The sequence below is a fragment of the Schistocerca nitens genome, chromosome 5 (assembly GCF_023898315.1).
Source record: "Schistocerca nitens isolate TAMUIC-IGC-003100 chromosome 5, iqSchNite1.1, whole genome shotgun sequence".
NCBI lineage: Eukaryota > Metazoa > Arthropoda > Insecta > Orthoptera > Acrididae > Schistocerca > Schistocerca nitens.
This window is the reverse complement of record NC_064618.1, coordinates 222,684,105-222,828,283: the sequence shown is the minus strand read 5'-3', so window position 1 is coordinate 222,828,283 and position 144,179 is coordinate 222,684,105. Positions and strand designations below refer to the sequence as shown.

The window sequence follows — 144,179 nt, the reverse complement described above, 5'->3', positions numbered from 1 at the left end:
CCTTAGGTTAGTTAGGTTTAAGGAGTTCTAAGTTCTAGGGGACTAATGACCTCAGATGTTAAGTCCCATTGTGCTCAGAGCCATTTTTTGAACACGGCCCGATATCTCGGAATTACGTTAGACTATACACTAAGTTGGCAACCACACACCTCCCTTACTGTAGATAAAGCGCGCGCCCGAATGTACTTAGTAAAACTAATAGAACGAAAATTTTACAGCGCCCCCTCCTGGGTCACAGTCCTCACATACAGTTGCTTCGTCAGGCCAGTACTGGAGTTTTGCTTCGTCAGGCCAGTACTGGAGTACGCGGCAATAACCTGGATAAACTCTGAAACTCAATCTAACAGAATTCAGGCACATGACAGGCGCAACCTTCATATTGCCGGACGACTTAACCTCAACACCACCTCTGCCGACGTCCACACCAAAACAAACACCATCCCAATCCCGGAAAGATGCCGATTCCAAATCGCAAACTACGGATCTCAAAGGCTGGCAACAAATGGACTGATAAAGGACATCTTAACGAATAAACATTGGAAATTCAGGTATCCTCACTTTCAGTATCCACTCCCTACATACACAATAGCAAAATGCATCCAACAGCACATACCAGAGCACACGGCACCTGTCCTACACATCATACACGAAATAGAAGTGTGATCGATAGTAGGCACCTCACAATAATCAACTCAGTACCACAATACAGAGAAGAAAAAGGAAAGGAAAAGGTTACATCAACCAGAAAGAGAACAAAAGAGACAGAATAATGCAAGTAACCTATGCTACAACAACAGCCAGAATAAGAACAAAAAGATGCAAGAATAGAAAGTAACTTATGCTACAACTGAATATTCGATCCTCCCTAGCTGATGTTTTGGTGGTTTTCCTCCAGCTGTAAAGCGAATGCCAGGGCGAGTATTCCCACCAAAAAAGAAAATAAAATAATATAGTATAATATACAATATTCAGAAAAGAAAACATACTCTCATCAAGAAGTGGCGTCAAATCGAAAGACTTGCACCAGGCGAACGGTCTACCCGACGGGGGGCCTTAGCCACACGACATTTCATTTATTTTTTTCATCAAGAAATGGAATGAAACCAAATAAAAAGAAAAATAAGTTCCCATTTGAATAAATAAACTGAGCCCCAACAGCATAACATTCCATCCCCCATGGCTGAAAACCGGATTTCATCGCGCAACAACAGCCACACGTTCTCCACCCCAGAAATGTGGAAAATAAATTAAAAAATGGTTCAAATGGCTCTGAGCACTATGGGACTTAACTTCTGAGGTCATCAGTCCCCTAGAACTTAGAACTACTTAAACCTAACTAACCTAAGGACTTCACACACACCCATGCCCGAGGCTGGATTCGAACCTGCGGCCGCAGCGGTCGCGCGGTTCCAGACTGTAGCGCCTAGAATCGCTCGACCATCCCGGCCGACAAAAAAAAATAAAAATAAAAAAATTACTTTGTTGAATCTGTACACTGAGCAAGGAGTAAAGGAAAAGAAAAATCTGCAGGAGGAGTTAAAGCTCAGAGAAAGGAAATAAAAACTTTGCGGTTTGCTGACGACATAGTTTTGTCAGAGGTGACAAAGGACCTGTAATACCAGTGGCACGGAACGGACAGAGTTCAAGATATAACATATAAGAGGAGCATAAACGAAAGCAAAACAAGTGTAACGGCACGTAGTCTAATCAAATCAGGCTACGCCGAGGGAATCAGATTAGGAAAGAGACTCTAAAAGTAGTAGATGAGTTTTGATATGTGGGCAGCAGATTAACTAATGTTGGCTGGAATGGAGGGAATATAAAATGCTCGCTGTAGCAAGGAAAATGCTTCTGAAAAAGATAACTCTGTTAACACTTAATACAAGTTTAAGTGTTAGGAAGTGTTTTCTGAAAGTATTTGACCAGAGCCTTGGGCAAAAGTGAAACGTGGACGATAAGCAGTTCAGACAAGTAGAGAATACAAGCTTTTGAAATGTTGTGCTAAAGAAGAATGCCGAGTAGTTGGGTACGTCGTGAAACTAATGAGGTGGTACTGAATCGAATGGGGAAGAGAAGAAGTTCACAGCATTATTTGACTAAAAGAAGGGATCGATTGAAAGGACACTTCCTGAGGCTTCAGGGAATTATCAGTTTGGTGTCGAAGGGGGAGTGGAAGGTAAAAACTGTAAATTGAGACCAAGGGGTTCACATAGCTGTAGGTTGCAGCAATTATTCGGAGGATATGGATCTTGCACAGGACAGACTAGCGTAGAGAGACGCACCAAACCAGTCCCTGGACTGAAGACTAAAACTACAATGACAACAAGTAACTACAATGGGCAGGTTCAACTGTGTAACAGCAACACTTCAAGTCACTCGCGATTTCAAATAGTTATTAATAATGTTTTGCCTGTATTTTGCGCATATTTAGTTAATATTTATATTGACTTGTAATTTTGTACTGAACATGGACGTTTTTTATACGTGTATTGTAAACTGTAAATTACTACATTGTCTACTGCGCCGTGTTTTGTCGCACACATGCCGGTGTGCTTACGAGGCTTACTGTCTTCAGCCTCAAGGAATTAGACAGAGCCTTGGGCGGGCGTAGGTTCTGCATTGGAAGATGTGGAATACTGATATTGTGTTACGCTTTGCTCTAGCCATTGCTAACGGACATGCAGAGTCAGTCGTCGGGATTGCCTGCCTGCAGGCGCCTAGGACTCCATCACTACTCGTCTAGGTACAGGTACATTTTCAAAGTGTTCAACGAAGGTGCGCAGGTGACACCGTGGGTATTGCCGAACGGGGGATCTAGAACACTTTGCCATTTTATTGGCGTATGTATCAATGTCGCACCCTGCCCCCATGATCACGCCAGGGGAGGGCTGAACAAGCATTGGATCACTTTCAGATATCGTCGAATGGTTTTGAACGGTCCATAGTGGTTCCACGCCGTAAACCAGAGCATGAACTGCAGTCGCCGGCCGGTGTGACCGAGCGGTTCTAGGCGCTTCAGTCTGGAACCGCGCGACCCCTACGGTCGCAGGTTCGAATCCTGCCTCGGGCATGGATTTGTGTCATGTCCTTAGGTTATTTAGGTTTAAGTAGTTCTAAGTTCTAGGGGACTGATGACCTCAGAAGTTAAGTCCCATAGTGCTCAGAGCCATTTGAACTGCAGTCGTCATAAACTCCAAATGGATACGATCATGTTCAATTGTGCTGCAGGCCCACGGCGTCGTTAGAGAAAGGCCGAATCGCCCGGGGGCGTCAACAGAGTTAAAGGTTACTAAGAACGTCGACCTGGTAGTTGTACTCCGGAGCCTTGTTGTCAAGTATTTGTTCCATATAATTCTTTATTATTGTACCATTCGCCTCGCAAGATAACCTATGACAACATTTTTGGAAGATGAAGAAAGGAAGAACGTCCCATCGACATCGAGGTCATTAACGACGCAGCACGAGCTCGGAATTTTTCCAAGCATGGAAGAAGAATATGTCTTCAATGATTTAGGAAAATTAAGGAAAATCTAAATCTGGACTGCCGGACGCGGATTTAAACCGTCGTCATCCCGAACGAAGTGTTTTTTTGGCATTACAAATGGGCGCACATTAGTGTTTTCTTTTATTTTTTGAAACGATCGCAACAATACTCCGAATTTTTTTCACTCTCCTCCCGTCGGCATTCGAAAAATACGGAACCCATATTGCACAAAGCATTCTCGTAGTCAATTCTTCACGTAAAACCCTTTTCTTTATTTTTCAAACTCTGTCCATGGTGTACACAGGATGACAATTGTCTGTCCTAACAATTTGTAGCAACTCATAGCAAGGTCTTTCCCTTTTTGTTCGATACACAATCGTGCCCCTGTGTCGATTTGTCATTCTACTTAATGAATGAAAAAAAAATGCAAGAGACATCCTGTAATGTATGCGAGTTACAGTTACAATACTCATAATAGCAATCACTGGCATGTCTTAACATTTTATATGGATTACACCTGTCAATCCTGGGTCCTTACCATCTCGCGTGGTTGTACAGGGTGGCCCGGAAGGCAGAGTAGAATTTATCATATTTGCGCTCGGTTCTGATTCTTTTATTACAGGTGCATATAGCCACTAATGCTCTGGAGATGGTGCATGATGAATCACACCAAGGAAGGACGATTAAAAATAGTGGAATTTTATTTTCAAAATAACAGGTCAATCATTCTGATGCAAAGAGCTTATCGCAACCATTTCCAAGTTAGATATGGACCCGCAGCGACGATGATTCGGAAACTAATGGCACGCTTAGAGAAAAAGGGTTCTGTGATGGAGCTTCCATCTACTGACAGAGCACGTTCGGCTCACAGCGAAGAGAACATTGGAAGAGTTAGGGCCAGAGTCGAAGAAGAACCAAGAACAACAAGAAGACGTTCTATGGAATTAGGGACGTCCCGAATACTATTAAGAATTTTAAAACATTGTTAAAAGATGTTTCCATACAGAATACAGTTAGTGCCGTAACTGAAACCCGTGGACCACGAACTGCGCAGATATTTTGCGATTCGCACCCAGGAATTAGCCAGAGAAACCAATGAATTTATTCACCAACTTATGTCAGACGAAGCTCATTTCCATCTGAATGGATTCGTCAATGAACAGAACTGTGGGTTCTGGTGTACGCCAAATCAAAGTATAATTCGTCAGCGCCAACTGCACCGAATCAAGTGCACGATTTGGTGTATGGCGATCTCGCAGGAAGTTATCTGGCCTTACTTCTTCAAAACTGATAACGATGACAGTTTTTTACGTCCTGCAGTAGAAAATCGAAATGTGGTTTCAGTAGGATGGGGCAACCAACAGGCAGAGTCACAATGAACCTTCTGAAGCAACTGTTCGGTGAGCGGATAATGTCAAGAAATTCCCATGTTAATTGGCCGCCATGTTCCCCCGACCGCACGGCGCCCTATTGCTTCCTATGAGGATATTTTAAGGAACGTGTGTACCTGAACAAACCGCGTACACTTCAGCAGCTCAAGGAGAATATCCGTGCAGAAATTCGAGAATTAACCCCTCAGACCATAGCCACTGTTATGAACAACGCAACTGAAAGAGCACGACTTCGCGAGGCTGCAAACGGAGATCATTTGAAGGATGTTGTCTTCCATAAACAATCTCCGTATGCTAAACATTGACTGCATGAATATCAGTAGAACTGGTTCACAACTAACGAAGTTATTTACCGGTTAAATCCTAATCCACCTTCTGGCCCATCTTGTGGTTCCAGCCAGTACTTGCCGCCGGTAAAGATGTTTCAGACGAACAGTATCAGTTTCAGCTCGTTATTTGTAAGACGCCTTGATCTTGCTTGTAGTTCAGTTAAGGGATTTGTGTACTGTGCCTGCGCTTTGCCATGACTCTTCTTATTTTCTTCGCCGGTCTCGTAGATCTTGTGGTGCAGAAGACATTCTTCTCCATCGTTCCGCACTATAGGGTGTCTTCACATCCGCAGCAGTTTTGCTATCGCAAGAAATGTGGAGCCGGTTGCCGATCTCTCTTGGTCCAATACCGGGCCTTCTTATTTCACTGAATCAACTGTTTACATTCGTTTCTGCACGAAGTCTGGTACTTCCGGCGCTTTTGAAACAAAGCCGCCCCGCGGCATTATTTCCGCGATCTAATGCGCTTTCGGCTAGCTTTAGCATTTTCTACATCGTACCTCATTCGTTACCTCCATGTCGCGACTCACAACCTCTACGAGGTAGAATGACAAGACGAATAAATTAAACAGGAACACGTACAAGGAAGCCGTCGGAGTGACGTCAAATCGACAGTCTCAACTTAAAACTTCCGGGCTGATAGGCCGTGGTCGAAGTATAAAACTGTCTCCTCAGATTGACGGGGTGGCTATGGGCAGCCCTCTCAGTCCTGCTGTGGCTAACTTATTTATGGAGACTTTTGAACAACGAGCGTTGCAGACTGCCAGTAAGAGACCAGCCAGATGGTATCGCTATGTCGATGACACGTTCGTAGTATGGACACACGGAGCAGAAGAGTTGGATGCCTTCCTGACACATTAAACAGCATTAATCCGAAAATCCAATTCACTATGGAGACAGAAAGGAATGGGCAATTGAACTTCCTGGATGTATCTGTGATTAAACGACCGGACGGAACGTTCGGCCATAAGGTGTATAGAAAGCCCACACATACTGATCGTTATCTACACAGAGATTCAAACCACCACCATAGACAAAAAAGAGGTGTAATGAAAACTTTGGTAGACAGGGCGCACGAACTTTGTGAACCTGTTTATTTAAAAGATGAGATTGAACATCTACGGTCAACTTTCGTGAAGAATGGCTATTCTAGCAAGGATATAGATCGAGCACTTCGCTCTAGGCAGAGAATCAGGAGTAACGACGAACAACAGTCGTCCATGGGCAAAGTTTTTCTTCCGTTCATTAGCAAGGTCACAGATCGCATTGGGAAAGTTTTAGGCAAGTATGGGGTGGAAACTATTTTCAGACCTACTAGGAAAATAAAAGAATTTTTAAGGTCGGCAAAAGATGCACGACACCCTTTGGCTACACCGGGGGTATATAAAATTCCTTGTAGTTGTGGACAGGTTTACATCGGTACCACAAACAGAAGTGTGAACACCCGTCTTGTCGAACATAAGAGGAATTGCCGCCTGGGTCACACGGATAAATCGGCCGTAGCGGAACATGTTTACCAGGAAGGTGATCATGAAATAAAATTCAGCGAGACGAGCGTCATATCAAAAACCTCGCGTTATTATGCACGCTTGTATAGAGAGGCTATCGAGATTGATAAACATCGTAATAATTTTAACAGGAAAGACGAAGGTGTTAAACTGGATAAAATTTGGATGTCAACGTTGCACCGCAAGCGTGACGATCGATTACTTTCAATCGAGAATGTTGGCATTACCAGAGACAATCTCATAGCCGACGCCACGTAATCGAAAGTGGCGCCCTCTGTACTGCCTACATAATCAGCGCTTCCTCGAGTTCTCTTCTTAGTTCGCCGCTTTACCTCCAAGGATGTCTCCCGCAGTCGGAGACGAAACGTCAGGAGACAGTTTTATACTTCGACCATGGCCTATCAGCCCGGAAGTTTTAAGTGAAGACAATACCGGCCGTGAAAGTTTACATTGTATGATCGACAGTCTCAATCACGGCAATACCGTGTGACTGACTGACGCTGATTCCCGCGAATTTGTGGACGAGGAATGTGAGGGCAGACGAAGGTTGGCCAGACTGGCGTTTGCGAGCCGCGAGAGCGGCGTGTAATGTGACCAAGCCGGTTACCCCACTCGCGCGCCCGGAGCGATGGTCAGGTGGACGGACACACGCGGGCGGATTTGGCATCCGCCGGCCGTCCCAGCTTTCCACGGCACAGCCCGGAGTATAATTAGTGCCCTGCGCCAAGCTGGTAGCGGGCAGCGCCGCAGCTGACGCCACCAGCCGCGTCATTGTGACATCACAGGTGGACGCAGAAAAGCACCTGTACTACGGGGGGGGGGGGGGGGGGGCGTTCGATACGTTAGAGGAACGCATTTAGGTTGGAAAAACAATGCGAAATTCGTTGCGGGACCCGCTGGAATATTCCCAATTCAGTCCCTACAGTTTCAGGAAGTTCCCGTAAGTGGCGGCGCTATAATAGCCTTCATAAAGGCGCACCTAGCGAGGTGGCACAGTCGTTAGCTCAATAGACTCTCATTCCGGAGGACGACGGTTCAATCCCGCGTCCGGCCATACTCATGTAGATTTTCCGTGATTTCCCTACATCGCTCCAGGAAAATGCCGGGATTGTTTCTTTGAAAGGGCACGGCCGACTTCTTTCCCCGTCCTTCCTTAATCCGACGAGACCGATGACCTCGCTGCTTGGTCTCTTTCCCCAGACAACCCAACCCACAAAGGTGTCTGTAACCGAGGTGCGTTCCAAACAGTGTGTTGCCATTGAGTTTGTTTTGGCGGAAATTCAGAGCATCGCTGATATTCGCAGGCGCTCGCAGAATGTCTATGGAGACCTGGCAATGAACAAAAGCACGGTGAGTCGTTGGGCGAGATGTCTATCATCATCGCAACAACCTGTCCGATCTCCCGTCCGCCGGACGGCCGCACATAGCTTGGACTCCTGCAATGCTGGAACGTCTGGACGCTCTCATTCGATGTGACCGACAGATCACAATCAAACATCTCGCTGCTCAACTGGACGTCTCTGTTGATACCGCTGGCCCGCTCGGGTATTCAGAGGCGTGTGCTCGTTGGTTTCATCGCTGCCTAGCAGAAGACGAAAAAGAGCGAAGAAGGATCATCTGTGCGAAACTGCTTGCGCGTTACGAGGCTGATCGTGACAATCTTTTGTCGAACACGTTACAGACGATGAAATATGGGTTCACCACTTCGAACCGGAAACAAATCAGCAATCCATGGAATCGCGCCCAATCACCTCTTCTCCGAATAAAAAGTTCAAAGCCGCCCACTTAGCAGGTAAAGACTAGGCGACGGTCTTCTGGGATTCTGAGATGTGTACGGGTCGTCTCGGAAGAACGGCTCGCACAAGTCGCATTAGGTTTAGGAGCTCTGAGGTGAACGGAGGAACTGTGAAAGTGTAAATACATTAGTGACATACAAATGTATACTTTATTGCGTTGCGATACTCTGGGGTTGTAGGCACATCACGGTACACATTCTCCTTTAACGTACCCCACAAAAGAAGTCCAGAGGTGCAAGATCAGGAGAACGGGCTGGCCAATTTATGCGTTCTCCACGTCCTATGAAACGCCCGTCGAACTTCCTGTCAAGGGTCAGCCTAGTGTTAATTGCGGAATGTGCAGGTGCACCATCATGCTGATACCACATACGTCGACGCGTTTCCAGTGGGACATTTTCGAGCAACGTTGGCAGATTATTCTGTAGAAACGCGATGTATGCTGCATCTGTTTGGGCCCCTGCAATGAAGTGAGGACCAATGAGGTGGTCGCCAATGATTCCCCACCATACATTTACAGTCCACGGTCGCTGTCGCTCTACCTGTCTGAGCCAGCGAGGATTGTCCACGGACCAGTAATGCATGTTCCGTAGATTCACTGCCCCGTGGTTTGTGAAACCCGCTTCATCGGTAAACAGGTAGAACTGCAACGCATTCTCTGTTAATGCCCATTGACAGAATTGCACTCGATGATTAAAGTCATCACCATGTAATTGCTGATGTAGCGACACATGAAACGGGTGAAAGCGGTAACGATGCAGTATGCGCATGACGCTACTTTGACTCAGTCCACCGGCTCTCGCAGTGTCCCGTGTACTCATGTGTGGGTTCATGGCAACAGCAGCTAACACACCAACTGCACCCGCTTCTCCTGTGACGGGCCTGCTACGACCATACGTGCTGCATACAGTTGGCGGTAGATGTTTTGCAATGTGCGGCACGTTGGGTGCTCTCTGTCCGGGTACCGTTCTGCATACACCTGCAGGCTCCAGCTGCATTTCGTCGACACTCGCCATAGATGAGTATCATCTCCGCCTTTTCAGAGTTCGAATACACCATGGTCACAGTTCCTACAACACTACACTATCACAGACGTCTGGTAACACGGTGTACTACAGTTGGTCTGCGTGCGGAGACGAATGCAGAATAACAATAGCAGCAAACGCTACATGCGGACACTGCGACAACTGGACCAAACCACAACAGTGCACTACAGCCACACTCGTAAACACGGTCGTCATCGTAAACATGTCCCTGCAGATCCTGCTCGCCGACCGTGGCCCGTGTTTGTTACAACACGCAACTGAACGTCGGAGGTTTCAAGCGTCAACTTTAGGTTGCAATATCTCCGGATGTAATTAACATTATACAATGCAACAAACGGCACTGATTACGTATTTGTTTATATGTTCAGATGTGCTAACTAAACTAACGTGGTTCCATTTAAAAAAAACGTAGGTTTGTGTTAAAAAACATACTTCCGTGCATTTTTGTATGGTTTGTATTAAACAATTACACTAGCCCCTCTCCTCACGTTCGGTCTGTGGAATCGGTTCGTCAGTATTTGATGTGGTTTACGAAATATATCCAGCGGTAACGTTAGGTGACTCACCCTGTATAAGATGGTCTTCACTGCCATCGAGAGCGTTACTCATGCCACACTTCATGAAAGATTTAACAGTAATGTCTTCTCTCACTCTAGACCACGACTATGTTTGATTGCAGGTCGTTTGAAAGCTCCCTTCGGCGTGAATTCATGTTGGGTTTCGTCCATCATCCATTTGTTTCATTCCTCTCTCGTACGCACTTCAAATAGTTTACTTATCAAGACATCAAGAGTTTTCCTCCTGGAATAACAGCACGCTATATATTTCCCTGTCTCAACCTCTCTTCCGCACGATTTTTCAAATGACTGCTAAGCTGATCTCGCACAAGAAGAGAAAGAACTCTTATTCAATAAACCACCTTTCCTTCTCTCCCACACTCTGTTAATCAATAATTTCGTACTAGCCTCGTCCATACAGCCCTTGTCATGTGCGTGAGCAACACGCGTCGGTATTTCAGAAGATTCCCGCATTGTTTTGCGCTTGAAAACAATCACTCGATTAAGCGCAACAGTGTAGCGCATTGTTTCGTGTCATTCTGTTACTCGGCACACCAAATGTCAGTGGAGCTTCGCTCACATTCGCTATATGGCTTAGTTCCGCAATTGTTTCCTTTCGATGTTTAATAATAATGCGATGGAAAGGTAATATTTTCTCTTCATACTCTTGTGGCATTTTCTGAGATATTTTGATTTCGTTCGCATGCTAAGTCCATGACGTTTCAGAAACGTGTAGTACCATCCTTACAGTCTTTAAGTTCCACCGTAATGCTAGCTTACGAGCGTGTATTTGAATAATTTTTGTATTAATTCCAGTGGCATTTTGACGGTGTCCTTGCATCCATTTCAATACGTCATCTTCTAGTTCTGGCCAATTTGCATTCAGTCCTCTATTTGCACGCTTTCTCGTTTTTTTTTCAGTTCTTCTTTACTACCCTGCCAATCGCGAATGGTTTTCTCTGTTTCTGAAGCGCCGAAATGGTGCACAACTGCTCTGTTTCCATGCTCTTCTGCATGTGCTATAACTCTGACTTGTAGCCCGCGTCATATGAATATCTTATTTTTTCCATTACAAAACTAGCTACTAACAAAAATATTGTACTGTTACCGATAACACGAATCAGTTTCAATTCAAATTCACTGGCACCGTAGACTGCACTGCTGCGTCACATGCTAGACAGTATTCTGGGTTTGTGATAGTGGTGCGGGAAGTGTTAGCAAGCTTGTGAATCCCCGAAAACTCAAGTTCGTCGCATCAGTGCACTGCTGCAGCCAGTCGAATCCAATGTTGCCAGATAAAAGACAGGTCTCCCGTGGCAACGAATATATGGCCACTGTTAAGACTGGCGGGAATTTTAAATCAAACACCGGACTTTTTGATATTAATGAGTCATGGAATATTTTTGTCCGTTCACTGCTGGAGCAACGGAATGTTTGCACGCCTCTGTGCGAGCTGCTGTTTGCTTCTCTAACGATCTCTACGGAACGGATACGGGGCGCTGAAGAATAGTTTCAGCTCTAAGAGTCGGGTTATGAAATTTTCCATGCAGTTCTCGTCTTCCTTCAAGCCTGTGCAGACTTACATTTCTCAATATTTCTGCTACACACTCCATCGTCACGCAAGGGTGCGTCCAACATGATACGAATCCCACACAGCTGATCAGTATTCCAGAACGGGCCATTCGAGTATTTTGTATGCAGTCTCTGTTAATCAACTGCTGTCTCCCAATGCTCTACCAATAAATCGCACCCCGCCTTCTGCTCTGCGCACGAATGAGCCAACATACTCGTTCCATTCCATCTCTCTAAATTTTGTTACCGATATTTGCTAGGCGTGACTGACTCTAAAAGTCATTTATTTCAAATGATCACTTTCTTTTATGTTCCGTAAAGTGGACAACGTTGCAATTGCAATTCCTTACATTACGTAAGTATTACGTGTGAAGACGGCGAGCTGCGTTTCGCATATCCCTATTTTCGGAACCCATATTGATTTTCGTAGACAACGTTATTTTGAATGGTGAATACGTCATAGGGTTATACAGAAAACAGGTGTGAATGACATATTCTTGCCATGTCAGTCTGGCATCTACCTTACTTACAAGATGATTTATATGGTCCATCTCATATCGCCCCGGATGGATAATCCCGGATATATGATCCAGCGACTGATTGCTGATAGTATTTCTTTTAAATTCACGCACGTTGCATTACTTTTTCCTATACTGGACGACAGCTGCCTGCGTCTACACAATACATTGCCTTCCTATATTTTGCAACAAATTTCTATTAGTGCAACTGCCTTTATATACCACATCCCAGTTCGCGAACATTCAAAAATGTTCAAATGTGTGTGAATTCCTAAGGGACCAAACTGCTGAGGTCATCGGTCCCTAGACTTACACACTACTAAAAACTAACTTATGCTAAGAACAACACACACACCCACGCCCGAGGGAGGACTCGAACCTCCTGCGGGAGGGGCCGCACAATCCGTGACAGGGCGCCTCTAACCGCGCTGCCACTCCGCGCGGCCCGCGAACGTTCTCAGAAAGCTTCTGACGTTATGGAGGTCCAGTTTAACCATCTGTGGCTTTCGTCCGACGAGACTCTCAGTTGTTACAATGGCTGCCACATGAGATCGAGCTACTGAATTCTATTTGCACATACGTGACGACGTATTCCAAAAGAACCTATTTTATTTGCTTTTAATGTGAGTAATACACATGGCACTTTACGGAAGTGATGCTGTAAGCCGATATAAGCGAGCGCTGTCTGACACAAGGACTATTTTCGCAGGGCAACCAGCGTCTTCACAATCTGGTCAAAACCATCCGGACACGTATTGGTGGACAGTAGTATGAGAAGTGTCTACCTTTCGTTTTTAAGGCGGCTTGAACTCCGCTGGGGACACTTTCAATGGGGTGTCTGACGTCTGTGGAGAAATAGGAGACCATTCTTCGTACAGCCGAAGACGGAGAAGGTAGCACTGTTGCAGGCTAGGGTCTAGATCGATGTCGCTGATCTAACTCGTCCCAAAGGTTGAACTCAGGTCGGGAATCCGGGCAGGCCAGCACATTTCCGAAATGTTATTGTCCACAACTGAATGCTTCACAGACGCTGATTTACGGCAGGATGCATTGTCTTGCTGATACAATCATCATTTCCGAACTGCTCCTCTGCTGCACGCAGTACACACTGCTGTAGAATTGTTCCTAATCTTTCGCAATTAACGTTTTCTTGGGTGCAGTAAAGGGCTGCACGCTAACCACAAGTAACACTCCAACACAGTGATTTACTGTTGGTACTACACATGACGGCAGGTAACGTTCTACAGACATTTCCAATTCCAAACCCTTCCATCGGATTAGCGCAGTGTATAGTGTGATTCGTCATTCCAGATCACTCGTTTTCATTCATCCGCTGTCCAGTGGCGACCGTCTTTAGACTAGCTCAAGCCTCGCTTTGCACTGACTACAGCATGCGTAGCATGAAGAGCTGCTCGACCACTGTAACCCCATCCTTTTTAACTCCCTAGTGTGTGGCGTCCCCGCACTCCAACCGCGTGCTGATACTGTCGACGCCGTAAAGCTGCGACTGCCACAGCTCTCGCAGTGAAGTTGAGACACGATGCGCGATGACGTAGGTCCCCGTTGGTGAACGGGAGACAGAAATGCGAACTCTTACGATGGACGCTTCTTCTTATTTAAGATTGAATGATTCATTGCCCGGATATGCAGTAGTTGTTAAATCTTATCTCATCCGTATCGTACACACCACCAAAACATTGTAATTATCAGTCTTCTCGTTGGCTATGGAGTTGTTGAAACTGTATGAAGCGAGATCCACAGATACTCTTTGATCACGTCTGAATGAACCTACGCCGTAATGTTAAAAAAATGTTCAAAAGTTCTCTTTTCAATTAATGAAGTAGGTCTTTTGATATTCAGATTAAATTGTCCCGGCTGAACAGTCGTTGGTTAACTATCATTGATTAAATCACTTAATAATGTAGTCCACGCTTGATATTTCACTTGGAACGAACAGTTTATTGTTCCTTGGCCACTAAACACTTTATAACTTTCGCACCACACGCACACGCAGTTGGTTGGTAAAGTCAGTTCTATTAAAATTAAGTTTCTTGACAATTACGACAACTTGACTCTTCAGCGTAATTGTATTATCTTCGTGAAGTCGTGTAATTGTGTCCTACTCGAGACTAATTGAGTGTAGTCCTTTGATACACTATCCACTCTTCTTTTAGTTCCAACTATTTGAAAGTCAAGTCCAATATTCACTAGTTTCGTCAACAAAGTGCAATTAACCCGTTATGCACGGTTAAACGCGTCTATCAGTTCCTGTCTCTGCTTAGAAAATCAGTTTCCGAAGTTCGTGAATGACGTCACGCAAGAAACACTTCTGAACGCAAAACAATCTCGTCACGTTCCGTACTCTCAATAACTAAGACAAGAATTGTTCTCGCACGTCTTTACAGGACGAGAGCCAGCAAGCGACTTCTTCTGTGAAAGAGTATTGTAGGCGCACTGAATTTCTTCGTTGCGCTTATAACTCTCTTCCACATAAAAGTTATCTCTGACTAACATCACCTTGGACTTAGCTTTCACGATATTAATTGCAATTATCACTTGGATATTTGTCCATTAATTAAATCTGAGGTTTCTTCCTCGTCTTTTCATAACAAAAATGTCGTTGTTAACAAAACTTCTTGGTGATAGCTCATCGGCAAAGATGTCGTATTTGCCAAGACAACTCTTCCCTACTTCATATTATGATATTCTGTCTTAATTGACTTTAAGGGGGTCGTTGGGGTGTTACATTACACACAGTCACTGTACCAACTGGACTGCTGGCAATACTCAAACTCGCGAGTGATTATTTTCCGCTGATATCACGCAGCTTTTTACAGTAGCCCTCTGCAATGCTCGACGGTCCAATCAGTACATGAGATATGCTTGGTCTTGGTTTAGCTGTGGTCGTTCCATCGCATCTCCACTTCACAGTCACACCACTAACAATCGACGAGGGAAGCTTTGTAGGTGTTTAAATGTCCCTGATGTATATGTTACTCGGGTGACATCCTACGACCAATCTACGTTCGAAGTCATTGAACCCTCTTGACCGACCCATTTTGCTGAACTCACTGCTTCTCTACTGACAACACAATACTCTCCGGCCCCTTTTTACTGGCAGATCCGCCGTTCGTGTACTCCGTCAGTCAATTCCACATTACGCAAGAGTGTCCGGATATTTGTGATCTGACAGTGTAGCTCTGCGGGATATAATTATCAACGGGTCGCTTCATCTGAATGTAGAATACCTTGACAAACTTTGAGATGCAGAACTGAGACAAGTTTGAGTAATTTTACTTCTGGTGAGCATATATCGCAGTGGGTGTTGAATAAAAAATTACGTGATTCAAAGCACAGCAGGTGTTGATCATTTTAGGCGCAATTACCAGTTCACAGTTTCAGTAAAAGGCGAATGCAGGGAATTTTACTAGCAAGTGCAAACGTATCGGGGTCGATCGCGGTAAGGGTGCAACGGAATCCAGCGGAAGGCTCGTTAGCGGCTTTCAAGAACCGATCACATCAAGTGGGTCGTTTGCTTACGCAACTAATTCTGAGCGTGAGGTAATACCTTTCGATCAACACACACACTACATGTAGAAAACCAGTAGACAAGCGGCATTCGTGCGCGGGACAAGACTAGACGCGGCAGCGTGTAAACTGTGACACTCCATGCCTCAAACCAGTCTGCTTCGGGAACGTGTCTTGGTTGCTCAGCAGAGATTGGTTTTCGAACCTGGATACAAGATTAATAAGATCAACTTATTGCAAGTTTCTCAAACCTGAACACTGAATAAATTTTCAACTTCCAAGATCATTTATTGGTACAGATTAGCGGTTTCGGAAAATCTGTTCCTATCTTCGGATCAATGTTCCATCATCACATAATCTTCTCCTTTAGAACAGTAAGTGGTGCTATACAGTGTATGTCCATGTTGGTATCGAGAGCTATAGTAGTACTCGGCGTGTCAATTTTAAAATAACAGCTATTTAAATAGCTTATACACTAAAGCGCCAAAGAAACTGGTGAAGGCATGCGTATTCAAATACAGCGATTGTAAACAGGCAGAACACGGCTCTTCGATTGGAAACGCCTATATAAGACACCAAGTGTCTGACGCAGTTGTTAGATCGGTTACTGCTGCTATAATGGCTGATTATCAAGATTTAAGCGAATTTGAACGTGGTGTTATAGCTGGCGCAAGAGCGATGGGACGTACTATCTCCGAGGTAGCGATGAAGTGGAGATTTTCCCGTACGACCATTTCACGAGTACCGTGAATATCAGGAATCCGATGAAACATCAAATCTCCACCATCGCTGCGGCCAGAAAAAGATCCTACAAGAAAAGGGACCAACGACCACTGAAGAGAATCGTTCAACGTGATAGAAGTGCACCCTTCTGCAAATTGCTGCAGATTTCAGCGCTGGGCCATCAACAAATGTCAGCGTGCGAACCATCCAACGAAACATCATAGATATGGGCTTTCGGAACGAACTTTGGCAACCTCACAATTTACACAATATGAAATCGACGTGTGTCAGTATTTCACTCAGCATTACCTACGATTGTGAAAACACGTCTGCAGACTACGACTATACAAGCGTTAAGTTGGAGAAAAGGGAAGTGGGAGGGGGAGTCAGTGCTGTTTCTTTCAGTCGCATTCCCTCCCCTACGTTCCGGAAGTTTGAGTGATGTTATTGTTGTTGTTGTTGTTGTTGTTTATTTCCCCGGAAGAGGTCCTCACACACTCAGTATTTATTGCGCAATAAATCAAATGGCTCTGAGCACTATGCGACTTAACATCTGAGGTCATCAGTCCCCTAGACTTAGAACTACTTAAACGTAACTAACCTAAGGACAGCACACACATCCATGCCCGAGGCAGGATTCGAACCTGCGACCGTAGCAGCAGTGCGGTTCCGGACTGAAGCGCCCAGAACATCTCGACCACCGCGGCCGGCTATTGCGCAATACTAAGTATTGAATAATAATATTGACCGTCTGAGAGTGGCACTGACAGCTTGCGCAATGTATTGAAGGAGATTGCTGAGCTTGAAAAATATTGACTCTAGCTCAATATACTGCACCGTGCACCGGTGACATTGTGCAATATATGGCAGTTCCTACCGAGTTCGTGATTTTCGGACATGTAAACAACTGATACGGCGACGCCACATGAATAAGAATACACCAGAGGAGAAAGGAATCACTTGTTGAAGAGTACGCAGGGGACTATTCTGATTACACAGCGAATACTTATTCAATAATTAGCTGAAGATATGTTCGACAGAAGTTTTTTTTTAATTGGATGAAAATAACACTGCAACTGCTTATTTCTTCGTTTCATAAGCTCGAATTATTTATTGCAGAAATACACTCCTGGAAATTGAAATAAGAACACCGTGAATTCATTGTCCCAGGAAGGGGAAACTTTATTGACACATTCCTGGGGTCAGATACATCACATGATCACACTGACAGAACCACAGGCACATAGACACAGGCAACAGAGCATGCACAATGTCGGCACTAGTACAGTGTATATCCACCTTTCGCAGCAATGCAGGCTGCTATTCTCCCATGGAGACGATCGTAGAGATGCTGGATGTAGTCCTGTGGAACGGCTTGCCATGCCATTTCCACCTGGCGCCTCAGTTGGACCAGCGTTCGTGCTGGACGTGCAGACCGCGTGAGACGACGCTTCATCCAGTCCCAAACATGCTCAATGGGGGACAGATCCGGAGATCTTGCTGGCCAGGGTAGTTGACTTACACCTTCTAGAGCACGTTGGGTGGCACGGGATACATGCGGACGTGCATTGTCCTGTTGGAACAGCAAGTTCCCTTGCCGGTCTAGGAATGGTAGAACGATGGGTTCGATGACGGTTTGGATGTACCGTGCACTATTCAGTGTCCCCTCGACGATCACCAGTGGTGTACGGCCAGTGTAGGAGATCGCTCCCCACACCATGATGCCGGGTGTTGGCCCTGTGTGCCTCGGTCGTATGCAGTCCTGATTGTGGCGCTCACCTGCACGGCGCCAAACACGCATACGACCATCATTGGCACCAAGGCAGAAGCGACTCTCATCGCTGAAGACGACACGTCTCCATTCGTCCCTCCATTCACGCCTGTCGCGACACCACTGGAGGCGGGCTGCACGATGTTGGGGCGTGAGCGGAAGACGGCCTAACGGTGTGCGGGACCGTAGCCCAGCTTCATGGAGACGGTTGCGAATGGTCCTCGCCGATACCCCAGGAGCAACAGTGTCCCTAATTTGCTGGGAAGTGGCGGTGCGGTCCCCTACGGCACTGCGTAGGATCCTACGGTCTTGGCGTGCATCCGTGCGTCGCTGCGGTCCGGTCCCAGGTCGACGGGCACGTGCACCTTCCGCCGACCACTGGCGACAACATCGATGCACTGTGGAGACCTCACGCCCCACGTGTTGAGCAATTCGGCGGTACGTCCACCCGGCCTCCCGCATGCCCACTATACGCCCTCGCTCAAAGTCCGTCAACTGCACATACGGTTCACGTCCACGCTGTCGCGGCATGCTACCAGTGTTAAAGACTGCGATGGAGCTCCGTACGCCACGGCAAACTGGCTGACACAGACGGCGGCGGTGCACAAATGCTGCGCAGCTAGCGCCATTCGACGGCCAACACCGCGGTTCCTGGTGTGTCCGCTGTGCCGTGCGTGTGATCATTGCTTGTACAGCCCTCTCGCAGTGTCCGGAGCAAGTATGGTGGGTCTGACACACCGGTGTCAATGTGTTCTTTTTTCCATTTCCGGGAGTGTATGTAACAGCATTACCTACCAATCCTGTACAATAATATATCTTGTACTCTTTTCAGTTTTATATATCACTTCCCAGCATTATGGAATGTGGTGGTGGTGGTGGTGGTTAGTGTTTAACGTCCCGTCGACAACGAGGTCATTAGAGACGGAGCGCAAGTTCGGGTTAGGAAAGGAATGGGAAGGAAATCGGCCGTGCCCTTTCAAAGGAACCATCCCGGCATTTGCCTGAAACGATTTAGGGAAATCACGGAAAACCTAAATCAGGATGGCTGGAGACGGGATTGAACCGTCGTCCTCCCGAATGCGAGTCCAGTGTGCTAACCACTGCGCCACCTCGCTCGGTCTATGGGATGTGAAATCCCACGAGTGTATGAGCAGTATCTTACTTGAGTACGTAAGGTGTAACTGTGTTCACATTTTGGTTGAAGTATTTCTCGTTCATCTTCAAAAATTCCGATAATCGTCTGGCTGTGTTGAAAGTTATCTCAACATATACGGCCGTGTGCAGAACGCCTTCCAAGCTATGTTTTTCCCCATCACAGCTTCCTCTTGTTTTTTCTTTCTGCAGCGCGTAGCGACTGAAATCGCTACGCATACAAATTCCGCATCATCCAGCACCGACATGTTCAGCTACGATGGCAAAGAGTTATGACACGTCGCGGATGGTTCAAAAATGGTTCAAATGGCTCTGAGCACTATGGGACTCAACTGCTGAGGTCATTAGTCCCCTAGAACTTAGAACTAGTTAAACCTAACTAACCTAAGAACATCACACACATCCATGCCCGAGGCAGGATTCGAACCTGCGACCGTAGCGGTCTCGCGGTTCCAGACTGCAGCGCCAGAACCGCGCGGCCACTTCGGCCGGCCTGACACGTCGCGGACATAAATATTGTGCAATAATATCGTGCCGTTCTTGGACTCGGACTTTCGCGCAGTTATTGACAGAATATTACGCGCAATAAATACAGTGCGAGTGAGGCTCCCTTTAGTGGTGGGTCTTCTCCTACCCGTCTTCCTTTACTCAGCTTCCTGTGGTTTGCGGGTTTTACCTATGCACTCGCGAATCGTGTCGCATATTTTGTTGACGGCAGGTACCGTCAGCCTATGTCAAGTGCGCTTTTTCTGGTTTATTTCCTCGCGCATCGCCATGAATGACGAAGTAACAAACAATACCTTCTACAAAGTGGAATTTTACGTGTCCATTCGACAGAACGGTCCTAAATTAGTCTAGTGAAATATTCATTCTACCGATAGGTAGTAACAGAGACAGTAAAACATGAGGAATAATGAGTACTACAACAACGACAGCACCGCCCTGGCCGCCACTGACTCGTACCACCATACAGAAGCGCTCCTCAATCGCTGCTGGGTTATTCATTATTCTTCGTGTTCTACTGTTCCTGTTAATATGGTTCAGATGGCTCTCAGCACTATGGTACTTAACATCTGGGGTCATCAGTCTCCTAGGCTTAAAACTACTTAAACCTAACTAACCTAAGGACATCACACACATCCATGCCCGAGGCAGGATTCGAACCTGCGACCGTAGCGGTCGCGCGGCTCCAGACTAAAGCGCCTAGAACCGCTTTTTTTTCCGCTGTGTCTGGTCGTTGCGGACGTCACCTGACATCCGTTCAAGTTCGTTTGTTGATCCTTCCACTCAGTTTATTTTTATTTATTTATTTTTTATTACAGAGGCCAACCAGCGCTCTGACCGAACACGCTGAGTTACCGTGCCGGCACCGCTCGGCCACATCGGCCGGCCCTGTTAATATACATCGCTAAAACGGTACATGTAAATGTCGTGTGTCTAGGGCCTCCCGTCGGGTAGACCGTCTGCCGGGTGCAAGTCTTTCGATTTGACGCCACTTCGGCGACTTGCGCGTCGATAGGGATGAAATAATGATGATTAGGACAACACAACACCCAGTCACTGACAGAAGAAAATCTCCGACCCAGCCGGGAATCGAACCCGGGCCCTTACGGATTGACATTCTGTCGCGCTGACCACTCAGCTACCGAGGGCGGACGCTAAAACGGTTATCGCACTAGACTAATCTGGAACCGGGAACGAAGTTTTTCGCGACGGCACTTATATGTAAAACATTCTCGCTATTCTTGCCGCGTCAGTTCTGGATAAAATCTCGAGCTTTCGATGATTGCCTCCATCGTCATCGTCAAAAGCAACTGACTGTCTTCACTACTGCTGCCTTTTTTATAGCCCGTGGACGGCTTCTGATTGGTCGGCGATTACGTACTGCTGTCGCAGACGGTGTCGCTGTGTGCGCCGGTGGCGCCACCGCTTCCTTTGGAACGTAAACCTTCTCTGCTGCTTCTCTGCATCAAGCGCACGTTTCCGTGCACATCTCAGATGGTATCCGCTATCGCGGTTAAAGTTCTTTTGGCTCATTTTTATTTCAACAGCCTCCTTAACAACAGAATCCCAGTACGTGGATGCATGGGACAGAATTTTTGTTTCATCGAACAATATTTTATGTTTGTTCGTGAGGCTGTGCTCCGCAATTGCCGATTTCTCCAATTCTCTATTTTTAATACGGCTTTGGTGTTCTGCACAGCGGTCGGAAACGGTACGAATCATGTGACCTGTATAATTGCTTCCACACTCACAGGGGATGTTATAAACTCCAGAGACCCTGAGGCCAAGATTGTCCTTAACAGGGCGCACCATCTCCTTAATTTTCTTACGAGGACGAAAAATCGGTCTTATACCTCGTCTACGCCGGACTCTTCCTATTTTGCTGGAAATCGGGCCACAAAAAGGAAGAACCGCAATCGGTGTTTCATCCTGTGAGTGTGCAGCATTTTCACGTTTCCTTTTTTTTGGAGAACGCTGCCTTTATATCGCGTGCACCATAGCCATTCTTTCGGAACACGTTAATCTCGGCCCTTAAGTGGCCCTCGTCAGAAACAGTGACGGGAACGTCAAATTCCGATTTAGAAATCAGTATGTTTGCAACGGGAAACAAGCCAACGCATTCCTTCGACGTTAAGTGTTGTATGAAAGACGTGATGGGCAGCATTTGTTTGGTCCAACACCATCTACACATTGCAAAAAAGAAATTGCAAATATCTGCCGAAAGCCCAGAGTGAATGCGCCTGACGACCATTGAAAAACGCCTGGCATATTTAACCATCACATTTGTCTACAAACGCCACACACAGAAGTTCGGGGAACAAATCCCGTCAGTCTTTTCAGGTCGACAGATGTTTATCTAGCGATTCAAAAGCCGAGCGGTTGATAACGTTTGCAGAGTCCACAGTTCAAGAGCTTCCAGTCGCAGTCTCAGGCGCTCTGATGTTTGGAAAATTTCCGCTGTCTATCTCTGAAGCTCACCTGTGCAATGAGGTGCCTGACGAAAACGGTTCTTACACTAACAAGACCTCATGTTCAATCATGGCGACGAAAACATACTTTGCCATTCACTGACGTTCCTAGCAGCTATCCAAATGTCTACTGATACGCAGTATTTTGAAATCTCCTGTCAAGGACAACAAGGCACGAGTTAAATTAAACTCGCTGAAATGAAATGAATGCAGTCAGTGGAAATTTAATCAATGAGGCTGCTATTACATTAAATGATGATGTCAGCGAAAGCCGTTAAGACAAGTTGAACCTGCATGGTAATGAATACATAGTGACAACTGAAAATTTGTGTTGTACCGGGAATCGAACTGGGATTACCTGCTTTCCGCAAGCAGTCGCCTTAACCACTGGGTTACAGGCCTTCAGGCCTGATTCATGCTTTTATTGTCACTGACGTGATGGTTAGCGCGTCTGCTCGCAAAAGGCAGTAAATCCGGGTTTTAATCCTGGCTGCTTTTTTTATGCTTTTAAGGAACCCAATGATTTCCGCGCTGTTTTCAGCTTTGTTGCCACCATTCAGGCCGTTTAGTAATTTGGCGCAAATTTAACTATTGCCTCGTAATTCCAGCAATAACGTATACTTTCTAAGACACCGTATACCGTACACTGTCAAACCATATTATCTCTTCTGTATAGCAGTATGCGGATAAAATGTAGTTTGTAGTACGCAGATCGGCCACGCTCGCCCACAGAGGTGCCGAATGTTGAATCGAAATCGCGGATTGACTTTGCGAACAAAGTGGCAGCGGTAGATCCACGGATGTTAGTTGGGTTAAGAGTTAGAGAATTTTTGTGTCAGAACAGTCGTCTAAAACCTTGATCATCGTCCAGCCATTTATTGATACATGTTTGTGGTTGTGTAGCAGGGTGCACTGTACAATGTAACAAAGATTCTGTATAAGTTAATTTTTTTTTCAAGTTGATAATTCTGTTGGTGTTTATTGAGTCACTGATTATTTAAAAAATAAGAATTTTATAAACTTAAGAAAATGTCTCAAATTAACTACAGTAAATTAAAATGGCAATACACTGTTGTATACAAGAAATTACTCTAAGGCAAGTTATGAATATGGTAACGTCGTTTAGGAGTTGCTCTATGTAGTATACCTAAGTGGCTAACCTTTTCGATTATACTGTGAACGAGGCAAAGACGTGAGTGAAGCAGCCTTCTGCTGCGATCTGCGATATTAATAATTTCCAACGATGTTTAAAAAATTCTTTTTTTCTAACAAATGACAATCCTTGAAGACTAATATACATGGAGGTATACCTACACTCGAATACGAGTATGTCACTCTCTGACGTTGTTGTTGTTGTTAAAGAACGTATCTGTGTATTCTAGCGCTATGCGACACATTGTTATTGTGGACAAGCATGTATCCTCCTTCAAAGAAACAAGATGACTATATAAAAGCTTTATTTATTAATTACAAATAAGGCGGATCACGACATCAATGAAATCCTGTAGTCCTGAAGTTTAAGCACCAGCAAAGAGCAGAGCCTGACTGGATATTTCCTGCCAAGAAGAAAGCAACGACAACGAAACAGAAGGTAAAACACCAATTAATTTTCATCGAAGTGCGTATGCCTTCATGCAGAATAGGAATCTAAAGCCCCTAACAACAAGGAACAGGAGATGTAGTCAGAAAGTAGCCTACGATAGCGAAAATTTAATGAAAAAATCCTGTTCAGTATAAAAATTAATTTTTTTCTACTCTTCGTATCGTATTTTATGCCATATTCCCTTATTTATCACGAGATGTAATCACCAGAAGTGTGTTCGTTGTATTTCCCTTCGTCACCATTATCTTGTTTCAATCCTGCACCTCGGAGTATGTGCCAGAGTTCGAATCTAACACATTTAGGTGTGGGTGGAAAAAATCGGATTTGAGTGATATTCTGCACTCCATCGTCTGGTAAGTCTCGAAAGGAAGCTTACCCATTCGTTGGTACTTCCCTTTGTATGGTAACACAAAACTCCATTTACAAAATCTATGAAACATTTAGGGATTACTTTCAATTGGTGGAAAGCTCATCATAAATTCATCATCATGCATAAACTTCCTCATTTGGGGACCCATGAAAATACCACATACGTCTCTGACGGAACTCGGGCGAGTCGGTATTTTATATGCACAGGTGGGAAGTGTGATGTCACCGCCAGACACCACACTTGCTAGGTGGTAGCCTTTAAATCGGCCGCGGTCCGTTAGTATACGTCGGACCCGCGTGTCGCCACTATCAGTGATTGCAGACCGAGCGCCGCCACACGGCAGGTCTAGAGAGACTTCCTACCACTCGCCCCAGTTGTACAGCCGACTTTGCTAGCGATGGTTCACTGACAAAATACGTTCTCATTTGCCGAGACGATAGTTAGCATAGCCTTCAGCTACGTCATTTGCTACGACCTAGCAAGGCGCCATGATCAGTTACTATTGATATTGTAAATAATGTACAGACAAGAGCTACGTTCAACATTAATGGATTAAAGTTAAGTATTCCACCATCTGCGTCCGTTTTTCTAAGTTCTAATTTCCTTGTCCTGTTCCAGACCTCACGCCAGTCTGCGTGAGCTAAAACGCGTGCCTTTCGGCTTCCTCTAAAATTCGTGGATTGGCTCTCCTGCAAATCCACAACAGGAAGAGGATCTTCTCCGACGGAACGCATCAGTGGAGCTTAAAATTTTAATGATGTTCATCTCCTGTCGGTCACTAAACAGCTCTGTAATATCTGCCAACATCCGTTCTGTTCCTTTTTTTCATTTTTTTGCCATCAGTCTGCCGAATGGTATAATACGGCCGCCACGAATTCCTCACTTGTGCCAACCAATTCATCTCAAGACAGCACTTGCACCCTACATCCTCACCTATTTGTTGGATGTATTCTGGTCGCAGCCTTCTCCTGCATTTTTAATCCTCTGCATCTCCCTCTAGTACAAATACATACGTACTTCACAAGTCACCTTATCGTGCCTGGCGGAGGATACATTGTACCACTAATAGTCATTTCCTCTCCTGTTCCGCCCGCAAACAGAGCGAGGGAAAAATGAATGTATGCTTCCGTACGAGTCATAATTTCTCTTATCTTCGTCGTCTTTACGCAGACAATACGTTGACGGCAGTATAACAGTTCAACAGTCAGCTTCAAATCCAGTTCTCAAATTTTCTCAGTAGTGTTCCTGGAAATGAACATCCCCTTCCCTCCAGGGATTCCCATTTGAGTTCCCCAAAGCATTTCCTTAGTACTTGCATGTTCGAGCCTACCAGTAACAAATCTAGCAGCCCACCTCTGAATTGCATCCCTTATTCCGACCTGGTGGGGATCCCAGACACTCGAGCAGTGTTCAAAACAAGGGGCGCACTAGTGTTTTCTCCGCGGCCTACTTTACAGATGACCTGAACTTTCCTAAAATTCTCCCAACAAACCGAATTCGACTATTTGCCTTCCTACGACAAACCTTAAAGCTCCTTCCATTTCATACCGCTTTGCAACGTTACGCCTAGATACTTAATCGCCATGACTGTCAAGCAGCGTACCACTAATACTGTTTTCGAACATTACAGGATTGTTTTTCCTACTCATCTGCATAACCTTACGTTTTTCTGTATCTGGAGCTAGCTTCACTCATCACACCAACTACAAATTGGGCCTAAGTCATCTAGTATCCTCCCTACAATCATTCAACGACGACACCCTCCCGAACATTACAAAATCGTCAGTGAACAGCCGCAGATTGCTGCTCACACTGTCCGCGCCATCATTTGGAATGGAATTTATTCCCAGATGCCGTAACACATTTCGTGTCATTCTGTCCCTTCTTCTTGTCAGTTATCTCCATATGCTACTTTCTTTGCCGATAATGTGGAGAATCTCCTCATTCCCTGTCTTAACAGTTCACCTGATTTTCAACATACTTCTACAGCACTACATCTCCGATAGTTCGACTCGCTTCTTTCCCGGTTTTCCCACAGTCCACGATTCACCACCATACAACAGTGTACCCAGAACGTACAATCTTAGAAATTTCTTCTTCAGATTAAGGCTGACATTTGATACTAGTAGACTTACTTTGGTCAGGAATACTCTCTTTGCCTGGACGAGTCTGATTCTTATGTTATCCTTGTTGGGTCCATCATGGGTTATCTTGCTCCCAACGTAGCGGAACTCCTTCCCTGCGTCTACTCCGCGATCATCAATACCGATGTTCATTTCATCGCTACTATCATTTCTGCTACACCTCATTACATTCGTCTTTTTTCGGGTTACGTTCAATCCTTATTCTATACTCATCACAGTGTTCATTCGTATCACAGTGTTCATTCGTTCAGCACGTCCTGCAATTTTTCCTCGCTTTCACAGAGAATAGCAACGTCATCAGCGGATATTACCACTCTTATCCTTTTACCCTGAATTTTAATCCCAGTCTAGATTCTGTTATTTCTGGAAGCAGCTCTCGGTTATCGTTACCTCTTCGTTTTGGCACATATTATATATTACCTGCCTTTCCCTATAGTTTACACCTGTTTTTCTGACAATTTCTAACATTTTGCACTATTTTAATTTGTCGTACGCTCTTTGTATGTTGACAAATCCTATGAAGGCTGCTTTACCTCTGCGAATGCCTAATTGGTTGTCATCACGGTCCCATATAGCGAAGAAGAAAGTGCTTTTCACCACGACAACGCGCCTTCACATTCATCATTCATAACGAGCTGTCGTCAAAATACGTCCGACCTCGCTCTTTGCGATTTCGTTTTGTTCCCAAAGAAGAATAACTGGCTCAAAGGGATAAAAAAAAGACTGCTTAAATGACACCGTCGTCTAGATACGGCATGGGCAACTTCCGGTGATTCGCGGGCCTGATTCAAATACTTGTAAGCTCGGAGCTCACCTCGTCACGTGACTCGACTATAGCGTCCGTGACAATAATGTGTATGGGTTAAGGCACCCATATTAACGGCACCCTTTCCTCGACACACTACGCCAACAAACTATGCTTCAAAATACGCGTTTACGAGGGAACAACCATTACGTTCTCCCCAACTTCAAATGCTTACATTTCCGCACCATGAACATAGTTTCTTTACTTACCGCGTTTTACAGTAGCAGCCTTAAATATTTCTGCTGCAAAATTTTGCAGCGCCATTAGTAGAGAAACAATGTTCCTTTTAATGACTAATGCTAATAATTCTTCCGTTATGTAGAACACATCTACACCACGAACAAAACTGCTAACTGAGCATTGTCTGGTAAATCAAAGCGATCGCAAATGCTTCGAATGTGACTGCACGATCAGGCTGTTTTTAATGTCACCAGCCATCATACCAATTCGGCAAACAACTATTCGTCTAGATCAATTTATTTGCTCGAACTTTTTATAAAACAGATCGGAAAATAGTATATCTGCAATGTCCAGGCACCTCTTCAACAATAGGCTTTAACGGTCTGGCAATTTTTCCACTCACTATAAAATTAGCTTTAACCGAATTGAAGCACTGCGTCCTCAGTTTGACAAGCATGTGCTGTTGCTTGTTTAAACTGGTGATTAATACCGTATTTTAATTCTGCATTTCCAGAATGTCCTGTAAGCTGTTACTGAGCAATCTGTTTAATAGAAAGTGTCTTTCCATATCATATTGCCTCACAACAGGTAGTGAGTGACTACATGACAAGCAAACAGGTGTCTCTTTGTACACAGTAAAGAAATAATCCTCCGTCCATTTGTCCAGGAATTGACGACATTTATCATACACTTCTCCCTGCACCCCTTCAAGACAGTAAGCTGTTTCCCTCACTCATCGCACACGCATGAGCACATAGGCCATAACTTCGCGCTCACACTGGAAGTGTCTCTCTCCGTCGTTAAAGTGCTGTGGCGGCAAAATGGCACTGCTTAGGTACAGATTAAGCAAACTTTCAGTGACCAGCGTCATGGTCTGCAAACTCTAGGAGAGCAGAACTTCGACGCACATTTCAGGTGGGTCCTGGACTGAGTATAAAGCGAACGCCTCGCTGCCTCTCCCAAGAATGTATTCCACGGGCTGCCGGTTGCCGACCCATAGTCGAGACACGTGTACGCTATCGCCTGCGATCGGTAGCGACATAGCTGCACTGCAAACGTCGGGCAAGTCATCGACACACACACACACACACACACACACACACACACACACACACACACACACACACACTAGCCTTTCATTTCTTGTATTGGGGATAACGTCTCAGAATTAAATTAGCATTACTTCTCATTCCCCAGTCCCGACCAAGGTTTTTCAGAGATATCCATTGATTGTAATGCAAGTGCCGGAATTGGAAATCCCCTTCCAAAATTTTTCAATTCGGACCACCTGTGTCACCATCAGATCGCCTGGTATTTGGCTGCACAGTGACTCAGGTAGCTCCAATAACCTGTTCTACCTAGAGAATGAAAACAAAATGATTTTAGCGAAATATACAACTGACGAAAAAGAAATTCCGTCATCAGCTGCAATGGCGCACTGAAATAAATTCAATGGCGACAAGTGAAAATTTGTGCCGGACCGGGATTCCAACCCGGATAGGAAAAACCGAGACGTTGCCTTAACAGCCGACTATCCGGGCATGCTTCCCGTCCAGCTCAAATTCTCTTATGACGCACACTACAAACGTAGTGTCCCCTGACCATTATCCTCATGGCTCGCATCCTCACCTGATTTCCGAAAGTTGTCGAACGAAGAGTGCAGCCACACTGAAGGTATCATTATTTGCCGCCAAGGCGCATATATTTGTATGTGTGAAGTCTGTTCTTTCGGGGGTTTCTGAAAAAACAGACGCCACAGATAGAAATATACAACTGTTATTTTATGGAGGGGTTAAAAAATTACGGGACATTGGGAAGTGCGTATTGCTAAAAACTGGGCTACATTGAACAATAATTAGTGTCTGAAAAAATGAAGTCGTCATTCTTAAGACAGCTGCTACCGGCAAGGCCCCGTATGAAAAGTTCCGTCCAGCTTACTTCCCGCTAAAATGCGTTATTCTTGAATTGCAGGTGCACCGCCCTTCTCCTACACTTCAAGTGGACTTTCCTCATACAGCCACAGATACAGAGGTGCAGACATCTGCAGAATCAGATCACACAACGCTCACGGCGAGACGTCCCAGAGTGGAGTCCTGTTGCACCGACTCGCGACGCGTCGTCAGCACTGCACACGCGCGGCGCGTGGTCCTTTTACCACGGCACTGAACACGCCTCAGCCGTGTGTAGTATAGAATCTCTGACTTCCCATGTGCCCAGAGATTCAAAACCATGATTTCTGGCAAAAAAACATGGCATCAAGGTTTTGGGATCGAAAAGGCAACATTTCGCTCGAATTTCTGCCTCAGGGGGAAAGCATCAATGCACAACGACACTGTGGGAAAAAAAGAGGAGCATTCAAAACAAGGAGGAGAATGCTGACTACAGGAGTGCACTTGTTGTGTAACTACGCCCGTTCTCAAACAGCTTTATTCAAGAAGGTTCTCTTGGACTCATTTAGTTGGGATGTTTTGAACCCTCCCCCCAATATTCCCCCGACTTGGCGCCTTCTGATAATATCATATTTTGACGTCCCTGAAGCCACACACAAGTGGAATTAACTTTTCAACCGACGAGCAGAGGCAGGAGAAGGTTAAAAAGTGGGGGAAGGAGCTTTCGGAAGAGTTCTTCGAGGAGGGCACAAAGAACCATGCGTCACAGATCACCACATGCACTGAACGGGATGGCGATCACGTAGGGAAATAGTGAACAAGTGTATCAATAATATTCTGTAATTTTTTTTCAAATATACTTTAAAAAATTGGTACATTTACTTTCTGAATATGCCTCGTATTTCTGATAATAGTGTGTGTCCTGCAAAGGGTCCCGCAGCGCGGGCAGCTCCCATACTAAGGGGGCCGCGTATTTTCAAGGCTCCAAAGTAACTATAGTGATTTATTTAGAAATATAGTCTTACATCCAATTTAGCCATGGCTGCTCAGTAAGGAGAAGCGAACAGAAGCGTGCCCACAACCATTTCCTACCCGTTCTACGGCGTGTGACGACCAGTACTGCGCGTACCGCACGGATTACACCAGCGGTGTTTTGCTGCCCAAGCAGCGTCCGGTACGCCAGCTAGCGATCCGGAATGCGCTACCTTCTTGATTGTGTATTTCCTTCAATTGATGTTGACAACTACTGACTCTCCTAACAATCCCTTCAAGCTCTTTTTGTTTGTTTGTGACGGACGCCTTGTTACAGTGCAAGTAAACTGCTAATGAAAAGTGACTGACATTACAATTGTGTGTGTACATCAGTTATCTGAGTAATGCAGTTTATCCCTCTAAGCTAAGCTTGCAGTAACGAAAAACGTATTGCTGATTAATCTTATACTGGCTGCTCTTAAACGTTGGTATTAAGTTAAAACCACAGTGACTAGAAATACGTCATATTTAGGTGGTGCTCAAAAGAGAAAATTAAAAGCCTGCCCATAAGAAGTTTGTTAAAAGCACAAAGAAGACAAGCAAGGTCTTCCAGCGATCAGCTGCACACCCAGAAAAGATATGTACTAAGACTAGTAACAAAAGTGAAATTGAAGAAATGTCAGACTCTTAAAAAGTTGAAAGTGGAAGTCAGTAAAGTTGCAAAAACGAAATAGGGGAAGATTCTGACAGTTTGCGATTTCATAGAGCACATGAAAATGGATCAGTTGCAAATTCTGAGATACACAATTTGAAAACGGACTACCACCAACAGATTGTTCTTCTCGACTTCAGAGCAATCAGCAAACTGCACCTTTTTAATACTGATAGGTCTCGTAAAAAATGGTTCAAATGGCTCTGAGCACTATGGGACTCAACTGCTGTGGTCATAGTCCCCTAGAACTTGGAACTACTTAAACCTAACTAACCTAAGGACATCACAAACATCCATGCCCGAGGCAGGATTCGAACCTGCGACCGTAGCAGTCGCACGGTTTCGGACTGCGCGCCTAGAACCGCGAGACCACCGCGACCGGCATACGTCTCGTAAAAAGAGCTGAAAATACCACATACGAAGAGATCAAATACAAGTAAAACCAGGGAATCGTGTAGTCCAAATAATGGTACCAAATTAATTAAGTCATTTCCTCTCGAACCCTTGGCAGGGATGCACTCAGTCTGTACACAACAAGCACAGCTATGGCTCGTCAAGCTGAAATCACAACCATTCAACGGTCCACCGACCAAGTTTGACATGCATCATTTGCTCAAGTTCATGTCACGAATCAGGCGGTGTTGGAACAATATACAGCTTAGGCAATGAGTATAGGCAAACACAGCTACATAACGATGTCAACCTTAGCTGTAATTCTTAGGCTTAATAATTTTAAACTTGACTACATCGACACTAGGTTGTATTTTGTAAGACTGAATTACTGTTACATCGGCTGAGAGACTCAGGTAGGGTTGTCCAAACAATGGAACAATAAGAGCGTGCAGAATGGCTGCACAGAATAAACTGAGCCCTTTCGAGTACCATGTGAGGTCGTAAGGTCATAGTTGCCCATTATGCTGCAACTTTAACGTGATTCTGAGAGTCATGCGGCATCCAAGAACCATGTTCGGATCCAAGTCAGAGCTATCTTCAAATTAATGAAGTATGGCCGGTTCGACTTCAATACTGGGCTCTTTGATGGGCTTAGGTGACTTCATTAACGATCACCTGTCTCCTGGAATCGTTGATTAACTCTTAGAAAAACAGCGTATGATGGAATCAAGTAGCGTGGAAATTGTTCCTGATCACTTCGACAGCTTTGCCATTGCATTCGGCTTAGAACAACAACAGTACAAGTTTTCAGAATGAGATTTTCACTCTGCAGCGGAGTGTGCGCTGATATGAAACTTACTGGCAGATTAAAACTGCGTGCAGACCGAGACTCGAACTCGGAACCATATAAGTTTCATATCAGCGAACACTCCGCTGTGGAGTGAAAATCTCATTCTGGAAACATCCCCTAGGCTGTGGCTAAGCCATGTCTCCGCAATATCCTTTCTTTCAGGAGTGCCAATCCTGCATGGTTCGCAGGAAAGCTTCTGTAAAGTTTGGAAGGTAGGAGACGAGGTACTGGCGGAAGTAAAGCTGTGGGGACTGGGCGTGAGTCGTGCTTGGGTAGCTCAGTTGGTAGAGCACTTGCCCTCGAAAGGCATTGGTCCCGAGTTCGAGTCTCGGTCCGTCACACAGTTTTAATCTGCCAGGTAGTTTCAGTACAAGTCTTCACTAAGAGAGTTAATTTCAAGGGTGGCACTAAAAAGAAGTTCGAATGTATAGAATGCAAGCCTATTAGCTAGGTGAGTACTGCTTCTATCGCTGTTCGGACCTCATCTAATACAGTTTCATATAGTTTGCGGGTTGTCAGTATTTGACCAGCACGTATGACATGTTTTAAGATAACGCAGATTATCTCGCGCTGCTTGTTACCTATGGCTGCCTGGTATCTCACATCGTAAGCTGCATACTGCTGCAGCATAAACAGATGTAACTCAGACACGGCAAAATCGACCGGACGGATTGGTGCAATGGTGAAGGCACGAAGCTCGTGTGCTTCAAATACCCGTCCGCGCACGCAGATTGGTTTTGCATGTTACCGTGTAATACACTGCTGACCAATACTGGGATAGTTCTTCCGGCGAATGATACTTCCTCGAATCTTCTCCAACTGAACTACGGCTCCGACTCTATTGACTACCGTCTCTAATTAGAAAAAGCGCAAATGCAAAACTGTATACTGCTCTAATTTTGATAAATATTAGTAACTTCAAAGTAAACATAAAAAATCGTTCGACGATGCCATAGCAAAGATGAATCAAGTTTGCTAAACACACAGAAATCTCTGGAAGTCGTAGCATCCCAAACACCGTGATAGACAAATACGAAAAAACTGAGTGCAGTTGCAAATGCACAATATTAATGTGTTGAAAAGCTGTAACCAAGTGTTAGTATTGCAACTTCCGTCACGAAAGTCTGTGGCTTCAAAACTTGATTAAGGCAACTCGTAGAACGTACACACAAACGCAGTCTTATGTTCTGGGCAAACCTCGTGACCATCGGTCTAAAGTCAAATGATTCTGCGGTGTTTCTTTAGGGGATGGATGGCATATAGGGTCCTTACATACAGGCTATGCAGAATAAGCTACATCTTTATTGTAATACGTAATTTTTGCGTGAGATGAACTCAGTTTCGGAAATGAAAACTTTCCTGAAGGTCTATGACATTCGTGGTTGGACAGGAAGTGAAGGTCAATTGCAGGATTTGCTTGCCACCTTGATGATATGCCGACTTGGTGGTTCCTCGGCAGTCTTCCCTATTTTTTGTTTTTATGTTTAACGTTCTGTCGATCCCATCATAATTTCGAACGAAGCCTGGCCCAGCCACTGCAGGCAGCGACAATGACCACGAAGAAGCCACCGTGAGTATCTCTCCATTGCTTCAAGTCATAAGGGATTCACATAAGAGGTACAACAAATTGTAATGCAGAGTGGTAGGGGAGGGATGATATTTTAAGTAACTAAATCAAAAATATTCAGGGGCGGAGAGAGCGCACATACTATACTCAGCAAACTTTTTAGGCGGTGAACCACTACGTGCGATGTAAAAGAAGGTCTTATGGAGTTACTAAAGTGAAGAATTAACTCACTTGTATCTAGTTTCGTGAAGTGTAAACTATCTTATGGCGTATGTCACGATTAATAATCATGTCTTTATACCGATCCACAGTTGTTTGAAATTGCAATAAACGCATTTCACGTGTTACAGTTCTACAGTAAATACTACAGCACGCGACTCGTCAAATTCGTTTAACATGGACCACGAACAAGCGAATGGATTATGTTGCCAATATGGCTATAGCAACTGATGTAACAACGTCGTCATAATAAGTGAAAACATAGAAACTTAGCAAACTGACTCTCACGTGGTACAGTCATACTAATAACATTATTGGGTATCATTCATAGTGTTCGTAGATAATGCGAAGCATTAAGTATATGAAACAGCTAATTTCATTGAGTGACCAACTTAACAACAGTTAGGTGAGTCTGGCTGGCATGAAATGTAACTCAAAGAAGATGAGTATTAAAAGAAGCGCAGGGCTCTTCACAATATCAACATTGACACTCTCAGTACTGCTTCCTAAGATTGACAAAATATCCTTTGGTCATTATTCACAATAGGTCCTGGAAGCAATTCTGCCTACAATAAAAAGCTGTCGGGGAAAGGTGCAAGTTGTGTGGATAGTGTCGGAAAACGTGCATGCAGCTCAAGATAATGCTGAAGGACAGTCTATAATGAATGCAAAGTGCACCTTCATTCGAGGCGGAAGTTCTGCAGTTTTTCGTTGCGTCGCTCATGACTAATGGAAACATTAAACAAACCAAGTATTAGGATCTACGTTACTAGGCACAGAACTGGTAGCGTTCCCTAACTCCATGAGCAATAAAGGCGCTGTTAATCGCTGGCAAAACGTCGCAAGCATGATGGGTTTTCATGAACTATATACTATTAACGTATCATCGAATATGCACAAAAACATCTCTGCTGGTAGTCAATTATCACTGGGAAACCACGGGCGCATCAGTACACGTGTTTAGTCGATTTACCGGTATCTAAAAAGCGCATTTTGATACACTGATGATCCAAGGAATATCGCAAAATCAACACGAGAAACTTCACTTTTAAGTCTATTGTCGCCACTGTCCTACAGCCAGAGCAATCGTCATTCGTAAAGCGCAATGTATCGGTGGCGCGTGCTTGGTAATTGTCTTGAAAAACGGGATTTGTGGTTGTTATGTTTAGCCAAAGTTCTTTCCACAATGGGCTTCTAAAATCCGAAAAGGCCAACAGCAAGCAACACATCCAGTTCATTACTAATTTGGATACGGTACTTTAGCTGCATATACCAGTTCCGGAATAATCTTCGTTGATGAACTGATAAAATCACTAAATATGTAATATAAACAAGAGACCACTGATCTATCATCATACAAACAACACAAAGATAGATAAACAACTGACAGCAACCAACTGCGTCTTCGGCAGTTGTGAACGCACCGCTCGCTAAACTCATGTTTGTTTGGGCTGACACACACACATTTGAGAATAACAATTCACACGAACATTCCCATGTATCTTTTGTGGTTGCCCTGAACAGATCTCGATGAATTCTGCTCGTGGTAGCTGCACATGTACAGTAATTTCCACTCCCATGCACTGCATTACAAGCAAATTCTGTTTTACTTACCAATTAATGGGAGTATACTGGACTGTTCCAATAGTAGTTTCAAGTTACTCTGCACAATAGTAGGTGTGTCGGCTTCCTTGTCGGTCATTTCACGCGTTTCTGTGAGTTGTTACCGTTCACTTACGAAATAACGTAAACAAAAACACTCGCGACGGCGAACACGCAGCTACGCCTGTAGCAGAACACCGACGAGTAACTCGACTCTCGTAATTCCTTTACAGTAGTGCCAACTGCAACACTCCCAGGGTTTTTTAGCCAAACAACGTATTCACATTATCGGTATGTAACATGCCAAATAGTTCCTCTTGTTTCCCACGTGATGTGGATTTCAGGCTTATTTAGGTCCATGTAGTTGAATACAAATTTTAATTAAATAATTGTGTAATAGAACCCAGCACAAAAATATTGCGCCAGACGTTTCTTCTGTAGTGATCTTGTAATGGTTTTACTTCGTCGAAAATAGAAATATCGGAGGACATTTGCATTAGTTTACTCGAAAAAATTAACACGTTAACGAAGAAAAAGGTAAATTATTATGTTGTATTGACAAACCTGTTTGTGACTTACTACCGCAGTTAGTGTGCACAGTCATTAATGAGAAATGTTACAGGATACGGCATCAGAAAATGCTAATCTAAAATTCACACGCTGCAAGAACAGCAGGGGCGTATGTGTGATAAAAAAAAAAGGTATTCTACGAATAGGTCTATTTCTATTGCCCATACTATTCACTAATGAGGTGGTGTTTTTTGCCCTCAGTGCCACCCTTTGATTTCTCATGGTGAATAGAAAAAAAAAAAGTTGGACAAAATGCTTGGTGTGATTTGGTGTTTCTGTGTAACAGGCCAGTATTAAACCTAGCAAAGTTGTAGTGTACTTAATACCCACCTTTTGAAAATATTGTAATTTAGTCATGTATTATATATGAAAATAATTTTGAAAAAAATATTAGTTTTTAATGCATTCTTGTACCAAATTGCATAATTGTATAAATTTTTGGGTTCTCTCTCTCTCTCTCTCTCTCTCTCTCTCTCTCTCTCTCTCTCTCTCTCTCTGCCTGCTCTTGGTAGTACATGTTACTGAAAAGATGTTGGTCTTTGCTGAGTGTGTGTTGAAAAATGTTTTCAGGTTCTGAAGCCCACCTGCACATTAGTGCCTATTTAAATTTAATGACAATCATTTACAGAGTCACTCTTATAACCAGTGTTACTCAGGCTACTAGATCATCATTTTCACTTTCAGGCATTTGGTGTGACACCTGTTTGATCTTAGTGGGTCAGTCTTCTTTGTGCCATCTCTTTTTGGTTCTTCCACGACTCATTCTCTGTGGCATACATTTCATTGACACTGCAGCTATCTTTCCAATTGATAATTCCTTATATATCTTGGGAATGACATACTTATTTCTTTGTTTTTTGTTACAGGTCCAGCACTATGACAGTTTTATAATTTGATTTCCAGGATAGTTAGAACATTGTGCTTGCACTACTGTCTTGTCACAAGTGACAATTTTTGATTGTATATGTTCAACTCCTTACTTTTGTCTTATCAGTAGTGATTTGACAATTAATTCAACTATAAAATCCAAAGAGATGTCACTTCTAAAGGCAAGTCCTGTATCAAGAAAGTCAGTATAACAGACAAATCAATCCATAGTAAACTTTTAGACTGATGCCACAGCTCACACACTGGCTGAAAAATTCATTGAATACTGACTTTGCCATCAGTAATTAACTCAATATAAACAAGGTCTCAACACACTTTTTGTATAGTTAGCTATGCAAAGTTTAATGTATTTTATTTGTTTATGATAAACTACTGTGACGGAAAAAAAATGAGTGGAGCGTTTTTCAATAACATGGCTTACCAATGATCACACAAATATTTTACCTTGCTTATTGCACAATAATAATACTAGGTGGAAATCTGGATCCACACCACCTTGCTGTTACACACAAATATGGTATGAAATGAAAATATTAAGCAAATTTACTCTTACCCTCCTGTAGATCTGCTGTATTAAGAAACAAAAATGCTTCACTGATGTAAGATCCAGTGATTTTAAGTCTACTGGTCCTGATTTTCGTATAATCACTTGTTTCACTATTGGAGACGAAGGGTGCTTTATAATTATGAGTATATTTCTGCTAGTAGTAAAAGTATTTGCAGGTATAACATTTCTTCATTTTCAGAAAATAGTTAGAAGTTGTTACAAAGGTTGTATTTAACTAGAAAGTTCACATAGTAAAATGACACCATGGTTTTAGATATTTTGACTAGAGAAAATAAGGAAAAGAATAGACTTGTACCAACGACACTATGTCAGTAAAATATTTTCTTGTTCTCTTCTTTGAAAGACAGAACGACACTGCCTGTTACAGTACTCTTGTCATTTGCACAGAATATGGCATGTGAACACAAGCTGTTAATTTAGATGCAACTACATAACATCTTACTATCGGAAAACAACTTTCAAAACATAATTGATCAGATCAATCTGAGAACTACAATGCTAGGTGTAAACCGTCATCCTACATTCCCTCATTTCACTGCTACTTCTTTCATTGCATGTCACTTACGTAATTCTCCTAATGGTTATTCAAAATTCTTTCCTTCCTTCCTCTGTCAGTATATTATGGTCTCATAGTTTTACAAATTTCCTAAGGAAGCTCGTATTTTTATGATATTTTGTAACATTCTACACTGTGAGTCCCCTAAATTCTGCTCAAACAACAGTATTTCCTCTTGTATCAGGGAAATAGATACATGTAGGCCTATGTAATTAGGGCCTGCTTCCATCATTTCATCCATAAATATACACAGACTTATGTGAACTCTACAGTTAACAAGATTTACTCTCTTAAGTAGTTAGTTTCACACTTGACAACCAACAGTGCACAGTGAAGAGTCAAAAACTAGAACAAAGAGTAAACATAAAGTAAATCCAACTCGACACCCAAAGAATAATACATGTATTCTCAATTACTGTCCCAGTTCAGTGCTTCCCACACAGAATCCCCACCCCCCTTTGGTAGAGCGGTGCTCCTGGGTTGTGCAGGAATTTATGTTATACCCTTCGACCCACCTTATGTAAATTACTCGTGTCCTTGCCACTTCCTATGAGCTCATTCGATGACGCCATCAAGGGCTTGTCATTGAATAAATATATATATAATCTGTCTGAAGATGTAGATATACAACAATATCCTTCTGATGGCAAAAGCGGACTCATGAAGTCTATATGCATGCGAGAGAAATGGCCTGTTGTCTCAGGAATGTCTCCTACTGGGTTGAATGCACGCTGCCAACTTTGCACTGTTGATGTGCTATGCACACTTTGCCACTGGCGAAAAATCTTTTTTGTATGTAGCCATACAAATTTCTCCATCATCAGTTGAATGGTGGCATTTACATTAGGATGGGCAAGGTTGTGAACACTGTCAAAAACCGCTCTTTGTAGCATTCTGGGCATGAATGATCTAGATGAGCATCTAGACACTACCAAGAGAGGTCCTTTGCATCTAGCAATTACACTTGTTTGAGCTGAAGAGCTGTTGAACCATCGTGCAGGCATTGTTGCAACTGCTTGTCTGTAGCTTGTGCAGCCCCAAGTTGACTGTAATTCATTGTGAAAGAGATTGCGCTGACTCGTCATTTTATTTATTCTGTCAAACACTGACTTGAGGTGTTCCTCATGTAATTCAGCTACCAAAAATGTCTTACAGGTAGACAAAACATAGATCAAAGCCCTTTGTTACTTCATCTGAGTGGCATCCTTGACACCAAATGGCATGTATAGGTATTCGAAGAGACCAAAAAGCTCTATTATGGCAGTCTTTGGAATATCTTCCCTTGTGACAGGACTCTAATTATAGCTTTCATGCAGTCCAACATGCTGAAAATTATAGCTCCAGCTAAAATGTTCATGAAATCCATTATGTTAGGTACGGGATGGCAGTTGGGGAATTGTTCGTGCGTTTAGATTGCGGTAATCCCACAGCACCTCCAGGTGTCGTTCTTTTTAACTAGGTGTAACGGTGATGCCCACGGGCTGTCAGATCTTCGTATGATTCCCACCTGTAATATCTCTTGAGATTCTTTTGTAGATCATGAAAAATGGTCGGGTGCTAGTCTCTGTGCCCATCGATAGACTGGTTCTCATCTTCATGTGGTGCAACATGGTATGCAATACTTTCTGTAATTGACCGACCATCTCGTGTCTGGCTTATGAACAAACCAAACTACTGGGTGAGGCGATGGAATTTATTGGCTACCTTGCCAATATGATAGGTGCGATAAGCAATCACATTATGAGAATCCAAACTCCAACCCAGCAGCAGTAGGAGCACTACTACCAGTTCCTACAATGGCAACAGTACACCAACTATTACCATGAGTAAAAGTATCATTGTTAACAATACTAAAATTAAATTTAGAGCCCAAAAATACAAACCCCCCCCCCCCCCCCCATCAAGACAACCACTCTAGTGCCACTTTTCATTTCTTTATTTAGAACTGACTTGATGACAGTAGCATGATGATGCACATGTCGACAATGCCCCTAGTGCAGCTTGGCTCAGTAGCTCCATTCAATGCAGTTGTCTGTGCAGCAGCTGAGTGATTCACTTCCCCAAAGGAGAAGCTACTGAACCATGCCACACTATGGGTGTCATCGACGTGCATGTTATCGCACTACTGTCTTCAAGTCAGTTATAAACATAGAAATGATGAATGGCACTGAAGTGGGTGTCACAAAGAATAAATTGTAAAGAGCTGCTTGTGCCTCCATTGTTGATGGTCCTTCCTGATTTGTGGGTTGTAGTTTTCATTTTAGTATTGTTAACAATGATACTTTTAGTCATGATGACAGTTGGTTTACTGTAGCCATTGTAAGAACTGGCAGTGGTGCTCCTGCTGCTGCTGAATTGGAGAGTTTTGATTCTCATAATATGATTATTACTATTCTCATAATATGATTATTACTATTCTGATAAGGCCATGACCCTCTCCCCTGCCTATTGTAACAGTTACCACTTCATTGTTACTAATAATTTGTGCCATACTTAGCTTTATCTCCAGTCCTTAGTGAGTATGAACCTCCACTTGAACTACCTACTGAAACTCAGGACCAATGTCACATTACATGCGTCATAAGTTGTAATGGGTGAGTTGTTACCTGCTGTAAGGTGGAGAGTTGCACCCATTGCTGCAGTTTTACTTTCCTCGATGGCAGTGCACTTAAGCTCAAGCCCGAATCAATAAGATACCAGCTTTCCGCCTTCTTGTCTTTCACATACAAATGGTGCGATAATGTGAGCTTTACTGTGTGTGGATGTGGTCAATTTGCCACAAATAACTGGATCAATCTGGAGTGCTAGATCTTAACAACTCCAATTGTCACTGCAGGTGTCTACAGATGTAGCGACAACTGCTTCATCTACATTTTGGCACTGTTGTGGAACTGTGCAGCCTGCTGTGGCTACTGTCCATTTGCGAGTGAGAAGGAAGATGTGCATCTCACGACCTGATCCCAAAAATGCTTGTGGTACCAACACATCCTGTGATTTTGTCCCCCATGTACCTTCTGGCTGCCTGTTTGATTCTGCTGGGTTGATGTATACCCCTCTTTATTATATTTCCTTGTGCAGTGCCACCAATTGTTTCTGCATTGTGTCCCTCTTGTATTCCAGATTACAGAGCTGCTCACTGATATTTGTCTGTTGCTTGTGCCATATAGCTACTGCTGTGTCATCCAAACAAGAAACAGCCAGGGAAAAAGCACCACAGGCACAAAGATGCGAGCGGGTGCCAGTGCCATAGAGACTCACCACTTGTGCGAGTTCTGCCACTGCCACAGGCGGCGCTGAGGATGAAGACAGGCGGCGCTGAGGATGAAGACAGGTGGCACTGAGGATGCAGATTTCGACTTTGCCTTGGCCAATTACTAGCAGAGTACAATTTGCCAATGACCATATGACAACGGACAGAAGCCTACTTGGAAGATAGAAGCACAGCTTTGGCCCACTTGGTTATAGACCATCGTCCGGGGCTGACTTAGACAGGGAATGCCATTTGTTGTAAATTGCATTTCCTATGTACTGCAAAGTTTACCTACAATTATTTGCACTTAGCCATTGAGGGTCATTTTGTGTTGTAATTTTGTGTTGTATTACAGGCGGTGTTGCAGACTTAATTATTCAACAAGTCGCAAAGATAAATAAAGTTTTTAACTCATTTGTTTGACTTTGTTACTAATTTGTAGAACCTTCATTTTTCTACCTTGTTACCTGACCATGGGGCATAGCTGTATAATAGTGGCATGTAGAAATTGTCTTACAGGTGTTCAGCACCAGAAGCCATTTCATGAGCTCATAAACTTGGACTACTGTAACAACAGTGGCAACGTGGCCTCCACAGCAGCAACAACGAGGGTTTACAAAAGCTATGGTCTCCACAGTGATGATGTTGGTAGCTACTTGTATTATTGCTGAGGTACTTGCCTGTCCCACTGTACCACACACATTTTCTGCTACTGCCATAACAGAATTAATATCATTCTTCCTGCACCTCACCACTGCCATTTCACAGAAAGTGATAGCTGCAATAGCCATACATGTCGTAATATTTGATCTGATATTTCTTCATCTTGCACCAGAACTCAGATGACATTCTTGCTCGAACTAAAGCATTTGTTGCATTCATTGGTCCAACGACTTTCACACGTTAGACCAATGTATCCACTTAAGGCCCAGCAAGCAAACTGTCTGTCATATTTAACATCGGTTGGTATAAATTTATATCATTTTGCACTGCAATTTCATTTTGCAGATTCCTAATCTACAGTCTTTTTGTAGGCATAAAAGCTGTTCTTGTCTGGCTTCACTTAACATCACTATGCGTAGTCACTGTTCCACTCAATAGATTCTTTACAGTCTCTGCTTTTTCACGTAATTTTGGAGTCACCACTTTATAGCCTGCTTCTATCATTTCAGCCAAAAATCTCATAATCAGATTCTCAGTTGACAACCTACAGTAAACAATGAACTGTTAAAAACTCGAACTGAGAATAAACCCAAAAACAAAGAAAACCCGGCTGGTCAGCCAAAGAATAATTCATGTGTTCTCAATCACCGATTGAATTGAGCACTTTGCAAATAATTAATCCCTGACACACACTGTTCCCACAGTATCTCAAACTACATCAATTAAACACTTTTTGGGTATTTATTTCAATAACACAGTAATTAAAATAGTGATATAAGAATCATAGTATTAAATCACCAAAAATGGTGCACTCTCTGTACTCCATTTCTCTTCGAAAGAGAATAGTCAACTATAAAATCAATAGTGTGAGAGTTATCAACTTTTCTATTTATGGGAAACCTATCTTTTTAAATCTTCTCACTTTCAAGTAGAATAAGACAATACCTGTGGAAATGTCCAGACATAAAAGTTTGCATCTCTCTCTCTCTCTCTCTCTCTCTCTCTCTCTCTGTGTGTGTGTGTGTGTGTGTGTGTGTGTGTGTGTGTTATACTTATTTTAGATATGCAAACACTTGGTGTGAGGTCCAACTTAAAATGAACAGATTCATAACAAAAAAATTTATAAGACCTAAAAGATGACAGCAAAGTCCAGTTGTTTTAAATAATGAAATATTTATGCGATCTTGGCTTTAGAATGTTTTTAGCAACTTTAATGGATTGCTCCTTCTGTCTTCTCAAAATGGGAAAATTGTCACATGTTAACTAGAACAGTGATGGGGCAGAGAGATGTAATACAGAACTGAATAAGACAGTAGCAGATCAAGGTGTATGTTCAGTATCAATGTTAAAGAACAGGTGTAGGGAGACCTGAAGAAATTTAACATTAAAAATGAGGACAGTGATTATTTGGTAATCACAATCTTCTACAAAACTTAATGAAACAATTTTTTGGAGGAGGGTGTGTGTGTGCGAGGGGGGGGGGGGGGGAGGACGTAAGCTGATATATTTTGAATATGTACATTCAATAATGTCCTATGGAATAATGTTCTGGGGTAACTCATCTTCAAGAAAGATAGTCTTCATCGCACAAATAACATGCAGGAAGAATAATATGTGGTGCTCCCCCTCAATCATCTTGTAGACATCTATTTAAGAAGTCAGGCATTCTGACTACTGCTTCACAGTATATTTATTCCCTCATGAGTTAGTTGCAAACAATCTACTGAAGTTCAAAAGAAACAATGAGGTACATAATTAAAATACCAGAAGGAAAAATGACATTCATTACTCCACATTAAGTTTGTCTTTAGGACTAAAAGGAGTGCGCAAGACTGCAACAAAAATTTTTGATAGCTTACCTAGTGATATAAAATCTCTGATAGGCAGCAAAGTAAAATTTGTTAATAAAGTGAGAAAGTTTCCTCTTGACATCTCCTCATATCAAAGAATTTCTATTTGTGTTATGAGTAAAAGGTGGTGAGTAGGAATTACTAACAAACATCTGTATATCTTTTTTTTTTCTTTTCAGAAAAAACGTAGCCATGTGTACAAATTAATTTGTGATATGAATGTAAAATGACTCGTTCTACATCACTACGATGTATCGTGCAAAATGATCCATGGGACATGTAACTAACTATGTAACTGAAAAATGCTATGTCCAAAGGAAGAAGACAACACCCATGAGACATGCAACTGGTCAGCTGTAATTTTCCTGTAGGTCACCATTTTCACTATGCTCTGTTTAACCATCATAGGTCTCAGCGACTACAGTACAATACTGATGCCACTAGTGTGTTTATTTCCTGCACACACTGTCTTGACTAGTCATTCTTCTGGGATATTAAACAGACCAGGCAACTACAGCAATTGTAAATGATGATGTAGTTGGAACAGCCATGTGTGTATATCACTGGATGCTAAAATCACCTGTGAAACACGCAACTGGTGTGCTCTAAAGCTTTTGTACCTCTCTTTGAATTACATTTGGCTGACAATTTGAAACAGATTACTAACTATTGTACTTTACAGAAGTCACAGCAGTTTCAACATAATTTGTTTACCAACAAGAAAACATTTCAAGAGAGGTTCTTGATACTAATTACAATGCGCGTTGGGGCCACCATTATCTGCCCTTTCACAAATTCCCTTAAGTCTTAAATTTTCAACATTCTTAACACATGGGGGTAAGGATGATTAGGGTTTTATGTCTCAACAGCATTAGGGTCATTAAAGGTGGAGCACGAATTTGATGGAAAGATGATTCATATGATTTCGTGTTTGTTTTGAATACAGTCAGAGAGAGTCCCTTTAGTCAGCCATAGTGCCAGTAGTGTCAGTGTCGTCGTAACTGACTTCTGCTGTGCAGCAAGCTACATTAATTTAAGTATTAACTGTATTTTTCTTACTTGTCACTTCTTCTTCCGTGTGTTTTTGCTTTTAGGAAGCTTTAAATGTCGAGTGCTAGTAATAGAGTTCCATAGATTTCGTGTTTGTTTTGAATACAGTCAGGGAGAGTCCCTTTAGTCAGCCATAGTGCCAGTAGTGCTAGTGTTTGTTTTGAATACAGTCCAGAGACAGGCAGTGCTATTTTCATTGTTTTCTACAAGAAGTGTCTAGTAACCACAGTTTAGTAAACTATCAGCCGCCTTTAGTGAATTAGCAGTCTAGTTAAAAGTTGATTAACTCTCTACCGTAAATTGATTTCTTAGGATGGATAGGATGTGTGACTTCTGTGTACAGACGCAGGAGGAGCTGGCCACTGTTCGCGAACAGCTGAACATGTTGATGGCCGCGGTCAGCCGTCTTCAGGCTGCTGCCTCGGAGTGTAGCGGCAGTGGGGAGTCTGGTGCGTCGCATGGTACACCCCAGGTGTTACATGCTTCACCCACTGTCCCTGCTGTTGAGACATTTTCGTGGGTACCAGGCGCAGTTGGGCCACCCTCTCTCCAAGGGGAGTGGCGAGTTCAGCGGCATTCGCGTCGCACGAGGCGGAGGGTCAATGTGGAGGCTGGCCGTGTGGCATCGCCCGCTCTGCCTGTGAGTGGACATGTCACCGCTCCTTCGGCAAGGTCCGAGCAGGCACACAGGGGGTGGGGTTTATTAGTGATTGGGAACTCCAACGTTAGGCGGGTGATGGAGCCCCTTAGGGAAATAGCGGAAAGGTCAGGGAAGAAGGCCAGTGTTCACTCTATCTGCTTGCCAGGGGGTCTCATCCGAGATGTGGAGGAGGCCTTGGCGATAGAGAGCACTGGGTGCACCCGACTGCAAACTGTTGCTCATGTCGGCACCAATGACTCCTGCCGTCTGGGTTCAGAGGTCAACCTTAGTTCCTATAGGCGGTTGGCGGAGTTGGTGAAGGCGGAAAGCCTCGCTCGCGGGGTGGAATCTGAGCTAACTATTTGTAGTATCGTTCCCAGAACCGATCGCAGTCCTCTGGTTTGGAGTTCAGTGGAAGGCTTAAACCAGAGGCTCAGACGATTCTGCAGAGATCTGGGGTGCAAATTTCTCGACCTCCGCTATCAGGTGGAGAAATGTAGGGTCCCCCTGAATAGGTCAGGCGTGCACTACACGCAGGAAGCGGCTACAAGAGTAGCGGAGTACATGTGGAGTGCACATGTGGGTTTTTTAGGTTAGAGAATTCCCTCCCTAGGCCCGACAAGATGCCTCCTGAGACGCGGCAAGGTAGGAGTAGGCAAAATGCAACAGGGAATAACAATATTAATGTGCTAATAGTAAACTGCAGGAGGGTCTATAGAAAGGTCCCAGAACGGCTCGCATTAATAAACAGTCACAATGCCCACATAGTACTAGGGGCAGAAAGTTGGCTGAAACCAGATGTAAACAGTAATGAAATTCTAAACTCAGATTGGAATGTATACCGCAGAGACAGGCTGGATAGTGGAGGAGGAGGCGTGTTTATAGTGATAAGAAGTGCAATAGTATCAAAGGAAATTGACGGAGATCTGAAATGTGAAATAATTTGGGTGAAGGTCACGGTTAAAGCAGGCTCAGACATGGTAATTGGATGTCTCTGTAGGCCCCCTGGCTCAGCAGCTGTTGTGGCTGAGCACCTGAAGGATAATTTCAAGTAGATTTCCCCACCATGTTATAGTTCTGGGTGGAGATTTTAATTTGCCGGATATAGACCGGCAGACTCAAACGTTCATAACGGGTGGCAGGGACAAAGAATCCAGTGAAATTTTTTAAAGTGCTTTAGCTGAAAACTACCTTGAGCAGTTAAACAGAGAACTGACTTGTGGCGATAACATATTAGACCTTCTGGTGACAAACAGACCCGAAATATTTGAAACAGTTAACGCAGAACAGGGAATCAGCGATCATAACATGGTTACTGCATCAATGATTTCAGCTGTAAATAGAAATAGTAAAAAAGGTAGGAAGTTTTTCTGTTTAGCAAAAGTGACAAAAAGCAGATTTCAGAGTACCTGATGGCTCAACACAAAAGTTTTGTCTCAAGTACAGATACTGTTTAGGATCAGTGGACGAAGTTCAAAACAATCGTACAATATGCATTAGATGAATGTGTGCCAAGCAGGATCGTAAGAGATGGAAAAGAGCCACCGTGGTACAACAACCGAGTTAGAAAACTGCTGCAGAAGCAAAGGGAACTTCACAGCAAACATAAACATAGCCAAAGCCCTGCAGACAAACAAAAATTACGCGAAGCGAAGTGTAGTGTGAGGGGGCTATGCGAGAGGCGTTCAATGAATTCGAAAGTAAAGTTCTATGTACTGACTTGGCAGAAAATCCTAAGAAAATTTGGTCTTATGTCAAAGCGGTAGGTGGATCAAAACAAAATGTCCAGACACTCTGTGACCAAAATGGTACTGAAACAGAGGATGACAGACTAAAGGCCGAAATACTAAATGTCTTTTTCCAAAGATGTTTCACAGAGGAAGACTGCATTGTAGTTCCTTCTCTAGATTGTCGCATAGTTGACAAAATGGTAGATATCAAAATAGATGACAGAGGGATAGAGAAACAATTAAAATCACTCAAAAGAGGAAAGGCCGCTGGACCAGATGAGAGATACCAGTTCGATTTTACACAGAGTACACGAAGGAACTTGCCCCCCTTCTTGCAGCGGTGTACCATAGGTCTCTAGAAGAGCATATCATTCCAAAGGATTGGAAAAGGGCACAGGTTATCCCCGTTTTCAAGAAGGGACGTCAAACAGATGTGCAGAACTATAGACCTATATCTCTAACGTCGATCAGTTGTAGAATTTTGGAACACATATTATGTTCGAGTATAATGACTTTTCTGGAGACTAGAAATCTACTCTGTGGGAATCAGCATGGGTTTCGAAAAAGACGATCGTGTGGAACCCAGCTCGCACTATTCATCCACGAGACTCAGAGGGCCATAGACACGGGTTTCCAGGTAGATGCCGTGTTTCTTGACTTCCGCAAGGTGTTCGATACAGTTCCCCACAGTCGTTTAATGAACAAAGTAAGAGCATATGTACTATCAGATCAATTGTGTGATTGGATTGAAGATTTCCTAGCTAACAGAATGCAGTATGCCATTCTCAATGGAGAGAAGTCTTCTGAAGTAAGAGTGATTTCAGGTGTGCCGCAGGGGAGTGTCGTAGGACTGTTGCCATTCACAATATACATAAATGACCTTGTTGATGACATCGGAAGTTCATTGAGGCTTTTGTGGATGATTCTGTGGTATATCGAGAGGTTGTAACAATGGAAAATTGTACTGAAATGCAGGAGGCTCTGCAGCGAATTGACGCATGGTGCAGGGAATGGCAATTGAATCCCAATGTAGACAATTGTAATGTGCTGCGAATACATAGAAAGAACAATCCCTTATCATTTAGCTACAATATAGAAGGTCAGCAACTGGAAGCAGTTAATTCCATAAATTATCTGGGAGTACGCATTAGGAGTGATTTAAAATGGAATGATCATATAAAGTTGATCGTCGGTAAAGCAGATGCCAGACTGAGATTCATTGGAACAATCCTAAGCAAATGCAATCTGAAAACGGAGGAAGTAGGTTACAGTACGCTTGTTTGCCCACTGCTTGAATACTGCTCAGCAGTGTGGGATCCGTACCAGATAGGGTTGATAGAAGAGATAGAGAAGATCCAACAGAGAGCAGCGCGCTTTGTTACAGGATCATTTAGTAATCGTGAAAGCGTTACGGAGATTATAGATATTCTCCAGTGGAAGACTCTGCAAGAGAGACGCTCATTAGCTCGGCATGGGCTTTTGTTGAAGTTTGGAGAACATACCTTCACTGAGGAGTCAAGCAGTATATTGCTCCCTCCTACGTATATCTCGCGAAGAGGCCATGAGGATAAAATCAGAGAGATTAGAGCCTACACAGAGGCATACCGACAATCCTTCTTTCCACGAACAATGCGACACTGGAATAGAAGGGAGAACCGATAGAGGTACTCAAGGTACCCTCCGCCACACACCGTCACGTGGCTTGCGGAGTATGGATGTAGATGTAGATATGTCATGAGCATTATTCACAATCTTGAAGTGAAAGTCATAAGCAAAAGACAGTAAAATTACGAAATATATGTTTGGACAAAATATGTGTATCAATACTTAGCTGACAACCTGGAAATTTGTCGTAAATGACATATAATATTAAAAGAAAACCTTTTTCCACCTTGTCTAAGATGTTTTGACAAACAAATATATGCTGGAAACAGCTTCTAGAGGTAATTACTTGCCGTTAGCTATTAGGATCCAGAAGTATGGTCTTGCAGTCTCATAATTTCATGAGTATATATAACGCACATTAACTATAAAATGATGTGTATTATGTACAATCTTCTGAGTTAATAAAGTTACATTTTCTGCTGTGTTTAAAAAGATAAAGAAGGCTGTTCTTTTATTGCAAATAACCACATAAAATTCTCATTGTGGGTGTGGAGTGTAGTTTTAAGGTTGCCCTTGTAATAAGTGATTAAATCTCAATGAAAAGTCTCAATGTGTTGTCGTTAGAGTCGCCACAAAAAATGTAGCATCAGCTATCGTTTACGTGAACATTCTACTTTTTCCTGTGTTTAACACAAGATGATGTCAGGTTCCATGCAAACTAAATTCCACATTGGGAAGCTCACTGGGTGTGAGTTGGAAGTTATCAGAACAAGAATATTTAGAATATGTTCCGCTCTTGATTGTTTGTGTGATACCAGCACTGATCCAAAGAAGATGCCAAGGAAAAATCGAGTTTCTTTTATAACTAGATCTGATCAGTTAACCCCCTGCGAGTCCGGGGGTTAGAATAGGCCTGAGGTACTCCTGCCTGTCAGACAACGCGACTAAAAGGAGTTTCACATGTTTTGGTCTTTATGTGATGGTCCCCTGTAGGGTTAGACCTCCAGTCTTCAAAATTTTCCCAAAGAGCAAGCCAATTGGGGAAAGGTGCCTTACAAGGTGCATTGTGTCAGTTGTGCATTGAGATCTTTAGCCCACTTTCTCATCATCGCATTGCAGTCCTGCCCTTTCTCCATCTCTTGGGCGAGGACACCTTCCTGGGTGCATTTTCTACCATGCACTGTCGATTTCTGCGTCGACGATGAACATGGGCATATTTGCACCAGATATCCAGCACGGTAGCCAGTCCGTTGTGGTTGGGCCACCATGTACCCAGTTGGTTGTATCCCCCTGATCACATAGGGATTGCTCTGCTGATGCCTGCGCTGTTAACTCCCCACGTATGTCCAGGGGTAGATGCCCATCCCCTGGGGCATCAGGACTCCTGGCAATGGCCACCTTGCCAGGTGCCCTTTGCTGTGGCTGGGTGGCACCCGTGGGGAGGGCCCCTGGTCAGAGTGGGTGGCATCAAGGCAGATGACATGCAATGAAGCGTAGTCCATCATCTCTTGCTGGTGGTGAAACACCAGCAGTCTCTAAGCGATCACGAGCTCAATTCAATGCACAGAAGTACGACCCCAAATAGTTCCCCTCCCTGGCCACACAATGGGAGGAACGTCAGGCTAAGGATGGCAGCGGATCTTATTCACCCCGGTACCTTGTATGTTCGAGGGCTGATGGGGAATCTTTCATGACGGTGAAGCCTCAGTTTTTTGTTGAGCATTTAGAGGACGAGTTCAGGGAGGTGGAGGGCTTATCCCAAATGAGATCTGGGTCAGTCTTGATCAAAACAGCATCCTCTGCCCAGTCACAGGAGTTACTCACTTGTGACAAGCTGGGGGATGTTTCTGTAACCATCATGCCCCATAAGAGCTTAAATATGGTCCAGGGTATCATAGTTCACAGAGACCTTCTTTTGCAGTCTTGCGATGAGCTGCGCACCAATTTAGAGCAGTGAGGTGTACATTTCATCCGGCGTGTCCACCAGGGTCAGAAGGATAATCAGGTTGCCACCGGTGCCTTCATCTTGGCCTTTGAGGTTGATACATTGCCCGAGAAGGTCAAGGTGATGGTCTACCAGTGTGATGTAAAGCCCTATATCCCTCCCCTGATGCGGTGCTTTAAGTGCTGGAAGTTTGACCATATGTCTTCCCACTGTACTTCCAGCGTCACATGCCAAGATTGTGGACGCCCATCACATCACAATACTCCATGTGCCCCGCCTCCCATCTGTGTCAACTGCGGAGAGCACCATTCGCCTTGCTCGTCTGACTGCAGGATTCTCCAGAAAAAAAGGAAAATCATGGAGTACAAGACCCTGAACAGACTGACCAACACTGAGGCTAAGAGAACATTTGAACGCCTGCATCCTGTGTATATGACATCGTCTTAAGCCGCGGCTGCGACAGTTCTGGCACCAACAGCTCCGTCAGCCCAGGTCACCTCTCAGAGCCAGAAGACTACAGCTGCCCCCTTGATGATCGGGGGCATTTCCCTCCCTGTTGCTCCTGCACCAGCTACTTTGGGAGCAACACCCCCCCCCCCCCCCCCCCAACCACCGGGGACATCAGTCCCCACTTCTATGCCGGAGAAGCATAAGTCTTCTTCGGCTTCTCTTGCTAGGAAGGGGTCCCTTGGGTCATTCCCTTCCCAGGTTTCTTCTAGTGGGAAAGACAACACCTGACAGTGGCTGAAGAGCCCAAGAGCAGCTGGTCGGTAGGGCTTCATGTTCATCCTCAGACCCAGAGACTGAGCCAGTGAAGTCCTCCCAGCCAGGGAAACCCAAGGAGCAGTGAGAGAAATCCAAAAAGAAAACCCCTAAGACCAAGGAAATTGTGATGGCAGCCACGCCACTGCTACCTACATGCTCTGTGGCTGAAGATGGGGTGGAGATTTTGGTGTCTGCTGAGGACCTAGACAGACCCTCAGACACAATGGATATAGACTGCTCAGGCAATAAATCAGTGGCAGCAGGTGACTCTGACAAGGGAACCTCCCCATCGCACCCCCCTCAGATTTAGTTATAAGTTGGCACAGTGGATAGGCCTTGAAAAATTGAAAACAGATCAATCGAGAAAACAGGAAGAAGTTGTGTGGAACTATGAAAAAAATAAGCAAAATATACAAACTGAGTAGTTCATGCGCAAGATAAGCAACATCAAGGAGCATGTGAGCTTACGAGTGCCATGGTCCTGTGGTTAGCGTGAGCAGCTGCAGAAGAAGAGGTCCTTCGTTCAAGTCTTCCCTCGAGTGAAAATTTTACTTTCTTTATTTTCGCTAAGGTATGATCTGTCCGTTCGTTCATTGACGTCTCTGTTCACTGTAAGAAGTTTAGTGTCTGTGTTTTGTGACCGCACCGCAAAACCGTGCGATTAGTAGACGAAAGGACGTGCCTCTCCAATGAGAACCGAAAACATTTGGGCTCAGGGTCATAGGTCAATCGATTCCTCCACAGGAAAACACATCTGATATATTCTATACAACACTGGTGACAGCATGTGCGTCACATGACAGGAATATGTTGTCGACCCACCTAACTTGTATACTTAGCGAACGGGTAAAAAGATTCTTCTACCTTGCCCGATTTAGGTTTTCTTGTGGATGTGATAATCACTCCCAAAAAAGTGATGAAAACTAAGAGTTTTTCACATAAACTGCAATAAATGAATGCAACAGTTTCACAGTCGCACAGTTTTCCCTGTGCTCTGTCAAAACATATGTTTTCAATGCTTTCAATCTTTTCCGTGTGTAGACCGTCAAATCCTGCATATGTCCAAGCAAATCTGAACATCTCCTGGAATTTTGGAGTGCGAAGATGATTATGTGCGAGTACCTGAACTTTGATAATTGTCTGAAAATAAAAAATTAAACATTTCATTCAAGGGTAGACTTGAACCAAGGACCTCTTCTTCCGCAGCTGCTCATGCCAACCACAGGACCACGGCACTCCTGAGCTCGCATGATCCTTGATGTTGCTTATCTTGCACATGAACTACTCAGTTTGTATATTTCGCTTATTTTTTTCATAGTTCCACACAACTTCTTCCTGTTTTCTCGATTGATCTGTATTCAGTTTTTCAAGGCCTATCCACTGTGCCAACTTATAACTAAATCTGAGGGGGGTGCGATGGGGAGGTTCCCTTGTGAGGTGTTAACTGCCTCATTGAATGTTCCATGCCTTCCCAGTCTCACGATGTCATCCTGTAGTGGAATTGCGGCAGTTTTTTCCACCGCCTGGCTGAGCTACGGCAACTGTTAAGCTTTACATCTGCTATCTGCATTGCCCTCCAGGAAACCTGGTTCCCAGCAATGCGGACCTCTGCCCTCTGCGGCTTTAAGGGATATTACAGTAACTGCAGCGACTATAATCGAGTGTCAGATGGAGTTTGCATTTATGTCCTAAACTCGGTCTGTAGTGAACATGTGCCCCTTCAAACCCCTCTTGAAGCTGTGGCTGTCAGAATAAGGACAACACGGGAAATAACTGTCTGCAATGTATATCTTCCTTCAGATGATGCAGTACCCCCGAATATATTAGCTGCACTGATTGATCAACTCCCTAAACCTTTCCTACTTCTGGGAGATTTTAATGCCCATAACCCCTTGTGGGGTGGTACCATGCTTACTGGCTGAGGCAGAGATGTTGAAACTTTACTGTCGCAATTCGACCTCTGCCTCTTAAATACTGGGGGCGCCACACATTTCAGTGTGGCTCATGGTGGTTACTCGGCCATTGATTTATCAGTTCGCAGCCCAGGATTTTCCCATCTATCCACTGGAGAGCACATCATGACCTGTGTGGTAGTGACCACTTCCCCATCTTCCTGTCACTGTCCCAGTGTCAGGCACATGGACGCCTGCTTGGATGGGCTTTGAACCAGGTGGACTGGGGATCTTTCACCTCTGCTGTTACCGCTGAATCTCCCCCACACAGTAACATCGATTTGATGTTTGAGCAGGTGACTAGCACAATTATTTCTGTGGCAGAAAACACGATCCCTCACTCTTTAGGGTGCCTGAGGTGTAAGGAAGTCCGTTGGTGGTCGCCGGAAGTCACTGAAGCAATTAAAGAGTGTCAGCGAGCTCTACAGTGGTACCCTTCCCTGAAGCACCTCATAGCCTTTAAATGGCTCTGCGCCCGTCTTTGCTACCTTATCAAACAACGGAAGAAGGAGTGTTGAGAGAGATACGTCTCCACCATTGGGTGCCACATGTCACCTTCCCAAGTCTGGGCAAAGGTCAAACGTCTTTTCAGGTACCGGGCCCCAACAGCTGCCCCCAGTGTTACCATAAATGGCGAGTTATGTACGACGCAAACGCGATTGCCGAGCACTTTGCTCGAGCCTTTGCATCAGAGAATTACCCCCCAGCCTTTCGCACACTCAAACGGCGGCTGGAAGGGAACATTCTCCCATTCACTACACGCTGCAGTGAATCCTATAACGCCCCATTTACAGAATGGGAGCTCCTCAGTGCCCTTGCACATTGCCCCGACACAGCTCCTGGGCCTGACCACATCCACAGCCAGATGATTAAACATCTCTCATTGGACTACAAGCGACATCTTCTCATCATCTTTAAACAGCTCTGGTGCGATGGCATCTTTCCATCGCAGTGGCGGGAGAGCACCATCATTCCGGTGCTCAAACCTGGTAGAAACCCGCTTGATGTGGATAGCTATCGGCCCATCAGCCTCACCAATGTACTTTGTAAGCTGCTGGGTATGGTATGTCGGCGGTTGGGTTGGGTCCTCGTCGCGTGGCTTGCTGGCTCCATGACAGGGTGGCTTCCGCCAGGGTTGCTCTACCACTGATAATCTTGTGTCCACCGAGTCTGCCACCCGAACAGCCTTTTCCAGATGGAAACACCTGATTGCCATCTTTTTTGTTAAAACATACAACACGACTTGGTGACATCATATCCTTGCTACATTGTTTGAATGGGGTCTCCGGGGACCACTATCAATTTTTATCCAAAATTTCCCGTCATTCTGTACTTTCTGTGTCCAAGTTGGTGACTCCCATAGTTCCATCCATATCCAGGAGAATGGAGTCCTGCAGGGCTCTGTATTGAGTGTCTCTCTATTTTTAGTGGCCATTAATGGTCTAGCAGCAGCACCTTCTCTGTATGCAGATGACTTCTGCATTTCGTACTGCTGCTCCAGTACTGTTGTTGCTGAGCGGTGCCTCCAGGGAGCCATCCACAAGGTGCAGTCATGGGCTCTAGCCCACAGCTTCCAGTTTTCAGATGCAAAGTCGTGGGCCATGAACTTCTGTCAGTGTTGTACCGTTCGTCCGGAACCCGCACTTTACCTTAATGATGATCCACTCACTGTAGTGGAGACATATCAATTCCTAGAACTGGTTTTCGACACTTGATTGACTTGGCTCCCTCATCTTCGTCAGCTTAACCCTCGCATTACCAAGTGGGGTATTCTGACTACCCCAGGTTGATTTTTTCCCTATAATAATGTTATCTGAAGAGCCACATGCTTGTGGTTTCATGACTTTGTACTAAACCAATTGACGTTGAATTGACACTAACGACTGTCTAATTTTTTTGGCTTTATCATTGTTATTCAAGTCATTTATTGGTGGGATTTTGAGACTACCCTGCTTGGTATGAAATGTCTTATTTTCTTATTTGTAGAAAAAGAAGATTTGGGGAAATATATGTGTCATTCGTCTTCTTTGTTGAGTTTTTCCATAGATCCAATGTTTGTTATTGTTGCTGGTTACTATTGTTGAGTTGAATTTGACATTCACTGTTGAGCTGACATTACACGAGTCAGTATTTCATCTCCAAGTAAGGATGTCCAAAGGACTTTCTAGCGAAGAGATCATGGAAATTCTATACAATTCTGATGTCAGGGACGATTAAAAGGAATGGGACATTGATAATGAACTGAATGAATATATGGAACCTCTTGACAAAGACCATATCATAGCATCAGATGAAGATTAGATTAGATGAAACTGATGATGAAATATCAGAAGACACTGCACATTCACATGAACAAGTAGAAGAAGAAGAAGAGAATGATGAAGAAGAAGAAGGAGACAAAGACACTGGAGATTTGTTTGTTTCTAGAAGTGGACTACAATTTTCTAGTGAACCACCAAAAGGTGGGCAACGTCGACGTTGCAACATTTTGAACGTAACACCTGGCCCAGTGAATGATGGAAAAACAATCAAAACAATAACAGAGTCATTTTTATTATTTATCTCACCGGAAATCATGAGCATCATTGTAGAAGAAACAAACAGGGAAGCCAAACGAGTAATTTCTTTGTGGAATGCAGCTCATTCTTCGAACAAAACGACATGGAGAGATATAAATGCAACTGAAGTGTACGCTGTATTAACAATTCTAATAGGAGCTGGTCGAACTCAAGGACATCGCACAAGTACTTCCGATCTGTGGGGAGGTAATGTTGCCTTTCAGCAACAATTCTTTTCTGCTGCCACGTCGAGAAACCGATTTTTGTCTATACTGAAATTCTTGTGATTTGACAACAGAGGCACAAGAGCACAGAGGACTGAAAAAACCAAGAAAGATATACAAGCCATCTGGGTAGTGTTCAATAAATTCAATCTAACTTGTGCAAGAACTTGTATCCTTATGATTCCATGACTATTGATGAACAATTAGCAACGTACCGAGGAAACTGCCCTTTTAGGGTTTATATGAAGAGCAAGCCTGGCAAGTATGTCATTAAAATTTGGGTTCGTGCTGATGTGATGACATCTTACTTGTTACGGTTCCAAATTTACTCTGGAATGGTGGACGATACTCGGGAAGTGAATCAAGGACAGAGAGTTGTTTTGGATCTGATGGAACCATTTCTGAAAAACAGTCATGGTGTAGCAACTGATAATTTTTTCATCAGTTTTCCACTGTCTGCTGAACTACTAAAACGAAACATGACATTGGTTGGTACCTTGCATTCCAATAAGAAAGAGATTCCAAAGGAATTCTTGCTGAACAGAAAGAGAGAAGTTCACTCTTCAATGTTTGGTTTCACAAATGACTTGACCCTAGTTTCCTATGTTCCAAAGAAGAGAAAGGCAGTAATACTACTCTCTACTCAGCATAATGAGAGACGAGTGAGTGGTGAAGAAAGTGAACACAAACCCAAAATCATACTGCACTACAACAAAACCAAAGGTATTGATTGGCGACTCCATGTTGTCTTGTGCACAACGACCAGATAACAGGTATACTTGAAAAAAGAGACAGCATTGGTCGTATATTTTTTTATACTATTGCAAAATCGATTTTCTGTCACTGAGTGACCATCTTCAGTGCTATATTGTATAACTTAAATTGGGATGCACTGTTGTCACTATGCTTACGGCGATCACATAGTCTATGTGATCGCCGTAAGCATAGTGATAACAGTGCATCGCAATTTAAGTTATACAATATAGCACTGAAGATGGTCACTCAGTGACAGAAAATCGATTTTGCAATAGTATAAAAAAAATATACGACCAATGCTGTCTCTCTTTTCAAAAAAACCAAAGGTGCTATAGATAATGGGGACAAAATGACAAGAGAATACAGCTGTGTTAGAGGAACAAGGCAGTGACCACGAAGAATCGTCATGGAAATGATAGATATTGCAGCACTGAATGCACATATTCTGTACACTCAAAGATTTCCTGAATGTCAGAAGAATAACCGAAGCCGACGTAAACTCTTCACGACTGAACTGACATTTGGACTCAGCAAAGGCAACATGGAAGAAAGAGCAAAAAGATACCAACGGTCTCCATAAAGGTGTACAAGATGCACTGAAAGCTTGTGGTATTGCAATTCCTACAGCAGTGATCCAGACCCAGTGTTCCAAGTTACCAACACCGCAAGAGAAACGAAGATCGGAAAACAAGATTCTGTTGTGTAACGTGCAAGAAACCTATTTATAATGTACACAGAGAAGAAACTGTTACTGTGAAGTGCATGCAGTGCAAAAATGTACTTGACTGAAAAGTTGAAAAAAGTCTTGTGTTATTTTACTGCAGTGACTGTTGAGGTACATAGATTATTAATTTTCTGTTCATTGAGTACTGAATTTAGTGAAAAACATAAAAATTTTTGTACTTTGTATCTGTGATCTGATTAAATACTTCTAATAACCTGAAAAGCTGTTTTTCAATACTAAATAAACCCATTCAATGGAAGTAACGAAATCTGAGAACAAATATTACAATAAAACACAAAACTCTTTTGGGGTAGTCCAAATACCCCCCTTGGTGAAACAGAGGTGTGAAAAAGCTTGGTAACGGGAGGGTTAAGCAAAAGTGCTGACAGCACCTCAATGCCCTCCACTGCCTGAGCAACACCAATTGGGGTGCAGATCGCTGTACGCTGCTGCAGCTCTACAGAGCCCGTGTCCAATCCTGAATTGACTATGGGAGTGTGGTTTATGGTTTGGCAGCACCTTCAGCATTGCATTTACTCGACCCTGTGCACCACTGTGGGGTTTGATTAGCGACAGGAGCTTTTAGGACGAGTCCGGTGACCAATGTACTGGTGGAGGCCAGTGTCCCTTCACTGCAGATCAGACATGCGCAACTGCTCGCCAGTTACGTAGCACACATTCATAGTTCCCCTGAGCATCTGAATTACAGTCTCCTTTTCCCGCCTGCGGCAGTCCATCTACCACATCGGCAGCCCAGATGGGGGGTAACGATTGTGGTTTGTGCGCAGTCCCTTTTCTCCGAACTAGAGTCCTTTCCTTTACCACCTCTACTTGCGATCTGTTCACGTATGCCTCCATGGTGTATGCCTCGGCTGCAGCTTCATCTGGACCTTTTGCATGGCTCTAAGGACTCATTAACCCCGCTGTCACTTCCTCTCGATTCTTGACGTGTTCCGGGGCTCTGAAGCAGTTTACATCGATGGCTCAGTGGCTGATGGTCACGTAGGCTTCGCTTATGTTCATGGAGGAAATATTGAGCAGCACTCCTTGTCAGCGGCCATATCTCGTGCTCTTGAGTACATCCGCTCATGCCCTGGTGAGTCATTGCTCCTGTGTATTGACTCATTGAGCAGCCTACAAGCTATCGACCAGTGCTACCCTCGCCACCCTCTGGTAGCGTCCATTCAGGAGTCCATCTATGTCCTGGAACAGTCCCGCTGTTCCATGGTGTTTGTGTGAACCCCAGGACACGTCGGAACCCCCGGCAACGAACTTGCCAATAGGCTGGCCAAACAGGCGACGTGAAAAAGCTTCTGGAGATAGGCATCTCTGAAGCTGACCTGCGTTCTGTCTTACACTGCAGGGTTTTCCAGCTTTGAGAGATGGAATGGCATAACAGCACGCACAACAAACGGCATGTCATTAAGGAGACTATGAATGTGTGGAAGTCTTCCATGCAGGCCTCTCACAGGGAATCAGTTGTCCTCTGCAGGCTCCGCATTGGCCATACGCGGCTAACGCATGGTTACCTACTCAATTGCAAGGACCCACCTCAGTGTCGCTGTGGCTCCCAAATGACAGTTGTCCTCCTCTTGCTGGACTGCACACTTTTAGCCGCTCTGCTGCAGACTTTTAACTTTCCCAGCACCCTGTCTTCGATGTTGGGCATCAATGCCTCCACAGCGGCTTTAGTTTTACGTTTTATCTGTGAGAGTGGGTTTTATAGGTTTTAGCGCATGTCCTTTGTCCCTCTGTGTCGTCCACCCTAGTGCTTTTAGGGTGGGGGTTTTAATGTGTTACGGAGTGGCTGGCTTTCCCTTTTTATTCTCGTGGTTGGGCAGCCACTGTATTTTGCTTTCATGTTTTACTCTCTTCTGTTTCTAGCAACTCTCTGTTGTTTTCTTGTCCTCTTTTGTTCCTTTTAGTGTTCGTTGCCTTCCCTTCATTCTTGTGGCTTTTCCTTTCTTTTCGGTTTGTGTTATATGTTTCGTCCGTTTCATTCTCACACTTGTGGCATTGTTTCATTGGGAACAACGGACCGATGACCTCAGAGTTTGGTACCTTCTCCTGCCTTTAAACCAACCAACCATCTGATCAGTTATGTGCAGATGCAAACTGCACACGTACAGCTAATGAGATCTGGGAGAAACTCAAACAAGCTTATGATGCCAGTGGTTTAAGCAGACAACTAGCAATACTAAAGGAACCTTATTATCACTACTTTGAAAAGTGTTGAAGATTATGCATACAAAATCATGTCAACCACTCATGAATTATGAAATATTAAATTAGATGACTGTGACAAGTGGCTGGGAAGACTGACATCTGTTGGTTTGCCTGAAGTATACAAACTGATAATAATGGGAATTGGAAGTTCGAGAATAAAAATCAATGCAGACCTTACAAAAACAAAGATTTGCAAGACGTGAAAGACTCTCAAGTGCGAGCATTCACGTGAAAAAGGCATGTTCAAGGAAAACAGGTGCACAAGTAAAATACAGTGAAAGGCAATAACAAGCTGCAATTTTTCAATTGCAACAAATAAGGCCACATTGCCAGACAGTGTGATGTAACAAATTAATAGATAATACATAAATATGATAAAGATTAAACTTATGTCTTATGTCTCAGATTTTACAGCTTCTTGATGTGACTGGATGTATGATGTGCAATGCCCACCGATACCTACCGTAACTGTTACCAGCAAGACAACACTTCACATAGAAAGTCTGGAAAATGTCAGTCTGATAGTGAATAGTGATGAAAATAAAAGAATTCAGGTAAGATATTTATAATATGTACAAAAATGTGCTACTAATCTTTTGTCAATTAGAAAGTCTGGAAAATGTCAGTCTGATAGTGAATAGTGATGAAAATAAAAGAATTCAGGTAAGATATTTATAATATGTACAAAAATGTGCTACTAATCTTTTGTCAATTAGTACAATGCTCAAAAACAGATGCCAAGTAAATTTTTGGCATGTTGGCTGTGATATGTACAACAGGGGGGAGATGTTTGTGTGTTCAGTAACACCGATAAATACTGTGTGTGTACTGAACACACACAAAAATGAGCACTAATCTAAAGTGTCAAAATTTAAATTCTGTTGTCCTGTGACATCTGCACATGGGACATACAGGCTGTAAGTTTGTCTCCTGCTGGTCATAAAGAATTTGCCACATGGAATGACATATCTCAAAGCTAAGCAAACCAGACTGTGATTCGATAATGCTGATTCGAGAGCTCCACAACCATTACAGTTGATTAACAGTAACGTGGTCCCGTAGACACTGCATCACTGGAAGATGCTTTCCCAGAAATGTGCATCTGCATTTTCTAAAAGATGCACTCAGTATATTAGGAGATTTCAACACTTACAAAAACCTAATGGAAAATGATCTAGAGAAAGAAACAAGAAATGTTCTCTCCGACAATGCTATGGAATACATATTGCAACAAAGATTTTGAAACCTTTTTGATCAAAAATGGTATTAAGCATCAGACAACTACTCTCTAGTCTCCTCAGCAGAATGGGCTTGCAGAACGTATAAACAGAACATTGGCGGAAAGAGCAAACTGCATGATATTTGATGTTAGTTTATCTAAACAATTCTGGGCAGAGGAAGCACCTATAGCTGCTTGTATCAGTAAAAGCAAAAGAAGGGAAGACGCCACTAGATGGATATTCAGGCAGGAAACCTTTTTTTTATCAGAAGTTAAGACTTTAATTCCTAAGGAGCTACCCCTGAATTCTGGCCCAGACAGGCAACTGGGAATAAACCAGTTGCCTTGCTGTCCTCTGCCAGTGGCGACATAAGCCTGCGATGTGGAGGTCATTGGGCCTACGATGTGGAGGTGATTGGGTCAGTACACTACGCTCCTGAATGTTATTGATTTTCTTGTCCTTGGAACCGCTACTTTTCACTCAAGTGGCTCTTTGACTGACTTTTTTAGGCTGAGTGCACTCCTTTCCAGTCCTGTCATCAAGGAAAAATCCCTGGCAGTACCAGAAATCGAACCAAGATCCTCTGCATAGCAACCAGACACAGTGATCACCGAACTACTGTTTCATAAGGGAAAATGACAAATATAGGACTCCAAGTCCAGAAATCTCGTATTTGTCAGCTATTGTGACTCTATCAAAGGGCACCGTTTGATTGATCTTGACACATACATCATTAAGAGTGGAATTGTAGTATTTTTAGTCATCTACAGGAATTAAACAGAAGAAATCAAAAGAGAATATAGAAGAAACACAGAATGTGTAATTCCACAGATGATAGTTTTACCAGAAGTTTCAGTGATGATGTTGAATAGTAGAATATTTACAGATACTCCGATACAAGGTTATAGCTTACAGAAGCGACCTACAAAAAGAGATTATTCTGTGCAGAGAGAAAGACGTGAATTATGTCAGTTTATTTTACCAGTTCCATGTCAGAATGGTTCTCAGACTGCTGAAGGTGCTTAATCATCAATGCAATTTGATCAGTGAAAGAAAGTGATGGATGAAGAATAGGTCTGCTTGATGAACAATAAAACATGGTCATTGGTAGATCTTACTCAAGAAAAAAGGGTTTTACCTTGTAAGAAGGTATTTAAAAAGAAAGAAAAATGAGGAGGAGGAATTAATGTGGAATAAGGCAAGATGTGTTCAAAGAAAAGCTGCTGATTATGAAGAAGACTGCTCACCATTGTGAGGTTTTTTATCTACTTGCTTTGGCTGCTAAAAACAATCTTGAGGTGTATAAGATGGATACAGCTAAGTGCATTTCTGCATTGGGACAATGACATTGAAATTTTCATCAGAACCAAGGATATACTCAGAAGAATGCAGGTATGTTTTTTACATAAGTTTCTGTATCATTTGAAGCAGGTTAGCTGATAATGGAATCTGAAGTTGAATAAAATACTGTTTGAAACAGGACTAAAAAGGGTTAAGAATTGATCCCTATATATATTACTCTGTTGATAAATTGAAAATGTTATTTCTTACAGCAAAACAAATTAAAATCAAGAAAAGCTAAAAGATAAATTGTGTCTGAAAGTTATTGGTGAAGTGACATAATGTATTGAAATGAGCATAACCAGAAATTGTGACGGAAGTGTGATTGAGCTGGACATAAGAAGTATATTGCTGCAAGCTGTAGTGCACACAGTGTGGCATAACTGTTGGCATTGCTGGGTGGCAATTCAAGTCTAGCCACCAGCAATTATTTGTTATGTAGTATTTACCATTTCTAGAACGTTCTCAAAATTTCTTCTTTGAATATTCTGGAATATACGATGTTTGTATGAATAGCAGCCCTCTTCATCCAGGAGTTCAGTTCTGTTCTGGCCGTATGTTGGTGTCTGTACTAAAAGTGCTTCCAGTGCTAACAGTTGCACTTGACTGATGACCTTGCTTTCGGATTTGGACTTGAGTGTAATTATGAAGTGACAATATCAGTGAAGTATTGGATCCTGATTTTTGGAATATGCAAGTATAAATGAAAAGTTGAGGCCCTTCTCTAGAGTTTACTACACGCAGATATTTACAAGATTCGTGAAATATTTCATGATTAAAACACAATGCAATCCATAATTCAAATTTGTTTTACATGCTGTTTCTTGCATAAAGTTCAGCAATATTACTGAAAAACTTAGTTATCCACGAAATACCATCCATTAGCTTCCGAGACACTGAAATTAAGATGGCAGCTGCATGATTTACTGCTGTCAGCCAATCACAGGAGCACAGGACACATGATCTAGCTAGCCAATTACAGTAAGCACAGCAGACATGATCTAGTCAGCCAATTAGAACATGACTATTTCATAGCGTGCACAAAAAATATAGGTACAATATAGAAATAAATAGAACTATGGCTTCATGTATAATTTGGGCTGTTTGAAAAATTGGCACCTTATTTTTTCAGAGCTGTGGTTCGACTGTGATGAAAGTCTTAAATTGCTGTGTGTGAAGCAATGACACTCCTATTCTTGTTTGCTGGAAATATTGGGCTGTTTTATTCTGAATGTGTTGCAGTTTGCTAATTACGATTTCTGAGGGTATGATGCAACTTGTACATACAAACACAACTTAAATTGTTGAGAGCGAAGCAGTGACATTGATATTATTTGTTGTTGTAACAGATTGATCTGTAGCATAGCCAGAGGTGTAGGTTAGGTTGCAAGGTAACAGTTTGGTTGTTGTTAGAGCAAAGAAATTGGTCGTGGTGACAGATCAATCTTTAGCGCAATCCGAGGTCTTGGTTACTTCGGAAGATACCAGTTTGTTTGTGAGTTGATGAAACCTACAATCATGAAAGCGAAAAACCTGGTTGTGGTGACATAGTTGTTTATAGGATGCGGTGCTGCTGTGAAATGTGTAGTCTTGCTTGTCATGAATAATACAATTATAACCTAGATTACAATTGTGCTGCTTCACAAAAATCTCTTTTTTTTAGCAGAGTTGTAGCTTATTGTGACTAGCTTGCAGCAGATCTCTGGTGGTCTCTTGGAATGAGTCAAATGAAATGTTATCGTCCAACCAGTGTTCAAGTGCTGTGACATATTATAAAATTTGGGCCCATTCAGAGGCAAGTACCACCTGTTTAGCCATAATTCAGTCTTCAACACAGATTGCCGCAAGTGCTTTCTAGGTGAAGTAGCTTTTCATAAATTAATGAAAGTAGCCTTATGGTTGGCAGAGCACAATGTGCTACCACAAGGAATGGAATGCTCCAGGTGCCATATGCACGTAATTTTTTACCCAACAAGGGTTCTTTCTGTTGCTAGCGCCAATGGATGGTGCTGAAGGGTAGTCGCATGGTCAGTGTGTAGTGCACATTTAAGTGTAATGTCTGGATCAGTATTTGGTTTGGTGATTTGCATATGATGCCTGGAAAATCTCTGACTTCTGTACCATGTGGGAGTCCATGTGTTATCTGATGACAGTGAGACGTGTCACAAATTTCAACATGTCTACATGTGTAGTGACTGACTGATCTTCCTTCTGTATTTATTCGGTGGGTGATAAACAATTCACAACAGTCAGAGGGACCAGGAGTCGTCGTTGAAATAGACTAGGTGAAATTTGGGAGAAAGGACACACAACGAAGGCCGTGAAATTGTAGAAAATTGGGTGCAACATTTCGCGGATTACCTAGCTGAGTATATATTCTGTTGAACACTTCTGAAAAGAAATATTTCACCACTTGTTTGTTGATGTGGCAGTACTGTGATCAAGTAAATATTTCCAAGAATGCTGCAAGCATGACTAGTGACTACAATTCTGTGCTTTTTGAGGAAACTGACCTCAACACTAAAGATATGTTGCAGCACCAATTTGATTGGTACTGTGCACTTTGTATATTACTTTGAAAATTACTTTAGGTAAGTTCCATGCTTGAATTTTTTTCATTGTTTGTGTATCCACATATTGAAAATTTGATTGGCCGATTACAAATCATGTAATGTGCTTTGATTCGCTGAGGAGATCACGTCTTGTGCTCAGATTGTCCAACAAAAGAATGTCACACAGCAAAATCTTGATTTCACAGTTTCCGGCGCTATCATACCATATTTGGTAGAGTTTGTATTTATCCCTGCATATTCCAAAAATAACAGAAGAGACAACACACCCTACAGACAAGCAATACAAAGTTTGCCGTATCTCACACTAGTGACAAGACTGAATATCCTATGTATTGTAAACAAGTCAGTACTACAATGAGAACCTACACTGGCTGGGTGTAAAGTGAGTTCTTAGGTATCTCCAGGTAAACAAGGATCTGCAACTACGTTTTGCCAAAGAAAACTCCACAGAAATAACTGGTTATTGTGACACAGACTAGGCCAGTGTTCCAACAGATAGGAGGGCCTGTCTGGATAAATTTCTCAGTTCCAAAAAGGTAGCAATGCACAGAATTTGTGGAAATAGTGAACTATATAACTTTCTACGGTGGAGGTGATATACATGTTAAGGTGTCAGTAGCTCATGATGCTCTGTAGCTTCAGCATGCTCTGTAGCTTCAGCAGCTACACACTGAACTCTGAAATATAAATTAAAATAATTATCTTTGTCAATCACTTTTATTTTCTGCCATAATATATATCGAGAGCTTACATCCTTATCTTCAGGTGGATCAGTGGATTATTATTACGTTTTTGTATTCTGGATGTAGCCAGGGGTTTGTTTTGTTGTTTTGTATCTGAATGCCATCTAATAATTTAAATGTATATTTACAGTGTACCTCAGGTTTTTTTTCTGCTGGAACAATTCAGTTCAATTCAATTTTTATTATCACATAACATGCCTTATACAATCAAAGATTGTGACATAGGTGACCTGTCAGTTTTACACTATATATAATAACACACCCTTTACTGTATGATCAAATGATGATGGCGTCCTCTTGGGTAAAACATTCCGGAGGTAAAATAGTCCCCCATTCGGATCTCCGGGCGGGGACTACTCAAGAGGACGTCGTTATCAAGAGAAAGAAAACTGGCATTCTACGGATCGGAGCGTGGAATGTCAGATCCCTTAATCGGGCAGGTAGGTTAGAAAATTTAAAAAGGGAAATGGATAGGTTAAAGTTAGATATAGTGGGAATTAGTGAAGTTTGGTGGCAGGAGGAACAAGACTTTTGGTCAGGTGATTACAGGGTTATAAATACAAAATCAAATAGGGGTAATGCAGGAGTAGGTTTAATAATGAATAAACAAATAGGAGTGCGGGTTAGCTACTACAAACAGCATAGTGAACGCATTATAGTGGCCAAGATAGACACAAAGCCCATGCCTACTACAATAGTACAAGTTTATATGCCAACTAGCTCTGCAGATGATGAAGAAATTGATGAAATGTATCACGAGATAAAAGAAATTATTCAGGTAGTGAAGGGAGACGAAAATTTAATAGTCATGGGTGACTGGAATTCATCAGTAGGTAAAGGGAGAGAAGGAAACATAGTAGGTGAATATGGATTGGGGGGAAGAAATGAAAGAGGAAGCCGCCTTGTAGAATTTTGCACAGAGCATAACTTAATCATAAAAGAAGGTTGTATACCTGGAAGAATCCTGGAGATACTAAAAGGTATCAGATAGATTATATAATGGTAAGACAGAGATTTAGGAACCAGGTTTTAAATTGTAAGACATTTCCAGGGGCAGATGTGGATTCTGACCACAATCTATTGGTTATGAACTGCAGATTGAAACTGAAGAAACTGCAAAAAGGTGGGAATTTAAGGAGATGGGACCTGGATAAACTGAAAGAACCAGAGGTTGTAGAGAGTTTCAGGGAGAGCATAAGGGAACAATTGACAGGAATGGGGGAAAGAAATACAGTAGAAGAAGAATGGTAGCTCTGAGGGATGAAGTAGTGAAGGCAGCTGAGGATCAAGTAGGTAAAAAGACGAGGGCTAATAGAAATCCTTGGGTAACAGAAGAAATATTGAATTTAATTGATGAAAGGAGAAAATATAAAAATGCAGTAAATGAAGCAGGCAAAAAGGAATACAAACGTCTCAAAAATGAGATCGACAGGAAGTGCAAAATGGCTAAGCAGGCATGGCTAGAGGACAAATGTAAGGATGTAGAGGCTTGTCTCACTAGGGGTAAGATAGATACTGCCTACAGGAAAATTAAAGAGACCTTTGGAGAGAAGAGAACCGCTTGTATGAATATCAAGAGCTCAGATGGCAACCCAGTTCTAAGCAAAGAAGGGAAGGCAGAAAGGTGGAAGGAGTATATAGAGGGTTTATACAAGGGCGATGTTCTTGAGGACAATATTATGGAAATGGAAGAGGATGTAAATGAAGATGAAATGGGAGATAAGATACTGTGTGAAGAGTTTGACAGAGCACTGAAAGACCTGAGTCGAAACAAGGCCCCGGGAGTAGACAACATTCCATTAGAACTACTGATGGCCTTGGGAGAACCATTCATGACAAAACTCTACCATCTGGTGAGCAAGATGTGTGAGACAGGCGAAATACCCTCAGACTTCAAGAAGAATATAATAATTCCAATTCCAAAGAAAGCAGGTGTTGACTAATGTGAAAATTACCGAACTATCAGTTTAATAAGTCACAGCTGCAAAACACTAACACGAATTCTTTACAGACGAATGGAAAAACTGGTAGAAGCGGACCTCGGGGAAGATCAGTTTGGATTCCGTAGAAATGTTGGAACACGTGTGGCAATACTAACCTTACGACTTATCTTAGAAGAAAGATTAAGGAAAGGCAAACGTACGTTTCTAGCATTTGTAGACTTAGAGAAAGCTTTTGACAATGTTAACTGGAATACTCTCTTTCAAATTCTGAAGGTGGCAGGGGTAAAATACAGGGAGCGAAAGGCTATTTACAATTTGTACAGAAACCAGATGGCAGTTATAAGAGTAGAGGGGCATGAAAGGGAAGCAGTGGTTGGGAAAGGAGTGAGACAGGGTTGTAGCCTCTCCCCAATGTTATTCAATCTGTATATTGAGCAAGCAGTAAAGGAAACAAAAGAAAAATTCGGAGTAGGTATTAAAATTCATAGAGAAGAAGTAAAAACTTTGAGGTTCGCCGATGACATTGTAATTCTGTCAGAGACAGCAAAAGACTTGGAAGAGCAGTTGAACGGAATGGACAGTGTCTTGAAAGGAGGATATAAGATGAACATCAACAAAAGCAAAACGAGGATAATGGAATGTAGTCAAATTAAATCGGGTGATGCTGAGGGGATTAGATTAGGAAATGAGACACTTAAAGTAGTAAAGGAGTTTTGCTATTTAGGGAGCAAAATAACTGATGATGGTCGAAGTAGAGAGGATATAAAATGTAGACTGGCAATGGCAAGGAAATCGTTTCTGAAGAAGAGAAATTTGTTAACATCGAGTATAGATTTAAGTGTCAGGAAGTCATTTCTGAAAGTATTTGTATGGAGTGTAGCCATGTATGGATGTGAAACATGGACGATAACCAGTTTGGACAAGAAGAGAATAGAAGCTTTCGAAATGTGGTGCTACAGAAGAATGCTGAAGATAAGGTGGGTAGATCACGTAACTAATGAGGAGGTATTGAATAGGATTGGGGAGAAGAGAAGTTTGTGGCACAACTTGACTAGAAGAAGGGATCGGTTGGTAGGACATGTTTTGCGGCATCAAGGGATCACAAATTTAGCATTGGAGGGCAGCGTGGAGGGTAAAAATCGTAGAGGGAAACCAAGAGATCAATACACTAAGCAGATTCAGAAGGATGTAGGTAGCAGTAGGTACTGGGAGATGATGAAGCTTGCACAGGATAGAGTAGCATGGAGAGCTGCATCAAACCAGTCTCAGGACTGAAGACCACAACAACAACAACAACAACATAATAATACTAAAAATAGACAACAAACTAATAATATATATCGTGTAACATCTTCAAAGAGGTATTTTAATTACAATTATAATGCATTGTTGGCATTCATGAAATCTTCTACACTATAGTAACATTTATCTTTCAGATATTTTTCCAGGTCTCTTTTGGTACCTTTTACATTTGGGTCATCCATATCTTTCCATATTTTATTTACAAATTTCATGCCCATATAGTATGGGTTTTTTTCATATGAATTTAAACGGTGGGTAGGTAACATGTAGCTCGTTCTATATCTAGTATCATATTGATGCAAGAAGTTGCCCTCAAAAAGTTGTGGGTTTCTTTTTATGAAAGTTTTGTAGATGCATCTGCTTGGAATGCTCATTAGATCTAGTTTTACAAATAAAGGTTTGCAATGTTGCTTTGGTTTTGCTCCCACCATTGCTCGGATGATTCTTTTTTGTAGTTTAAAAGCTCTAAGTAAATTTGTTTTTTCAGAACCCCAGAAAATTATACTATACCTAATGACTGAAACAAAATATGTATTATATACAGCTTTTCTTACAGCTAAATCAGTAATACTATACAAGATATTCATAATATATACAAGGCTATTCAGTCGACCCAGTATGTTGTCCACATGGTGACTCCATAACAGGTTTTTATTGACTAACACGCCAAGGAATTTGACACAGTCTGCAGTCTCTAATTTTTTGTCCATATACCTTATTTTACTTATAGACTGTGCAGATTGTTGTGGTAAAATGAACAATTTCTGTTTTTGTACAATTTAATGTCAAGTTATTGTTTTTGACCCATGCCTCCACTTCCCCAAGTGTTTTTTCAATATGACAAATTAGGTCTACCTCATTTTTACAACAGATTACAGCTGTTGAGTCATATGCATAGAGGATAGTATCAGATTGGACCTGACATGGCATATCATTAATATAATACAGAAAAAGCAGTGGCCCTAATATTGAACCTTGTGGAACACCTAATTGAGTGTTTTTTCAGCCAGAGAGAAATTTCTTGCCGTTGATGTTAATAAGTACTCTTTGTTTTCTGTTTGCCAAGTATGATGACATCCAGCTAAGAGATTTGCCTTGAAAACCATAGCGTGCCAATTTTTGGAGAAGCAGGTCATGATTTACTGTGTTGAAGGCTTTGGACAGGTCACAAAAGATGCCTGACACACACATTCTTTCATCAAGACATCTGCTGACTTTTGTGACTAACTCATTTATTGCATGGATTGTGCTGCGGCCTTTTCTGAAACCATATTGATTGCCTACGATAATGCTGTTAGATGAATTGTGATTTTCGATCTGATCAAGTGCAGCTCTTTCAAATATTTTTGAGAAAACTGGTAACAGTGAGGTTGGCCTATAGTTGCCCAATTCATCTTGTTTGCCTTTTTTATGTATGGGTCGAACTTCTGCATATTTTAATCAATCTGGAAAATATCCCTCATCAAAAGATTGGTTGATTATGAAAGAGAGTGGATATGCAATACTGTGACGGACTATTTTTATTATTTCAGTGGGGACCTCATCCAACCCCGCAGATTTTGAATTTTTTAGGGACATTATGATTTTGATGACATCTGAGATCGAAACATGAGAAAACTTAAAACATGGGCAATTGCTATCTGTCATATTGGGCTGTTTTTGGTGGTGAACAGTCACCAAATTTGTTACAGTTTATGAAAAAGTCATTGAATGATTCACAAATGTCACTGGGTTCTGTAACAGCTCTACCATTTATCACTATTTTAGAAGGGCATTTTCTCTCTGCCTCACTGCCAACTTCGCTTCTTATAACAGACCAAACAGCTTTTGATTTGTTTTTCAAAATGAAGTTCAAAATAGACAATTGGGTAATCATAGAAACAAAAATGTAATGTTATGTATTAATAGCCATTGTAAAATTTTGTGTGAGAAAATAAAATTATTTAACAAAGATAATTGTTTTAATTTCTCTTTTGTAATATGAACAGTCAGAATATCAAAATCACAGCCCAACATCACAGACAAATTCTGTACTTTAGTCAGTCTGTCAGACACCACGTCACATCCTTTGATGAACACAAATTTGATATATGACCGTGTAACAGTTACACTGAACTCTGTTATTCAGGACAATTGAAAAAACACAATGGAGCTGGCATCTAAAAACTGAGGGCGAAATAAACAGTTATCCCTCTGCACTTTAGAGAGAATGTTACACAGTCATAAAGCAAATTTGCGTTCATCGAAGGATGTGATGTGGTGGCTGACAGACTGACTGAAGGAACAATGTACAGACATCAACTGTATTGTGCCTGTAAGGACGTTACATATTAGAATGCAATCATTATACTCCGATTAAAATTACTTTGTGATTGACAGATCGCAGTGGCAGGGAGTAGCGTTGCTGGTGCGCAGCCAGCCACAGTTCACAAGTTGCTGCATGTACCTACAAAACAGGCAACAAAGGGAGCATGTGGTGCTCGAGAAAGGACTATGATATTTGTGGCAGGAGCCACCTGCCAGTCAATCACACAGTCAGCTAATCTCACAGTAATTTTTATCAGAATATATATGCTCCCACAGTCTCATGAAATTGTGGAGGTAGATATGAATATTCATTGACTGGGAGATTATGTTCTATGTGATGTATAATCTTTGGAGTTAATAAAGTTAATTTCCTTCAGTTGTGATGGCTGCTGATGCTATTATCTCAGTTAGCACCAATATAATAAATTTTGTTTTTATAACACTAGCATATGAAAATCATATCAGAAACTGTTATTCTCTATTTTGGTTACCCAGACATGTTTTACCACTCATGTACCATCTTCTTTAGGTTTCTTTTAATTTATGTAGCAATATTATACAATCTCAAATATAATCATTTCAGGCCTAAACTAGTGATACCAAAACAGCTGCACATTTATTGGTTTAGCATAACACGATAATATTCAAAGGCACAAAATAAGCAAAGACTTTATTAAATTGCAACCCACAAATACTGCTGGACAGGCACAGACTCACGTGAGTTGGGGGGGGGGGGGGGGTTGGCTGGATACCGTAGATAGAGACAGAGAGAAAAGGGGGGGGGGTTGTTTATTTTGCTTTGCAGGAAGAGGACTTACTAAACACAAAATTTAGCTTCTGGAAAGCCAAATGTAATTTTCACTCTATGTACAGGCACAGAAAACCACCAGTGTTCACAAGGACTGTGTTCTGAATGAAAAGCCTGTAGCATCTGTAAAAACTAAAAAAGATTATAAAAGAAGATACAGATAGTGAAACTACAAATGTTTGACTTTCTTGTTCATATTAAAGAAGAATTACTTTGAGACAAAATTGCTGGCTAGTACCTACCTCTAAGGACCACCACACACATTCTGGTATAATTGTCAGGTAAAACTGTACAGGTAAACAGGAGTGTGTGTGCCAGCTGTTGCAGGACAAACTGTACAGGCATAGCAACCTGCGCAGGCGACCAGAGAAGAATCAAAATTCAATTCATTCTACCTGCACGGGTGTGTCGACCTGAGCATGTGTGTCACTCCAGCACGCTTGTACAAGTTTTTGATTAGCTGGGGCTAGCTCCCTGAGTAGAGAGCATCAGTTGTCTTTGTATTTACGTGTACAACAGTGTTAACTAGTGATTACACGCACAGTAGTGCTCATCTCTTGTGATCAACATGTCAAATCGAAAATGGAACCCAGTGATAGAAGAAAATGGTTCAAATGGCTCTGAGCACTATGGGACTCAACTGCTGAGGTCATTAGTCCCCTAGAACTTAGAACTAGTTAAACCTAACTAACCTAAGGACATCACAAACATCCATGCCCGAGGCAGGATTCGAACCTGCGACCTTAGCGGTCTTGCGGTTCCAGACTGTAGCGCCTTTAACCGCACGGCCACTTCGGCCAGCAGTGATAGAAGAGTTTATTGAAACGTATAGATTGGAACCTTGCCTATGGCAGGTGAAATGTAGAGTTCCACAACATGCAGTTTATGAAAGACTTGTTATTAAATTAAAGGGGTCAGAATCCGATGCTACAAAGCAATATCTAGTTTAAAAAATAAATAATTTAAGAAGTAATGTACGTAAAGAGAAGAAGAAATGGGAGATGTCACTGAAATCTGGAGCTTCAACAGACAACGTCTACAGATCAAAATTGTGGTACTTAAGATTCGTTCAATTTTCTTGGCAATCGAGATACTCCTGGTGCATCTCTGTCAAACCTGGATGACGAGGATGGATGTGAGACTGATGAAGTAAGTACTGACTGTTTATAATTCTCATATAATTTAATTAAACTACATTTTGTACTTACAAATAGAAAGTTTATATTTAGAGTCCACATTTTTTATTAATTAATACAAAATATTTTAAACTGTATGAATTAATAACTTACTAAGACCAGACTTCTTCTTTTAGTCTATTTTTTTGTTTTGATGAATCCTATTGTCTTGCCATAGAACTTTGCCTTCATTCATGAAGTTTGAAGCTGTTTAGCAGCAGACGTAATGTTCCTGTGGTTCAGATGTTTCAGTGTGGTCATATATGATTCTGAGGTATCCAAACCTGTAATGGCAGTAGTTCCATCACACGTCTCCTAATAGGTACTGTTTGGAGGTGCATAAGAGCTTGGATGTTGTTCCATCAAAAAATTATGCAATGCACATGTTGCCATCACCACTTTTATTACATTCTCTGGTTCCAAATTGATTTGAGTATGGAATGTATGAAATCTGGATCCAAGTATTCCAAAACAATTTTCAACAGTGTGTCTTGCTCTCGAAACGTGGTATTTGTAAATTTCTTTACTACGTGGATCTAGTTGCACTTGTCGAAAAGGCTTCATAATATTAAGTGTTAGAGGAAAGGTGTCATCAGTCACAAAAATGTAAGGGACATTTTCGAAATTTTCTGTAACATTGCATGGCTTAGGAAGTTTGAGCTCATTACTCTCTAACTTTTCATAAAATGTAGTATTCTGAAGAACGCCTCCATCAGTAACACGTCTACTAGTTCCAAAATCCACTAACAGGAACCGATAGTTACCATCTACTATTGCAAGAAGTACCATACTGTGTCTGGCTTTGTAGTTGAAGTAAAAAGATCTGGAATTTGCTGGGGGAACTATGTCTATATGTATACCATCCCTGGCACCAAGACAATGTGGGAAATTCCATCTGTCTTCAAATGCTTTAGAATAACTTTCCATTTCTCAGCAGTCAGGAAACTGAAACAACAGCAAATTAATAGTATTTTTTCACACTGACGATGTATAGCAATGATGACTGCAACAGGCTTTATAAATTTCCTTTTACAAGCAAAATAAAAACAACATTTAAAATAGCACAAAACCAATGCTTGTTTAAAAAGCTGGGTTATGAAGAAAATATGAAATAGAATTTTGAAATACTACAGTAAAACTATTTGTTTAATATATTTTTTAAAGAAGTTTTGTGTTATTTTTATCTTATAGTTTTGTCTTTTCTTGATGTAAACAATAAAGCAAGGGTAAATGACTTTTAGGGTCTAATAATATGCTTCCTTCAGAATAATATTGAGGATGCTGCCCCACAAACACCCAGCATTGAAGAATCCTCAGAGAAAAAGAAGGGTCCTCAAAATTCCAAAGAACTCCCAGATCACGACCTAATTTGGCAAAACAAAGAAAAGTGTGGAATTGGCCAATGAAGTTCTGCTATCAGTGAGAGACCCATGATGACAGGTATGATCTATTGGGGAAAACCTATTGCAATGAGAATGAGGACAGTGAAAAATACTACCGTTTGATTGTTGAAAAAAGAATCATTGACATCCTGCACGGCCTGCCGCTGTGGCCAAGTAGCTCTAGGCGCTTCAGTCTGGAACTGTGCGGCTGCTACGGTCGCAGGTTTGAATCCTGCCTCGGGCATGGATATGTGTGATGTCCTTAGGTTAGTAAGGTTTAAGTAGTTGTAAGTTCTAGGGGACTGATGACCTCAGATGTTAAGTCCCATACTGCTCAGAGCCATTTGAACCTCCTATATGAAGCTGAAATGGGAATGCTTAAGGTGCAATTGAGTTCATACACCTCTGAATATTGAAGCAGTCCCAGCTCAAGTACGAGCTCGAGTCCTAAAGCAGCTGCTTCATATGATCACTTTACACAGCAAACAGTGCCTGTAGGATTTGTAACCTATGAAGAACTTCCACTTCCACACTCACCATATACTTTCTTGGCTACCTTTGATAATATTTGATTTTTGAGGTACTTTCAATTTTTCTATGGCCTTAATTGATGGATACTACCAAATTTTCAATTAGTTTTCTAATTTCATGAGTTGTTCATTATTATGCCTCAGTTAAAATTTTGACTTTGAATAGTAAAAAGAGTTCTAAGAATAAAAAAAATGTGTGTATTTGTTATACATACCTGAAGATACACTCCTTTCAGCATATTGTAGGTGGTGTCACATGTCTCTGGAATTATTTTGCCAAGAGCTTGCTTGGGGTGGTATTATAGCAGAATATTTGAGACATTCGTACCATTGACCCATTGCAAGAAACCTCAGAGTAGCTGTCAGTCTTTCATGGGCAGAAATAGAAGTTTTCATAACTGTATTTTTCATTTGTATTAAAGGAGTCACAAGCGACAATAGTTTTTGGTAGGCGTCTTCATTCGTCCGCAAATAATTACAGTAATCTGAACATAATTATTTTACTAATCTCATATGAGCGTATTCATTTCTCTTTGTCAGCCATTCTTTACACCACATTTTTTATTTTTGCTTCTTTTTACACTTCATGGCCACTAACAAACTGACTAACACGATTGCGCCGTCTTCTTGCCTGCTCCCCATTTCTCAATTGACTGAGTTAAAATCATCTGGTTTACCATAGCGTGTGTGTGCCCCACCCTGCACAGGTATATCTTTCTAGTATACCTGTGAAGGTTTACTTGACAGGTATACTGGAACGTGTGTGGCAGGCCTAAGAGAGATGTCAGTACTGCCAATACACACAAGTAAAAGTACATACACTACCCTTGTTTTGGTGCTAATAGTTCTCTCCTAAGGGAAAGGACAGGGCTATATTGGGGAAGGTTAAAAAGGAAGGTTAGGTCACTCTGACACGAGGATGAGAAGGACCCACCTGCTGCGCCCAACCTTGACTGTGTTACTTCTTCTTCAGTTATTTTCTTGCTTTCATATACTATATCTCATCATCTTCTGCACTGAGTTCTTAAGGTGTGCCGTCCTCCTTTACAATGGGCTTTTCCTCTACACCATCTCAGAATAGCATGTTGTTATGAAATAAGCAGAAATGAATCATAAATTTACAATTTGTAAAAAATTACAAAGCGTAATACATACTATAGAGCAAAATTAAAATTTCTTCAATAAAGTATACAAAACTGCCTTCTTGAGGACACTGCTATTTTGGCTGGGTAACAAGTTTGTACTATAAGTAACAGAGTATTAACTAGTTTCTGCCAGAACTTAGCTCTAATTGCCAATTCTTAACCTGTAGTCTGAAGTACTGCTTGGAAATTATGAATTCTATCTGACATAAGTTTCGTGGACACTGTGCCTGCAATATTTACTCTCAACAAACAGGAATTAACTCCCATTCTGGGATTTGGATCCATTTTTAAGATACTACACGCAATGTAAGGAACTAAAATAAATGAAGATTACATGTAGTTTAAATGTGTATTTACTATGGAAATGATTCTGAAATATATAGTTTAAAGCTAACACTAGGTTAGCTTGGTTACAAAGTATCTGTGTTCACAATCAGTATTTATCAGAAGTTCTACTTATTTCTTAGATGTTTCACTTTGAAATTGTAACAAAAAAATTAACAAACATGGCTTCTGGAGAAAAACTAAAAAGTGAGCCTTTGTAAGCTACGAAATCCACAGTATCACTTGTAATGCATGTTGTCATATGTGAACCCTTATTTTATTGTGCTATGTCAATAAAAAGATCCAAAGGTAATTTAAATTAATAGATGGGGGCCAAAAAAGTGTAAGATTCCACAGAATGCTACACTCTTCACCCAAAATAAGTCTAATTTTCGTACAGCTTTGGCTAGTGTTTAAATACTGAGGGAAATATACTCATCACAAATCCATAGTAATAACTAATATCCACAATAACAATGAAATGATACACTTCAAAATTATGTTAAATGTTACAATGGTAATACATTATGTGTTTTCAAATAGAAACATAAAGACATCTCTTCAAGCAATTAACTTCATTAATAAATTAATATTTTATAGACAACAACATAAACAGAAAATAGAACATCAAAAGTAAGATTATAATACTCCAGCTAATTCACACAAAGATAGGGAGTTTAATACTAAAACGAAATAAACATTATTAGATACAAAAAATAGCCATTTAAAGTGGAACGAAATTTGACAAATTATACGTACAATCTTCACAAGATACCCAGAACTACACCAATATCTCCATCAATAAGAATTTTCAAAATGTCACATGCTATGCTACAATGCAACGTTTTGAGATTCCACACAATCAATGCAAGCTGCCTAAATGCTGACATATAATTTCACACAAGCATGTGGGCAGCAGATACTGAGAAATTTTAGGAAAAAATGGACACAAAATAGCAAACATTCCCAAGAGAGCCAACATGTGTTTACCAGTGTAATGGGCTGAAATTAATATCCTTGACATCAGGTAAGTATGTGCTGGACTGCATCTAATCCTCCACATCCAACAAAAGACATTTCAAATTTAAGTCTTAGTCCAGCACATGGTTCAATTTGTCACAAATGCTCAGTAAAGCAATTACTCCTTTAATGAGTAAGATATTCCACTACAGAACTGCTATGGATTTAGCCTTGAGAAACACAAAATGAAATTTAAAATGTAATACAAAAAATGAATGTGAAAAGCATACAAAAAATAACTTGAAACTAAAAACAAAAGGTTTATTTTCGAGTTTCTTACTGTTACACAAAATCACTCTTGTTTTACTTAAACATTCTCTCACAAATGATGAAACAAATCAGCTCATGGACAAATAAAATATCAGCCACAAGCTCATAATGCTTCTAAACAGAAACCAAAGTGCAACAATCTAAGTACCAACAAACACAATATTTAATTCTTATGTAAGTTTAACATTGTACTTAAGATCTGTTACTTATCATGAATGCACACACATATGCAATTAAAAATATCTGAAAATATGTATCTTCTTGTATTAAGGACATGAAGAAGTTTCAGTGACTGGATATCACAGCATAAGAGGCAGTAACATGCACTGCCTTTTGTCTCAGGAAGTCACATTTCCACAGCTGAGGAGAGGAAGGAAAAAAATGGGTATTCTAAAGATTTAATGGAGTTTCATTTTTACAGAGATGTTATACTTAACGTCCTAGTGCTACACTACATTTCAAACATAAATTAGGTAGCACTGTACAGAGACATCTACGTTCTGACTGAAAAATGACCCACTCAAATATAAACTTAGTAAAAAATGTGAATAATATAAATCAGTGTCAAGTGCGATACAGCTTAATGAACAACAGCAGTGAAAACTCTAGGAGCACATGAAATGACTACCTCTCATACTGCAACAGAACAGCTTCTGGAACATGTCTTCTGAAGGAAATTGTGTATTACGGAAAATATCAACCTATAAGTTACTGACTCTTATTGTTGACTGAAGTATGAAAGGAACACAGGGGATGAAATAAGTCAAGACTAAAAAACACTCACACTCTGTGTGTAATATAACTGAAAAGATGCCTCATTTTGTAAGAAAATTACAGAAGATAGCATTTATGGTTCTGTAAGTGTCCATATTCTGTAACCATACAATTTTATTATCTGAAACATCAAACAAAATCGAGAAAAGGCAACCACTCACTTGCAGCTGATTGATGTTTGACACAATTAACTGCTCATAAAATTGCACCATGTGCCTGCAGCTGCCTTTCCTCATTTCCACAATCCGAAATACTGCTATTCTTTAATATCACGTGTTGATGCTGACACTGGGACAGTGCATCCAAATATTCAAATGAATTATGTGCATGACAAATGTTAATGACATTACCAATGAAATGAGTATTATTAAATAAACAAAGAACTTATGAGATTCTAATATGATAAAAAAACAAAAAGCAATGACAAAATACTGACAAAACTATGATAAAATAAGACTACTGGCAAGCCTTCTGTGTGTACTAAGTTACACTCAATTAGGCACTTATGGGAAGAACAAGAATGTGCGCATTTCTTTCGACATCCAGTTTTAAAATATAATATGTGATATTACTGTCTTTACTAGCAAACAGTTTGTACATGGAAGTCTAAACAACAAAAATATGCTCCTTCTTTATCATAAGATTTGATTAGTCACTTGATACGACATAGGTAAATTGATATGTAAATATAAACACATCCTCACAAACAAGGCACTTCATATAGAAACTATGAAAAGTGTATGGTGGAAGGCATATCAACTTTCTATATTGGAGAACTCACCTTCTGAGATCTAAAAATACATGGCAGTGTTTGCAATAAAAATTCTAAAATGCTAAGCAAAATTAGGTAGTTTGTTTCATAAATGTGCTATCAATGGCATACACCTATGGTACAATAAGGCACTATTATCAGACTAGTGATAAACATCACTGACAAGCAGCACCAATAAAGAAGCCACTTTCTGCAATTATGCTTAGGAAACCTTATGGTTATGTAAAAATAAGAAACTGCACTCACTTCTTATATCTCTATCCTCTGTGTCAAATTTGAATAAAAATTAAGCCCCCCCCCCCCCCCCCCGAGTACACACACACACACACACACACACACACACACACAAAATATTTTGTGTATCAGCCCATAGCTATTCAGTCCTACTCAAAATTTCTTTGTGATATACTGTGGCACCTTGTTACAATAGAACTGCTGCAAAATAAAAGTCATCTGCATTGCAGCTGTATATGAACACTGCTATCAAAACTTTCGTGTCACAACTGCATATCCACTTACAAATTTGGTGAATATTACGTTACGTGGAGCTATGCTATAATTTTATATTGTCTTCTTGAGTAACTAAAGTAATTTTGTGACACAATTTTTGCTAACATGGTTGTCGTCAATGTATGTTAGATGCTATGCCTTATCAGCACAACCCAGCAACAATGACTGATACAGAAAAGAATCTGCCACTGTTCACAAAGTAATTCTGAATAGGGTGAACACTTGAACATGTGCTGTAAAACAGATGATGTGCCAATTATCGTTTCATTTTATCAAGAATAGGCAAAACCATATCAAAGGTTGGCCTCTTCCCTGGATCTTCATTCATACATATTCTAATCAATTTAGCTAGATGTGATGAAATTCCTGGTGGGATACTGATCCGTAAACCTTCCAAAGCAATCTGAAACAAAATAAATAAAAAATTTCTACATTATTGCTCAAAGCAAACTTTTGAAATTAGCCTTAATATCTTGGTTATCATTGTGCAAATAAGAGATAAAACATGTGAACCACAACAAAGTGTAAAAACAAAATAATATCTGTAAAACTGTAGTATGTAGCTGTGATTAACATGTACTATTACTTGCAGATCATATCCACTGAAAAACCAATTTCAAATAATGTAACCAAAAATACATGACAGAAAAGAATGATATAAGACTACAGTAGAACTCATCAACAAAGTAAATCCTCAACTGTGTATGCTGGTGTAGGGGCAAAGAGGAAAATGAACTCCAAAATTCAGTCAGCACATTCAGTAGCTATCACTATGTACTGGATATGTGAGAATTATTGTAATACGAAACCTTCTCAATTGTACTGAACTGTAATAGCATACAACAAAATAGTCTACGAGGCAAATTGATAGGTGAAAAGAATGTGAAATGATCCTGAACAAAACATGGGTATGTGAGCAAAGGACCAAGAGAGACAACATAATACTAAAAAGGCAGTACGTGAACCAACACCTGTCAACTCTTAGAAATGCTGCAACCTTTTTTAACAAGTCTGTGATGATGTGTAATCACTTCAGGGAAAACATGATGTTCTGCCGGGTTTTTGAGTTTGATATGGTCACGGCGACTAAAATATGACAAGTCTATTCACATGTCAGACGTATTGGAGAGATTCATAGCAAGCTGCCAGAGCCTGCACACTCCTCGCCCATACATTTGTTCTGATAAGCAGTTGCTCCATTCATGTGTAGCTGTCAGTTCACTCAGTTCAAGGCTCCAAAAAACGACAAGTATGAGTAGAAATGCTGGATGACTGTCGGTAAACATTCCAAATATATACTAGATCTTTTCCCATGCATTGGTAAATATGAAACTCGTCCTAGTTGTGAACATCTTAATGAATTTGTAGTGAATAAAGTTATAGGTAAAGATCTAAATAAAGGAAGGAATGTTATTTCCAACAACTTCTTCACCTCACTTTCACTAGCATGACATCTGGAAAAAACCAAACAAGCTTGCTTGCTTGGTACAACGAACAAAATCAGAATTGAAGTGCCTGAGTGCATGAAGAAAGCTCACAAGGTCCTATGTGTAACTTTCAAGAATGCTGATACGATCCACACAGTGTATCAAAGAAATTCATGAAAGAAGCTAATAATTCTGTTTTCTGCATCCTGATTTACAAACTGGGACTATTATGAGGTCAGAGCCTGACAGTGTCACTGTAGAATGAAACTAAGTCAGGAGTAGATATTATTGACCAAATGACTGGCAAGTATTCAATGAAATTGCATGAAGACAATGGTTTGTTGATATTTTTTATAATATTCTAGATATAGCTAGCATGAATGCTTGAGTAATCTACAAACAAATAAGGAACCTTCTCAAGCTCATAGTGGAAACTGCCAAAGATTACACAGAAATGAGATGTAGGTGGAAGTCATTGTCACTGCCAGGTGCAAAAATCTCACAAAGAAAGGAAAAGTTCATATGAGTGAGCAACATGTGACCAACCATTTGGCAAGGAATGTGTTGTTACTGTTTTTTATGGCTGTGCAGATTGCAAAGCTCAGTGTACAGAGGACAATGATCGATAGGTGCCTAAAAACAATATATTTACGCAAATAACTCTAATTTTTACCTTTAGATAATGTTTATCAAGGTGTAGACCAATATTAGACTATGACAACATATTGATTGTAAATCATCTGTTCCTACTTACTTGTAAAAAATATCAATTTGTACTGAAGACTTTTTGACTTGGTTGTATTTCTTTATTTTCTCATTTACTCACAGTATTACAAAACATATTCAAGTCTCTGCATATTTGAGTTGACTTGAACACAAATTGTGAAAATATTCAATTCTTATTTTTTTATTACTCTTATTATTATTATTTTATTACTACTATTACTCCTGCTGCTGCTAATACTACTATTAATTTTTTTGTAAAAGATTAACACAATGTCTCCAAGACAGAAGTCAGCTGTATTGCCCAACTCTATTGCTGTACTACCATCAGACACAACGGACCACTGCTTTCTATCAGGTTGGTGGTTTATTTGAAAGCACATTGGATTAGTTTTACTAAAGTTTAAAGCTTAGGCAAGAACATTAGAAGTAATTTTTCAGTACATGTAAGAAGCCAGAACAATTCTGTGCCCGATGATTCCACAGGTTCTCAGCAATCAACAATTTGCATAGTTTAGTAATTCGCTATTGTGCACAATGGGTAGATCATTTATGTATAATATGAGTAATTGAAACCACAGAACTGATCATTGGTGCACACCATACTTTACAAGAGCTCAAACAGAGCTGTACTTATTAAATGTGTTAGCTTTTTATCGCTTCATTTGTAGAAACAAATGTCAGTTATCCAGGTATGACTAAGAGACTTTAAGCTGTTTCTCTGATGCTGTTAACGTTCCAGTCTAATAAGTACCAGTTCATATGAACATGAAAAATCTAAGAACAAATGTGCCACTCTTTATCTGTTCTCTAATTTCATTAATATTCTATGTATACGGTCACATATGAAAGATAATTTAGATGAACCTTTCCTAAACATGTTGTGCTGGTTGTTCATACATTTTTGTATTTCCTGCTATGCCAACCACAAGAGGGAAAATCCCCCCCTCCCCCTCCGTGGGGAAGGTTCGGTACATTGAACCCTGAGGTTGGCGTGGCGCATGCAGTGAATGGCGAGTGAGTCATGTGGACACTGTTGGACGCTGGTGCTTCAACTGCGTGTGTCTGACGAAATTTTGTGCAGGAGAGCACAAGAGTGGACAGCACAAAGTGGACAGCACAATTTGTGGCAATTGTCTAAAAAATGTGGGGAATATCATGTGTTCAGCAGCAGTCATTCATAAGGTACGGTATTATGATTGCACTCTGCTTCTCAATTGGTGTGTGCTGCAACAGAATTACTCATTGAATGGGGGATGCTGACTGAAGTTATAGTTTGAATTTGGTTAGTCTTGTCAGTTTGACTTGTCAACTGTATTTAAACTTACTTCATCACATCCTTTTGAATATTCTGTGAGCTGCTACAGTGATTCAGACATTGTGCTTACACTGTGTTATACCTTCAACGTGAACTGCTAGAATGTCATTTCACTTTAGCTAACGCATGCATCCTTTGATCATACAGTAACATGAACATTCGATTGACCAACACTGAATTACTATGAGTGAACGAGGTATTTGGCAAAGAAGTAAAGCCCCTAAGGCAGTTTTAGCTTAACTATTATATGATTCATTTTGTAAATTTTTAATGTGACTGAATTTACTTGATATGTTATTAATGTGTTACATCAGTTGTGCGTATCACAAGTTGCTCCTTATCATGGTTAAAGTTATGATTATGTGATATTAATAAGTGCTCTGATACACATTCGATTTAACATAAATTTGATTTGTTTTGAGTTAAAACATACACTAAGGGGGCCACACCCTGTGCAAGGTTAGAATCTGTTTAAATAGGTTAATGTAGAACCCATGTCCAAGTAGCAGAAACATCTGTAAATCCAATCGTGTTCAAAAGGATACAAAAGCTTTGGGATTTGGTAAGCTTTCTCTTCATAAAGCTTCTACTATTAAAAAAAAAATTAATTCTTTGATAAAATTGTTTTTGGGTCAAAATAGTCTGTTTGTATTCAAAGAAAACTTTATGAAGCCAAAGAGTTTTTCTGCACAGTAAATAAATTGCAGCTCGGTGATGCTCTTAAATAAATGTGTAAATTCTGTATAAGTGCAGCCTGTGTGTGAATTGGGCCAGCCCACCACATTATCCTTATCAGCTGTCTTGTATTCCCTTTTGATGTCAAGTTGATTTATAGTAGGGTAACACTGTGAATTTTAATTCAAACTGAAAGCTACGTAAACTTTCACTGAATGGGTGAACTAGAGTGGGAATGAGTTAGTGTTCACATCTTTTAAAATAATGGAGACTTTTCATCTCATCTACTAGAGATTCTATTCTGCATTTGTTTATGACACACACACCACACACACACACACACACACACACACACTCTCTCTCTCTCTCTCTCTCTCTGTCCAAACAGGCCTTGAAGCCCCAATTGTACCGACCGGCTGCCATGTCATCCTCAGCCTTAAGCGTAACCGGATGTGGATATGGATGGGAGCATGTGGTCAGCACACTGCTCTTCCAGCTGTTGTAAAGTTTTTGTGACTGATATGCCACCACTTCGCAATCAAGTAGCTCCTCAATTGTCATTTTATGTGTAAACACTGTTTTTTGTACCTGAAAAGGAGTTCTATAGCGAACATAATCGGAGTTCATACTTATCTATCAGAATTGATGAAATGGTACTACAAATGTTGCTGATCATATGTACATCTACAATATTCCCACTTCACAGTGGCTACTCAGACTTGGAAAAAATGCTCCAACAATTCCAGGTGTGAGGAGGAAGATGGTGTCAAGAAGCTCTTGATAAATTAACGATGAGCCAGGCAGTGCAGATGCATACCACAATGATGACTTTTCTTTTCCTTTTAGCTGTTTAGCTGAGCAATATACCACTCACAAGCAGTTTTTAAACACCAATAATTTACATAGAATGATATTCACATAGTTAACACAATTTGAGATATTAAGTATTTTAAAATTTGTGATTTATAAAACAGAATAAAATTCAATTTCAATGCTAGGTTAAAACTGCAGATTGCCCTGAAGTTTTATGAAATTCCCTGAGATTTGCCAGATTTTTCCAAGTAAAATTCCCTGAGAATTCCCACATTCCCACTCAACACTTTCACTCTTTGAGCATTGCCAGTGCTAAGCTTTGGTTTTCTGCTAAGTCTCTCACCTGCACAGTTTCCTACTGATTTGCTAATGTTCTTTGAATTTATTACTTTTTGTTCTTGTGCAGTTTCTTTTGTACACACAGGATGAATCACCTAAAACTTGCACCGTACATACTGCAATAATGGAAAGTGCTACTGATATGCAGTTGCAATTGTCACAGAATGGATTATTAGTTAGGGTTCTTATTGTTAGCCAATTAACAGATTGTAATAATACTTTGAAAGTGTATTTTTTGTGCCTATTGCCCTTAACAAACCTAAAGTAGGCTAAATTAAGAGTGTGAGTGGTGTCTGTTGCAGGAGTCTAGTGGGAGTCATTTATGAAATATTACATTTAAAATGTTCCCACAATGACACTTGCACAATACCTGTGGTAGCACACACACACACACACACACACACACACACACACAGAGTTGTGTGGATTCTGACTAGTAATGTGGCAACTGACCATCACAGATTGTGTTCAAAATGACCACCGACAGTGGCAAAATACACTTTGAGTCCGGTATGAAAGAACTGCTGCACAAGTGCTAGCATTTTGGTGGAGCTGTCCGAGCACGCTTCAGTAACATGTCATTGCATATGGAGTTATTTGTATGTCTATGTAAATAGTGTCTCTTAGTTTTCCCCACCGAAAAAAGCCTACAGGCATCAAATCTAGGGAACATGCCAGCCAAGGTACAGGTCCTCTGTATCCAATCCAATGATTTGGAAACAATTTGTGAAGACATACTTTAGTACATCAGTAAACACTTCCGGGCTAAGTTGCCGTGGTCGATCTGTAGAACTTCTTCTCCCTGACGTTTCGTTCTCAACTACAGAGAACATCTTCCGAGGTGAGTCGACGACTTGCTGCTAGGAGCTGGGGCCGCCGCTTATATGGAGATCGTAGGGGGCGCCACCGCACGTCACGTGGCGTCGATGTGTAGCTATCTCTGGCTATCGTCTGTTGTCTCGATTGCAGGCAATCGATTGTCATGTGATTGATGCAACGTCGACCGCCATATCTTGTCCAATTTTAATCCTTCTTCTTTACGATTAAAATTGTATTGATGTTTGTGGATTTCAATTGCCTCTCTATACATACGTGTATAATAATGCGACATCCTCGCTAGCACGCTTGTTTCACCAAATTTTATTTCGTGATCTCCATCCTTAAAAACATGTTCTGCTACTGCCGATTTGTCGAAAGGTCCCAAGCGACAGTTTCTTTTGTGCTCCGTCAACCGTGTATTGATGCTTCTTTTTGTAGTTCCTATGTAAACCCTGCCACAACTAAACGGAATTTTATACACCCCTCGGGTGGCTAGGGGGTGACGAGCATCTTTTGTTGATCTTAGGCATTCACTAATTTTCTTAGTAGGTCTGAAAATAGTCTCCACCTGAAACTTGGCTAGTACTTTGCCAATGCGATCCGTGATGTTATGGATGAATGGAAGAAATACATTTCCAGCTGATGGTTGTTGCTGTCTCCTATTTTTAGGCATTTTTCTACTTGGGTGAAGTGCTCGGTTAATCTCGTTTTTTGCATAACCATTTTTCGCAAAAGCCATTCGTAAATAATTTAGTTCATCTTGTAAGTAGCCTGGTTCAAAAATATTATTGGCCCTATCCACTAGTGTTTTTATGACCCCCTCTTTTGCCTAGGGTGGTGGTTTGAGTTCTTATGGAGGTAGCGATCAGTATGTGTACCTTTCCTGTAGACCTTATGGCCTAAGGTCCCATCCGCCCGTTTGATAACTGATACATCCAAAAAGTTAAGTTGTCCATTACTCTCTTTCTCCATAGTAAATTTGATCTTTGGGTTAATGCTATTTAAGTGCACCAGGAAATCATTCAAGTCTTCTTCCTCATGATTCCATATTACAAAGGTATCATCCACATACCGATACCACTTCGAGGGGCTTTTCTTGTCCGACCGCAGTGCTTGATGTTCAAAATATTCCATGAATAAATTCGCAATTGCGGGGCTTAGGGGGCTTCCCATGGCTACCCCATCAATCTGTTCATAAAATTCACCACTGTACTGAAAATAGGTCGAGGACAGACAGTGTTGGAACAAGGCCACTATATCAGTAGGGAACATATCGGCTATATGAGAGAGAGCTTCATCAACTGGAACCATAGTGAACAAAGACACTATATCAAAACTGACAAGGATGTCATTAGGACCGACAGTAATTTCCCTCAATTTCTCAATGAAGTGTAGAGAGTTTTTAATATGACTCCCAGTTTTGCCTATGTAAGGTTGTAACAAAGAGGCAAGGTGTCTGGCTAGTTCTTGGGTAGAAGCTCCAATTGCGCTGACTATCGGTCTCAAAGGAACATCAGGCTTATGTATCTTTGGTAATCCATATAATCTCGGAAGATAAGCCTCTGTTTTACAAAGATACTATTTAACTTCTGTAGGAATGGAAGACTGTTTTATCAGACGATTGGTGTCATTCAGCACATTCGTTGTGGGATCCTTTTTCAACTTCTTGTATGTGCTGGGTTCCAGGAAATCACTGATCTTCTTGTGATAATCCTCAGTATTCATTAAAACAGTAACATTTCCCTTGTCAGCGGCAACTATAATAACATTCTTGTCTGCATTGATCTCCCGCAATGCCTTCCTTTCCCCTTGAGACAGATTGCTGCTGGGTGGCTTAGCTTTACGTAATATCCTGGAGGTTTCCATCCTAATTTCATCAGCAGAATATGATGTTAACTGACGAATTCCAGCCTCTATATTAGCAATAATGTCCTCCATAGGAACCTTGGATGGAGTGATTGCAAAATTCCCTCCTTTAGGCAGAACAGAAAGTTCTTCCTAAGACAATTCTTTTTCCGATAAATTAATAACCGTTTGGGAATTTTTTGGAATCGGTGTTTCCTGTCGACCCTCTTGTAGATGATCAAACTTCTCCTTCTGCCTATTGGAAGACACTTCTGCACTAATCTCCACAGATCTAAATGTTAAACTGTCCATTTTGTTCCAATGACAAAACTGCATAGTATTGCTAATAAGTAAATGAAGATTTAGCAATTGACTATCACATACTGCCAGTCCTCGTCGTGTCTGATGTATCCGCTCACGTAGTAATGCCAGTTCCATACGAGAATAAATACGGTTAGCTTGTGCTGAATGAAACATTCTTCACACTTTTGAAAACTTGGGAACTATACCGGTATCACGACAGCGTAGCAGAAAAATGAGTGAGAAAAGTTGTTGACCTTTCTTCTTGCGTAAGTTCTCCAGCCGTCGTACCCTAGTTGACATTTCCTCCCCATAGAGGCGTCGAATCATCCCATGTAGGCTTTCACGGCCGGCGTCTTCATCAGTAAACACTTCCGGGCTAAGTTACCGTGGTCGATCTGTAGAACTTCTTCTCCCTGACGTTTCGTTCTCAACTACAGAGAACATCTTCCGAGGTGAGTCGACAACTGGCTGCTAGGAGCTGTGGCCGCCGCTTATATGGAGATCGTAGAGGGCGCCACCGCACGTCACGTGGCGTCGATGTGTAGCTATCTCTGGCTATCATCTGTTCTCTCGATTGCAGGCAATCGATTGTCACGTGATTGATGCAACGTCGACCGCTATATCTTGTCCAATTTTAATCCTTCTTCTTTACGATTAAAATTGTATTGATGTTTGTGGGTTTCAATTGCCTCTCTATACACACGTGTATAATAATGCGACGTCCTCGCTAGCACGCTTGTCTCACCAAATTTTATTTCGTGATCTCCATGTTCCACTACCGCCGATTTGTCGATATGTCCCAAGCGACAGTTTCTTTTGTACTCCGTCAACCGTGTATTGATGCTTCTTTTTGTAGTTCCTATGTAAACCCTGCCACAACTATACGGAATTTTATATGCCCCTGGGGTGGCTAGGGTGTGACGAGCATCTTTTGTTGATCTTAGGCAGTGTAGTTGTGGCAGGGTTTACATAGGAACTACAAAAAGAAGCATCAATACACGGTTGACGGAGCACAAAAGAAACTGTCGCTTGGGACATATCGACAAATCGGCAGTAGCGGAACATGTTTTTAAGGATGGAGATCACGAAATAAAATTTGGTGAGACAAGCGTGCTAGCGAGGACATTGCATTATTATACACGTATGTATAGAGAGGCAATTGAAATCCACAAACATAAATACAATTTTAATCGTAAAGAAGAAGGATTAAAATTGGACAAGATATGGCGGTCGACGTTGCATCAATCACGTGACAATCGACTGCCTGCAATCGAGAGAACAGATGATAGCCAGAGATAGCTACACATCGACGCCACGTGACGTGCGGTGGCGCCCTCTACGATCTCCATATAAGCGGCGGCCCCAGCTCCTAGCAGCCAGTCGTCGACTCACCTCGGAAGATGTTCTCCGTAGTTGAGAACGAAACGTCAGGGAGAAGAAGTTCTACAGATCGACCACGGCAACTTAGCCCGGAAGTGTTTACTGATGAAGACGCCGGCTGTGAAAGCCTACATGGGATGATTCGAGCCTCTACGGGGAGGAAATGTCAACTAGGGTACGACGACTGGAGAACCTACGCAAGGAGAAAGGTCAACAACTTTGCTCACTCACTTTTCTGCTACGCTGTCGTGATACCGGTATAGTTCCCAAGTTTTTAAAAGTGAGAAGAATGTTTCATTCGGCACAAGCTAACCATATTTATTCTCGTACGGAACTGGCATTACTACGTGAGCGGATACATCAGACACAATGAGGACTGGCGGTATGTGATAGTCAACTGCTAAATCTTCATTTACTTATTAGCAATACTATGCAGTTTTGTCATTGGAACAAAATGGACAGTTTAACATTTAGATCTATGGAGATTAGTGCAGAAGTGTCTTCCAATAGGCAGAAGGAGAAGTTTGATCGTCTACAAGAGGGTCGACAGGAAACACCGATTCCAAACAATTCCCGAACGGTTATTAATTTATCGGAAAAGGAATTGCCTTAGGAAGAACTTTCTGTTCTGCCTAAAGGAGGGAATTTTGCAATCACTCCATCCAAGGTTCCTATGGAGGACATTATTGCTAATATAGAGGCAGGAATTTGTCAGTTAACATCATATTCTGCTGATGAAATTAGGATGGAAACCTCCAGGATATTACGTAAAGCTAAGCCATCCAGCAGCAATCTGTCTCAAGGGGAAAGGAAGGCATTGCGGGAGATCAATGCAGACAAGAATGTTATTATAGTTGCCGCTGACAAGGGAAATGTTACTGTTTTGATGAATACTGAGGATTATCACAAGAAGATCAGTGATTTCCTGGAACCCAGCACATACAAGAAGTTGAAAAAGGATCCCACAACGAATGTGCTGAATGACACCAATCGTTTGATAAAACAGTCTTCCATTCCTACAGAAGTTAAAAAGTATCTTTGTAAAACGGAGGCTTATCCTCCGAGATTATATGGATTACCAAAGATACATAAGCCTGATGTTCCTTTGAGACCGATAGTCAGCGCAATTGGAGCTTCTACCCAAGAACTAGCCAGACACCTTGCCTCTTTGTTACAACCTTACATAGGCAAAACTGGGAGTCATATTAAAAACTCTCTACACTTCATTGAGAAATTGAGGGAAATTACTGTCGGTCCTAATGACATCCTTGTCAGTTTTGATATAGTGTCTTTGTTCACTATGGTTCCAGTTGATGAAGCTCTCTCTCATATAGCCGATATGTTCCCTACTGATATAGTGCCTTGTTCCAACACTGTCTATCCTCGACCTATTTTCAGTACAGTGGTGAATTTTATGAACAGATTGATGGGGTAGCCATGGGAAGCCCCCTAAGCCCCGCAATTGCGAATTTATTCATGGAATATTTTGAACATCAAGCACTGCAGTCGGACAAGAAAAGCCCCTCGAAGTGGTATCGGTATGTGGATGATACCTTTGTAATATGGAATCATGAGGAAGAAGACTTGAATGATTTCCTGGTGCACTTAAATAGCATTAACCCAAAGATCAAATTTACTATGGAGAAAGAGAAGAATGGACAACTTAACTTTTTGGATGTATCAGTTATCAAACGGGCGGATGGGACCTTAGGCCATAAGGTCTACAGGAAAGGTACACATACTGATCGCTACCTCCATAAGAACTCAAACCACCACCCTAGGCAAAAGAGGGGGTCATAAAAACACTAGTGGATAGGGCCAATAATACTTTTGAACCAGGCTACTTACAAGAAGAACTAAATTATTTACGAATGGCTTTTGCGAAAAATGGTTATGCAAAAAACGAGATTAACCGAGCACTTCACCCAAGTAGAAAAATGCCTAAAAATAGGAGACAGCAACAACCATCAGCTGGAAATGTATTTCTTCCATTCATCCATAACATCACGGATCGCATTGGCAAAGTACTAGCCAAGTTTCAGGTGGAGACTATTTTCAGACCTACTAAGAAAATTAGTGAATGCCTAAGATCAACAAAAGATGCTCGTCACCCCCTAGCCACCCCAGGGGTGTATAAAATTCCGTTTAGTTGTGACAGGGTTTACATAGGAACTACAAAAAGAAGCATCAATACACGGTTGACGGAGCACAAAAGAAACTGTCGCTTGGGACATATCGACAAATCGGCAGTAGCGGAACATGGTTTTAAGGATGGAGATCACGAAATAAAATTTGGTGAGACAAGCGTGCTAGCAAGGATGTCGCATTATTATACACGTATGTATAGAGAGGCAATTGAAATCCACAAACATCAATACAATTTTAATCGTAAAGAAGAAGGATTAAAATTGGACAAGATATGGCGGTCAACGTTGCATCAATCACGTGACAATCGATTGCCTGCAATCGAGAAAACAGACGATAGCCAGAGATAGCTACACATCGACGCCACGTGACGTGCGGTGGCGCCCTCTATGATCTCCATATAAGCGGCGGCCCCAGCTCCTAGCAGCCAGTTGTCGACTCATCTCGGAAGATGCTCTCCGTAGTTGAGAACGAAACGTCAGGGAGAAGAAGTTCTACAGATCGACTATGGTAACTTAGCCCGGAAGTGTTTACTGATGATGACGCCGGCCGTGAAAGCCTACATGGGATGACATACTTTAGTACTTCGTGCACTAAGTGCTGGACATCCATGAATCTGGCACCATAGATTCCTCTTAGTCTGCAGAGGAAAATCTTCTAGCATCCGTAGAAGATGGTCTGTTAGTAGGCTGCAATACTTGTGCGTGTTCAGTGTTCTGACTTTGAAAAACGGGCCTTTGAGCTGATGGTTCACTATCTCACATTGCATGCTTACACTCCATTAATGCTGACGTTCCACTTGATGAAACCAACAGACCAATAATGCATCATTTGGCGATGATTGGTAAATGTGGCTTCATCATTAAACAAGATATATGTAACATTTAGAATATCCTGTCTTAACACCCACATGCAGAAGTTAACACGATTCTCATAATCATTTCCATGCAGCTCTTGATGGGCTTCGTGTCCATCTTGGCCACAATAATGTGTTCACTATGCTGTTTGTAGTAGCTTACCCACACTCCTATTTTTTTATTCATAAAAGAAGTAAGTTCAAAAATGTTCAGGGAAATTTAGATATACATAAATACAGGTCACTGAGGAATGATATAAACAGAAAGTGCTCGAAAGCTAAGAAGAAATGGCTGCATGAAAAATGTGAAGAAATTGAAAAAGAAATGATTGTTGCAAGGACTGACTCAGCACACAGGAAAGTCAAAACATCCTTCAGTGAAATTAAAAGCAAGGGTGCTACCATTAAAAGTGCAACGGGAATTCCACAGTGAAATGCAGAGGAGAGAGCGAATAGGTGGAAAGAGTACATTAAAGGCTTCTATGAGGGGAAGATTTGTCCGATGTGATAGAAGAAGAAACAGGAGTTGATTTAGAAGAGATAGGGGATCCAGTATTGGAATCACAATCTAAAAGAACTCTGGAGGACTTAAGATCAAATAATACAGGAGGGATAGATAACATTCTAGCAGCATTTCTAAAATCATTGGGGGAAGTGGCAACAAAATGACTATTCACATTAGTGAGTAGAATGTATGAATGTGGCAACATACCATCTGACTTTCAGAAAAATATCATCCACACAATTCCGAAGACTGCAAGAGCTGACAAATGTGAGAATTATCACACAATCGGCTTAACAGTTCATGCATCCAAGTTACTGACAGGAATAATATACAAAAAAATGGAAAAGAACATTGAGGATGTGTTAGATGATGATCAGTTTGGTTTTAGGAAAGGTAAAGGCACCAGAGAGGCAATTCTGACATTGTGGTTGACAATGGAAGCAAGGCTAAAGAAAAATCAAGACAAGTTCATAGGATTTATTGACCTGGAAAAAGCGTTCAACAATATAAAATGGTGGAAGATATTCAAAACTCTGAGAAAAACAGGGAATAATAAAAATGGACGACCAAGAATGAAGTGCTCAGATTAAAAAGGTTGTAAAGCAGGGGTGTAGTCCTTCGCTGTTACTGTTCGATCTGTACTTCAAAGAAGCAATGATGGAAATAAAGAAAGGTTTAGGAGTGGGGTTAAAATTCAAGGTGGAAGGATATCAATGATACAATTCATTGATGACATTGTTAACCTGACTGAAAGTGAAGAACTACATGATCTGCTGAATGGAGTGAACAGTCTAATGAGTACAGAATATGGATTGAGAGCAAATTGAACAAGGACGAAAGTAATGACAAGTAGCAAAAATGAGAACAGCGAGAAACTTAACATTGGGATTGATGTCCATGAAGTAGATGACTGAAGGAATTCTACTACCTAGGCAGCACAATAACCAATCCTGGACAGAGCAAGGAAGACATCAAAGGCAGACTACCACTGGCTAAAGGGGCATTCCTGGTCAAGAGAAGTCTACTAGTATCAAAAATAGACCATAATTTGAAGAAGAAATTTTGAGAATGTACGTTCGGAGCACAGCACTGCATGGTAGTGAAACATGGACTGTGGGAAAACTGGAACAGATGAGAATCGAAGTATTTGAGATGTGGTGCTACAGACTAATGTTGAAAATTATGTGGACTGGTAAGGTAAGGAATGAGGAAGTTCTGTGCAGAATTAGAGGAAAGGAATATGAGGAAAACACTGACACGGAGGAGGGATAGGGTGATAGGACATCTGTTAAGACATCGGGGAAGGACTTCCATTGTACTACAGGGAGCTGTAGAGGGCAAAAGCTGTGCAGTAAGACAGAGATTGGAATACATCATCCAGAAAATAATTGAGGACATAGGTTGCAAGTTCTACTTTTGAGATGAAGAGGTTGGCACAGGAGAGGAATTCATGGCAAGTAGCATCAAACCAGTGAGAAGAGGGACATTCTTCTGTTCCAGAATCCATTTGAGTGTAAACTTGGTGATATACTAGTTGAGATACAGTCGGAGCTTATTGATTTGCTAGCAAAGGACTTGTTGAGAAGAACAGAGATGGAAAACTGAATTTTACCACTGCTTATGTGATGCTGAGTTTCCAAAACAGAAGAAATTTGCTGTTGTTATGGCATCAGTATTCAAGAGCAACTTATGTCTGTGAGCAAACATTTAAAAAAATGAACGTGAAGTCAGCACACAGAATGAGATTGAGTGATGAACATTTGAAAGGAACTCTCTTGATTGGATGCAGCAAAACTGAACAAAACAATTGAAGATATGTTGAGAGCCACATGTTGGTTTCACAAATCTCACTAACAGTTTCCTACTGCTTAGATTGATAGATTCGGAAATGTGCACACTAGGTCTGGTGTAACTATTTTTTGTTAACTTCGCATTCTTTACTAACTTTTCTGTAAGGAAATATGTTGGTTGTTGTTGTCTTTTGTGCAATCCCTACCACTCACTCATTGTTAACACAGAATGCTGAACTTAGTTTCTAGTCTTTTTCCATGGAGCTTTTATTCTGGCCTGTAAGTACTGTACTGAATAATGATGTGACTCTCACCTGTCATTTTGTCAATCATCCAACTCACCGTGAAGAAAGTTCGGTTATCTCTGAGTTAGAGTAATAACTCTTTTCAATATGCTATACTAGCAGGAAATGGTGAACTACAATTCTCAATTTTTACTTCACAAAATAAATGATAATATTTAAGAATTTCTCTTTTTGTGTAGTCATGTTTTGTCTATGGCATTAACTAAAAATAGTAACTTTTGAATATAAACAATTTCCTCTTCATTTTGGATGCTGCCTTTAAAATGACACACCAATTGGTGATTTTACATGTGACTGCTTTACAAGGCCTAAAAACCTCGAAATTCTGATAATGGGTAAGTAATTAGCATATTGGAGCTCAACACTCTATTTAAGGAAAAAATAGTTTCGTTCCCTGAGATACATTAAAAAGGGATTTTACTACGCAATGTTATTTTTTTTCTCTGTGAGCTGTAACTCCCCTAACACATTTATCTTTAGTTTCCTTTAAACTTGCTCTATATAAAGATTAAATAACATGGGGGGGAGGGGGTTAGACCACAAAACTTACTCACTCCCTTCTCTACTGCAGCCAATCTTTCATGCCCACTGAATCTTATAACTACAGCATGGCTTTTGTACAAGTTTTAGATAACCTTTCACACTCTGTATTTTATCCCAAGTACCTCCAGAAAATCAATCAGTGCATTCCAGTCAATAGCTACAAAACCTATTTCTAAATCTACAAATGTTATAAATACAGATACGGGGTCTGCTTTTCTTCAACCTATCTTAGAGGATAAATCTTATGATCACCACTGCCTCATGTATACCAACATTTCTACAGAATGCAAACTGATCCTCCCCCATGTCGGTTTCTTCTAGAGTTAAGTTATGTTAGTATTTTGCCACATGACTTATTAACAGTATAATGAATGGCATATTCCTATCATATTCCATGTAAGACCACAAGCTGCTGTCTTCATGTTAATACAGTGCCACATTTAATGGTTAAATAACCCCAACCCAAAGATTAAAAAAAAAAGATCTCTGTCAAGATACGCAAGTCTCGTTGCCATACATTGGAAGAACTACCTATCACTGAATATTGTGTGGCTACCAAGTCATCTGACAATCCAGTTTCAAGGATCATAAAAGCTGGCCAGAGCATGTCCGTTCCTGCACAAAAACTGTTTACTAGGGATAGTTTTTACCACGAGATCAGTCGTCAGTATTCTTTGGAGTTCTATTGTTAGATGCAAAACGCAAATCCCACTGGATTCTGATCCTGTCTAGACTCTGCAAGAATCTTCTTTACTTCTGGTCAACGTGGCAGCACATAAATGAAAGTCTCAGGGCAAAATGGATTCTCTCTGGCAACTGATAATGACGACTCCTTATGAAATTATGTCCAGAATGTATCACAGCAATCTTCTCTACCACCATGACAGGCAATGATCTTATTTGTGTTGGCTCTATTTGCAGAGTTCCAAGTTTCTGAAATCATCCAACACTTATTCACCTCTCTGCTGCATTCCCCAAACAAATTCTGAGGTGGACAAGGACATTCAAGACTCCCTACAAACAAATTCTAAGGTGGACATAGACATTCACGACTGCAACACAAAAATTTCTCACATTCTTTCTTAGCAACTTTAGATCAATGCCAATAGCTGGGAAGATCCTGGTGGAACTGCTGCTTGGTTGCCATCTCTTGACTATGTGGCCACACCCAAGGTCACACTTAAGATGCTGCAACATGCCATAAACAGCAAAGTGGACACATTCATACAGCGGATATCCAGATTTGGCCCCTGGCACCACTGTAAGACATCTGGGGTATCATCTGTACCAAGTGGTGACAAATTGTTTCTACTTCCACAGGTGTTAGAACAAGCTGTCTCTCAACAACAACAACAACAACAACAACAAATGAGTTCACTAACCTACAACCTCTTCCATAGGCTGCAGTAACATGAATTCTTCAGCTCTTCATAGTTGCTATGGGCTAACTCCACAACATTTTGTTCATTCCTCCTAGCAGCAGTAGGCACTTGCACCTGCCTACAATCTCCACTCTACGCCATTACATGGGCTCCTGCCCCTGGCAATGCAGCAATCTCCTACACACTGTCTTTGCTCCATGTCATTCTCCATAGATGGCAGACCCAGCAAATCAGGAAACACTGTCCCTGGAAATTTTGCAGTCTGTACTGTCTCCAGCCACGATGAACACTGAGATGTCACACTGTCCTGAGTTGTACTCTCAAGGTTCCCCAACACTGTCATCAGCACAAGACAAATCAGTTCAGGATAGAAGAGATGTAATATCTGATGGCAATACCCACAGCAAAGAGATCAAGAATGATAGCAATGAGGCTGTAAGCTGTGTTCTAAGTGTGCCGTAGTATCCCAGGAGGGTGATTATAGAGGCCAATCCAATCATCTCCAGAATGGCTTAAGACGCTACATGGGGTATTGAAGCAGCACGGACACCTCTATGGTATCCTATGTCCAGAATTACTAATGTTGACGATAGATCTATTATGAAGACTTTGGCTGTGGACTTGTATTGTGTTTGGTTTTTTTATCTGTCTTTACATGCTATTCTGTTAATGAAAGCAAGCAGGTGTAAAATTGGTTTTGTAAAGCATATTCGTGTCAATTACATGCTTCCACAAATAAGAAGCAATTATTTTCATTTTAATAAAAAGTATTCGTGGTTCAGAACACAAACACAGCATCTGTAACTACAAGTACAAACAGAAAAATCTAATCACAAGAAGAACAAGCTATGATGTTTCAATTTTGAAGATAACATTAAATTACTGGAGAGCCAAACAGAATTCTCTCTTTTTCCTTGTAAGTTATGCCTCCAAAACAGCTATGATCAATAACATAACATTTTGTCACAAAACAAAATCGTAGGATCCAGTACTTGGCAATTCTGCATTGTGTTATTTGAAGGAAGTTAGTAACATTTGTCAGAACCATCTTACCTTCATACCCACTTCCATTGGTGAGTAATCCGCAAATGGCACTTCCCGAGTTGCTAACTCCCACAGTAAAATTGCATAGCTCCACATATCACAAGCCTCCCAGTTTCTTTCACTTGGTTTCTTCTGCAGTGCTGAAAAATGCAATGTGTTTTTAAACATACAGGGATAGCTGTTACAAATTCTTAAAAAAAAACACCTACAAACTTAACCCTTTAAATGCTCTGGATGTGTTAATGCGCATGCCTTTGTACATGTCCCTGTGTGCTCTGAACGTGTTTACGCGTGCCACCGGTCCTTCTCCCTGGTACTCTGAACGTGTCTACGTGTAAACACGTTCGTTCGGAGTACCTGGTAGAAGGACTAGTGGCACGCATAACCACGTTCAGAGCACACAGGGACAGGTACAAAGGTGCACACGTTAACACGTCCAGAGCAGTTAAAGGGTTAATAAAGCATTTGAACCTTAGCCTCTTTACAAGAAGTGCAGGGAGAACATTGTACTGTACACTGTCAGTAAAGGAGCATTCTAACTCTGTAAACTGTGCTAGAAAAAATGATAATTACAAATAATTGAGCAATCTCTGCTGTTCTACTGTAGCAGAGCCACAACAGGACCCCTGAGCAACAAGAAGAAATGAGATAGATAGATAGATAGAGAGAGAGAGAGAGAGAGAGAGAGAGAGAGAGATTGAGATTTGATGAGATCTGTCGTGTCATAGTCTTCAAACAATCAGAAAATTAGTTTCAAGCAGCTCTCCATACTGGTCTATTCTGTGCAAGCCTCTTCATCTCTTCATAATTATCACAATCTACATACATTTGAACCTGCTTACTATATCCAATCCCTGGCCTCCCGCTACAATTTTTACCCCACACTTTCTATAGTCAAACAGAAAATTCCCTGATGCCTCAGGATGTGTCCATAAACCAAGCCCTTAATTTACTCAAATTGTGCCATGAATTTCTTTTTTCCTCAATTTGATTTCTCATGTGGTTATTCAATGACGTTTACACAGGTGATCTATCCCATATCACATCAGTTATATGAAAGTAACTGGGGCACCTTGTAAAATAATAATAATAATAATAATAATAAACACCAGGTATTACAGCAAGCATATTATTAAAGATCCCAATACCACAACAGATAAATGCAGACTTTGTAAACAACAAATAGAAACAGTAGATCACATCACAAGCGGATGTACAATACTAGCAAATACAGAATACCCCAGAAGACATGACAATGTCGCAAAAATAATACATCAACAGCTTGCCTTACAACATAAACTTTTAAAACAACAAGTTCCTACATACAAGTATGCACCACAAAATGTACTGGAGAATGATGAATACAAATTATACTGGAACAGAACCATTATAACAGATAAAACAACGCCACATAACAAACCTGACATCATACTCACCAATAAAAAGAAGAAATTAACACAACTAATCGAAATATCCATACCCAATACAACAAATATACAAAAGAAAACAGGAGAAAAAATTGAAAAATACATCCAACTGGCTGAGGAAGTCAAAGACATGTGGCATCAGGATAAAGTTGACATTATACCAATTATACTATCAACTACAGGAGTCATACCACACAATCTCCACCAGTACATCAATGCAATACAGCTACATCCAAACATATATATACAACTACAGAAATCCGTGATTATTGATACATGTTCAATTACCCGAAAGTTCCTAAATGCAATATAACACATACCGTACAGTTAATAGGAAGTGACGCTTGATCGAGGTCCGCGTCACTTTCCATTCTCAACCAGACTTAACGTCTGAGAAAGTAAAGAAATAATAATAATAATAATGAACACTTCCAGAAACCAAATCAAAAATTAAATTCATAGATGAAATTTCAGAACCATTCTTAGTTAAAACTGGAGTAAACAGTTTTAGACAAAGTAATGAAAGAATGGAAAATGGAACTAAGGAACCAAAACTTTTGGAAGCCAATCAAACTAGGAAGAGGTCAAGGAAAACTGAATGTTCCATACTTAGTGTTTGCAGATGACTTGGTGATTCTAACTGACAGTGAAGACACAGCAGTAAAACAAGTCGAGACCCTCAAAGAATGTGCAGAGAAGCTTGCCCTGAAGATCTCAGTTTGAGAAGACTGAATTCATGTTAGGTATTCCAAAACAAATTATGGTGAAATCAACAGAGTCAAACACTTTAAGTACCTCGGTCAAATTATTGAACCAACAGAATTTGAAAAAATAGCACAAAAAACAGATTGCAGAAAATCAAGAAAGTGTCTGGATTTGTTTCATATTTGTATAACAAAAAATGCTTGTCAAAAGGCACTAAAATCAGACACTACAACACAATAATCAAACTGACAGTTGCATATGCAAGTGAAACACTGTCATTGAATTGAAAACTAGATTTACAAGAAACTAAGAAAGTTGTTGTTGTTGTTGTTGTTGTGGTGGTCTTCAGTCCTGAGACTGGTTTGATGCAGCTCTCCATGCTACTCTATCCTGTGCAAGCTTCTTCATCTCCCAGTACCTACTGCAGCCTACATCCTTCTGAATCTGCTTAGTGTATTCAACTCTTGGTCTCCCTCTACGATTTTTACCCTCCACACTGCCCTCCAGTACTAAATTGGTGATCCCTTGATGCCTCAGAACATTGTCCTACCAACCGATCCCTTCTCCTAGTCAAGTTGTGCCACAAACTCCTCTTCTCCCCAATTCTATTCAATACCTCCTCATTAGTTATGTGATCTACCCATCTAATCTTCAGCATTCTTCTGTAGCACCACATTTCGAAAGCTTCTATTCTCTTCTTGTCTAAACTATTTATCACCCATGTCGAAGTTGAGAGGATATAATACGTAGACTGGCTGTGTGTGTGTGAGTGACCCGCTTGGGCAGCGCAAGGATAGTACTGAGCACTTACAGCAGGATAACCGGCCTTGCTCAGCAGTAATTTTATTTACAAGGCACTGCATAGAATTATGATTAAAATTCAGAGAACAACATCAGATAAAAGAATGGTTTTGGTTCCATCTCTGGAGTAAACTTTCACTTATCAATTTTGCTTCTGAGCGTTTCTGAAGAAGAGAATTTTGTTAACAATGAGTACAGATTTAAGTGTCAGGAAGTCGTTTCTGAAAGTATTTCTATGGAGTGTAGCCAATAACAGATCATAATGTTGAAGCTGTGAAGAAAATTGTTTTTGGAAAAACATTGAACTACTGTAAGAAAGTTGCTGACGATGATGGCATATTGATTGGCTCGTGTCATGCAATTTCTTCAGATGTTTTGGGCATGAGACGTGTGTCAGCGAAGTTTATTCCAAAAATTCTCAATTTTGATCAGAAAAACTGTCAATGAGCACCACTCAGCAGCTCTTGAATGACGTCAATGATGATCCTGGTTTGCTCAAAAGCATCATAACTGGTGACAAAACATGGGGTTATGGTTACGACATCGAAGCCAAAGCCTATTCATTCCAATGGAAGCATCCCGAAGGGCCCGCCAAGTTTGATCAAATGTCGAAGTTTTGTTCACTGTTTTTTTCAATTGCCGTTGTGTAGTGCATAACAAATTTTTGCCTCAAGGTCGTACGGTTAATAAGGAGTATTACCTTGACGTTATGCGCCGTCTGCGAGAAGCAATATGCAAAAACATCTGGAATTGTGGAAAAACAGTTCATGGCTTTTGCATCATGAACTGTATCTGTTCATTCATCATTGCTTGTGAGAGATTTTTTGGCCATAAACAACACGACAATCATGTCTCAGCCACCATATTCACCGGATTTGGCCCTTTGCGACTTTTTCCTGCTCCCAAAATTGAAGAGACCTATTAAAGGACGAAGATTTCCTACAATTGAGGAAATAAAATCTGCATTGCTGGAAGTACTCAAGGCTGTACCAGAAACTGCTTATGAGAAGTGTTTTGAGGATTGGAAGAAGCGTTGGCATAAGTGTATTGTATCTGAGGGGAATTACTTTGAAGGGGACAAAATGAATATTGATCAATAAATAAATATTTTTTCATAAAAATATAAAGTAACCTTACTTATTGAACATACCTCATATACTGATGAATGTCCTTAGTATATTGATCAACAAATGAGTTTCAGACCTAGTCCTCCGCATGTGATCTAAATAGATTTTGCAAAACTGAAAGACGACAGACACACAGTCAGCAAGGATTTAGAGAACATCCTTCTTGTGAAACACAACTGGCTCTTTGCACACACGAAGTGCTGAGTGCTATTGACAAGGGATTTCAAATTTATTCTGTATTTTTAGATTTCCAGAACACTTTTGACACTGTATCACATACTCAACTTGTGATGAAATTGTATGCTTACAGAAAATCATCTCAGCTATGTGACTGGATTTGTGATTTCCTGTCAGAGAGGTCACAGTTTGTAGTAACTGATGGAAAGTCATCGAGTGAAACAGAAGTGATTTCTAGCATTCCCCAAGCATGCGTTATAGACCCTCTGCTCTTCCTTATCTATATAAATGATTTAGAAGACAATCTGATCAGCCATCTTAGGTTGTTTGCAGATGATGATGATGTTGTTTATCATCTAGGAAAGTTATCAGGAGATCAAAACAAACTGCAAAACAATTTTGAAAAGTTATCTGTATTGTGCAAAAACTGCCAATTGACCCCAAATAATTAAAAGTGTGAGGTCATCCACATGAGTGCTGAAAGGAAACTGTTAAATTTTGGTTACACAATAAATCATCAGATCTAAAGGCTGTACATTAAACTAAATATTAGGAATTTCAATTGCGAACAACTTTAATTGGAAAGAACACATAGAAAATGCTGTGGGGAAGGCAACCCAATGACTGAGTTTTATTGGCACAACACTTAGAAAATGCAACATCTCTACTAAAGAGACTGCCTACATTACGTTTGTCTGTCCTCTTTTGGAGTACTGCTACACGGTCTGGGGTCCTTGCCAGATAGGATTACCGGAGTACATCGGGAAAGTTGAAAGAAGAGAAGCATGTTTTGTATTATCGCAAAACAGGGTAGAGAGTGTTACTAACATGATACAGGATCTGGGATGGATATCATTAAAACAACAGGTATTTCTTGTTGTGATGGAATCTTCTCACAAAATTTCAATCACTAACTTTCTCCTCTGAATGCATAAATATTTTGTTGGTGCTGACCTACATATAGAGAAACGATCATCATCATAAAGGAAGGGAAATCAGAGCTCACACAGAAAGATACCGGTGTTTGTTTTTTCTGCGCTCTATTTGAGATTAGAATAATAGATTAGAATAATTATTGTGAAGGTGGTTCGATGAACCCTCTGCCAGGCAGTTAAAGTGTGATTTGCAAAGTATCCATGTAGATGTAGATGAACAGCTGACTGAAACTTTCTTTTGGGGAGCTGAGGATGGGGGATTTAATTCCAAGAGCTGTACAAAAATGCATTTAAACATACAAAACTATTCTTAGGTTTTGGGACTGTAATTCCTTTCTCAGAGAGAGAAGAGGGATATGCTGGGGAAGGCCAGAAAAGCAGAGCACATCAGACTCGACGTCAAGAGAGAACCACTTGTGGTGATGTAGGTCCCTATCAACCTACATAAATATATTATTTCATTACATTTGGCTGATTTATTAAAAGTGTGGAGACTGTTTCCTGGAAAGTTTTTTATGCTTATTCATACTGTCAACTCAAGACAGTGGGAGAAGGAGGGGGGATATGAAGGTGATGGCAAGGTGTATGGAGGGGCTGGCTGTGAGGATGACATGTAGATGAGTTTGTGAAGGAAGAAAGAGAAAAAAGGGGGGGGGGAGCAAGAGGAGGAGGAGGAGGAGGAGGAGGAGAAAAATGAGTTGGGGCACTCTTTGAGTTCTTTCCTTCATATCCGTAGTTATGCCCGTGACCTAAGATCTTTCCTCACATAGATTCAATAGTCAAGTCTCTGAGCAACCACACAACTCAATGGAAAAAAAAGTCTGAAATACCTGCAAAAATGATTTGTCAGTGAAGTGAAATGCATATTGACAATCACTAGCTTCTCATGACACTCATACAAATCATCACCTTTGGAGAATTTCTGTTTTTGAACTAAACCATAGTACAACTTGAATTTTCATCTCCACTTATCTTCTACACACATCATCTTCTCGATGCAGCACACCAGTAGAGTAATGAAGTGATCTCTTATAGTCCAGAAGAAGATTTAAGATGATTAACTCATCAACTTTGGGAAAAATATATTGAAAATTATCCAACTCCCTCTGCTCTATTGAGAGACAGTATGTAAAAAATAATAAACATACCTTCAGGAGACATCCAAGCTGGGTAGTAAACTCTACCCTTCTCTTGAAATGAGAACTTCGCATCAGCCATATTAATTCGTGCAGTCAGATCATCATCTATCTGTAAATGTAAGAGAATGTAACTGCATTACTCCATTATAAATATATACATAATATAGAACAAACATTTTCAGATAATAACCATATTTAAGCCATGATTTCAAATATGTACTATTGATAAAGATTTGGTAAGTCTCCATAGGAAACAAAAAGGTGAGTTTTTCTGAGATTATAAGCTACCTTTGACCTGTAAGGTGATGAAAACAGATAGAATGCCTGCAAAAATTATTTGTCTGTGAAGTGAAATGCATATTGACAATCACTAGCTTCTCATGACACTCATACCCATCATTACCTTTGCAGAATTTCTGTTTTTGAAATGTATTTTCATAACAGTGAAGCCGCTCTTACAGTCCATAGATTTACAACCCTTAATTTGTCTAAAACATCCTTTTCTTCCTCTTTCACACTTACTTAATTTATTTTAATGTCAAGCACTGCCAGCATGGAGGATGTGGATCATATCTGAGGTTTGTTTTGAAATTTTTATGTTTAAGCATTGTGTTTGATGCCAAATTTGAAAATTTATATTTTCTAATCGGCTGAAATCAATTAAGCTTAGCTAATGCAACAGATATTATCCATTTCTAAACCTGAACAAAATTGTTTGTTCGTCTCTCCAACAATAAAATGAAAATTTGACAACCTAAATCATTCTTACAAGTTGGCTCTACAGCTTCCATACTTTTCTAACAAATTAAATCATTTTAAATAGGACTGTGGTGGTCTGTATTGATATTTTGAACACTGCTCAGAAAAGTACCAAATAAATGTAACGCAGAAATGCTGGGTGTGACTCATGTGATGAATGTTGTTTCAATGAACAAAGTATTCAGAGTTTTATTTTAAATATAGCAGAACTAATGACTTAATTTTAAGCATTGCATTTAAAATATTAATTACTTGTGTAGAATCTCTATTAATACTTGAAATATTCTCTTGTCTTTTTATTACAAGTGCCCATCCTATTCTAATACAGTATGACTTTTCTTGGGAATGCAAACTTCAAACTATGGGTAATATTTTAAATTGTGTAACTCGTTGTTTCAGAGGAGGCTGAAGAAGCCCTCCAGTGGCTCAGAAATCTCCAATGAACTATTTGACTGTACTGTGTATATCTGACCTCTTTAGTAGACCTTTTCAAACTTAAGTCTCACACATTCACGATATTCTGTGCTTTTTCAGTTCATATGTGCTACCTGCTTGCAGCGTGTACAGTGTGTTTTCCTATCTATTTCATATTTTTTTTCTTATATGATATTCCCCATCACTACTCAGTTTCTTACTCTCATTTTTAATCAGTTTCTTCATCCGAACTATTATCTTTTGACCATTTGTTTCCCCATTTTTAAATTTTCTCAAATGTTATGACGGGGTAATGTGTAACAAATAAAGTGTTTAATAGGAATAAGGCAACGAGTGGGAACACAATTGAACTGTATGTCTGTCTGATGAGGTAGAAGTGACCAATTTTAAACAAGACACATTTACTTACCACTCTCCTTTCAGAGTATTTATTCTCTTTTTGCCTTTTTATCTTTGCTCTACTGTCAGTAATTGGAAAAATGGAAAGAGTTATCACAATGATTCCTTTTTGAAAAAAGGCTCACTTACCATAACATGACGACTATTCAGATGGTACTGAGGGATAATACGTTCCAAGCTGTGCAGAAATGCCATTCCTCGTGCAACATCCAAGGCAAATCGAATTGCTTGTGCTGTATCCACTACTATACCAGTACCTTCATGAAGAAGTGTATACAGGGATCCCCAAGGCATATACTGACTAATAACAACCAAGTTTGGTGGGGAATTGCAACAACCAACTACTGGTAGTACATTTGGATGGGAGAATATCCTATAAGAAAAACAAAACTTCTGTAAATAAATAACAGAGTGTAACTAATACTTTATAAAACTAAATACTTGTCCCAAGGCATGGAGAAACTTCCAACTTTTTTAAAGCATTATATTCATACCGTAATTTTGGAAACTCTTCATTGAAATCTCTCGAAATTCGAGATGTACATTCTCGAATAGCTAGAATTTTTGCCACAATTTCATTCTTCTGCCAGCGGCCACGCCAAGTCTCTCCAGATGGTGAAGTTGCTATTTTTGTATGCAGTGCCAAGTCTGCAATATTGATGCCCTTGTGACGAGATAGAGTAGCATCTCCTGTTGGTAAAAGTTAATGTCAGTACCAATGTTAAAGATAAAATACAAGTATTGCTACATGAGAACATGAACACTGGTCACTATAATTAAAAGATACTGTGAAATGAACAATACAGTTTATGTAATCTTGAGAGTGAAAAATGCATCAGAAAGGAATGTTAGTAGAGAATGAAATACACACATCAAAAAAAGTTTTGCATCATCCTAGTTCCCAGTACTCCTGAAGATAGACATTGACTGTGGATATTGTACCACAGACACAGCCCCTTTGAGCGTTCAGAGATTTCCCTGAACTGCCCAAAGATGTAAACAACCACGCATGAGCAGCACCTATTAGACGGAGGGGGTCTCACAGCAGAGCAGTTCCAATCATTCCACCAGGAAGGAGATACACGGCTCGTGTTGTCGGTAGTTCAACCATGCCTGGACGGTCAATACCGCAGTTCGATCGTGTCCTCATTACTTTGTGCCAGGAAGGGCTTTCAACAAGGGAAGTGTCCAGGCGTCTCGAACTGAACCAAAGTGATGTTGTTCAGACATGGAGGAGATACAGAGACAGGAACTGTCAATGACATGCCTCGCTCAGGCCGCCCAATGGCTATTACTGCAGTGAGGGTTGGGTTGTTTTGGGGAGGAGACCAGACAGCGAGGTCATTGGTCTCATCGGATTAGGGAAGGACAGGGAAGGAAGTCGGCCGTGCCCTTTCAAAGGAACCATCCCGGCATTTGCCTGAAGCGATTTAGGGAAATCGCGGAAAACCTAAATGAGGATGGCCGGACGCGGGATTGAACCGTCGTCCTCCCGAATGCGAGTCCAGTGTGCTAGCCACTGCGCCACCTCGCTCGGTATTATTGCAGTGAATCACCGCTACGTACAAATTATGGCTTGGAAGAACCTTAACAGCAACGCCACCATGTTGAATAATGCTTTTCGTGCAGCCATAGGACGTCATGTTACGACCCAAACGGTGTGCAATCAGCTGCATGATGCGCAACTTTACTCTCAATGTCCATGGTGAGGTCCATCTTTGCAACCACAATACCATGTAGCACGGTACAGATGGGCCCAACAACATGCCGAATGGACAGCTCAGGATTGCATCACGTTCTCTTCACCGATTTGTGCTGCATATGCCTTCAACGTTGGAGACGTGATTCGAGGCAACCCAGTCAGGCTGAGTGCCTTAGACACACTGTCCAGCGAGTACAGCAAGGTGGATGTTCCCTGCTGTTTTGGGGTGGCATTATGTGGGGCTGACGTACGCCGCTGGTGGTCATGGAAGGCACCATAATGGCTGTACGATACGTGAATGCCATCCTCTGACCGATAGTGCAACCGTATCGGCAGCATACTGGTGAGGCATTCGTCTTCATGGATGACGATTCGCGCCCCCATTGTGTGCTTCTTGTGAATGACTTCCTTCAGGACAATGAAATCGCTCGACTAGAGTGGCCAGCATGTTTTCCAAACACGAACATGCCTGTGATAGATTGAAGAGGGCTGTTTATGAACGACGTACCCATCAACCACTCCAAAGGATCTACTTCGAATCGCCATTGAGGAGTGGGACAATCTGGACCAACAGTGCCTTGATGAACTTATGGATAGTATGCCATGATGAATACAGGCATGCATCATTGCAAGAAGACATGCTACTGGGTATTAGAGGTACCGGTGTGTACAACATTCTGGACCACCACTTCTGAAGGTCTTGCTGAATGGTGGTACAAAATGCAATGTGTAGTTTTCATGAGCAATAAAAAGGGCAGAAATAATGTTTATTTTGATCTGTATTCCAGTTTTCTGTACAGGTTCTGGAACTCTCGGAACTGAGGTGATGCAAAACCTTTTTTTATGTGTGTATATTTTGAGGAAAAATAGTTTCTCTTCTGGTGCCCTAGTATCCCTAAATATGGGTGTCAGTAGCTAAGAAAACATTGATTTTTAAAAGATCTGACAAGTCATTTTGATTATATCACTGCATAAAGTATAGTGCACAACACACTATAAACATGACTCAGGGCACACACATATAATGGTGAATACAGAAGAACAGCAAATAAAAGGAAAAGAAAAACATGATCAAAACACAACAATGTTTTACAGTGCTCAAGGCACTATCAACATACCACACATACATTAATACAGAACATATAAGAACTATTGGTATTTTGTCGAAAACTGACATTCTGAGCCCATGGCTGTGTATAAAATAGAGGCTGATTCTTACGGAGGAGACAACAGTAACCAGCCACTTCTTACAACGTTATTTATTTATTTAAATAGCGCCGTTACCGGTTTCAAACTGAAATGTTGTTCTTCAGAAGGCTAGTTCATGTTAAGACACATTTTACATTAGCTTTCACTCTTTGTTTTCCCAAATGATGGAATTTACTCGGGGTGGTGGTGTCCTACAACTAAAACAAGATGTGAGACTATGTCTTTTTAGCTGCATGAGGCCCAATTACATTTAGAAAGACATTGTCTTGCATCTTGTTTTGGTTGTAGGATGCTACCACCTCAAGGAAATTTCATCACTTGGGAAAACAAAGAGTGAAAGCCTATGCAAAATGTATCTTAACATGAACTAGCAGTCTGAAGATGAATCTTTCAGTTCAAAGTCGGTAATGGCACTATTTAAACAAAGAAATGGCATTGCTGTTGTCTTCCCTGTAAGAGTCAACCTATATAAGAACTACTACTACAAAAAGAAACACCACACACACACACACACACACACACACACACACATACACACACACTTGAAAATAGAAGACTTCTTTAAAAGCTTGAACTACCAACTTCTAGACCTGACACAGTATTTCTTCTATCTGCAACATGCCCTACACACATTTCTGAAATATAGGGCACATTTTGACTAAATGTAACAGATTTGACAATCACTTATAACATTTAATGCAAGCCGAATTTCATTGAAATCTACTTACTACTTCTCGTTTTCAGTCCAAGCCAGCTTTGATCTTTGAAATTTATCTTCTTGAGGTCTTGGTTATTTTCCACGGCCAAATCTGGAGCAAATGAAATATTCTGATGATAATACACTGGTTAATTTTTTTAAACACGAATTTCTTTACACCATGTAAACAACTTGACAAAATATGTGTTAAGTTTTTAATAAGACGGTAAACCTCATTCTAACAACAATCATCAAGAAGAAAGAAGTTTTCAGCAGAAAAAAAACTGCATATCAAAATTACAGTTAAAGTCCCAGTAATCACAAATAAATAATGTAAATACCCACACCCTGTCATCAGATCGCCACATTGTGTACCGTGATTCATCACTCCACACAATGTTTTTCCACTGTTCAATCGTCCGATGTATACTCTCCTTACACCAAGCGAGGCGTTGTTCAGCATTTACCAGCTTGAGGTGCGGCTTATGAGCAGCCGCTTGACCATGAAATCCAAGATTTCTCACCTCCCGCCTAACTGGCATAGTACTTGCAGTGGATCCTGATGCAGTTTGGAATTCCTGTGTGACAGTCAGGATAGATGTCTGCCTAGTACACATTATGACGCTCTTCAACTATCGGCAGTGTCTGTTAATCAACAGATGAGGTCAGCCTGTACGCTTTTGTGCTGTATGTGTCCCTTCATGTTTCCACTTCACTATCACATTGGAAACAGTGCACCTAGGGATGTTTAGGAGTGTGGAAATCTCCATACAGATGTATGACACAAATGACAGCCAATCACCTGACCATCTTCAAAGTCCCTGAGTTCCGTGGAGCACCCCATTCTGCTCTCTCACCATGTCTAATGATTACTGAGGCCGCTGATATCGAGTACCTCCAGTAGGTGGCAGCACAATGCACTTAATATGAAAACTTATGTTTTTGGGGGTGTCCAGGTACTTTTGATCACATAGTGTATGTCAAAACAAAGGGTGTTTGACATTTGCCATGGTCAGCACATTCTCCAGATCTCTTAACTATTATAAGTATCTGTTATGGATTGTCTAGAGACTGGAATGCCACCACTTGCCAACCAAATTATCTGCTGGACTCTGACACAGAGCAGAAGCAGCCTGGAATGATTTACCCTTATCTACCATCCAAGCATAATCTGACTAAATGACCAGCCAGGTTAGGTAGGTGCCACTAGAGGTGGCTGTTCTGTGTGTTAAATTTTGCGTCACATATGCCCCAAATCATCTACAAACTTAAAAATTTAAAAATGTAGTTTTTCTACTGTATGTATATATTTCGTGGCATTCCAGCCTGAGACACTGGAGTTGGTCATGCGTGCATGCAATCTGCTTGCTTGTGCGTATGGCTGACGTGTCTCTCTTTTACTGATGAAGGCTGTGGCTGAAAGCTTTATGAAGTGTCTTTTAATTGTGCCTGGCTGCAGCTTAATGTGTCTTCCTTACAGTGAGCAACAATCTGTCTTTTGCTACTTTGTTTATAATGGAAGTGGACGGTTGGGGAAGTTAAACCTTCCATAATGCACATATAACATCACTAAAATGATTAGTAAAAGCTTACCATAAACAGAAAAAACCAGATCCACTAATGAATGTGTACCATCACTGGCACAGCTTAGTGGACATGTACAGTAACAGATTATTAATGGTTCGTCCAACAATGGTACCAGGCATGAATGTGTCATCAGTTGGTTATTGTTATGTTATACAGTAGTGCAGCTACAGTGGAATTAGTGAAGTTTTACAAACATCTTAGAGTGGAAGGGGAAACCTCAGATATAATTGTGTTTTCATGGACAGATAACAGTACAAGTCACTTATCAGCAAGGTTAAATCACTAAAATCTGGATGAAAGAGGGACTGCAACAACTACAAGTTTTTGAAGAGACATGAGAGTTTGAGTTGAATGGAATAATGAAATTAATACAACTTGTTACTGAAGAAAGCGAAATTAAGTACTATGTTTATGATGAAGAACTGTACGATATTCTGCAGGATGCTCATGTAATGACTCGTCATGGAGGATGTAACTGAATGATAAAATGGTTAAAATCAAAATACTGTAATATAACATTTAGAGATGTCTTGATTTATCTTGGCTTATGTGAGCCTTACTTACAAAAACCAAAATGTCACAAGAAAGGAACTATTGTGAAGCCCATGCTGTTTAAAGAATTAAACTCCAGGTGTCAAGTTAATCTCATTGACTTGCAATCACAACCAGATGGAGACAATAAATTCATAATTTATCAGGACATCTTTACCAAATTCATTGTCCTCAGGTCACTAAAGTCCAAACAGCTGATGAGGTATGCGATAACATTATTGACATTTTTACATTGTTAGGTACCTCTCAGTGTTGCAGGCAGACAATGGTTGAGAGTTTGTTAACAAAATAATGAGCAGCCCAAATTTAATATTGTGCATCATAAACCTTGACACAGCTAGAGCCACTGCAGTGTAGAGTGAGCAACTCAAGACCTAGAAGATATGCTGACTACATGGATATAAGAACACAACAGTGCAGAGGGGAGCCATGCACTAAGGTTTGTACAGTTAATGAAGAACAGTGCTGTATGTACATTTTGGAATTAAAGGTCCTCATACAGAGTGATATTTTAATGCCTTCAGAACATGGTTCGTCTTCATCAAGTTTACCTCCTGAAACACTGGCAGACAGTCACTCTGAAGGCAACTTTGAAAACATAATTAATCAAGTGAAAGTTAGCAGTGAGAAAGGAACTGAAAATTTGCAGGATAATGAACATGGTAAATTAAAGATCACAGCAGTTCTCCAGTGCAAGACGATAACACACCAACAGGAACAGCAGTTAAGAATAGAGGGAAGCATGTTCCAGACAACAATGAATACTGCCTGACTAGTTTAGACAAGTCAACTCATCCCATTTTTAAAAAAAGTAGAAATGAGGCATACAAGTGCTTCTGCAATAAACAAATTTTATATAATATGACTACATTTTCAAATTGTAGCTCAAAATATACAACTTTTGAAATATGTCTATGTTTTGTTACTGCAACCATAGTGCACAGTCCTACCTCTTGGCAACATAGGTATACCTTCATTAGTAATGATATACTGTCGCTAGTGGATGTGTTTTGTTTGGCAAAACTGGACTCAATAATCCACTTTCACAAAAAGGATATGTGAACGCACACCTTCACCAGTGATGCAACACCTTCCCTGAAACTTCCACTTCCACTCTAACACAAACATATGATAAGTAAACTTTCATTATCTGCTATCCTTCCTGATGCTGCTGTGTTAATGGTTGGTGGTATATTTAGCCAACCTTCACTTGCCAATGACTGTTTTCTCAATTATGGAACCCAAAATGCACATACATCTATTATGCTGCTGCTGTAACCACACATCAAAAGCTTCAACTGCTGCTTCACACTTTTTTTACCACTAGAACAGATACAAATTGTTTTGGAGATTTATATTTTTAAAAATTCAATTTATTCCCCAGCTTAACATACAACCTGAATACAATTTTCCTGTAATCATAAGTATGCTTTATTGCTCCTATGAGGGTGTGCTAAAACTAATGCCTTTCTATGTGTAAACTCTTGCAGATTTTTAAATAAAACAAATGCTGTTAACATTCGACACCTTTATTGACCATGTCTACATATTTATTTTTCGACATAGTCACCCTGGTGACAAACACATTTCTCCTAATGAAAACCAGTTTGTTAATAGTACCACCGTAGAATGTTTGACTTTGTTGACTTACCCCTCACCCCTGCTCACACCGCTTCACTGCTATCAACATGAAGTCCTCGATGTTCTTTAAGTTTTGGAAACAGATGAAAATCAGACGGGGCCAAGTTGGGCTGTGTGGAAGATAACCAATGACAGTGACTAAATGTGATGGATTGCTGCAAATGTTGTAACACTTGCGTGTGGTCTGGCATTGTCATGCTAAAGGAGAGGGTGCTCTACATGTCGACCAACTCTTCGAATCTGAAGTTCGTTTACAGCAAACTACTTTTCATGCACTGACATTGTTACATTACATATGGCCATGTTATGCACTACATTCCAGAGCCCTCTGGTGATAGCGACTACAAATATGTCTGTGAAAGAGGCTACAAACATGTCAACAGGAAGAATAAAGATGTAGAACATTAATAACAGTTGTTTCATTTGAAAAGTTTCAAAGCGTTTTCACATAAAATATTTGAAGGCATTACTTTTCAGCACACCCTTATATCTTCTTATCAAGTGGAACTGCTACATATTTTCATATTAATGTTGTGATCTCCCCATATATAACATTTGTAACCAGATAGATAAAAAATCTACTCCCCAAGTGGTTGCAAGAGAACATACATATAAAAAAAGGTTTTATTTATTGAAGCTTTTGGATTCCATGGCTCCTTCTTCCAGCAAAAGGCTGAAGGGGAAGGAAGAAGGGTGAAGGGAAAGAGACTGGAGAGGTTTAGGAAAAGGAGTAGAGTTAGGAAAAGTCACCCAGAACCCACTTCAGGAGAGATTACCAGACGGGATGAGAAGCAAAGACCGATTGTCGGGGACTGCACCAGATGAAATCTGAAAACCTGAGAACTTAAAGGTGGCAGACAGGATAATATGCTAGGCAGAGATTACTGCTAAAACACTGGGCATGGGTTAAGAGGAGTGAAAAGAAGTTAATAGTAATGAGAACCTAAGTACTTATATGTAAAAGAGGTGGGAGGGGGTCAGTGAAAAGCACAGAAATCAGAAAATGAAAGGTTTAGAAAACTAAAATTCAGTGAAGAAAGGATTAGTTACTGTGAAGAAATGCTGAGACAGAAGAAATTAATGTACATTAAGGCCAGGTGGGTGGCGAGAAGCAAGAAAAAGCTGTAGCGCCAGTTCCCATCTGCGGTGTTCTGAGAAACCAGTGTCTGGGAGAGGTATCCAGATGGCGCGTGTGGTGAGACAGGTGCTGAGGTCACGAGTGACTGTCTTGTTGTAGAGCATGCTCTGCAACTGAATACTGTGTGTTGCCGGTATGCACCCTCTGCCTATGCCCATTTAGTCTAACTGGTAACTTGGTGGTAGTCATGCCGATGTAAAAGGCCAAACAGTGTTTATATAATAGATGGTATACGACGTATTGTTTCACAAGTGACTCTCCCTTTGATAGTGTATGTTTTGCCAGTTGCAGGGCTGGTATAGGTGGTAGTTGGAGGGTGTTTAAGGCAAGTCTTGTAGCAGGGACAGTCACAGGGGAAGGAGACATAGGATAGGGAGATGGGTGCAGAAGGAGCATAGGCTCTGACAAGGATATTTTGGAGATTGGGAGAGTGACAAGAAGGTATTCCAGGTGTGGTGGGCAAGCTCTCAGACAGAAGGGATCTCATTTCAGGGCATGATTTTAGGAAGTCATAGTCTTGTCAAAATAGGTGATTAATACATTCAAGAGCAGGATAATATTTAGTGACAAGTGATCTGCTCCAAAGATATTTTTATGGAGAGATCATAAGTACTAGGACTGGATGTGATGGCCTGGGAAATCTGTTGTTTCTGAACTAGGCTGTTGGGGTAATTATGTCCAGTAAAGGCTGAGGTGAGAATGGTGGTGCATTGCTGTGAAGAGTCTGCATATATATATATAACAGAGGGAAACATTCCACGTGGAAAAAATATATCTAAAAAGAAAGATGATGAGACTTACCAAACAAAAGCGCTGGCAGGTCGATAGACACACAAACAAACACAAATATACACACAAAATTCAAGCTTTCGCAACAAACTGTTGCCTCATCAGGAAAGAGGGAAGGAGAGGGAAAGACGAAAGGATGTGGGTTTTAAGGGAGAGGGTAAGGAGTCATTCCAATCCCGGGAGCGGAAAGACTTACCTTAGGGGGAAAAAAGGACAGGTATACACTCGCACACACACACATATCCATCCACACATACAGGCACAAGCAGACATATATATATATATATATATATATATATATATATATATATATATATAAACAAACAAAGATGATGTGACTTACCAAACGAAAGCGCTGGCACGTCGACAGACACACAAACAAACACAAACATGTGTGTCTATCGACGTGCCAGCGCTTTCGTTGAGGTGTGTACTGGGCCTTCAGTGAGAATGATATCAACATCAAGGAAAGTGGCATGGGATTTAGAATAGGATCATGTGAAATTTAATTGGGATAAGATATTTAGAGATTCCAGGAAACAGGTCAGGCTCATCATGAGTCCATATGGCAAAGATGTCACCTATGTATCTAAACCAAACCAGGGGCTGAGGGCTTCTGGATCCCATGAAAGCCCACTCCATGCGACCTATGTAAAGGTTGTTGTATCTCTGCCCCTCAAAGGTGAAGCAGTCAGTGGTAAGTGTAAAATTGATTAAGGTGAGCAGGAAGGATTTCATAGGTTTAGAGACAGATGGGCATTGACTGAGGAAATGTTCAGCAGCAGACAAGACCTTGTACTTGGGGGTATATTGGTTTAGAGGGAGTTGACATCAGTGGCGACAAGCAAGGTATGTGGTGGGAGCGAGACTGGCACAGATTCCAGACAATCTAGGAAATGATTGGTGTCCTTAATCTAAGAGGGAAGTCTAAGTACTATGGGTTGCAGGTACCAATTAACTAAGGCAAATAAATGTTCAGTGGGTGCTTTGAAGCCAGCTACTATAGGAAGGCCAGGATGACTGGGTCCGTGGATCTTAGGAAGAAGGTAAAAGGTGGGAGTGCATGGTTTGGGTAGGTAAGAAGTTATATGGATTGAGAAGTTAGTTCTTGTAAGGGGCCAGAGGTTTTAAGGAGGGAGTGTAGGTCAATTCGAATTACAGGGATAGGATCTTGATGGCAGATGCTGTGTGCAAAAGTGTCACACGCCTCATTCTCCTGTCGGTCAAGTACCTTAGTGGTACAGATCCTTTGTCTGCTGGGAGGATAATGATGCAGTCACCAGCTTTTAGGGACCACATAACCTGGAGTTATGCAGAGGACAGGTTAGGATCATGTTGTAGGGCCCTGAGGAAGGACTGTGAATCAGTACTGAATTGAATGAATTCTTGGAAGGCTTGTCGGGATGATTTTGAGGTAGTAGTGGTGGATCAAGTTGGGATCGTGGTCGGAACTGTTCAAGGAGGGTTCAATATTAGGCTTGCTGTTGGAAAGGCTTTGGAACTGGGCTGAAAAGCGATATTTCCAGTTGATTTTATGTGTGAAGGAAAGCAAGTGCTTCACCAAAGCAGGATGATTAAATGCAGGTTTAGGGTTGAAAGTGAGACCTTTGGATAATACAAGTGATTCAGGAGGGGCAGATAAATGCAGGATTTTGTAGCAGGAGAGAAGTCTGATGGAGTGGAAATTCAGGGTGTACCTATACGTGGACAAGGAAAAAAAATTCCCGGATTTCCCGGTTAAAAATACACTTTCTCCCGGATGAAAATACACTTTTTCCGTGTTAAGTGACAGTATCCTTTTCCTTGGAACTGTAAAACTTATCAGTTATCGAGATTACAATGCGTTTTTGTAAGCCAGTCGTAGCTCAGTTTATCGAGATTGCAATGCGCTTTTGTAAGCCAATCATAGCTCATGTCATGTGATCTCGCAGCCGATACAGCGGATATTCAAAGCATAGGACAGGTGATGTAGTCAGCCAATACCATTATCACTGTTAAGTAGCGCATACCACAAATAGGAAAAGTTAATGGTTTAAATTGATATACATGGTGTTGCTACAAGAAAAGCAAAGCTTCCACATAAATATTGGTATCAACAATTAATAAGCTGCAAGAGAAGCTGAACTTTCACGTACAACGTTTATCTTCTTTACGCATTTTACACTTCAAGATACATCACACAAATGTGCCAGTGAAATTTTTAATAACGACATAAATGTCTGATCTTCGGGGCTCGAAATTTTTCTAAATGGTCATCCTCAAAGAGTTGATTTTTAAATGAGAGTCAAACACTCTGTGAATAAAGAAATTCATCGCACATAGTTCATTTTGCGTAAAATGAAATTTACTTTGAAAGTAACAGTTTTCAATCAATCATTTGCAATATTTTCCCGTGACCTGTTAGAAAGAGGTTCGTTTCAGCAGTTGCCAGAGAGCGCCAGATAACAGGCGTCACAGCACTTGCGCAGCTACGATGACACAAGCAGTCCGTATGTTCATACGTGTAAAACATTAAAAGGATATTCCAAGATCATTGGAACTTCATGAACTATAATAACGTGCATTTTTGGTTTAATGTGCACAGTCGTACGTCCAGATTCCACCGTAAATTTTCTTGGTGAAGCAGTACTGTATTATTTTATTTTTGGTTCTTTATTATGGCATATGCCATACTTGAAAGAAGATGAAAACATGCTCTTTTGAAATGCAGAGAACAGTTGAAACTAGCCAATAGTGTGGAATTAAACATTTCGTTACAAATAAATTGACTGCATCAGCAGAAAAGATTAATAAAAACCACATTTCTTTAGCAAACCGACAAGAATAACTTCACTGTTCTGCAAAGCAATTAATGCTTGACTGAAATTGCCGCCCGGGGCAGGTACCCCGTTTCGCTCCCAGTGAATATGACAGCTTGGGCACGACAGCAAAATTTTTCCGAGTAGCATCTTGCTGCTACTGCTTATACAGCTAACAGCCACACTTTTGTAGCCAGAAGCGGGAGAAGGTACTACACATGCGCGACTCAACTGCGCATGCGCATGGGCCCACACGCAACTGCTCACACGAATCTGATGTAAACAGTTGTGACGTAACCCTCATTGGAGGCAATTTCACATTTCCTTTGCAACTTAAGTTTTATTTTAGTTTTTTCGTCTTGTTCTTGTTTTATTGCTGCAGTGTTATTCTGCAGTAGCGGGATACAGTAATATCCTTTGTTTGAATATTATTTCTTACCAGTCAAAATAACAAAAAATTAACTGAAAACTACAACAAAAAATCCCGGAACTCTAAAAAATTCCTGAGTTTTTCCAGGATGAAAAAATTCCTGGGTTTTTCCCGGATCTCCCGGGTCGTATACACCCTGAAATTGGCACTTGAGTCATACAGGTTACAGATTTGCTGGGTAAGTGCAAGGGACTGCTGTACTTGAAACTGTGAACGAGACACTTTCAATGTTAGGCCTTTTGGAGTAGCTCCAAGGGACAAGCAGGTTTCAAGAAACAGAATGTGGGATGTTAGTTTTGATAGTGCAGAAGCATGTTTTAGAAGGGAACAGATGTAAAATGTGGTGGGATTCATCATGGGAAGAGAGGACAGTTTGGAGTGTTAGAAATGGTGGGACTGGCTAAAAAGAGAAGCAGAGGATGGAGAAAGATAGAAAAATGGAAGAAAAGCAAGGAAAAAATTCAGAAAAACCAGAAAAATTAGACTGAAAATCATGTGAACAGAAGATGTTTAACAAGAAGTAATGAGTGGGCGAAAATGTCTCGCCAGAAAAGGTCTCTGAATCATTTTAAAAAATGATTGGAAAAGAAAAAAATCAACTGTGAAAGTCATGAAAACAGACAAAGTTTTAAAAACAGGACAAACAGACAAAGTCATAGGAAAAAATGTAACATACTTCGCTTGGCAAATAAATTAATGCCAATCAGAACAGTTTGGCAAAAAACAATTGCACAACAATATGAAAGAATTATGTAGAAAAAGGTAAGTGGAGACTGGGAGAGAAAATAACTGTAAATTTGCAAATAAATTGGCAAGAGACAATCAGGAGAAGGCCCTGCAGTGTAGTGAACCGTAAGAAAATCGTTATGGGCAAATTCATAAATAACAATGAAACTGTTATATGCAAATACATAAAAGACAATGGACCCATTTATATGCATGAAAATCACAACTAGAAAAGATGTAGGGGGAATGTGTTGATTAATCTGGTTGGTACAGATAAATACATGAAGAGACTAGCACAGAAGGTAGAAAACAGACAACAGTTTGATCAAGACAGAAGACAGCAAAGACTGTCAAGAGGGTTATATAAGATGGAATGATGGCCACATGGGCTAATGTAACAATGAAAATAATCAGTTTTTGACAATATAATGAAATCTGACAGATAAAAAATCTAGTCACCAAGTGGCGGCAGGAGCACACACGCAACAAAAGACTACTTATGCAAGCTTTCAGAGCCAGTGGCTCCCTCTTCTGGCAGAAGAGTTGAAGGGGAAGGAAGAGGTGTAAGGGAAAAGGACTGGAGAGGTCTAGAAAAAGGGGTAGATTTCGGGAAATAGCACTTTGCAATCCAATCCCAAAACCTTTCCAACAGCAAGCCTAATATTGAACCCTTCTTGAACTGTTTTGAACACGATCCCAATCTGATCCACCATCATACCTCACAAAATCATCACTTACAAGCCTTCCACAAATTCTTCATATCCAGCACTGACTCACAACCATTCCTCAGGCTCCTACAACATGACCCTATCCTGTCTTCTACAGAATCCAGACTCTGTGTTCCCTGAAAGCTGATGACTTGATCATTATGCTTCCAGCAGACAAAGGACCTATCACAGTGGTACCTGACTGACAGGAGTATGTTAGTGAAGGTGTAAACCAGCTGTCTGACACCTCTATACAGCATCTGCCATCAGGATCTCATCCCAGTGAATCAAACTGACTGCACTTCCTCCTTGAAACCTCTGGTGCCTCAAAAGGACAACCATCTCAATCCATAGAACTTCTTACCAACCCAAACCATGTGTCCTCCACTTTTACCTTCTTCCTAAGATCCACGAACCCAATCATCCTGGCCTTCCTATAGTTGCTGGCTTCAAAGCATCTACTGAAAGTATATCTGTCTTAGTTGATCAGCACCAGCAAACCACTATACAAAATCTTTCCTCCTATATTAAGATACCAATCATTTCCTAGATTATCTGAAATCTGTGCCAGTGTCACTCCCACCATACACCTTGCTTGTCACCACTGGTGTCACCTCCCTCTATACCAACCCCCCCCCCCCCCCCCCCCCCACGTACACGGTCTGTCTGCTGCGGAACAAACCTCAGCCATTGCCCATCTGATTCCAAACTTATGACATCCTTCTGCTCACCTTAATCAACTTTATACTTACCATTAATTACTTCACCTCTGAGGGGCAGATATACTAACAGCTCAGGGGGTATGGCCGTGGGAACCAGGATGGCGTCTTCCTATGGCAAACTTTTCTTGGGTCGCATGGAGGGGGCTTTCCTGGGATCCAGAAGTATTCAGCCCCTGGTTTGGTTTAGATACATTGGTGACATCTTTCCCATATTGACACCATGGGACCCACAAGCATTCAGCCCCTGGTCTGGTTTAGATACATTGATGACATCTTTGCCATATAAACTCATGGTGAGCCTGACCTGTTACAATTCCTGGACTCTCTAAATATCTTCTCCCAATTGAATTTCACAAGGTCCTATTCTAAATCCCATGCCACTTTCCTTGATATTGATCTCATTCTCACTGAAGGCCAGCTACACACTTCTGTCCACATTAAACCTACTAACAATCAACAGTACTCACATTGTGACAACGGCCATCCAGTCTATGTCAAATGTTCCCTCCCAAACAGCTTTGGCATTCGAGGTAAACATATTTTTCTTTTTTTTGATGCAGACTCTTCACAGCAATGCACCACCATTCTCACCTGAGCCTTCACTGGACATAATTACCCCAACAGCCTACTTCAGAAGCAGATTTCCTAGGCCACCACATCAAATCCTGGTACTTCTGATCCCTCCATGAAAATAGCTTTGGAGCACACCACTTGTCACTCACTCAGTATTACCCCGCTCTTGAATGTATTAATCACCTATTTCATCAAGGCCATGATTTCCTAAATCATGCCCTGAAATGAGAACCACTATGTCTGAGTGTTTGCCCACCACATCTAGAATAGCTTTTTGTAGCCTTCCCAATCTCCTCAATATCCTTGTCAGTCCCTATGCCCCTTCTGCATCCATCTCCCTATCCTATGGCTCCTACCCCTGTTACCACCCCGCTCCTAGAGTTGCCTTATGCACCCTCCAACTACCACCAATACCAGCCCTATAAATGGCAAACCATATGCTGCCACAGGGAGAGCCCCTTGTGAAACGACTCATATCATACACCAGCTGTTATGTAAACACTGTTCGGCCTTTTGCATTGGCATGACTACCACAAAGTTGTCAGTTAGAATGAATGGGCAAAAGCGGAAGGTGTATACTGGCAACACACAATAACCGATCGCAGAGTATGCTCTACAACATGAGTCATGAACTCAGTGCCTGTTTCAGCAAACATGCCATCTGGATCCTTCCCCCACACACCAGTTTCTCAAGAGTTCCGCAGGTGGAAACTGGCACTACAACGCGTCTTTGGTTCTTGCCAGCCACCTGGTCTTAATGTATGTTAATTGCTTCTGTCTCAGCATTTCCTCACTTCAACTACGCCTCTTAGTTTTAGTTTTCAACATCTTTCATTTTCTGACAAGTCTGTTTTTCACCATTCCTCTCTCACCTCTGTCACATACGTTCACAGCTTTTCACTCCTATTAACCCTAGGACGCCCAAGCCTTTTTTTCTAACTTGGATGCCTAAGGGGCGGGTGGGGGGGGGGGGTGAGGAGGTTCAGCAAACCCACAGGTATTAAATAAGTTTTCTGACGAAAAATTACAACTTTCAAAATGGTTTATGTATTTTAACTAAGGCATCGGTTTATAAATGTTGTTAATTGTTATAAATATTGGATTGAGTGAATAAAAATTTGACATATTGCAATACAACATACAGTGTGAGCATATACAATAGACTACTCTGAGTCCTCAACTTCAAGGCAAGAGACACACTTCACAATTTTTTCTGAATGTGTGTACACACATGTTTATGACACTGTCCACAATACTGTTTTGGTTTACTTAGATTGTTGTACTTCTGCTTCCTTTGTTTTAGCTTTTCTTACACAAATATGGCACCGACCTTTCCCTGCAGGAGGCTGACGTCCTTCTGTTGTCACTTCTTTGATTTTCTTTTGTAGAATAGTCTCCATTGATTGAACAATTTGGTTAGATAACCCTCTTGCATTGGCACTTCTTTCTTCTACCCGCAATTTCACTAGTTCCATCCCAGCTTGCAGAAGATAAAGTTTCCGTTTGTTGTGTTTCTTTTCATTCCATCTTGGATGTTGCTGGACGTATATGGTGGTTGCATTGATAGCACAAATGTTAATGAGAGAGTAAAATACAGATAGAGGCCATCCCTTTGTTCCCCTCTTGCAGGTGTACATACGCGCCATTTGATCAATGGTATCAATTTCACCTTTAGTGGAATTATAATATGCATTTATCTCAGTTTTATTCTTCTCTCCTTGAACACTGCCTTTATCTTGGTGCACTGTTGCCAAACATCAGTAAGTTTTTACTTGGTTTCGTTTTTGCTGTGTAGGACACCAAAGTTACTGGAGGCCTATGTGTTGGGAACTGCACTAACTCACTGCAAGTTTACAAGATAAATAACAGCTGACTAACATCAATAATCATTTCCTCTGAAAGTAAACCGATTGTTGTGAATATCAAGAATACCAACCAACAAGAAACTAATGTGCATTGTTGTAGAGATGAGAAATACGAAATCCTACTAAGGGAAATTTTCTATAGCATGGAAGCCTAAAGGGGGGGGGGGGGGGCGTTGTTGGACCCATAATAAGTTTATTTATTTTTTCTTTCAAAGCAGGAATTTTCTATAAAATATATTGACACTAACGTTTCATAAAATAGCCAACAAACAATAACTCAAAGGGAATATGTAGTATGAAAGTTACTTGGGCAAAAGCAGGGGACATAAAAAAATTGTGGGTTCAACAACCCCCCCCCCCCCCCTCCCTCCCTTAGGCGTCCTAGGGTTAACTTGTTCACAATGTTTTAGCATTCCCTTCACTCCTAGTTTTAGCATTCCCTTCACTCCTCTTCTTTCCCCTTCAACCATTCTGTCAGAAGAAGGAGCCACTGGCTCTGAAAGCTTGCATAAGTAAAACCTTTTTTATATGTGCGTTCTCCTGCCACCACTTGGTGAGTAGATTTTTTTTATATATTCAACTACATTATATTGTCAAAAATTTATTATCTTCATTATTACATTTGGTAAGTCACTGCTTGAATGCCGGCAAACAACTAAACTAAGACACAAAATAACAAAGATACTGGTGTTTTGTAAATACACGTATTGACTTCTAATTGTAGAAAGAGAACATCTATCATCACTGTTAAGGCGGCTTTTCTCTTAAAGTCGCTGTCACAAAGTCCTTGGATGGGCAACTAAACTGGAATGACATGTTAAAGTCTCCTTCAATAATATCAATAAAATCCCAGTCCAACTAATATGAAGGTTGAAGATTGAACTTCACTTGTCCACTGTGATCCACAGATAATTAAGACAGGATCACTTCATTTTTGCTTGAATAATCAGGGTTCCACTGAATTTTCTGATTTTGCCTAAACTCTGAATTGAAATGTAGTGGACTGAATTATTAAAATACAGGCCTAAATCTGACAGGTTTTATTGGGAAACTGTGTAAAGAGGTATGATTGTAAATATACAGGGTGTCCATAACAAAAGTTCCAATTTCAAAATACCACATAAACAGAACCACTGTTCACAATGATGTCAAATTTGAACAGAATGTTATTGATGCAGGGGGAAATGTCATAGGGAGGGGGTTAAAAAAAAATAAGCAAGAGATGGTGCTATAAGCATCAGACTATGCACACATGCACACCAATAGATGTGCGGCACACAGATCATGCCGCATGCTGCTGGTAAAGCTCTTGACTGTGTGCTGGTAGCCCTGCATAGGCTCCTGACACTAAAGAGTATGAAAAAAGGCATTGGTCCAATGTCTGCAAGGGGTCTGAAGAAAATGATTACAAAATTCAAAAAGACAGGTTCATCTGAAGCAGTTTTGAACATAGCTGAATTGAAGACAAGCATTGTGTGCTGCATTCTGAACATGAATCCCATGTGTTGTGGAACATGGTGTTTCTTGATTTCAACTAGTGGCAGAAAACGCTTGACAGCATCTTGGACATGTCTTGTGCCAGTCTCACGGCAATTAGAAACTGATGAAGTTTTCCTTTTTATGAGATTTTTGGCCCCAGGCCAGTTAAAAACTGATGTGATTTTGCTTGTTGTCTGGTTTCTGGCCTCAGGACAACTAAAAACTGATTTTTCCCATACGGTGTGGTACAACCTTGCTGTGGTGGGCAGGCTTACCTAACCAACAAGGCCACAACTGCTAATTGCTGGATTTTTGCATCATGCACACTGAACAATACAGATACGATAATGTGCAACTCAAAGCCTAGCTGTTGTATTGTGATTCATTTGTCATTTGTAGCACAGCCCATTTACATTAAGACGCTTACAGCACCATCTATTGCTAAAATTTTGTTCCATAACATTTCCCCCTGCGTCAATAATATGCTGTTCAAATTTGATGTCATTCTGAGCAGCAGTTTTCTTTTTACAGCATTTTGAAACTGGAACTTTATTCATGGACACCCTGTAAATCACTGAAGTGGTCACTGGAAGAAAGTGCTGGTCCACAAGTGTGTAACTTGAGTGACTGTGTGTTATATGTTTGGTGAAATTCAAAAAAAGAACGTAAACACAATGAGTCAAATTGAACTGTATAGTAGGGAGCACTACATGTGAAAAAAGCTTGTCATTTGAAAACACAACAGACAGTGTGATCAGACTAACGCTTACTACACTGAGGGAAAGCAGTATCTTCCTTCGACCCCTTAAATTTCTTATAGGGTAGAGTTTAAGCCAGTATGACTGCTTCTTCACATTCCTAGTGAGAAGATTCAAAATGACATTACTACTCACGAAAATAAAGTTAACAGAGTTTATTTCTAAAAAGCATCAACAGTATTAGCCTGTAAGCAAACAATAACATTTCAAAGCACATACCATGGAGACGTTTTGCTAAGGATCCACGAGCCTTGTCGAGTGGAGTATCACCATCCTTGTTTGCCAATGAAACAAGAGCACCACGCTGAACTAGATCTTGTGCAATTTCTTGGTAACCCCAAAAACATGCATAATGTAAAGGAGTATTTCCATGTTCATTTGTGAAGTTCACATCTGCATTATTTCGTAATAACTGTAACAAACCAACACTACTGTTTTACAACATATTAACATTCTCAGAGTTAAAGCTGTATTTCAGTTAAATATTTACGGTGTCGTTCAGTAACATACTGCTTACAACTGCAAACAGAATAAAGCAGTCAATGAACACCAATCACTCTACAGTGAAGGCGTTGAGGAGTGGAGAAGCTGAAAGCTCTAGCTCAGGTCTTGAACTTGCACTCCACTACAGAGCTCTGAACATATGGGTAATGGTTGTCTTTACTGATTCCACTGTTTGTATTCCATCAAAGATTTTCCATTATCATATTACAATAACTCAGTTATGAATACAAGGATTGGTATGAACATCAAAGTGCCTCAGTAGGCACAGTTTCGTTGGAGATATAGTAAAGCCTACTTCCAATCAATGAAAGACTTATTCAAGGCATTATATGGACAATGTACAGCTCAAATTTCAATCTAAACCATGGCACTGCTTCATATTTTTCACAAACACAATGAATTAGCTTTCTAAAGAGGTTACATTCTAAAAGTATGTATCATCAGTGAGTTGGTGTAACTAGTGGTAAAGCAGGCTCTGTTCATGATAGAAACCTACTAAAATCAGTATAATTAAGAATGCTGAGAGGGCACATTTTGTGTAAACATAGGCAAAAGGAGGGACATTTTATTAACAGTAAATGGTATATGAGAATAACTGTTACAGCTGGTGCACAGATTTTCATCTAGAATAAACCTAATCAGTGCGGGAGATTCATACACAGTTAAATGCACCTGCATAACATTTAAGTATACATAAAGATGGAATTGCAATCGCCAAGAGAACTGCACTGCTGGTGATGCTGGTGTGTTCTTACTAATTTCTTAAGATTTAAACTGTAGGTTGGCAACCTTCCAACTGAAAAACATAGTGAGTTCACAAAATACTTTAAGAATAAAGTCTAATCAAATACATCTTGTCAATCCATATTCTGAACAAGAACATTTTCTTACTGTGCAGCCAACAGTAACTTAGGCTATCTGGGAACCTTGTCACCTTTTCAATGTATATTTTTGTGTCAGTGTCAATGAGTGTTATATGTTCTTATATATTAACCAAAATTAAGTAATGATTCATTTCACACAGATGATTTACGAACCATCCCTAGTTAATTGGTTCAAGTCCATCAATGCCTGTCATTTTCTACTTGTTTCCTTCTTCAGACATTCCTTGCAATCTGTTGACATCTTGGCTTGTCAGCTAGATATCAGCGACATTCAGGCACGATATTTTGACAATGTGGTGACTTGTAATCTTCATCAGGTGCTACCTGTGACTGCTTGTTGAGTGTAACAGGTCCAGTATGTATACCTGTGCTCCCCCCCCCCCCCCTCCCCTGGTAGGTTCCATGCAGTCTGTCTGCAGTTTGCTCCTGCTAACAGCGTCTTAATATGTTACATCTTTTGTCTGGGGTGTTTGCCTGCATATTGGCATTCTGTTTTTCATCCTGTGCATTTCTAAGTACTTCCTCTAGGGCCTGCTCCTGCTAGAAGCATCCTGTGACATTCTTGTCTGGTGCTCTGGCTGGCTGATTTTGGAAGAAATAGATCCCATATAGGGCTGGTATGTCATAGTCTTTGGGTCATCTTGCTCTTCTTCTAGATTGTGTGATGGAGTGGCTAGTTGAAAGCTTTTTGAATCTGTTTTGCCATGTATCTATTCTCGCAGAACACTGATCATAGATGATCTAATTCTGCTGCCAAACTATCTGGGTTTGACAAGGTGACAGCAGGATTCTCAAGAAGCATAACATCAAGTATGTGTTCTGTCCAGCTATGAAAATAAGGAGGCTACTGGGAAATGCAAAAGATGATGTAGAACTAAAAAAAAAAAAAAAAAAAAAAAAAAAAAAAAAAAAAAAAAAAAAACAGGAATTTATAATATACCTTGCCAATGGGGCATGTCGTTCATTGGCCAAACAACTAGGACAGTGAACATCAGATGCAAAGAATATCATATGCACACCCAACTAAGCAAGGCAACTAAATCAGTCATTGCCAAGCACTTCTGGAACTCAGTCATTCCGTGAAATATGATGAAATGAAGGATCTAGCACAGAGCCCCAGATACTGGGACAAAGTTATAACAGAGTCTACAAAGATAAGAGTGATGGAAAATCTCATGAACTGTAAGACACTGGGTACTAACTCAGCCGAATTTGGGATCCTGTACTGGAGTTGCTGAAAATACAATGGCGTCAGCAGTAAAACTCCACAAAAGGAGGTGGACATGGGGAACAAATACCAGACACAGCACCAGGTCGACAATACCTAGAACCATGCAGGACCGAAATTAGACTGCCAGTGTGCAGACGGAAGCACTGGACAATACACCAGCAACCCACTTAGCCTGGTGCAACAGACCAAATACAGAATGTTTCTAGTGGAGGCGGACAACAGAGGGAACACCTGGAACTGCAGCAGACTGAAAATGGATTGCCAGTGCATGGACGAGTGCACTGGACTGAAGAAGGAAAGACTAAGGATGCTGCTAGTGAAAGCGAACTGCAGACAGAATGCCTGGAACCAACCATGGAGGTGGAAGTTCACAGATATAAATCCTGGACCTATTCCACCCAATAAGCAGTTCTCAGATAGCACCTCATGAAAATTATGAGTCATGTCATGAAAATATTGTGCATGAACAATGCTAACACCTAGCAGAATGCCTGACGCGACAAGAGGTCAAGTATTAAAAACTTCATCCCCACTAAGACGTGGTTAAATTTCAAATATCGTTATATATATTGGTGGGATTCCTAATATGCGAGGAAAAACATAAGAATTCTGCTAAAATAAAACAAATAAATGCTGACAATTAAAAAAAAGGTCAACGAAACATAAAGGCTAACATTAATGGATAGACTTCTATTGTATCACCATTAGTGTCACAAAAGGTATTTGCAAATAAAAGGTCTCAATCAAAAAGTCCAGTAAAATGAAATTTATAATTCGCCAACAAAAGGGAACAAATACATTATAAATTTTTTTTGCACTATTAACTGAGCATGTGAAAGTTACAAAAATAATTTGTTTCCTATTTGCACAGAATTGCTTATAAAAAGTTGTCTCCAATGTTAATGATACCGTGCTTTACTTATCTACAGTTACATTACTAGCATTAGTAGGAATGGTTTACGTACTGACTACATATGAAATTAATTGACATGATTCCTTCTTTTCTAAAAACAGCTTGATCTACCAGAAAAAATTAAGAGATTCATCAGACAGCCATTTTTACAGTAGCCAATATTATACGTCTACGAGTGCTTACCAATTGAACTATATCGCGATGACCATGTGCAGCAGCTAAGTGTAAAGGCGTGTCATCTCCTCGATTGGTTGCATTAATCCGAGCTCCACGCAGTATCAGTAGGTCAACTATTTTCAAGTGCCCTTCCTTGGATGACCAGTGCAGTGGACTAAAGCCATGGTCATCTCTAAAAGCAAAGGAAGACTGCATTTAATGCAAACCGATACTACAAACTTGTTTTGAATGTTTGTGTTGGCTACATACAAAGAATTGTCAGCATAAAGAACAAAAAGTAAATAATTCCACTAACGTTCTTGTTATGAAGAACAGTTCACACAAGAAGTGAAGCATTCTCCTGTGGTTATGTTAGCTGTATGTAAGTTAACAAGAATCTAGACTACAGTACACAGAAAATGTGATCTGTATCGCTGCTCAGCTTCCTATCTTGGGCTATCCTCACCCACATCCACAGCATTCAGCATGTCAGTTTTAAATCTTAATACAGTATTCACATACTTATATTTTTATACAATACTGTACTGTACACCTTTCCAATGTGGCATGTCATATATTGGCCAAACAACTAGGACAGTAAACATCAGATGCAAAGAACATCAGAAGCACACTCGACTAAGCCAGGCAACTGAATAAGCCATTGCCAAGCACTTCTGGAACTCAGTCATTCCGTCATTTCTCAAAACTCCACAGATGGGAACTAGTGCTACAAAATGTCTTTGGTTCTCGCCACCCAACTGGCCTTAATTTACGTTAATATCTACACAATGACTACTCTTTTCTTCACCCCGTTTTAGTTTTCTCCATCTTTCATTGTCTTAACCGTCTATTTTTCACCCCCCCCCCTTCTCCACTGTTATGTACAATGCACTTAGCTTTTCACTCTTATTATCTCACACATGGTGTTTAAACAGTAATCTCTGTCCTGCATATTACCCTGTCTTCCACCTTTAGCTTTCAGGTTTTCTGCAGTTCTGCTGACTTTCCTAAAATCTACCCCTTTTCCTAGACCTTTCTGGTCCTTTTCCCCCAGCCGTCTTCCTTTCCCTTCAACCCTTCTGCCTGAAGAAGGAGCCACTGGTTCCAAAAGCTTGCCTAATTACAACCTTCTTTTACGTGTGTGTTCTGCCACCACTTTGTGAGTGCTCCCCCCCCCCCCCCCCCCAATATAATTAAATTATTCTGTCAAAAATTGATTATTTTTGTTGTTATGTGCATTTATATTGAAAATATAAAATTTTATTTTAATTATGAAAGCATGTGCTACTATATGAATTAACTGAAGTTTCTGATACCGCTTTGCCAACTCATAATCAAAGTCGCCTTCAAACCTAATCTAGAGCATGGGCTACTCTTGGCACCACAAACTAGCTTCCTAAAACTAACACAGACAAAAAATAATATTGTCTGTCTCCTGTTTTCTTTTTGTCTGCACAAGCAGGACATCACAAATCATCATCATATTGTGGGACAAAGCCCATCCAGTACCAGTGAGATCAGTTGGCTTCTACAAAACCATCACAATCAAGGTACCAATCAAGTCATGGGAGCTCATCCTCTAGAAGTAAAAATTAAAAGTATTACAAGACTGAAGTTTGACTTGTACATCACAGAGTTTTACTAGACATGGTTCTATTGGACAACTGGCAGAAGGAGGTACACGCTTCATTTCTTCAGACCAGAATACTGGTTCAGAAAACAGTTACAGTGAACCTATGGTTCAACATTTAATGCAAATAATGTTGTCACTTGATTTTAAACAGCCACGTTTTAGTAGAGCTGGATGTCACTGTAACTGCTAATAAAATTGTAGGACTAAACTCAGAAAGAACACTAGCTCTTTCCATTTCTAGGGTGTCACTTGCAGGCACTAAGTGACAAGCTAGACCAGGTAGTAATGCTAATTATACGCTATAAACTGCATTAATAGAAACAGCTCTAACTAACAAATATAGTTAACAGCAAGCTTTGGTTACGAGCTGTGAACAAATAAATGAATTTAAAACAAACAACATTATTTCAATTCTATAAGTGGGGCACAGAAAGCACAAACAATGTAAGTTTCTTATTATTCAGGTATCAATGCTGTTTCATTGGTGTCATGATAACAAATGCTAAAAATAGCAAAATTTGAGCACACAGACCAATGTGGTAATTGCTACTATTTGTTTTCGTTCATAAGAATGTCTGTCAATGACACAGTACATAGCACATAAATATAGAAGGCTCTCAAGAAACATCCCTCATTTGATCCACATTTGCTACCATTGGATTCACAACCATTTCAAATATAATCGAGAAAATCAGAATATTGCTAATTTTAAGTCAGTAATTAGATTGAATTAAAGCTGACCAAAGAAAAAACCATTAACATTATATCACATGACATTTGGATTTTTTCTGGGATAAAATATGTCCCATTACAAGTCTTTGTATATATATTGGAAATAAAATGTTTACTTTACAATAAGAGTTGGCCTCATCCAATTATAGGTGATATCACACATACACATGATTCTAACCTCTCTTCCCCTGTCATCATTCATATTGTTTAGTCTGACTAGCCAGACACAATGTTTAATTTCTCATGTTATGAACTGTCACATTCATATAGTCTGGTGCAATGGTACTCAACATGCTCCAGTGTAACACAAAAGCAGGAAATGGAGAAACTCTAACAATTCAAAACAAAATTAGAAACCTATCTCACTTGCCAGTCCTTACGGGAATGATCTATATTACAGACTGAAAATTCCTTTCAGCTACTGGTACATGGCACCAGCGCTCGTTAGCAAATGTCCAAGGCAAGCAGCAAAGTATTATAAACAGCACTCATTTGTTACAAATATGGTAAGGAAAGCTCTGCAAATATAAACAATTTAGGAGTAGAGGAAACAATTTTTCATCTGGCACAATGTAGCAGGTGTGTGTGTGTGTGTGGGGGGGGGGGCGTGCACACAGTGCACATAGGCCTATGTCAATAAACTTTTTATGTGCCTGTCAATGACTCAATGCTTCTATCATTCAATGACTGCTCACTCTTACTCCTAAATTATTTACTCTTGTTTATTACAAATGTATGTAAATATTTTCTTTGAAAAATACAAGTGCAGTCATGTACAGTTACTGTATTAATACAAACAGCAGATCTTGCAGTCCATGTTGTATATTAATAATGTGACATAAAATGTTAACAGTAATCTCAGACTTTTTGCAGGCAATGCAGTTATCTTTAATGAAGTACAACCTGAGAAACGTTGCACAAATATTCAGTGAGATCTTAACAGAATTTTAATGGGGTCCTAAGACTGGAAAATATAACTACAAGAATGTAAAATATACTGTCAATTTTGCAGAATGCAAAAATATACTGTCATATGATGAGTTTCAAGTGAAAAATGCAAGTGTTACAAATGCCTGGGTGTCACAATCTGTGCAGAGAAATATGATTATAACATAGGCAAAGGCAACATAACATACGGAAAGCAGGTGGCAGACTTCAGTTCATTGGCAGGACACAAGGAAAATGCAATCACTGTACAAAGGAAAATGCCTACTACAAATCATTCATGTGAAAAAAATCAAATAGGCGGTACTGAAAAGATAAAACTACAAATAAGGATAACACAATGTTACAGGTTTCTTTCACTCACTGAGAGGATTGCAGAAATGCTAAAATATTTGAATAGGCAAAGCCTTGAAGATGGACACTAACTATTTTGCAAAAGCCCACTTATGAAGTGTAATTACTGTTGTAATATAGGCTACTGCATACTGCTCCCACAAGGGCTGCTGACACAAGATTATACCAGTTACAGTGCACACAGCGGAATTTAACAAGTCACTCTTCCCATGCTACATACACGAATGTACTGGGAAGAAATTCAATATGCAATACAACGGGAAATATTCTCTGCTATACGCCTCACTATGGTTTGCAGAGTGTGGATGTAACTGTAGATGTAAATAATAGGAGGATAAGGAATGAATAGAGGAGCAAACAGTTACTTGTTTGGCTCCCCGCCTCCCATACACATAGTGGCTTTTCTTCTAAATTACTAGGTTAAATTTAGATGGTGTTAGCATAAATAATATTAAGTCCCTTGGCAATAGTTTATTGTTATACAGTCTACAGAGTAACTTGTTACAGTTTCTTGTCTTTTGTTGACATACAGCTTGAAGCAGCCCCCTTTACTGAAGTTTCTCCTCTTGATGGGATCCACACAACAGGATGAAGTTATGAATAAAATTGTTCTGTTGGCAAAATGAGACAGTCAACTGTGCCAGTAATAATAAATATGTGGTGGTACCAAATGATGTATATTGTAAAAAATGTAGAATCTCAGCATTGATGTAAACAAAGTGATTAAATGACTGTCACAATACCATCTTGAACAAACTGTGAAGATCACAACAGGGGTGGGTGTTTCTTAGTTTCTTTATTGTGTATGACGTGAACTGCAGCCATTTCTAGTCCATCTGCGAACAATTCTTGTTTATTTCAGTAGATAACAATGTAGTGATGTATGCAGGTGAAATTTTCCTCACTGTTAGAAATAATTGAAGACTGAAAGTAGCCTATTACATGGAAAATCATTCAACTCACAAAAACTGGCATACAAATGACATTAGGCCTATACAAAAAACAATATAAACAGATAAAATGTACTAAAAACTAATTTTTCCCACATTTAGTATACTATATTCTGAAATGCCGTCAAATCTTGTTCAATGTAAAACAATATTACAAAATACATACACCAAGATACTTTAAAATGTCTGTTTTCTCATTAGGTAACAGGTCCCGAAATAGATAGGAGCAAAATCCAAGTTTTTAATTTTCAAGCAATACTGAGTGAAATACAGTCACTACATTTAAATAACAACAATTTGGCATGCACAATTTGCTTTGGATGTTGCTTCAACAGTTTGGGGGCAAACATATTAGTGAAACTTCCTGGCAGATTAAAACTATGTGCCGGACCGAGACTAGAACTCGGGACCTTTGCCTTTTGATGGTTCACAGGAGAGCTTCTGTGAAGTTTCGAAGGTAGGAGACGAGGTACTGGTGGAATTAAAGCTGTCAGGGCGGGGCGTGAGTCGTGCGTGGGTAGCTCAGTTGGTAGAGCACTTGCCAGTGAAAGGCAAAGGTCCTGAGTTCGAGTCTCAGTCTGGCACACAGTTTTAATCTACCAGGAAGTTTCATATCAGCGCACAATCCGCTGTAGAGTGATAATTTCATTCTAGAAACATTTTAGTGTTTTCATTCAAGTGCCTGCCTCAGTCAGTTTATTATACTGGATCACAAATGGCCAAAGTTAAGCTGGAGGGAAAAAAAAAAAAAAACCTCTCTTGATGATTGGAACCTAGCTGAAATTCCACTGCTACAACTTCCTATAGTATACACATATAGGATTTATGAGCATGATATATTGCTACAATCAATAGTAGAATAACAACCCATCTACTGATGAAAGTATTGGTAATGTGTATACTTAAAACATTGGAACATAATTTGAATTGTACCATCACTTCGATGAAGTTAAGGATTTTTAGTATGTATAGGAAAAAGACACAAAAAATTCAAGGGTACAATACTACTGTTGGCTTCAAAACAAATACATGCTTGAATAACGCACAATTTCTTCATAATGGGCAGCCTAATCTCACAACTGACAATGGGGAATGTGGGATGTGTTTGAAATTGTGGCCTATTATGGATATTCATAGTTTTCTGAAGATTCAAAACCCTTATCCCTGTTTCTAAAAATAAATGGCCAAGTGGTAATCAAGTGAAGTTACTCTTAGGAGAACCAGCTGATGTACATAAAGTTAAAAATACTACGTAACATTAATGCTATGTGATATCTGAGACATTCAACATCGAATGCGATCTATGAAAGCATAGAAAACTTACAATGCTCGGCTTTAGTAGCCTAGAAATTATCCTACATGCTTGGTATGTATACATGTGATAAGTGCTGTACTGCTAAATTATGTAAATAAATATGTTTGAAATTATTGACTCATTCTTAAACCTAGGGATATGTGTAAGAAACAATAACATGTCATACAAACAAGTACAGATATATCATGTGTACTTGTCTTTCTGACTTGTTCCATTCTATGAAATTTGCTAAGTTTCTAGGAATGCTTATCTAATCTAATATAATCTCCTTAAAGACACAGCCCACACAATACAAGGGCAACTTTCATTTGGCAGTATGTAGGTTCTTGCCATTTTTGGTAGCAGATGAAGGAAGTGGGCGACTATCTTACGTCACTAGTCACTGACAGGAAACGGGGCGTGGTCGCTGGTTAAGTGACGTATTTTAAAGATTAAGACGCTACACTCCCATAAACAGTTCATACATTCCTTACCCTTGATTCATGTCATGTTCGGTGTCGTCAAGCCACACACGAACCTGCATAGCGTTACCTTCTCTGCACCACTGAAATATATCTTCCATTTTGGTCAACTGAGTAGGCTATGTAAAGGCCGAAGGAAAAGACACTTCAAATGTGCAAAGATTCACTCAAGGATAATGAGATTAATTGCCAACAATAACTGAATTACGCTTTAAAATTGACAACACTTCTTGTAAACAACAAACACTTCAACTGTACACACAGCAACAATGTTAACGTAAACTACTTAACATCCAAAGATTACACTCTTGAGTAGCAAAGTGTATATATATAAAGCCAAAGTTACGGCGAATGTTGTTTTCGATGATGGCTAAATCATAAACATATAAACGCCATATAAAACAAAAATAAATAATGGTCAATGTCTCAAGCAAGGACGTATCTTGCTGTGTTGATATTTGAGTGAATGGAAATCGATATTATATGAGCGCCCATTCTTTTCCTGGCCGCCACTAAAGTGCTGTTTACACACGCAATAACAGTGTCGCCACAGCTAGTGGCACACTGCAGATGTAATGTAGTTGCATGTGTAAACTCCCAGTTTTCAGTGGCGCAATTTAAGAGACGCAATTTCTGTCTTGCCACAAAAGTTGAACTTGGTTCTACTTTGTTGCGCCACTTTTCTTCTACCACTGCCCCCCGGTGGCAGTTATTTCGAAACACGAGCATTCTGTCTGTCTTAGTTATCGTGGTGCAATTGCTGCTGTACTCCGTTCGATTCCAGTGTGTTCTCATTTTATTACCCAAAAAAGTGGAAACAGCGGTCGGCAGGTACACTTTGGCAGCTTCTGGAACTACAAGAACAGCAGCCTATGTTTAATTTTCTGCAGCAGTTTGTGTGTATGTGTGTGTGTGTGTGTGTGTGTATGTGTGTGTGTGTGTGTGTGTGTGCATGAGAGAGAGAGAGAGAGAGAGAGAGAGAGAGAGAGAGAGAAAACCAATGACGTATCCCACAATCTTAAAAGATTTTTGGATGAATAAATAAATAAACTTAATATATGTAACGTAACCAAAAACGCGAGTCTATAAAATTCGCGATTTGTGAGACCAAGCAGTCTATAAATTGTGGGTTATATGCAGAAAATGGCTCCTGAGTGTGATATGGCAGCTTTTGAACTAAAAATTACTTATTCGAAATGCCTATATTATGAATACAGCAAGATTCTAAAATTTTGGAAGAGTGCTGTGTCTGTAGCTGATATTCACATGGCAACTTTTGGTTATTTTGCCACTGCATACAACATTTTCGTCTCTGAGTGTCATTTCTTTTATAAATGCGTTTGTGGCCATGATTTATTTCTGTGCGAAATCTATTTATTTAACTTTTGTCAGAGCTCTAATACCACAACCTGCATTATAAAATTCATACCCTCACATATGATTTCAGTTGACACTGTATTGAAAGCTGTGTAACTATGTAGTTTGTTTTTCCTTTGTAAATGTTGGTTCACGATGCCATTACAGAAAGCCACAAGCTGTGGCGCCACATTAGTTTTGTGTGTGAACCTGGCTTATGTGCTTCGTTCGAGTTTGGATAAGCATATGAACAATCTTTCGGTCTGCCGATCACTTTATCGATTTGCTACGACAATGCTGTTAAATGGGAGTACATGCATGTAAAATCTGTTGCAAGACAGAAAAATGTAAGCCTAGCTTCATCAGACGGGGGGTTGAGCCTATACCTATACTGTTGCACGTCCGGTCGCGCAAGAACTGTTATTAGGCGGTCGATTGGCGCGCCAAGTGTAAATGCTTGAAAATAAAAACGGAAGACAATACAGGCCCACCGATTTCGTTACAAGAATCTCGACATACGCCTTATATTAAAAGGTTGAACAGTTATGGCGACTGCCAATTAAAAGAGTATTTATGATGGGAAATCTTGGATGGAACTAACTTCTGTAGATGAAATACAGATGCCTTTTTGTTAGTGCTGGTAAGCACATAATCATATCAAAATGAAATGAATGTACTTATTAGCAATTCAGTTGTTACACACATACAAAGAATGTCGAAATATACAGTTCTTTTAGGTTATGTAAACATAACCAGAAAAGCATGTATTTGATATATTGCTATGCAACAGATCCTTCTGATGAAGTAAAGTATTCAGAAAAATATTTGTGAACTTTGAGAACCACCTGTGAAGCATACTTATTTGTTGCAGAAATACTGATGTGCAGTGTTATGCGCAGTTTGACACTATGTGCAGGTGATTATTATTTTTAATGATTATATTTTCGCAGTCGCTGACTTATGTTTTATCTCTGTTTTATATACGTTTTATTCTGCTGTTGAATGTCCTATTAAATGGAGTAATATGACTTACAGTTTAGTTTTTACATTGTAATAAAGTTAATTCATCCAGCCCTGCAACAACTGGTGACCCAAATGTGATATCTGATGGTCACTGACTTGAAATTCGATGATCACTAGCACTTTGTGTCATGCCATGTTATGCTACATACATAAATCCATGTTAACTGCATCGCACATCTTCCATTTCACAGTTTACTAGAACTCCACAATTTGAGACCTACCACCAAATGTAGACCTGTCTACTGGCACAGTAATTAATTGCTTGACAGTGAAACTGACACAGTTTCAGCAACAGAAACCTGTGCTGTGGTTCGTGCAACTAGAAAGTCATTCTGTGCCAGTACTCATAACAGCTGATGACACAAAGTACAGTTGTGTAGTTGCTGTGCTCAATAAAGATACAGCCAGAGAGTTGCAAGACATTCTGATGTCCCACCAAGCACTGATCATTACATCAAGAACACTCTGGTTACCCGGCTCTTGAAGTCAGACATGAAAGAGATTGGAGAAGCTACTTCTCACTGAAGAGCTGGGCAATTGCACACCATCACAGCCATTATGCTGACTGCATGCTTTAGCAAGCAATACAGTCACTGAAGAGATTCTGCAGAATATTTAGTTGTCATGCTTGCCATCGAATGCACAGAAAATAATGACAGTGTGTGTCAGCGATCTAGATGTACTCATGCAAACTGCAGATGACTTAGCAAAAATGTATCCATCCGCATATGTCACAACAGTGCCCACAGCCTCAGGGAAATAGTACCCTCGCCACACTACGACCACAGCTTGCTGAGCTCATTGCGCAAGTTTCTGCATTACCCATCCAGACTAACAGTCACCGATGTCATTGCTACCACAGCCACTCATCTTCATCAGCAAGAGTCTGCTGGTACCACCGACAGTATGGTTCTGAGGTGCTGAACTATAGCCTGCTATAGTGATGATGGTCACTGGCTCTCCACATGACAGCCATTGACTGCGTGTAATGGAACATGGCACATAGTTACAGTTTTGGTAGACACAGATAATGATGTGTCAGTCTATGCATGTACCTGTCTGCAACTTTGCAGCTGTGATGACTGTGACCTTTTCGCAGCCAATGGTTCTTGGAGTGGACATTTTATCATTTTATGGATTCCTGCTTGACCTCCAATACCGATGACTTCTTGACATTACCACCAACCTAGCAAGCCAAGGGCGAGTGCATTGTGTGGAAGACACAGCAGTACAGACGATTACAGCTGATTATGTATTCATAGAGATCCTCAGACAGTTCTTACAGATCATACAACAGGCTCCCAAACTAACACCTGTACAGCACTCGACGGTGTACTATGTTTTGACTATACATGCATCACCATTTCATGCTCAACCACACCACCTAACACCCCAGAAACTGAAGATAGTGAAGCATAAATTCAGTGATGCTTGCACAAGGGATCTGCTGCCCATTGAGCAGCAGTTGGTCATCTCCACTACATGTGGTCCCAAAGAAGAATAATGGATGACGTTAATGTGGTGACTATAGACAGCTCAAGGTCAGAACCATTCCAGATTGATATCCAGTACCACATAACGAAGATTTTACGCTCAGTGTCCACGATAATTACATATTTTCTACATTGGACTTCTTTCATGCATTCTACCAGATATCAGTGTCACCAGACGACATTGGTAAGACAACCATCTGCACACTGTTTGTTTGGACTATAAACATTTACCTGAATACCTTTTGGACTTTAAAATTATAAATAATGCAGCAACCAGTCACGGAAACATAATTTATTTATCTTGTTGCAAATTGATTTCAACTGACATCAGTCATCATCGGTGCACTTTTCTAACCGATACATGCCATAAGTAGAAGTACTGTCCTTGGCAGATTTCTATCATGAAGTGACTTTGTAATGCTTCCAAAACATTTCAATGATTCATAGATGAAGTCATATGGTACTTAGATTTGTGTTATGTGTGTATCAAGGGCGTCCTGGTCATTTCAAACTCAGAGGCAGAGCACCTATTACAGTTACAATAGATCTTCACTCATCTACATGAAAAAGGCCTGCTCATCAACCCATCGAAGTATGTCTTCAGAACACCTGAAGTATAGTTCCTAGGCTATGCTTACAACACACAAGAGACATGGACACCACAAAACAAAGCAGGAGCTACACTTAATTTTTGCAGCCTAGAAAAGTTAAAGAATTACGACAATTTCTTGGCGTAACCAGTTTTTATTGTCAGCTTGTTCCCAACCATGCTCTCCCAGCAGCACCACAGTAAATTCATACATGGTTCATTGAAGCTGAAGGACAAACTTCAGTGGAACAGTGAGGCTGAGTTGGCATTTACTAAGCTGAAGACTACTATCAAAAAGGCTACACTGTTAGCCCACCCATTTCCGCAGGCATCTCTTGCCCTCATGGTCGATGCATCTGGCACTGCAATCGGTGCTGCACCACAACAGGAAGTAGACAAGCGCTGACAACCCTTAACTTTTTTCAGTAAAAAGTTATTGCCATCTCAAAAGAACTGGTCCACCTATGGTCGCAAACTGTAAGCTGCCAATGCTGCTATTAAGAAATTTCGTCACATGTTGGGGGGACAGCAGTTCACTCTCATCAAAGATCACAAGCCACTAACATACGCTTTCTGCAAGTGTCCTGAGAAAGCATCTACATCTACAGCCATACTCCGCAAGCCACCCGACGGCGTGTGGCGGAGCTGCAACATCTCGACTGCATCAGACAGTTCACTACCAATATTGTTTACAATGAAGGAGAACTGAATGTGTCAACTGACACTCTCTCTTGGATTGAAGGGATCACTGATGCAATTTATTTTGGAGTTCTCGTCACAGCGCAATAATCAAATAGTGAGCTATGAGAGTTGTTGGTGCAACCATCAAGCCTACAACACCGCCATATTATACTGCCACTGTCAACTGCGCTGGTGTCTTGTGATGTCACCACTACCAGTCCGCGACCATTTATGACTACGACTTCTGCCAACAGTCTGCGTCTTTACACAACATGTCGCATCCTGGAGTACAAGCCACTACAAACATGGTTATGTGAGCTTTTGTCTGGACACACCAGGACAAATATTGCAAGCAAGTTGTGTGAATAAAGTTAGCCAGTATGTTAGGTAACTTCTTGGCACATTTATTCTTCCAAATCATAGATTTGGACATGTCCATCTAGATCTTGTAGGACCTCTTCGACCACCAGAAAGATACACGTTCTGCCTTACGACCATCGATGATTTTACTCTCTGGCCTGAGGTGTTCACGATGGCCGACGTTACTGTCGAAACTGTCGTGATCGCGTTCTTCTGGGGGTACATCACCTGTTTCGATGTGGCTTTAGGAATTACAACAGACCAGGGAAGATCATTTGAACTATATCTGTTCAAAGCACTTGCTGTCCTACTGGGTATGAAGCAGATTAAACCTTAGAGCTACATTACAACTATAGCTTACCACCCAGCAGCAAATGGTTTAGTTGAACACAGGCACTGTCAGCTGAAAGTGTCGCTGCAATATCACAACTCCCACAGGTGGACAGAGACGTTACCCATTGTCCTCCTGCTTCTCTGTGTGTTGCTAGGAAAAAACCTGAAAGCCACCATTGCAGAACTTGTTTATGGCCAGACAATATGAATACCTGGTCAGTTATTTGCCAACATACCAGACGACTGCATTGTCCTTCCAGATTTTGTACAAAAGCTACGTACATAAACCAGGCAACTATGCCCCATCACTTCAAGGGATCAGCAGACCCATTGCCCTTCTGCTTTTGATGAACTGTGGGAGTGCCATCATGTCTTTGTATGGCATGACGCAGTATATGAGCCACTGCAGCCACTGTGCGATGGACCTTACTGTGGCGATGGTACTCACAACTGTGTGATGGACCTTACTGTGGTTGTGGAACTCACAACTCCAGATAGTACCACAGCACAATCGATAAGCGGTGCTCGAAACATTTGTAGCACAGCAACTATTCGAGTTGGCAGTACAAACTATACCAAGGTCTGCCTGGGCCTGCAGCTGCCAACCCATGGGCATCATGTGTGTGGGTAGCAATTGGTCTATTCCTTATTAGATACCGGAGCACTGAGCTATGGCAGACAATTCTCTTCAGTTCGCAAACTTGTGTACAGTCTCCAGTTACCAACTGAGTCTACAAGCTGCAGTGTTTGACTTTCGTCTCTGAGACTTAGCCTCCTTAGGCCCACTCTGGACTCTATGTAGGCATCAATTAGAGGCACTGTGACAGGACTTTAAAATTTTAGAGGACTTGAATTAATTTCAAACCTCTAATTATGCTGAACATTTCACAAGAAGAAGCATCATTAAAGCTGATTAGTGCTTTATATGTAATAAATATCAGTTTATTGCTGACTGTTGGGAATCTTTCTGATTAAAGATAACCTACGCCTTCCTCCTGCATTTCCGACACATACCATGTTATCAGTAGGGAGGATGAGACATTCAAAGTCGATGTGATGGGTACATCAACCACCATCACTATTGACAGATTCCAACTAGCTTCATGTGCACCCTACACTGGTGAGGACTCATCTACACACAATTCAGACACAACCAACATTCCAGTTGCTACACTGGCCATCACAGATCAGCTGCAATGGACGTTGAAGGCTACCTCCATTTTATTGTCAGCAGCCTTTGCATGATGTGTTGTTATCCAGTCTCGACAACACGTCTGATTCATCAGAAAATATCAGTGACACTCAGAGGGGAGTGGTGAAGTGCATTGTTATGTGCATTGTAGTGCTACGTGCAAGTTATTACTATTTTTAATGATTATCTTTGGTATAATTGTTGACTTACGTTTTCTCTTTGTTTTATATAAGTTTTCTTCACTGGCCACTGTGGCCGAGCGTTTGTAGGCGCTTCAGTCCAGAACCGTGCTGCTGCTACGGTCGCAGGTTAGAATCCTGCCTTGGGCATGGATGTGTGTGATGTCCTTAGGTTAGTTAAGTTTAAGTAGTTCTAAGTCTAGGGGACTGATGACCTCAGATGTTAAGTCCCATAGTGCTTAGAGCCATTTGAACCATTTATGTTGTCTTCTGTTGTTGGATGTGCTATTAAAGAGTGTTGTATGAGTTAGGTTTAGTTTTTATGTTATAATAAAGATATTTCATCTAACCCTGTAACAAAATCAAATAAACTTTTTTCTGTGGGAATGTTTCTCCTGTCTTCTATTTGTTTGCCATCAATGTTGTGTTACATAGTTTCGAAGCATGCAAAACGACATTATTCTGTGTTGATAAAAATGAGGATTTGTGTGGAGGAGTCAGTGTAATGCTCTATACACACTGGCAATTCCAAAACATACTCTACAATTCTGCGAGTTCTACATAGTTTACGACAGAAAATTCATTCATGTTGTTTAAAATTACTTTTTACGTAAGACCTTAACATGCGTTCTGATAAGCTAAATGCCTCACTACCAGAAAACACATACCCTATGGCATTGCTTTTCTCTATGTGTCGTCCAATAAACGACTTCTAGCAGGAACTTCTAAATTGTTCTGTGAAAGTCATTTCCAGAAGCTTGTAATTTTAAATATTTATGATTCACTACAACTATCACACACTCCTATGTGCTCCACAATAACCATTAGTATCACTGAACATTCTAGCATAGTCCCAAAATTTCGAAAAGTTGTAATGGAACATGAAAAATGTGGTGCTACATGATTCCTTTAAATATGCTTATAATATTTTATGCATTGACATGTCACCCCCACAACTTGTTTTGATATTCAATTTGTTTTTGTTTTACATAATTCATTCTGTAATGGTTTCAATGTTCACCACATTCGAGGGAGAATAACTTCAAAAAGGAACAATTATTTCTTTATTACCTTTGCCAGAAATCATTGTACTTATT

The 144,179-nt window shown here is 40.9% G+C and overlaps 1 protein-coding gene and 1 long non-coding RNA gene across 3 annotated transcripts; one reads left to right on the top strand and one right to left on the bottom strand.

Annotated features, from left to right (window-relative positions):
* Positions 1-35,750: 35,750 nt before the first annotated feature.
* LOC126259738 (uncharacterized) lies at positions 35,751-41,898 on the top strand. Of its 2 annotated transcripts, XR_007546557.1 has the most exons (4): positions 35,751-35,941; positions 36,051-36,187; positions 36,273-36,351; positions 41,400-41,898. It is a non-coding gene; the product is annotated as an uncharacterized LOC126259738 (long non-coding RNA). The 2 variants fall into 2 exon arrangements; XR_007546556.1 differs by lacking the exon at positions 35,751-35,941 and having other exon boundaries at positions 35,950-36,187.
* A 35,076-nt stretch (positions 41,899-76,974) lies between these two features.
* On the bottom strand, positions 76,975-136,174 carry LOC126259418 (integrin-linked protein kinase). The gene is made up of 9 exons (XM_049956198.1): positions 135,889-136,174; positions 129,514-129,679; positions 126,018-126,210; positions 110,065-110,145; positions 106,920-107,115; positions 106,555-106,798; positions 104,842-104,941; positions 98,531-98,661; positions 76,975-80,712 (listed from the first exon to the last, which is right to left on the bottom strand). The coding sequence occupies exons 1-9, from the start codon at positions 135,975-135,977 to the stop codon at positions 80,566-80,568; spliced, it is 1,347 nt and encodes a 448-aa protein (XP_049812155.1). The 5' UTR covers positions 135,978-136,174; the 3' UTR covers positions 76,975-80,565.
* Between the last annotated feature and the right edge of the window lie 8,005 nt (positions 136,175-144,179).

Excerpts from the sequence above, each read along its gene's own strand:
- LOC126259418 (XM_049956198.1), bottom strand. The coding sequence starts at position 135,977 with ATGGAAGATATATTTCAGTGGTGCAGAGAAGGTAACGCTATGCAGGTT. Across the intron at positions 106,799-106,919 it reads GAAGAGTTTCCAAAATTACG|GATATTCTCCCATCCAAATG; the intron begins GTATGAATATAA and ends TTTTTCTTATAG. Across the intron at positions 98,662-104,841 it reads AGCTTGGATGTCTCCTGAAG|CACTGCAGAAGAAACCAAGT; the intron begins GTATGTTTATTA and ends TGCATTTTTCAG.